The sequence below is a fragment of the Desmodus rotundus genome, chromosome 6, assembly GCF_022682495.2.
Source record: "Desmodus rotundus isolate HL8 chromosome 6, HLdesRot8A.1, whole genome shotgun sequence".
In the NCBI taxonomy this organism is placed as follows: Eukaryota; Metazoa; Chordata; class Mammalia; order Chiroptera; family Phyllostomidae; genus Desmodus; species Desmodus rotundus.
The window spans coordinates 74983090-75123256 of NC_071392.1; the positions used below are offsets into that span (position 1 = coordinate 74983090).

At 46.7% G+C, this 140167-nt stretch overlaps 6 protein-coding genes, 1 long non-coding RNA gene, 2 other non-coding genes and 1 pseudogene across 19 annotated transcripts; 7 read left to right on the forward strand and 3 right to left on the reverse strand.

The window, feature by feature from the left end:
• Window positions 1–6855: 6855 nt before the first annotated feature.
• HILPDA (hypoxia inducible lipid droplet associated) lies at window positions 6856–8860 on the forward strand. Its single transcript, XM_024555153.4, is given in 3 exon segments — window positions 6856–7078; window positions 7968–8186; window positions 8189–8860. Coding segments are annotated over 2 exon segments (189 nt in total). The 5' UTR covers window positions 6856–7078; window positions 7968–8035; the 3' UTR covers window positions 8227–8860.
• Window positions 8861–12416: 3556 nt separating this feature from the next.
• On the forward strand, window positions 12417–25403 carry GARIN1A (golgi associated RAB2 interactor 1A). 5 transcript variants are annotated; one of them, XM_053926602.2, is made up of 7 exons: window positions 12417–12661; window positions 13254–13438; window positions 14476–14725; window positions 19528–19646; window positions 21412–21477; window positions 22572–22677; window positions 25018–25144. In XM_053926602.2, exons 1-7 carry the CDS (start codon window positions 12509–12511, stop codon window positions 25018–25020), a joined length of 882 nt encoding a protein of 293 aa, XP_053782577.1. In that variant the 5' UTR covers window positions 12417–12508; the 3' UTR covers window positions 25021–25144. The 5 variants fall into 5 exon arrangements, with proteins under 5 accessions (XP_053782577.1, XP_053782578.1, XP_053782581.1 ...); XM_053926603.2 differs by lacking the exon at window positions 21412–21477; XM_053926606.1 differs by lacking the exons at window positions 21412–21477; window positions 22572–22677 and having other exon boundaries at window positions 25046–25403.
• LOC123479192 (uncharacterized) lies at window positions 23973–32148 on the reverse strand. The gene is made up of 3 exons (XR_006654728.2): window positions 32086–32148; window positions 24885–24947; window positions 23973–24393 (listed from the first exon to the last, which is right to left on the reverse strand). It is a non-coding gene; the product is annotated as an uncharacterized lncRNA (long non-coding RNA).
• An 8301-nt stretch (window positions 32149–40449) lies between these two features.
• Window positions 40450–55355, forward strand: GARIN1B (golgi associated RAB2 interactor 1B). Its single transcript, XM_045191166.2, has 7 exons — window positions 40450–40746; window positions 42056–42240; window positions 43378–43630; window positions 48167–48288; window positions 50620–50657; window positions 53782–53949; window positions 54663–55355. Exons 1-7 carry the CDS (start codon window positions 40501–40503, stop codon window positions 54674–54676), a joined length of 1026 nt encoding a protein of 341 aa, XP_045047101.1. The 5' UTR covers window positions 40450–40500; the 3' UTR covers window positions 54677–55355.
• A 7637-nt stretch (window positions 55356–62992) lies between these two features.
• On the reverse strand, window positions 62993–64072 carry LOC112299828 (Y-box-binding protein 1 pseudogene; annotated as a pseudogene).
• Window positions 64073–64444: 372 nt separating this feature from the next.
• LOC112299964 (small nucleolar RNA SNORA18) lies at window positions 64445–64561 on the forward strand. The gene has a single exon (XR_002974339.1). It is a non-coding gene; the product is annotated as a small nucleolar RNA SNORA18 (small nucleolar RNA).
• Window positions 64562–67611: 3050 nt separating this feature from the next.
• On the forward strand, window positions 67612–92002 carry CALU (calumenin). Of its 2 annotated transcripts, none has more exons than XM_024554951.3 (7): window positions 67612–67718; window positions 78274–78505; window positions 83332–83525; window positions 86667–86833; window positions 87514–87574; window positions 89207–89406; window positions 90635–92002. In XM_024554951.3, exons 2-7 carry the CDS (start codon window positions 78285–78287, stop codon window positions 90737–90739), a joined length of 948 nt encoding a protein of 315 aa, XP_024410719.1. In that variant the 5' UTR covers window positions 67612–67718; window positions 78274–78284; the 3' UTR covers window positions 90740–92002. The 2 variants fall into 2 exon arrangements, with proteins under 2 accessions (XP_024410719.1, XP_024410720.1); XM_024554952.3 differs by lacking the exon at window positions 83332–83525 and adding an exon at window positions 83598–83791.
• A 2059-nt stretch (window positions 92003–94061) lies between these two features.
• On the reverse strand, window positions 94062–97174 carry OPN1SW (opsin 1, short wave sensitive). Its single transcript, XM_024555070.3, is given in 8 exon segments — window positions 94062–94181; window positions 95065–95209; window positions 95211–95259; window positions 95262–95298; window positions 95707–95872; window positions 96399–96567; window positions 96839–97027; window positions 97030–97174. Coding segments are annotated over 8 exon segments (1017 nt in total). The 5' UTR covers window positions 97172–97174.
• Window positions 97175–104056: 6882 nt separating this feature from the next.
• Window positions 104057–104128, forward strand: TRNAP-AGG (transfer RNA proline (anticodon AGG)). The gene has a single exon. It is a non-coding gene; the product is annotated as a tRNA-Pro (tRNA).
• A 5339-nt stretch (window positions 104129–109467) lies between these two features.
• Window positions 109468–136608, forward strand: CCDC136 (coiled-coil domain containing 136). 6 transcript variants are annotated; one of them, XM_053926910.2, is made up of 19 exons: window positions 109472–109580; window positions 110312–110419; window positions 111937–112182; window positions 112275–112349; window positions 117737–118060; window positions 120664–120775; window positions 121362–121530; window positions 121744–121884; window positions 122221–122379; window positions 122662–122832; window positions 123248–123433; window positions 125072–125266; window positions 125735–125962; window positions 127248–127715; window positions 127849–128070; window positions 129305–129574; window positions 130255–130686; window positions 132524–132630; window positions 136273–136603. In XM_053926910.2, exons 1-18 carry the CDS (start codon window positions 109523–109525, stop codon window positions 132623–132625), a joined length of 3666 nt encoding a protein of 1221 aa, XP_053782885.1. In that variant the 5' UTR covers window positions 109472–109522; the 3' UTR covers window positions 132626–132630; window positions 136273–136603. The 6 variants fall into 6 exon arrangements, with proteins under 6 accessions (XP_053782887.1, XP_053782888.1, XP_053782885.1 ...); XM_053926909.2 differs by lacking the exon at window positions 132524–132630; XM_053926908.1 differs by lacking the exon at window positions 136273–136603 and having other exon boundaries at window positions 131505–132607.
• The last annotated feature ends 3559 nt before the right edge of the window (window positions 136609–140167 follow it).

Consider the following 140167-nt stretch of genomic DNA (forward strand, 5'->3'; position numbering starts at 1 on the left):
TAAAGATTTTGAAGACAGTACATTTTGTTTTCCAGATGAAATATTTTTGAGAGTCATGGACAGTTCTGTAGGTCCCAGGCGCTGGTGCCCGTGGTGACTAGTGAATAAATGGTCCTGCCTAGTGGAAAGTAATGTTTACGTTAATGTTACTATTCAGGGGCATATCCTGTCACCCTGACCCATGTGGCTCTGTTGCTGGGGCATCGTTCTGCAAAGTGAAAGGGCCCAGGTTTGATTCTGGACAGGACATATCCTCTGGTCAGGGTCCCTGGTCGGGGTACGTACTAGAGGCAACCAGTCAATGCTCCTCTCCTACTCTTCCCCCCTCCCTTCCCCTCTTTCTAAAATTAGATAAATGAAATGTCTCTCTCTGTTAACTTATATGACCCATATAGTTTTGAATACTGTCTTTTTCTCCTCTGCATCGTCCATCCAGCATTTCCCAAATAGAGCGTATGGACAGAGGTCCGGGGTACCAGCAGGACACACACACACCCGCACATCACACTAGCACAGCTTCTTAGTGCAGGGCCTGGAAAAACACTTCTCCCAGGAGGAAAGGCGTAGAGATAGCTCACTTCCCTCCACCCTGCATTTCACGGAGGAAGGAAACTTAGGCCTGGAGAAGTGCCTCGCCAGGGTTTAGTTAGTACCAGAACCAGACTCAGAATTAGGGCTCCCAGCCCACGTAGGAGATGAAGACACTATTTGCCTTGGCTGCCCTCGGCCCACATTTCGGGGCTGGCTCTACCTTCTGTGGGCACCCTCCCCAGGTGCTCATAGCCCTCCGGTTCCATTCCCCCTCCCACAGCTGCCCTTGACCCAATTTCCCCATCCAAAAATGGACCTGGCTGTTTTCCCTTTAACGCTTATCAGCTGTTCTTACGATGTTGCACAAGCAGTTAATTTATAAAACTTGAATAAATTTTTATTTTTTCTGTGATTATAAAAGTAACAGATGCACACAGAAGAAAATTTGGGGTGGGGGGAGAAGCTCATAATCATGTCACTATTGTTAAAATGTCATACTCGATCACCATTGTTAAATGTTGTTGCAAAACAAAGTAAAAAGGAATCAATCCCAGAGCAGCTGTTCTTTTTATAAAATATGAAATAGCTCAGATATACAAAAATTAGTATTCATTCAGTCAATAAACATTTGTTGAGCACCTATGACATGCCGAGCACCGCTCTGGGTTCAAATATACAGTAATTGGACAAAATAGTCCAAGTGCTTGTCCACGAGAAGCTACGTTTAGTGGCGGAAGATGGATGGTTAACAAGCAAACATAAAGTAGGTTTGCTGGTGTTGAATACTATGAACGATAATGAAGCAAAGCAAGGAAGATGGAGAGGATAGGGAGTGTCGCTTTATATGGAATAATTAGGAAGGCCTCCCTGGAAAATGGCATTTGAACAGGGTCCAGAAGGGAGTAAGAGAGTGAGCCATTCATTCATTCATTCATTCATCCATTCATTCAACAAACGTTTTTCGTGAACGTGTTCCAGACCCTAAGGACACAGCAGACAATAAAAGAGACATTCCTTTCTAGGCCACCAGTCCTCTCCTTCACTAGAGACACCTGCTCTGTTCTACCCAATGGCTTGAAGACTGAATAGCTCAGGAAGGGAAGGAAGAGGAAGAGCTGCCCTAAACATTTTAGTGAAGACTTAAAATATCTAAAATTAACCAATCTCTACCTTCCTCCCAAATAAGAAGACTTTTTCAACTTTTTCTACTTACCACTTCCATCTTAACTTAAATGTTTACCAACTTTTTTAGTGTATGCTGTTATTTTTACTTTCCCAAAGTAATCATTATTATTAAAAATAGTTTTGAGTAGTCATAATTTGTTTAAATTAATCCATATGTTTTCTAAATGTTTACTCACTACTTCTTCTTGCATTTCACTATTTCCTTCTAGGTTCAGTTTTCTTCTTAGGAACATACTTCGAAGTTTCCTTAGCAAGGGTCTATAGTGGTTAATTCCCTGTTTTTGTTCGTCATCTGAAGATGTCTTTAATTTGCTCTCCTTTTTAAAGAATAAGAGCTTTATTCAGATATAATTGACATAATTGTACCTTTTCAAGTGTACAATTCGGTGGTTTAGAGTATACTTACAGAGCTTTGCAACACTCACCATTGTCTAATTTTAGAACATTTTCATCATCTTGAAAGGAAACCCTATACCCATTAGCGGCCACTTCCTATTCATTCCTCTCTCCCTCCAGCCCCTGGCAACTACTAACCTACTTTCTGTCTCTAGGGATGTGCCTCTTCAGGACTGTGCATATAAATGGAATCACACAATATGTGCACTTTTCTCCCTGACTTCTTTCACCTGACATATTGTTTTCAAGGTTCATCCATATTGTAGCACGTATTATTAGCATTTCACTTTTTATGGCTAAATAATATTTTGTTGTACCACATTTGTTTATCCATCAGTTGATGTACAGTTGAGCTGTTTCCCCCTTTTTTGGCATTTTTGAATAAAGCTTCTATGAACACATGCGTACAAGTTTTTGTGTAAACCTATGTCTTCAATTCTCTTGGGTATATCCTTAGGAGTGGAATTGCTGGGTCATAAGGTAACTCTATGTTTAACGTTTTGAGAAACTGTAAAACTGTTTTTCACAGCAGCTGTACCATTTTACACTCCTAACAGCCACGTATAAGGGTTCGGTGTTCTCCACTTCCTCACCAATGCTTTTTTAAAAGCAAAATAAATAGCAATCCTCGTACATGGAAGGCGATATCTCATTTTGTATGTCCTATCTTGTGTGTTTGTCTTAGTACAAACATAGCATACTATACACACACCACACACTTGCTTCTCCCACTCAACAATATGTTGTAGAGAGCATGTCAGCACATACAAAACTGCTTATTCTTTTGCTGTTCTGTGGTCACCCACTGTATGAACGTGCAGCCCTGGGACTGGTAATTTTCTTCACCAGTCCCCTACTGATGAGCTCCTCTGTTTTTTCCCAGTCTTTTGTCTTTTGCTGCAGTGATTGCCTCTGCCTACTCTTCTCTCTGCACGTAGGAGTCTGTCTGCAATGACCGATCAGTCCCTGTAGCGGAATCTGAGTCAGCCACTTGCATTTTTACAGATAGCATCAAATCGATTCCCATAGTTCTTTAAATGGACCCTAGATCCTAATACCGAATTGTGAAGATACTGTAATCTTAGTAATTCCTGTGTGGGCGGACTATGGAGTCACTTCTTTTGAGGGGCCTGGGGACAAGGGCATGGCTCATAAAGAGCTTTCCTTGGCGGGCAGTTCCCATGAAGGAGGTAGAACCCCAAGAGGGCTTGTCTTGGAGTCTTATCTACCCTTTCTTGGTGGAATAATGGGTACTCCCTGAAGATGTTGGATAAGATCATCATTTTTGCATTTATTTCTTAAGTCAACAAATATTTATGGAAAGCCTACTATGTGGTGCTAGATGAAATTAAAATAAAGCCAGACCACACATGCCTCCCATTGCCATCCTCAGGCTTTGGAGGAGAAGCAGACACGAGTACGATCCAACTGAAGGTGAGGTGACAAATATGGAGGGAAACGAACGTGCTGCTGGAGCCTGAAACAAGGGCCCGAGAGTCAGGGAAGGTTCCCAGAGGGGGCTTGTTCGAACCGAGATATGAAAGAGGAGTACAGGACGAGATGAAGTGAAGGCTCTTCTTCCTTTGGTGGAAAAGAGTGTTTAACACTTCCTCACAGGGTTGTTATGAGAGCTAAATAACATACGTGAAGCATTTAGTATTTAGTTAGTGAGTGCTTATTTCCTTTCCACTCTTCCATTCACTTCTGGTGAGTGTTAAAATCCCAGATACCACACCCCACCCCCACCCCACCTGGCTGGTGTGGCTCAGTGGATTGAGCACCGGCCTGCAAGCCAAAGGGTCACCAGTTCGATTCCCAGTCAGGGCACATGCCTGGATTGCGGGCCAGGTCCCCATGGGGGGCACGTGAGAGGCAACCACACATTGACGTTTCTCTCCCTCTCTTTCTCCCTTCTCCTTTCCTCTCTCTCTAAAAATAAATAAAATCTTTTAAAAACAATTCTAGACCCCCAAGAAAAGCACTGCCACCCTAGTCATGTTCTTATTTTTATTTTTCTACCACGCAGTCCTCTCTTCCTCCATTTCTGAGCTCCCAACCACTATAGTACACAGTCTGCCTTAGGAACTAATTAGACTAATAGCCACCATTTTTTCCCCTTAAGCTATATAGTAAGTACTTTACAGCTGTTATTTAATTTAATCTTCGTAACCTTCTTAGTAGGTAAGAACTATTATTAGTCCAATTTTATAAATAAAAAAATCAAGGCAAGCAGAGCTCAAGGACAACTGATAGCAAATTGCAGAGCAGGATTCAAACTCAAGGCCGACTAATTTCTAACCACTATCCTACAGTGCCTGGGGTTGCTAGTTATCTTGTTAGGTCTTATTTACCCAACCCAGTGGTAAGGTTCTTTAGGGCAAGAACCTGCCTTTATACTTTTCAGTAAAACAATAGCTACTATTTGTCGAGCATCAACTGTGTAACCTGTACTTTGTATGCATTATTTCTAATCCTCAAAACAACTCTTTTATATATTATTTTCACCATTTTACAGATTAGGAAACTTAGATTCCAAGGGATTAATTAATTCAGCCAAGGTGGAGACAGGACAAGAATCTGATATAGGTAAGCCTAATAACCTACCCAGAGATGATAGTCAATAATATTTGTAGTTAATAGACGGGAAGGCACAGGGCTATAATCTCCCCAACCCCGGTTGTCTCCATCTGGCACGACCCTCAGACAATGACAGTGAACGTGGGGGACAGGGAACTGTTGCAGAGAGATGTCCGTCTCTTCCTTTGAGCTATGCGAAGATAAAAACTTAGAGTTCAGTCCCCGCCTGTGTAGCTCTGTTGATTGGGCTGCGCCCTGCAAACCCAAAGATTGTGGGTTGGATTCCCGTCAGGAAACAGGCCTGACTTGGGGTTGGGCCCTGGGTCAGGTCGCTTGCGGAGGGCAATCTATCAGTGTTTCTCTCCCTCTCTTTCTCCCGTCCCTCACTCTCTAAAAAGAAAACAAAAAAGTTAGAGTTCACAATAAGCAGAGCCCAAAGGGTTATTGTGGAATTCCTGTGTTCACTCACTGATCATAGGCTATTTTGAGCAAAGTCCCTCATTGGGAGTTTTGTAGTCAATGATGCAGATAGTAAGGACAGTTATTATCCCATATAACAGTCGAGGAAACCAAAGCACGGAAAGGTTAAAGGATTTCCCCTGGCTGGTGTGGCTCAGTTGGTTGGCGTACAGTCCCATAAGCCAAAAGGTTGTGGGTTCAGTTCCCTGTCAGGGCACATGCCTGGCTTGTGGGCCTGGCCACAGGTTGGGGGGATACAGGAGGCAACAGACCAATGTTTCTCTCCCTCTTTTCTTCCTTCCCTTCCCCAACTCTGAAAACAATAAATAAAATCTTAATTGAAAAGAAAAGAAAAAGAAGGATAAAGGGTTCTAGCAAGTGGTGGCATTTGGGACATCTGGAATGATTTCCGAGCTTGAGCCTCTCCTAATAACAGTGTGAAAGAGTAACTGAGTCGAGCACAAAAACAGGCGAAATTCTAGGGTAATGAAGGACCAAAAATTCCTGCGGGCTGGGTAGAAAAATTAATTTCAAAGTGTCTGCCTGCCTGCCTGCCAACCAACACGTTCCCCACCCTAACTTTCTCCTTTCCCGGCCTCCCCGCCCTCTCTGACAGATGACAGAGAGCCTGGAATGCGGGGGAAAGGTCGCAGTGGGGACTTGGCTCCTCCCTTCCCGCGCGTTCAGTCCCGTATCTGCGGAGCCCGCAGAGCCCAGGGGTATCCCCGGTTCTCGCGCATCCAGCCCGGAACGCAGCACAGCCAGTCCTAGGGCTCAGTGGACCAGCCAGGTGTCGCCTTGTGCCCGAGCTTTGGCCCTCCCCCCTCCTCTTCTCCGGGAGGGAGGCAGTGCAACCACCGTCAGCCTTGCCTTCGCGGCGGCTTGGATGTTCCTTCCCAGGGGCTCCCCACTCCCAGCGTCTCCCCAGGACTTTACTTTCTGATACCCGCCATTAGGTGCTCTCGCGACAGAACGTCTATAATCTGGGGGTTGGGGGGAGTACTTAGTAAGGCTTCCCAGCCCCCAAATCTGGGCATAGGCTGGACTAGGACATCCCAGCTCTTTGGTTCAATCTGAAGGTATTAAAACTCTCCAATGGCTACATTTTAGGTTAAGAAGCAGGCCCAATGAGTGCAATGTAACATTCCTGTGCAGTAAGGCGCGGACACCAGGGTCAGGCACTATTTCACATTCCTTAAACAACGTGACAAACTCTCACAGAAATCAGAATGTATTAAATTAATCCTCAGGATTTGGAGCGAAGGGTGGGCGGGGGTGACATCTGGAATCTTGTTATCTCTAAGGAAGGGAAACTCCTCGGAAGTCGCCTCTTCAATCCCTTTAATGGAAAAAACCGGGGGTGGGGGTGGGGTGGGGGTCTGTTGCCCCCTGCCAATCTGTGCTTAGCTGAAATCTCTGGGAGCCGTACTTCCTCACAGCCCGGCTGAGAGCCCTTGGGTTGGGGCACTTCGGGTGCGTTTCCTCCGATTTAGCACGCGGGGGTGGGAGCGGGGATGAACTTTCTGATTGCTTCCAAAGCTTCACGCAGCAGAAAAAGCTATCGAAGTTGACACACACGCGTAGCCACTGCCGACCTCACTGACTCGGCCACGCACGGCGTGTTCCCTCAAACAGTTGTGACCGCGAGCCAGGGGGACGGCCCTAGACCACCCACAGCCCCCGCCGGGGGGCGGGGCCGTGGGCGTGAGGACGTGCGGCAGAGCGCGTGCGTGCGGGCCCCGGGGCTGGAGCGCGGCTATAAGTAGGCGGTGCGGGCGCTTCCGCTGTACTTCCTGCGTCGGAGTGCGCCTTTGTCTTGCGGCAACGGTCTGAGTTGTGACCTCGTGCTCTCGGTGGCGGACTTTCCTCCCGGCTCCTGCACGACCTGCGGTTCCAGCGAGTGAGCTACTCCCGGCCCTTCCGCCCGGAGGTGAGTGGCCCTCTGGGCTTCCCCGGCTCCCCACACCCATCCTCCAGCCTTCGTGCCGGGTCCGTCGCCTCTCCTTCCCCTGACTGTGGCTGAGCCTCCTGGAGCTTCCCTGTTCTTTCTGCCCCCACCCAGGTCCCCACTCAGCCGCCCCAGCCCTGCTTTCTCCAGGAGTGGCCCTAACTGGGATCCGCGTGGCCCACTCCCTGTTCGCCAGTGCTGTTAGGCGTCTGTGCCACGCATGCCCTCCCAAAGCTCTCCTAGCATCTCCTTCCTGGTAGGCACGGGCAGGTCGTCTGTGTAGTAACTGCCTGTGTTCTTACTTGTCGTCCCTAGACTGTAAGCCCAAAAGGACACGGTTCATGTCTCCAGGGCCCCATTTTGCCCTAGTACGTTGCAGGATGCTTAACACATTGTGGGTAATGAGAGTTTGACTCTCTTAGAATTATTTTGACCTTCAGAAAGCTTATGATTAACTTGAACCTGCATGAGATATGAGGGAGACTTCCCATGCAGGTTGCTTTCTCAAGGGCATGCTCTTACAGCTCTGTTCCCTGGTACAAAAGGACTTGGTCTTTACTTAAGGAAGGTTCTGATCCCTGGACTGTGGCACAGGAATTGTGCATTGCACCTGGCAGAAGTAAAGGTTTTTACTTTAAAAAGAAGTAAAAGTTTTAAGGTATGCTCATGAAAAGAAGCAAAACTGGCTCCTCCGCCATGGAGTCTACAGTGTAAATATACTTGAGCTTCTGCTGTGGAAAGACATCCATGGGCCCCTGCACCCCTGGCTGGCTGGGTGACTCCCTTGGCACCATGGGGAGATAGAAGGGTCAGGGCCAGATGCATGCACTTCCCCAAAGGCTCTAGACTAACCTTGCCTCTCTTTCCTCAGCATCCAGAGGCCTTCCAGAAGCAGAAGATAGCTCTGCTGCTCTACACAGGAGTGGGATCCTTTCAGCTATGAAACATATGTTGAACCTGTATCTCCTCGGGGTGGTGCTGAGTCTACTTTCCATCTTTGTGAGACTGATGGAGTCACTGGAGGGCTTACTGGAGAATCCATCTCCCGGGAGCTCCTGGACCACCAGAGGTCAACTAGCCAGCACAGAACCCCCAAGGGCCTTCCAGAACATCCACCCAGAAAGGTGTGATAAGACCTCCCTCCATCAGTTGTAACCTTGGAACATTGACCTAAATCTGTACAGCCAGCTGTCCAGTTCCCAGCAGGCGAGCTCAGCGTCAGTGTTAACAGAGGATGCTTGCACTGGAAAAAGAGCCTGTTTAATAGTGTGGGTGGCCTGCCTGTGGCTGTGAGATGGAGTGATTTTGCTCTTCTTCCCGGAGTCTGCCACATGCCTTGTTGTCCTTGGCAGCTAGGCTCTGACCTCTCTCGGATGAGGGCTTGTGCTGCAGCTTCAGCTTTCGGGAGATGATGGTGTGTCCAGCCCTGCTTCCTAAACATCTGCCAAGAGTTCCTTTGGACTTGGGTGGCTTATGGTCAAGTTCCTTGGTGTTCAGCTTCTCTTTCACGTGAGCTCCTCTGTGTGTGTGTGACCGTGGAAGGGGGATGTGTGCTGGCTGTAGGGAGGGGGAAGACAGAGTGTTCAGTGTCCAGTTCCCATTGTTTTACATTTTTAAGTCCTTCCTCCAACGTAGTATGTCTGCGTTTACTGGTCTGAAGGGGACAGTAGGGATGACAAAGCCTGCTCGGGATGTGAGCATTACAGCCACCACGTGGCTTAAGTGAATTTTTCTAATGAAATAAAGTTGCATGTATATTTCCAATATGTGTCATGTTGACCTCTGTCCTTGCAGTTGGTGCTTGGGGACGAGTCCTTAATTCTTGCATCTGAGGTTTAATAACATCTCAAAACTCCGGGGCACGCAAGTGCTGCAAACCCCTTCACTTAAAACAAGGTAAAGGGCCCTGGCTGGCGTGGTTCAGTGGATCGAGTGCCAGTGTTTCTCTCACACATATTTCTCTCCCTCTTTCTCCCTCCTTTCCCCTCTCTCTAAAAAGAAATAAATGAAACCTTTTAAAAAGTGAAACAAGGTAAAGGAACCTCTGCATTTGGAGGCAGGGGCAGACTGCTCTGTCTGAATCCACAGCTGTCTGAGTTTGGCCAAGGTCATTCCAGCCCTTTGCTGTGCATCTCTAAAGAACAGAAAAACAATAGTGTCTTCCAGCTCCTTCATCTTCAGTCTCTGGGGAAGAGCCTTGATTTTTTTTTTTTTAAGTTTCTTAAAAATTGATTATAGAGAGGTTGAGAGGGAAAAAGAAACACTGATTTGTCCAGTTATGCCTTCGTCGGTGGGTCCTTGTATGTTCCCAGACCAGGGATCAAACCCTCAACCCTGGTCAACGGGGACGATGCTGTAACCGACTGGGCAGCCAGAGCCTGACCTTGGCTTTTTTATTCTGTACACTTATCCGTCAGAATAACTACTCGATTCTGATTGTTCTCTGGATGAGCTGGTAAAAAGCCCATACCTCACAGATTATGGTTTCTGCTCGTTCCCAGGTCTGAGCAGCTTGGCATTTTTCTTGGTAGCTGTCACTGTGTCCCCACCCCACGTTGAAGCGTGTCCACTCCTCTGCCTGTGGTGATAGAGGTTATGTCTCAAACGCACTGCAAGTTGGGCTCCTGATCACCTCAGTAAAGCAAGTCACGTGAATTTATTGGTTTCCTACTGGATATGAAAGTCCACGTTTACATGATACCGCAGTCTATTAAGTGTGATAGCATTATGTCTAAAAAACAGTGTGCACCTTCATTAAAAAATACTTGATTGCTAAAAAATGCTAACCATTATCTGAGCCTTTAGTGCAGGGGTGTCCAACTCATTTTCACTGGGGGCCACATCAGCCTCGCGGTTGCCTTCGAAGGGCCGAATGTAATTTTAGGACTGTATAAATGTAACTACTCCTTAACTAGGGGCAAGGAGCTCGGCACTGCTGCCAGGTAGAAACAAGGTGCTGGGCCCGACTTGGCCCACAGGCCTTGTGTTTGCCATCTGTGCAATAAGTCAGTGTCTCTGTTTGCCTAGCCAAGGGGGTTTCTGGGACGCAGGACCTGTGCTAAAACTGGGACACTTCTGAGCAAACCAGGACAGTCACCCTGCCTACAAAGCTGTGCTTGCAATGGTGTTTTGTCATTCCAATAATTTCTCAATGTTATCTCTTATCAGTTAGGAGAAGCAGCTGCTCCTCTGAGCCCTGCCTGCTCGCCAGATTTCTGCAGTCTGCCTGCAAGCTAGCTGGTTTTTCCCTTAGCTCATTTTGTGGTGCGTTGCTGATCGCTACCAACAGTGTTCAAGCTGCTAAAACTGTTCTCTGACTCTCCTAGCTTTTTGGATAAGTTAGATTCAGGTATGTCTGAAAAGTTACTGCAGGCAACAGTTCTGCCAAATATTCTCCTGCTGCATAGCATGCGCTGCCATCCTTCCAGCCTCCCATAACATCTCTTTGCTACCTTCCAAATAAGTTAATGTCACACATACGAGGATTTTTTTGGTGTTTGTTTTTAAATATGCAACACTGCCCCCTAGATTCCAATCTCTGTTATCAGTCAAAAGGCATTAGGTTAGGTTGTACTGTAGCAACAACCTAACATCTCAGTAGCTGGAAACAACAGTTGCCTAAGAATGCACTCCCGGGAAGCACAATGGGGGCCTAATCAAGGGCATCCCTTTCGCTTACATCACATCTGCTCAGTGGAACATCATAATCACCAGGCTGCTGTGTCTCCCACTCTTCCCCCTTTCCCCTTACTTCGTTTATCCTGTCCGTATTCCACCATTATATGTTAGATGTGTGGGGGCACATGGCTTGTCTTTTTTTGGTCTGTAAATCTACATCTCAAGCCACATCCGAGACTGGCCTAGAAATGATTGTATATCACTCAGATTCTTGAATTGAACGATGCGGCTGAATGGAATTCTTGGGTTGTCTCCTTGGATCATGCATGGTGAATGTATTCTGCCCACAGGATAGTGAGCTGAATGATTATTGACTAGTAGGTCATTCGTGGTCGTCATTAGTATTCTCCAAATATTTCTGCCCTTGCCCTCCATGCACATGACGGAATTGCACTTCCTGTTCCCTTTGTGGTTAGAGGGGGCCAGGAATTATTTCTGGCCAATGAGTGAATAGACGTGACTTGGGTCAGTTCTAGGTTGGAGCATTTAAGCACTGGTTCAAAAACCTTTTTCCTTCCACCGCAGTGACCAGCAGTGCTCCAGATGGAACTGTTCCATTAGTGTAGGTACTGGAGCAGGCATGCACGGAGCAGGGCCCGCAACTGCTCCCTGGTGAACGTGTGGTATAAATGAGAAATCAGCCTTTGTTGTTAAGCTACTTAGGTTTGGGGGGTTTTTGTTGCTGCAGCATAACCTGGCCTATCCTGATTGATACACTGCCTACAGCACCTACTGGTACCGGGCCCTGACTAAGACCTCATCACAACCTGCCTCAGGTGACACACGAAAGATAGTAGGGGGAGAAGCATGTAAACAAGTAAACAACATTTTGTGGGTCTATGATAGAATATGTGTATAGGATGGTGCTGGCAGAAGGCGGAAGTTAAATAAAAACATCTCTGAGGATCTGAATTTTTAATAGATGGTCGAATTAGGGAAGAGCTTGCCATTGGAGCGTTAAGTGAGCAAGGGCACGGAGGTGAGCCTGCGCATAGCACATTTAGAAAATGAAAGTACGAATTTTAAATTTCTGTGGACTCTTAACTGGGGGCCTTATCTCTGGTGCCACCTTGTCACTTTACTGCAGAGGAAACGGAAGGAAACTCAGTGACATGGACGACATCACTGAACCAACGGGTCGGTTCCCAGGACGTGGCCCTTTTTTTCAACATCATTTTTTTTTTTCCTTTTCCATGGACTCTTCAAAATGCAAGGTAACAAAATACAATAAATATTGAGAGTTTTCACCCCTGAGGGAATTTTTGTGTAGGCACAAATCCCAGTTACAGAGCAAGTCCTTTAGAGCCTTCCCTGTGAGGGGAGGGGTGAAGGCTGGGCTTCCCGAGAGCCTTCTGTGCAGTCCTGGCGTCACCTGGGGAGGGACATTTTCCTCCTGCTTGTGGGGAGATTGAATGAAAAGTGGAATAGGCTTCATTGCTGCTAGTTTGTAGCAAATAAGAAAAGGGAGCGAAAAGCCTTGCTCCTCCCTAATTTCTCCTTCCCTCTTTTTTTCCTTTCCTGTTGCTGCCTGTCACATTCCTGATGTCATTCCTGCCATTGTGAGCCCGCAGGGGCAGGCAGGCCCTCCTGGCTGGGAGGGCAGCCTGTAAAGCTGCAGGGGAGGGGGAGCCGTGGAGGAAAGGGGAGGGGCAGTGGTCCATCAGCACCTTGGAGTTGGGCTGGGTCTGCACGGAGCCCCAGGGATGTTCCCCAGCCCATTCTTCCCAAGATCCAATGAGTAAAATTCGGGGCCTCCCTCCCGAGGTCAGGGTCCCAGGCCCTGGAGTGGAACTTGGGGTGGAAGATGGCCTTCTTTGTCAACTGATTCATTCTCCAGAATTCAACTTGTTTCCCGACTCCACAGTGTTTGAAAGCAACTTTATCCAGGTACCCTTTCTTTCCCTGTCTAAAACCTGTTCCCAGGGGTTGGTCCAAAAATGCTCTGGCCTTATAAAGCCCTGGGGAGGAGAAAGAAGCCATTCCCACTAGAGAAACCAGAGGATCTTGGTCTCAAGTTCACCCGTTTATGCCCAGAGCATTATGGGGTTTTCCTCACTCTCCTCCCTTTCTGGAACTTTCTTCGCATAATCTCCCTTCCAGACCATTAGAAACCTGTGCTGGCTGCTTCTACCCAAGGATGGAAGAATAAAGTTTCAGGGCCACTCAGCTTGTTCTTACCAGTGCATCCCTTTAAAATTAGATGATGCAAAGACAAACAAAAAATAATAATAAAGTTAGAAGATGCAGAGGACACAAAGGAGGGCAACATGGTGTTCCTGTTGCCCATGAGCTTGTCTGTCTGGGGGGAGAGCCACACAAAGGGCGACGCAGGCCATGGCCAGCCCAGTGTGCTGCACGCATGTGAGAATCACAGGTGCTCCGAGCTCGTCCCCGGGCTGAAGTGCTACTTTCTAGCACCCGTATCCTTCCACTCTTGTCGTCTGCTGCTCTGACCCAAGCACCTGGGGCTGATTTCTAGGTCACTAAACCTGGGAACTGGATGAATGTCTATGAAGGGTCGACCACCGTGATCCTTGGGGTAACCTCCACCGTGCCCTCCTTGCCACTCCCCAACATCCTCCTGATGGCCAATGTCACCTGGCCCCAGGGTCAGTTTTCCACCTGGAGCACACCTGACCGCGCTCCAGTCATCACCCTCAGCAGGTAAAGAAAGGCCTCAGGGAGGGGCCAGAGGGGTGGGATGACAGACTGCGTTGTTCTGCTGCTGGGCTTCGGGAGGAGAGAAAGGACAGTGTTCCTTATGTACAAGCTACGTAGAACCTCATTCATTCATTTAACAAGTGTTTGGTATCTGTGTGTGCCAAGCACTGCGCTTAGTGCTGTGGGTGGAGCATCGGGTTGTCTCAGCCTAGTTGTTGAGGACCTTGGGTCTTTTTTATTTTGCCAATACAGACTTGGGAAGGGGTTGTAAAAAAAAAAAAAAAAGGTGAGGTGTATGAAAGTCGAATGGGATTATTAGGTGTTGAGACTGAAAAAAAATGCTGGATGTACAGGAGACATCCACCTTCTTACTCTTTCAACAGAGTTAATCAGGTTACAGGGCGAAGGGGATCTGGAAATGGAGTCAGGAAACCTCAGTCCTGGAGTTCCCGCTTAGGTCTAAACTTGGGTAAATCCCTCAGCTTCTCTGAGTGTCAGTTTCAAAATCTGTAAAATACCCTGGCAGGTGTGGCTCAGTGGATTGAGTGCCAGCCTACAAACCAAAGGGTCGCCGGTTCAATTCTCAGGCACGGCACATGCCTGGGTTGCAGGCCAAGTCCCCAGTAGGGGGCACATGAGAGGCAACCACACATTGATGTTTCTCTCCCTCTCTTTCTCCTTCCCTTCCCCTCTCTCTAAAAATAAATAAAATCTTTTTTAAAAAACCCAAAATCTATAAATATGAAATAATTCTTATCTTTCCTTCATCAAATGGCTGCTGTGAGGATTATAAGAGATTCTACACCAATTACCAGTGTTTGCCATTGACGTGGGCAGATTCTTTCATTCCTAAGGCCCTGCAAAGGAGAGAAGCGTCCGTCTGTGGAATCCTCCCACTCTCAGACCACAGGCCCTCTCCTTGTACACCCCCAGGCAGAGGTGGAAGCCCAGGGAGGCTGAGCCACGCTCTAGGTAGGCACCAGCATGGTGGACTCAAATCCCGGGCTCCTTGGCTATGGGAATTTCCTGATCGTGTCCAGGATTCTCCCCCTGAAGTTTGTGGAGCTACAAATCTGTGACCGGCTCCAGCGCATCCTGCGGATTAGGACGGTGACTGAAAAGATCTACTACCTGAAGCTCCACGAGAAACACCCAGAGGCTGTGTTTCAGTTTTGGATCCGCTTGGTGAAAATTCTGCACCAAGGTCTGTCCATCACCACCAAAGACCCGAGGATCCAGTTCACGCACTGCCTGGTGCCCAAGATGTCCAGCAGCCCCACTGAAACAACGGTAAGTGGGACCCTCCCGCGGAGACCTCCAGGGAGAGGGGATGGGGTTGGAGGCACAGCACCACACTCCCCAGTTGGGAGCCCTGATGTCTATTAAAGTCCAGTGTCCTGGGGAGATGAGAAGACGTCATTTTCAAAGTTCAGTGATACGCACACACCAGTGAAAGCAAATTAGTTTTTCTAAAAGAAGAGCCGTGACGTACTTAACTCACTTAAAAGTGTTCTTTTTTTTTTTCTTCCAGTATCACGAAGGAATAATGCTCCCTGAGGAAAATCAGAAAATTACAGAAAAATCACCCCATTTTTCTTTAGCCCCAAGCCATCACTTGGAACATTTGGCATATTTCCTTCTAGTCTTCCATTGCAAATTAATGTTTACCTTATGTATTTGAGGACATTAAATGCATATACATCTTTGAATACTGCTTTTTTCAATTTAGACCACATCATCAATATTTTTTCCATTAAAAAAGTTTGTATTTTTCAATGGCAGTTGACATTCAATGTGACATTAGTTTCAGGGGTACAGCACAGTGGTTGGATGTCTACGTAACTTACGAAGTGCTTCCCCCAGTAAGTGGAGCCCCCGCCTGGCACCAGGCATAGGTACGGTCACGTCAGTGACTGCATTCCCTATGCCGTGATCACCGCCGCGTGGCTATCCCGTAACTGTCGGTTTGTACTTCTTGATCCCTTCAGCTTCTCACTCAGCCACCTAAATCCCTTCCCATCTGGCAACCATCAGTTTGTTCTCTGTACCTACAAGTTTGTTTCTTTTTTAAAAAAATTTTTCAATGTATTTATTTTTTATTTTTATTATATTTTTTCCATTACCATTTACCCACCTTTTACCCCAGTTCCCCCCACAATCACCACACTGTTGTCCATGTCCGTGAGTCTTTATTCCTCGATCCCTGCCCCCCATGAGTTTGTTTCTGTTTATTTGTTTTTTAGATTCCACATGTAAATGAAACCATACAGTATTTTGTCTGACTTATCTCACTGACCATAATGCCCTCTAGGTCCATCCATGTTGTAGCAAATGGTAAGATCTCATTCTTTTTTTATGGCCAAGTAGTATTCCAGAAAGTATCCAGCCATGTACTATGAAAAATAGAGACATTTATTGAAGAAGATACAAGAGACATTGTACATAGGACAAGGACACCTCCATCCCCTTCAAAGTTATGACCTTCCTGAGGAAATCTGGTTCACTGGTAGCATTTTGAATCAAGTCATTAGCAACTGTAGCACGATGTTTCTTCTGCTCTGGTAGCAGAAGCCTTGGAACAAATTTTGCTGAGACCTGTTTCATGCCAAGATCCTGAGTCAAAATCTCGGACACAGCAGTTTTTGGGATCCCCGGATCAGCTCTAGTTCTCACACTCAGTCGCTGATCTTTGCTGATTGCAGCCTGTACACGTTCAACATTCTCAGGTGTTCTGCTTGTTGCAGGCCTTCCAGAATGTGGATCACTTTTAAAAGATTCTTGACCATCTTTGAAGCATCTGTGCCAGACTTTTATTTGTGCTACACTCATTGCATCGTCCCCGAAAGCCACCTGAATCACCTGAACAGTTTCCGCAGAGCACTGTTCAAGCTTAATGCAAAATTTGATGAATATTCATTGCTCTACTCGGTTAGTCATTTTGAATGCGATGGCTACACAGTACACATGCTCACTCAACAGCGCCTACCGCCCCCACTGACTAGTACAGTGAAGTCGTCATTGTTCACGCATGTGCATTCCAGTCCACTCTCCTTGGCTGCCAGGTTACACTGTTCTCTTACAAACCGTTCGCATTAACAATGGCTGGACTTCTTCCGAACAGACTGTTACATGTACTACATCTTCTTTATCCAGTCATCTCTCAATGGACACTTTGGTGGTTTCTAGATCTTGGCTATTGCATATGAAATATCCTTCTTTGTCATTTGTTACAATTTTTGTTTTAAAGTCTATTTGACCTGGTGTGCATATTGCTATCACAGCTTGTTTGTTTGGTCAGTTGGTTTTCATTTTCATGAAATACCTGTTTCCATCTCTTTACTTCCAGTCTGTGTGTCTTTCAGTCTGAAGAGGGTCTCCTGTAGGCTGCTTGTGCGCTGGTCTTATTTTCTTCTCCATTCGGCCACCTCATGTCTTCTGATTGGAGGGTTTACTTGAAACTAATTGTTGATAGGTATGTAGTTATTGCCAGTATTGCCATTTTATTATTCATGTTTTTACGTTTATTTCTTCTTCTTAAAGAAGTCCCTTTAGCATTTCTGTAATACCAGTTTGGTGGTGATAAACACCTTTAGCTTTTTCTTGTCTGGGATCCATTTCTTTTAAAAGCTCTTCACACACATCATTTTGATAATTTCGTGCTCTTCAGTTGTATGAGTGAATTAAAATTTATTTTATGTCCCTGAAGTCAGAGATCTGAAGTTGTTTCTAACTTCTCATCATTGTATACGATGCTAAAACAAGCATCTATAGGTAATGTCCACAGTTTTGACTGTTTCTCAGAATAGATTTTTAGAAGAATTCAAAGGGTATGAACATTTTAAGGTTTCTAATACATATCGCCAGATTACTTCTAGAAAGCTCATGCCAAATTATACTCTTGCCAATAATAAGAGTGTCTGTATCACTGTATTCTTATCACAATTGAGAATTATAAGTGTAAAATGTTTTTCTACTAATTATAGGTAGAAAGAAGTGGCATGTCTGATTTTCAGGGAGTTTAAACATTGTTACCTTTTTTTCTTTACGCCATTTTCCTTTTGGTAGCCTTGTGTTTTCCTAAATCATTTTGAAAAATAAAGCTTTTTATACATCCAGAATTTTCAAGTGAATTATGTTATATTCATATATTCAAATATAAAGTTATGTTTGTACAGAATTTGCTATGATATGGAAATATGTTCATTAAATGAAGAAGGTTGATTTGAAAACACTATCTACATAAAATGTGATGTACTGGGGTTTGGGGGTTTGTTTTTATTGTTTATTCTATTACAGTTGTCTCGATTATTTTTCCCTTTTGCCCCCCTCCTCCCAGCCCACCCATCTCTCCCACAGTCAGTTCCCGCTTCGTTGTCCATGTCCACGAGTCATTCGTACATGCCCTTTGACTAGTCCCTTCCCCTTCCTTCCATCATCCCCCCTCCCACCTCCCCACCTACAGCTGTCAGTCTGCTCCATGTTTCCGTGTCTCTGGTTCTGTTTTTCTCTTTAGTTTATTTTGTTCATTAGGTTCCAGTTATAAGTGAGGTCATACGGTATTTGTCTTTCATCGACTGGCTTATTTCACTTAGCATAATAGTCTCCAGTCCATCCATGGTGTCCCAAAAGGTAGGAATTGCTTCTTTCTGCTGCAATGTATTCCATTGTGTAATGTCCCACAGTTTTTTCATCTGCTCGTCCACTCATCTACTGATGGGCACTTGGGCTGTTTCCAACACTTGGTTATTGTAATAGCACTGCTATGAACATAGGGGTGCATACGTTTTTTTGCACCCCTATGTTCAGGATTGGTGTTTCAGGATTGTTAGGGTATATTTCTAGCAGTGGCATCACTGGATAATAAGGCAGTTCCACTTTTACTTTTTTGAGGAAATTCCATACTGCACCAGTCTGCATTCCCACCAACTGTGCACTAGGGTTCCCTTTTCTCCACATCCTCACCAGCACTTGTTTGTTGATTTATTAGTGATAGCCATTCTGACAGGTGTGAGGTGATATCTCATTGTGGTTTTAATTTGCATCTCTCTGGTGGCTAGTGATGCTGAGCATCCTTTCATATGTCCTCTGTATGTCCTGAGGTCATCTGTATGTCCTCCTTGGAGAAGTGTCTATTCAGGTCTTTTGTCCATTTTTTAATTGGGTGGTTTGTCTTCTTGGTGTTGAGTCGTGTGAGTACTTTGGAGATCAAAGCCATGGCCATGTATCATCGGCAAATATGTTTTCCCATATAGTCGATTCCCTTTTCATTTTGATGATGGTTTCTTTAGCTGTACAGAAACTTTTTAAAAGATTTTAAAATAAGCAAATGTAGTCCCATTTGTTTATTTTTTTCTTTATTTCCCTTGCCCCAGGAGATGTATCAGCAAAAATATTGCTATGTGGGATGTCTGAAATTTTCCTGCCTATGTTTTCCTCTGGGACTTTTATGGTATCATGATTATATGTAAATCCTTTATCCATTTTGAGTTTATTCTGGTGTATGATGTAAGTTGGTGGTCTGGTATACATCAAGAATTTTAATCACAAGTTTTTGCAATTTTCATCACAAAGTTTTGCAATATTTCCTCCAAGGGTTTGCTTTTCACTTTTAGTTTATTTAAGGCTTTATTCCCCCGCCCTTCCCCCCCCCCCCCCCCACACACACAGAAGCCTCTCCCAGGATCTGCTTAGGGTAGAAGCACAGGAAGGAAAAGCTTGACAGATTGGATTGCCTAAAACCTTCAGGTTTCAGAGTCTCCAACACCATCCATCCTCCTTTTGTACAAGGTGTGGGCTTTAGGTACACCATCGTGGATTCCAAAGGCAGCTTTTATAGTTCCTGCTGCTCCTGTTCTTAACGTTCAGACCTGGTGCTCTGGGCAGAGTAGCCACAGCAGCCCATCAGAGAGAGTAGGTGATCCTCCCTGAGTCCTTGATTTTTGTCTGATGATTCTGGGGTTTGATGTTGAAGGAACAGGTTCCCAGGACTAGGCTGGAAGACTCAAGTAAGTTCCTTCATGGTTCTGGCCAGAGGAGGCCAAGAACTATCAGGGAGCAGACTTGGTCATCTGACTATAAATTTCTCCATCCAGCCTGTAAGCAGCCTCCCGCCATCCTCCCAGCCCAGCGAAAACTCCATGCTGTTGGAAGCCGAGCGGACCAGCGGCAGTTTCTCACACTTCCCAGGAAGGTCTCAGCTCACAGCAGACAGGTGAGTCCTCGGCGCAGCCAGCCCCAGCACCCCTCCCCATAGTGTAGAGAGCGGGTGGGGTCAGTGACACCTTCTGCCAACTGGTCCCAGTTCTTTTTTTTAAAATTCTAGACGGTTGTGTGTATGACTTTCCTCTCATTGTTATCCTAAGTCTGTCCTTGAAAACAGTCTGCGGCTGACTGAACTGAATATTCTAGACAAACCCCAGTGTTTTTAATTTATTTTAAATTTTTAATAGTTTATTTTTTTATCGTATTTTTCTATTACCATTTATCTCCCTTACACCCTTTTCCACCTTCACCCACCATCCTCCCTGCTTGCCCTCCCCCTTAATCCCCACACTGAGCCCAGCGCTTTTACATGAAAGGGGCTCAGCAGAAGGGATGAGGGGAAGCTAATAAAGCGGGTTTGCGGCGTTAGGTGCTGACTGCCTCCACTCCCAGCTCACAAGGGTCCCCTTGTGTAAGGCAATCCTGAGTTGTCTTTGCCTATCTCTGCCTATCATCCATGTTTCCTGTAAAATAGGAGAGACAGTATCCCAGAGGGGAGACCGCTGCCGGCTGCAAAGTCTTCCTAATTTACTCAGTAATTGGAGTCGAGTCCTTCTGTAACGAGTGATAAAAGTCCAGAGCAAGACCATGCAGCCAGGATGTTGAACAAGTTCAACTTTGGGATATCATCTAAATGCAAATTTATTTTGTCTTCCTTTATGATTTTTTCAGGGAGAGAAATTTCCTTCTTGCCTCTGAATAAAAGCTTGTTCTCTGGACAGGGCCCATAGCCTAGGGACTCCCTCTTAGAATATAAAAGGTCCTCGGGCCCATTTAAATAACAAACACAGCATTGGTTCTGAAATGCAAATGCCCGGTGCCTAAAGATTGTCAAACAGATCACATTTCCCTTCCCTCAGCCTGGTCCCCTGACTACGGCTCTGGTGATTCTGTGAGAACTTCCTTTCATTTGGCCACCAGCCCTCTCAGGCCCTGGCTCTGTGGGGGTTCGTGGTACTCAGGCACTAGCTGTCAGAGTCCCCTCATTCCTTAAAGGACCCCTCTTGGGTGGGGTTTACAATGGCTCCAGGCTGGTTTTCTGTCTCTCTCTCTCTCTCTGGAGCTGTGTCTGGTCCTCAGGTAATATCCTCCCAGAATTTGGCCATTGGAGAGGAGCACCGTGCCCCTAGGATGCAGAAGCAACTTCATTTCACCACCAAAGAAACTGATTCTCCCATCTCTCCTGTCCTCCCATGTTTCCTGGGCAGGAGTTTTACCCCCACCTACTGGGTCTCCCAGCCCCCAGGGACCACAGCTGAAGCTCTCTGGGTGGTCCCAGGAAGCCCCCCTCTTTCAGCTTGAGGGGAAAGAGGCAGCAACTCGTACAAAGGACTCTCCACACATCCTCTCTCTCAGTGCTTTCGGTCTCACCCAGGGTCCAGTGGTGGTCCTGCTGACCCAGTTCTCCCAGGGCATGGGCTGCCTTTATATGTACTTATCAGATCTTTTTCTTTTTTCTAACTTCAAGATAGTTTCTTAAATCATAATGTAAAATTTTCTTCTTTAGGTACTCGTATTATTTGTATGTTGGATCATCTTTCTTTTTTAAGATTTTATTTATTCATTTATTTTAAGAGAGGGGAAGGGAGAAAGGAGGAAAGGGAGAGAAGCATCAATGTGTAGTTGCCTCCTGCACGCCCACTACTGGGGATTTGGCCCACAACCCAGGCATGTGCCCTGACTGGGAATTGAACCGGCAACCCCCTGGTTCGCAGGGTTGGCACCCAATCCACTGAGCCACACCAGCCATGGCTCTATGTTGGATCATCTTTGTCTAACAGGTATGCCACTTTCACTTTTAAAAGATTTTTAGAGAGAGAAAGGAGGAGAGATAGACATCGATTTGTTGTTCCACTTAGTTATGCATTCATTGGGTGATTCTTGTAGATGCCCTGATCAGAATCGAACCCACAACTTGGGTGTATTGGGACGACATTCTAACCAACTGAGCTACCTGGCCAGAGTCTTTTTTATTCTTTAAACTTTCCTTCTTTTATCCTTCTATTTCTCGTAAGGCATTATGTGCTTTGCTTGTTTGCTCTCGTGCTCTTTCTGGGTAGGCTCTGTTTTGGAAATAATGATTGTTTCTTTTAAAAATGTCTAACTCTTTTCTCAGTTTTATCACTGCATGTATAAATATTTAAAATTTTTACTTATTTTGTTTTTTCATGTATTCTACCATTTTCTTAATTCTTTTAGCTTATTTTGAAATGCTTTTTGCATTTTGCATTTGCTTTACAGCACTTTTTATGTGTAATAAAATGCTTCATATCTTATGTAATTTTGTGCAGGGTTTGATTATGAACCTTTTCTGATGCAGTTTATTTTTATGTGAAATGTTTTTTCTCAACCCTTGGGAATGACAGATGGGTCAGCGTAGCTTTCTGGTTTTGGCTCTGGTGCTCTCTCCCGTTGTTTTTATGAAGTGTTAATGACCTTCCAGGACTGGATTCCTCTCTCTTATCTTTAGCTGACCTTGCTCTTTCCTTTGCCTCTACTGTTCCGGTCCTACTCAATGTGGATTCCATTTTCAGTGGCCTTTCCCTACTGTGAGGCTATGTCCTGCAAGGAAGGATATTCTGGTGGTTTCGAGAGTTCACAGGGCACATCCTGCTCCAGCCTCTTCAGATTTGGCCACAGGACCCTTTGCACGCACTTGCAGTTTCCTTCCTTTCAGCTGGTCTGCTGCCCTTTGCGCCGAGAATCTGGGGGGGATTCAGGAATACCGGATGCCCCCCTGCCTCTCTGCTTCCTCTCACACAGATACCGATGACATATGGGTCTTGCAGATGTCTGTAGCTGTCATTTTTTTAAACATGTTTTCCTTTTTAAATTTATTTTAAATCCCCACCAAGGATATTTTTATTGATTTTAGAGAGAGAAGAAGTGGGAGAGAGAGAGAGAAACATCAACGTGAAAGAGGAACATCAATCAGCCGCCTCTGGAACACACCCCGATGGGGGATCGAACCCGCAGCTTTGGTATGTGCCCTGACCAGGGATCAAACTCACAACACTTTGGTGCACAGGATGATGCTGCAGCCAACTGAGGCACCCGGCCAGGGCTGTAGCTGTCATTTTTTACCGAGAGTGCATTATCTCAAATAGGCCTTTATCTGTGGGACTCGTGTGGGCCTAAACTGGGGGTGGGGGGAGACCCCAAGAAACCATTGTGATTTTGCTTCTATCAAGCATCTCAAAGATACTGCCGACTCAGGAGAAATTTTTTATATTAGCTTCTCAGTTCGGGAGTTCTCGGGCCATGTGTCAGACCGCAGACCACATGAGGACAGGCCCATAGACCAGAATTTTCAGAAGAGGCTTCCCTTCTGACGCAGAATGCTAGCTGATACAGATACGTGTGGGGCACTGGATGGGTTTCTTTCTGGTGTACCCTTTTGCCACGAATGTGCTTTGAAAGTCCTGGATTTATGCAAATACCTCGGTAAACTCCCCACCTGGCGAGAGCCCAGGATTTTACGTTCTGTAAGCCCCCATCAGCAAGGCTGGCAAGCCCCCCAGGCAGTCCCAGCTTCAGTTCTCATTTCACTGGCTTTATTTTTTGGCTTCTAATTTTTCTTTACTTTTTGTGAGTTCAACAATGCATTTAAAATTATGTTAACTATATTTTATCTAAATTTCTAAATGTTTTGTGGCAAAGAGTGGTTTTTTTAGATTATTCAACCACATTGCCAGTCTCTAGCTAAGTAACTCAAAAACTTACACTTAAAAAGAAACTCATTGCACTAATTTTCAAATACTTACAGTGAAAGGGATTTTTATTTTCTTTTTGGTGCTTTTTAAAATAGTTTTTTTTATTTAAAATAAGTATGTATTTTCTTGGAATCAAAATTTTAAAAAAAAATTAGCCACACTGTGTGTTTTCTAGACACACTAAGTGTTGTGTTTTTAAGTTGTTATTGTTTTGGAGAACCCTGAAGGTTTTCTCTGCACCCACGCTGACTCCAGGCAGGTTATAGGGGGCATCAGGCAGATCCCAGTGAGTTCAGATTTTGCCTTTGAGTCATAATACATTAGATTCTGAACACACAGAGGTTAAGGTTTGGAGGGGAGTCTGTTCCACTTCAGCAGAGCAGGCCTTAGCTCCAGCCTCCCTCCTGCTTGGCTTTCTCCGCTCAGTTTATACAGGTCCCCTAGATTCTATTGCCCTGGGTTCTAATGCCCGCTGCCGATAATAACCGTGACTCCTAATGCCAGAGTCTTATGAGAAGAAAAGGAACTATTTATTCAGAAGTTATACAGGTTTAGAACAATGGCGGAATTCTGCCGTTAAATCCTACGCCCTTTAGAAACAAAAAAACACCCACAAACACACAGTCCTGCCTCCCCTTGCCAAACCAGGCCAGTCAGAGGTACCATCTCTTAGGAAAAGAAATAGAAGTCTGTAGCTTAGCTGGGCAGATTCCCATCTATGTCCTGGCTTCTTCCAATCGTCTGTGCTCAGCTCGCTAGACTCCTGCTTTCAATCCAAAACTGCATCTTCATGGTGGGCTGGGAATCCTTCTGCATCCTTTCAAATCGCATGGCCAAGACCTCACATTGCTGCTGCATGGTCAAAGAGGCTTCCTCCTTCCCAGCCGTAAGGTCAAGAGAGCAAGAGAGAGAGAGCCTCTCATGGCTCTCCTACTCTCCTTCCCACATGGTCCAGAGCTCTAGCATGGCTAAGAGAGAGGTTGGCTAAAAGACAGAGAGAGAAAGACAGAGAGAGAGAGACCTCCCTCTCTGCACCCAAACTGCATGGTTAAGCCCCAGCATGGCTGCCGGCTCCTGGGTTTAAATCCCAGCGTGGATCTTCCTCCATAACCCCATTTCCAACTCCTCCCACACTGGGTTACATCTGCCAGCACTCTGGCTTCTTTTGCCTTTCTTGGCTGCCATTGTTAGTCTGGGCAAGTGTGGCCCCTAGATGTAGGAGCCACCTCCAAGCTGCTCCTGCAGGTGCAGGATCACATCACGGGTTAGAGTCGTGCCCATCCCCCTGGGTCCAGGCAGGCTCAGCTTTTAACACTACTAAAACACTGGCCAAGTTCTTCAGATATGCAAAGTAACCCTCCGTGGCCCTGCTCCACTTCCCTCATCCCCCAAGTGATAGCTATGGGGGCTTTCTCCATTTGGGGGGACCTCTAGCTCAGCACCCCATTACAAATTCATTCTTAGATATGTTATACCATATAGATGTGTTGTCACTGCCAGTCATTTCTACACTCACATCTGTGTTCAAGGCACTCATGCTGTAAAAGACATAATGAAAAAGCAGTTTTAAATTAAATTTTTAACAATGCTTTCTTCTATTGTTTTCAGTGACCCCCAAATTCCTGGGTTCCAACAGAAACACAGACACTGCGACTGATATCAGTGATTCCAACAGCTACCACACGACACCCTTGCCAGTGGCATCTCTGGTCAGTTTGAATATGCCCATGGGAGCCACCTTGAGGCACAGCCTCGGGAAGCAGGAGAAGCCAGATGACCACTTCCCACAGGTTCCTGTAGCCAGTCCCCTCGGAGAGAACTTACCGGGACACTGACACCTCGCCACACGGGGCATTCTTCCTGGCTTTCATTAGTGCACTGGCTACACCTCCCATAATGCCGTTTTCCCACTGTGGGCCAAATGACCGCGGGAGAAGTAAGATGGTGTTTAAAACAAGGTGCTTCTGTCCCTCCAGCAATAAACCTCCAAGTGAGTCCCTAATTGTTGTAGGGTGTGCTATGGGGGTGGGGGGCACACAGCTCCAGGGTGGGGAAGGACTGATAAGGAGGAGCAGGCCTCACTCCTTGGGGAAATAAGTGGCAAAAAACTCCTTCTGCTCAGTTAAAATCCCAAAGTATCCAAACAAAGCCAAGAAAGTCCATCCAGAGGGGAAAGAGCCTGGTGAGAAATCCAGCTTCCTCTTTCACAGGGGTGGGGGGGGGCGGGTAAGCAGGCAGGGCTGCTCAAAGTCCAATGTGAAAACAATCCTAACAATGATGGCACCAACTGGGAAATACCTTTGTGTTGCCTCTCCTCAAGCAAGAAACTGAGTTTTTACTTCCCCGCTGTAAAGTTGTGAAGGCTTGCCCCAGGCCATGCAAAGTTTGGTTGCTAATGAAGACATGGCTTCTGGTAAAGAAGATGGTGACCGCCCACCACTGGGAGTCTTCATTCACACAACTCTTCTCACCCAGGACCTAATGAAAGCAATCTGGAAGACGCCCTGTCTGGGCACATTAGGGATAGGGCAGAGGCCTTGGCCAACCTCTGGGCAAGTGGCGAATATTTACCTGGAAATGCTACCTTAACATTGAGTAAGCATCTATCAAGTTCCTGATAGGTGCCAGACACTGCTCCATGCTGGAGAACAAGACAGAGGGCCAAGTTTCCTGCCTTCAGGGAGGGTATGGGAGAGATAACAAGCTCTATTTTGGAGACACAGAAGGCCATTAAGGTTGACATGATGTTTGAGGCACTCCATCTGCAAATCAAGGCAGGTGGACTTGCTTTCCTATGGTTCATAGGATAGGAAAGAGCCACAGAGGGAGAAGGAACACAACTGCCCTCCCCTTGTGCATCCCCGGTTGGGCTGCGTGGTAACTCCTGGCTAGATTGGGCCAGAAAAAACAGCTGAGCTGCGAGGATGCCTGGTATTTGTGGGTTTCTTCCTGCCGCTAATAAAAATAAAAACAAAACAAATTTCCTTCTGGCATGTTACAATCAAGTAAGCTGAGCATAGTTGGTGCTGGTAAGAGACATTCAGAAACTGAACTTAGAAGAGGCGAATGGTTTCCAGGCGGGTTTGGCAAGTGAGAGGTACAGATAGGAGGTCAGAGGGAGAGAGGAAAATGAGACCCAGACGATTATTCCCTCCCTGGTAGTCACAAAAGGCTGGCCGTGTCCCTTAACAGAAGGAGACCACTCCTCTCAAGGTGGCATCTTCTAGTCAACTCTCTTTCCCCTGGTTCCGCTAACCATCCCCTCCTGTTACCTTTCATGTCCATTCATTGTATGGACTTAGCTAACTGGATGCTCCTTCCTGATTTTTTTTTTAAGATTTAATTTATTTATTTTTAGAGAGAGGGGAAGGGAGGGAGAAAGAGAGGGAGAGAAACATAAATGTGTGGTTGCCTCTCACACACCCCCAACTGGGGACCCAGCCTGCAACCCAGGCATGTGTCCCTGCTGGGAATCGAACTGGAGACTCTTCATTTCTCAGGCCAGCACAGCAGCCAGGGCTCCTTCCTGAATTTTGAGCAGAGACGTCACTCATCCCCAGGAAGATGTGACAGTAGGGACAGCATCCTGACCAGGTGGCTCTGGCTGTACGACAGTTGCTGGGTTTCCATCCAGGTTATTTCTACTCTTTTGGCTCCTGTCTGTTCCCCAGGCCTGGTTTCCTTAACTTTCAGTTGTTGTCAAGACCTCCCACTAGTCTTCCAGTACATTCCCTTTGGCTTAGTCTGGCCTGTCACTTCCTGTGTTTACAACCATGAAGTCTAATTGATGTCCTGCTGTTCCCAGAAAAGTGGTTGCTGTGTCAGCAAATGGCAACAATAGGTGTCTTAGTTGTGTGTGTATCTCCAGTGCCTGGATCCTACTAGACACCCAGTCCAAGGCCATGTCTGCCATAGCCAGCTCTGAGCCAGCTCTGGTTGCCCCCACATGGTTCCTCCCCGCAAACAAGGGCAGGAACCACAACATTTGCTGAATGGACTTACCACTGAAATTAATTTCCCAAAGACTATTTCTTAGATGAAAATTCCACCACATAAGGGATTGGTAAACCTTTTAATGACCGATAGATACATCATTGAAAAGAGAAAAGGAACAAAACATTGTTATCCAGAGTCGGGTAGAGCCCACCAGGACATGACGTTTGCAACAACAGTCCCGTGCACAATGTAGGCATGCACCTTAAAGTTTCTGAAATGGAATTCAGAGAAAATTTCCTCAAGGAGCAATACCAAGATGGACCCACTTAAAAATGTGCGATGGGGCTAGATAAGCTTCACGAATGTCCTTAAGTCTTAAAAAATAGTAATAAACAGCCGGTCAATTAAGATTAGGGGTGGTGATGAGACAGCAGGAGGGGGAGGCAGAGAAGGGAAACTGGGGACACTGAATGTGCAGAAGTGAGGATCCTGACCTGCATCTTGGGGGTGACGAGGGATCCACTAATGACATCTCAGAACCACAGGTCGTTGATTTAGAAAACAAAACATAAGGGGTCTGATCTTCAGCAAGGACTCCCCTTACTCCTGATATTTCCTCTTGTCACTTTCCATCTGCTGGCCCCCACCCTGCTCCCTCGCTCTACAGTCCCACCTGCCTGGGCTGTGGAGGGAGTTGAGCCCAACCTCTCTCCCTCACCACAAAGGCCCATCACACCTGTGCCTTCATGACAATAGTCTTCCTTACCAGGCTTCAGAAAGAAATTCCACAACGGGTAGATCTTGAGAAAGCCATGAATGTGGTTTCAAAAGAGGGAAACAACCCCAGAGAGTGATAAAGCTGCACAAAATGAGCATTTACAATGCAAACTAGAAGCATTAAGGCTAAGGCCACTTACAGGAGCTATAACTTAAAACAACCAGGTGTATAACAACCTAGGGATACGCTGAGAAGGGGCAGTTTGGGGTCTTGCTCTGATTCCTGCCTGACATAGGATAAATCAATTAATTTCCCCATTGGAGATACGGATTTTTTACTAAAAATCACTAAAAATTTTTAAAAGATTTTATTTACTTTTAGAGAGAGGGGAAAGGAGGGAGAAAGAGAGGGAGAGAAACATCAATGTGTAGTTGCCTCCCATGCGCCCCCAACTGGGGACCTGGCCCACAACCCAGGCATGTGCCCTGAGTGGGAATCGATCCAGTGGCCCTTTGGTTCACAGGTTGGCACTCAGTCCACTGAGCCATACCAGCCAGGACAAATTCACTAAAATTTTAATTATCCCCAAACAAAACAATGTTTTTGAATGTTGATAGTTGCAGTAGTAACCGGAAGTACACCACAGGTCCATGACATACAAAGAAATGTTCATATTTTGTTCTGAATTGGTTTTAAAGCCCCCTAAAGTCTCCAGTTAAGGACATCGGTTTGTACAAAGATGGAAAAGAATTTCTGTCACATCCATCCCTCCCCTCACAGCCATTGAAGGGTCATATCTAGATGCAAGAAGAATGTGACCACTAGTGGCATGGGATTGTCACACAGTCACACTCAGGACATGCCATTTGTAAATGCTTTGCTTTTTAAAAAGTGTCTTTACACTCTAATGTGATTCTCATTATTGTGTGAGAGGGCTGTTACTATGCACTATACTTCCGTGGACCCTGAGGAAGAAGATACGTACTAAAAAAGGGCTCCCAGTGTCTCACTGGGCTCAAATAAAAACAAACCAACACACCAGAGCCTGGCATCCATTTCTGCACAATGGCCTCTTATGCAAACTGCCCTTCAAGGAGAAGCCTGCACTGAGCTGCCTGCCTGCACCGTGTTTCTGTCACCCATGCCTGACCTCATTATAAAGGAGTTCCTGCCATTGTTACAGGGAGGGTCTGGCCAGATCGCTGGGCCTACAGGAGGGAATCCCAAGGCGGTTCTGAAGTGCCAGAGGTGGTGGGACTGAAACTGCAGCTGGCCCTTGACAGATTTCCATACCCCTGGCTGAGGGTACATGAACCAGTGCTGCTTGGGAAGCAGCAGGAGAAAGCCTACACAGATATGCACGGGCTGAAAAGGCCACAACACACGTGTACTGTGGGGGTTTACGGGACAGCAGGAGGCGGGGCAGAGATGCTGTACAGGCTGAGAAGCCTGATGGGTGCCGGCCTGGATTAGCTGGGAATGTGGACGCTTCTACTGCATGTGGGATTTTGGGCCTGGACCTTTAAACAGAGTTTGTGCGGAGACTCACCCTTCTTTTTTCCTTCCTCGGTCAGAGGGCCAGAGTGCTTGCGGGACCTGGTGGATGCTGGGCTCCACTCACCCTTTTTTACCTTTTGCCCCTCACTCACCTGGTCAGGAGCCAGCTTACACCAAGGGCAAGTCCACACCGGGCCGCACCCTGCCAGCAGCTACCTGCGGGACGCTGCAGCACCATGCCACAGGGGTCCCAGACTGCACCCCTTCTCTCACTCTGAGATCAGCACGTGGACATGGAGGCCAGAACAATTGCCGATCTTTGGGTACAAGCAGCAATGGGCACCGGGCTCCACAGATGGAGCCCCTCCTTGTATGGCCAGCAGTGTGGTCAGCAGTGGCCAGGCCCTGGGAGAGGGAGGAAGCTGCAGCGAGGCTTGGTGAAGCTGGCCCCACAAGCATGCACTTCAGGGAGAGAAAGCCTGAAGCCGGAGATTCGTTTGTGTAACAGCCTTGGGCCCCAGAGGACAGGTAAGAATGGAGCAGGGTGTCTGGACACTAACTCTAGCTCTGGGAGTGGCTGGGTTCTTTCTGTGTTTTGAGGAAGAGGTTGGCCTGGAGCTAGGGGATTCCCACTCCCCCAAATTGGGCAACCTTTCAGTAAAGACCTTTTCCCTTCCCCATCAATCTTTGTGTTATGCCTGTGTTCAGCGGCAGGTGGCCGAATCCAATTTTGCTCATTAGCACGCTGACTGGTGGGGCTCAGTGGGTTGGGCACCGTCCTGCAAACTGAAAGGTTGCCAGTTCTCAGTCAGGGCACATACCTAGGTTGCAGGTTTGGTGCCTGGTTGGAGGCATGTGAGAAGCAACCCATTGATGTTTCTCTCACATGCTGACATTTCTCTCCCTTTCTTTCTCCCTCCCTTCCCCTCTCTCTAAAAAATAAATTTAAAAATAAATAAATAAAGGAATTCCTTGAATCCTATTTCAACCAATAGGACTGAGGCTTTCCCCATCCAATTGGAACTGTGCAGCTATATCCTCCATCAACATTTTCACCAATCAATCAGAGTGGCTCTGTTCTTACCAATCAGGACAGAGGATTTGGGACCAACCAAACTGTGACAATTTGGAGTCCTCATTTGCATGGGGACAGACCAATCAAGGACCAGAAGTGGAGACTTCCATGTAAATCAGCTCCCCTATGGCTCTGAGAGAACACTTTCCCTTTCCATTTAAGACTGTGGTTTCTTGACCAAAGCTGCAGCACCAAAGATGTCTCAGCAGAGCAGAGCAGAGCAGACCAGTGCAGCCAGAGGGGCCTGGCCCCAGCGTTGCTGCACAGCCATGCTTTGTCACAATTGAGCTGTTCCACAGACATGCTGTTTTCACAGCCGTGATGAATCACAGTTGAATTGTTTTGCACTAAATAAAGTTTCCTCTTGACTGCACCCCACATTGGGGATTTCTGTTGGTGTTGAGTAGGTGCCAACAACAGTAAAAGCCCAGAACAGCTTCGTGTGAGCTTTGGGCAGCTAGTAGGTAATTCTCAACGTCCAGAGGGCAGTAGGGCAATGCCATCTGAGCCTCTTCCCACGGGGGTCATACCCATCATGCCCACACCTTGTCAGTTGGCAACGCTGACACTTTGGTTGCAGGCTCAGCCCAGCCTAATTGGTAAGCCAAGGGGCCCAGGCAGCCTCGTGGCCAGATTCTTTCACTTGCCTGTGTAAGTAGAGCAGACAACTGCCACCAGGTGGCACCATATTGCAACGGGGACACCAGTGGATTGAATTTGCAGGTCCCAGCCCCACGCAAGGCCGAGCAGCCTAACCCCGGGGATTTTAATTAACTCCAAAGTAACACCACCCCACCTCAGTTGACTATTTGACACCCCAATTATCAATCTATAGTGGGACTTTACTGTTTTTGACTAGCCGATTCAATAAACTTTCCGAGACTTTTTTTCTAACTACTGCATCCCAGGTACAAGCTTCTGATTAGATTTCATTATGACTTGTAACAGTCATGCAAAAGCACTTACATGTTGGAATATATGTTTCTAGTATAGTCCTCCCTCTTTATAACACAGTTGGGCAGCATATGGACTTTTAATATGTACAGGTGGATTATAATCACTGAATTTTATTTCAGAATTGTAGAACAGCTATTCCAAAATATTTGTCCTACAAAGGTGGCTGGGTCTGACAGGGCTGAGGACCCCTGCGTTGGAATATTGACCTCCCGGCTACGGAACTGCCCCATGGACTTTATGATACTTTTAGCCTCCCTTACCATCTCCACTGTGTCCTACTCCCGCCTCACACCGGGGCTGCTGCTGGAGGCTCCTTTGCTCTGCTGGTCCCATACCTCCCTAGCTCTCAGGGCAGCAAGTCCCTGACAGCATCACTTGTACCCCGGGACAGTCCCAGTGGTGTCATCGCCTGCTCCTCAGACTTTCTGCCCACTCTCCCCAGTCCCACTGTGACATCCTGTTCGTTCCACCCTCCCTCCCACTCCCTTCTCACCTCCAAGCTCCTAAGGACTGTCCAGTGAGAGCCTGGGCTAAATGCTCGCTCCCGATAGTTTTTGAATGTTCTCTTCTCTAGTTGGGGGTGTACCCTGTTCTCATGGAGTAATCTTTGTCAATTCAGCCTAAAGATCGGAACAATGGCTAGCCCAGCTGGGCTTTTCTGCCTCCACTGAGACAATGCTGTGATCAATAGGGACGCCTACATTGGAAATTTTTCTTTCTTTTGTTATTCATGAGCTGATTATTCATTTCCTAGCCAGCCTCTCTCAATTTGGTGGTGGCGTGGGGGTGAGGGGAGGTTGTTACTCTATGAGGAGACCGCAGTTATATTAACTAGCTTCTTTCTCCATTATTAGGCTATACCCAGATTTTCTGTTCTCTTTATTCTTTGGCCACCACTTAACTTCTTTCCTTGTTAGTTTTTCAGTAGTTAAATTTTTGCTGTTAAAAAGATTATTCTCACCCTGGCCAGTGTGGCTCAGTTGGTTGGAGTGTCGTTCCATAAACCAAAGGGTCACAGGTTTGATTCCTGGTCAGGAAGGAGCACATGGCTCGGTTGTGGGTTCAGTCCCCAGTCAGGCACGTGTGAGAGACAATCAAATGATGTTTGTCTCACACATCCATGTTTCTCTCCCTCCCTCTCTCCCTCCCTTCCCCTCTCTCTAAAATCAATGAGCATGTTCTCAGGCGAGGGTTTAAAAAAAAAAGATTATTCTCTCTCTTCCACAGGAAGCCTACATGCAGGTAACTAGGATTGCTTCCGTGGTAAGGCTTGAATCCATCAGGGATCTGGCAACTTCGTAAACGGGGCAGGGAAGGTCTGCTTTCAGCGACCCGAAAACATAGTTTTATGGGCCTGCAACTTTCTGTGTGGGATCTTGGATTGCATTAAAAACATCCGTTTCTGGGGAGTAGGGCCAGAGGAACAGCCACTCCCCGGATGCTCAAAAGCAGCAAAGGCATGGGCGTGTAGGGGGACCTCCAGCCCCTGCCACTCAGATGTCGTGTTTTTTTTAAACAGGCAGATTTGTCCTCTCCCAGAGGTTGCATTTCTCCCCCAGCCGGAACACTTCCTGTTCTGCTGACTGCAGGACTCTGGAGCTTGCTGTGGGGTGAGAACCTGAAGGGGGATTATCGCTCCCTGCGTGGCAAGTGTAACGCTCCTGTCCCAGAAGCTGTAATTTGATAGTAATTCACAGTGACCGCTTTCTCCCCTGATCTCTACCAGTCTCCAGTGATTCCCGAGAAGTTTCCGCACATTTTGCCAGTACTCAAGACCAGGATGATGCGTGGCGGCAAATAGCCTTTGCCAGCACTGCAAGTAAAGGAAAGTAGGGTAAGGAGTGGAGAATATTAATGAAACTTAGGTTGTTAAGCCCTAAACTGTAAGTGAGGCAAGGTGGGGGAAACATTAAGTCCCAACTACATTCACCCCAAAAGGTGGGGAAAGTCAAAGAATAGTTTTGGGTCAAGCCAAAATATTTCACCCAGGGGATGGAGAATGGGTTTGGTTGTCTTCATGAATTCTCTAGAATTTTCCTGGACCATCAGCCATTATCTTGTGATCATTCTGTTTTGGTCTCTGCCCGTCGCTCCGCGCATCACAACAGCAACCTTTCCTGGACGTTTATGTGCCCTGTAAACTGGGTAATTGTGCATCTGAGTGGTGAGTAGACATGCCAGGGATTCCAAGGGCGAAGAAACCTACAGTAGGGAGGCAGGAGGGGTGCCACTACATCACGAGCAGGGCATTTACTCAGATGCCAGAGATGAAAGTCATTGCCCTGTTCCAGGGGAAGCGGGAACCAGTGCTCGGCTCACGGAATGAAATAAGGCGGTGATGGGGGGAGGGGGACAGAAGGGGCTCAATGGTAATGGAAAAAATATAATAAAGATTATATATTAAAAATTTTTTTATTTAAAAATATAAAGAAAGAAGTTGGCGAATGCAAGCTTGGGTAGCTCCCTTCAGCAACCTAGTGAACTTTGGCCTTTTGCAGGGGCACATTCTACCCATTTTTATTTTTTGAAATACATGTAATTAGTTGCGGAGAAGGCTGAATGACTGCCTTTCCTACCAGCGTACACACCCTCTGAGGGGTCGGGGGTAGTCCTGTCTTGCTCACGGTGCCCAGCTTCTGGTGCCTGCCAGGCGCTCAGGCAGCGTTCGGGAATGGGTGTTTTCAGAGATACTGTTGCCTGGTTTCAAAGAACTTTGAAGGAAACTATGATGCTTTATAGATGAGTTGTTAATTCAAAACTAAATCCTAGCATAAAATTCCCTTGATTTTTAACTTTGTACTGCAAGGAGCACAACTTTTATTTGTTCTTAATTTGTATGTAAGGAGGTCTCTTCCTTCTGTTCTGGGAAATTAATAAGGCAGTATAAAATACTGTAGTACCTTTTCCAAGGGTTGTTAAGAGGCGTAAAGCTGGTAAACGTAACAAGTGACTATGGTTAATGGGATTAACCATTAAAGGCGGTTCTGTTAAACTGCCTCTTTGGAATTAGTTGGTTTGTATTTGTTACGTTAGTTAAATATGTGTTATAACTTTTGTAGTCCACTTAAAACAATTTAACCAAAGCAGTTTCAGGTACTGAATGAACATTTCAATAAGAAGTCTCTTAAGGATCCTGATGCCCTGTTTATCCTTCGGGAAGACAATTCCTGTAGATGAGTGCTGAGGTTTTTGCTGATTTTGTGAGGAGCTAGCAAAGGCAGCTAGCTCTTCCTCTGGGAAGAGAACTAAAGCCTGGAGGTGGTCTTTTGTTAAGGATTCAGAAAGGCAGGCTGAGCGTGGGGAGGGGTGCCTCAAAAGATGCGGCTAAAGAAGTGGTAAGTGTTGAGGGCTAGGCGAGAGAGCTAGGCAATTATAGGCATTGCTAAGCAGAAAACCTCTTGAAGGTCACCAGAATAGATAGGGGAGAGAAACAACATTGTCGGCCAAAGTAAAGGTAAGCAATACGTGATTTGCAGAGGGCTTATTCTGAGTTACAGCCAATTAGTTAGAGGGCCATAAAACTTCAGGCGCCAGACTCATCTCAGGTTTGGACCCTTTAAACTGAGGGTACAAATTAAGTGGGACAGGTGGTTCTTATCGACAGGAGACAGGGTTTCAAAAGAAAATTTTAACATCTGGTTAATGTTCCTCCAGAGCCAAGAGCTATGCAGAGATAACAGCAACTCCCGCTTTTGTAACTTGCTTGCTTCTCGCGTGTATAAAAGGGCTAGCCTGTAAGCGTTCGGGGCGGCTCTCATCTGCAGCTCTTCTGAGCACCGTGTCTCCGGGACCCTGGAGAGTCCGCCCCTGCGCAGGTTAAAAGAGTTGGCCATTAAAGTAACATCTCTGTAAACGTCCTGAAAGTCTCCGAACGTCTGTTTCTTGCGTCAGTGGGTGCAACAGTAAGCAAGGTGAATCGGCTAGGGAAGGGTGAAGAATGGATTGGAAGTTGACACAAGCGAAGAGGGTAGTGAGAGGTAATAAAGATCCTTTAAGATTATTCTAAAAAAATAAAAAGATTATTCTGTATTTACTGTGGATGTCAGAGGGAATAATTCTGTGGCATGGCCTCTTCATCCTTAGATAATAAACAACAGAATCTTATCCAGTACAAGATGGGCTCAAGGCCACCCAGCTAAAAGCTACCTTTCACAGCTTCCAGTGTAGCTGGGTGTGGTCATGTGACTGAATTCCAACCAATAGGATGTGAGCAAAAGTGATTATGCCATTTCTAGGCCATGCCCTTAAAAGGAAGGAGTGTGCAGTCTCCCTCCCTTTCCCCTTCCTCACTGGCCAGGAGGCAGACATGGCAGGAGCTGGACCAGCCACCTTGGGACGCAGAGATGGAAGCCACGTGTTGAGACTGGCTGAGACTACCAGCTCTGGATGCTTACCTTTGGACCACTATGTAAGAGAGAGCAAAACTTCTGTTTTGTTTAAGTCACAGTATTTTGGGGTCCTCTGACCACCTGGACTAGACTCCAAGTAACATAGCTTCATGCCACCACCTATAACCAGAAGCCCATACTTCATTATTTGTACTTGTGTTTTCTTATTTCAACTTTTATGTTTTATGTTTTCCTTTTTAAAGTTTAAATTGTTAGCTAGTGGTTTGTCTAATTTGTCTTTTTCAAAGAACCAGCTTTCAGATTTATTTATTCTAGTGTAATTAGAGTTTTAAGATTCTTTTTGCTATCTTCATCTTGAAATGAATTTCTAGCCATTTATGGAATTATTGGGTCACATTCTTTTCCCTGCAACATTCTTTCTACATTGTTCCATTGTCTTAGGCCATCGGAAACTGCCAAAAAGAAGCCTGAGGCCAGTCTCATTTTATTCCCCTTGGCAGGTCTTCCTCCGTCTGTAGTAGGGCGCTTTAGTTATCCCTGAGATTCGGGAACTTCCCAAGACTGATTCTGCTCTCAATGGTTTCTTTGCTCAGTTTACCTGGAATACAGTAAATCCTGTTCATTTGCCAAATTGGCGGGGGGAGGGGGGTGGTAGTGTCAGAAATGACTTTTTCTCTTATGTTTTTGACTACTTTTTAAATTCTATTTGTTCCCTCTTCATCGGGAACCCTACCTGCCTGTTGGATCAACATAAACATTTTGCGTATTTATCATTTTCCTTCCAGTTACTTCATCTCTTTGCCCTTCTTTACTCTGTTCTGTGTGATATTCTCAAGCCCGTCGTTCATCACTGACTCAGTTTTCTGTCGTGCTAACTCTACTTCTTGTGGATTATAATGTAACTTTTAGATTTTTAATGGTTTTTTTTCTATTTTTTCCTTACCTTTCCAGTCTCTTTTCATCTAATTTTGGTATCTCTGATTTTTAAATAAGATCCCGTATTGTATTTAATTTCCTTGAGAGTACAGAAAAGACTCTTTTTCAAAAACTTTGTTCTATTTCCTGACATCGTTTTTCTTCTGATAAGTATTCTTTATATGTATTTTCCTACTGACATTATTTGGGATCCCATGGTAGCTCCATACTAAGAAATTGTGGTAATTTTATTTAAAGAAAAACAATACCTGAATCCACCAGCCCTTTATATATGACTTCTACTTCACAGGGAATATCGTTGCTAAGGAAGCAACCTGCATACCCCAAGGAAGTAGCCGGACAAATCCAGAAGGAGGGACATTCCGTGGGACAACTGACCCAATTGCTTTGCTGGTAAGTGTCCTGAAAAGGGACTACACTAGAGCAGAACAGACGTAGGGGAACATGTACGTGGTCTTGGGTTGGATACTGATTTGGATAAAGCGCGTGCAAGAATAATTGGAGTTAATCAGAGACATGTTGATATGGCCCAGAAATCAAACGAGATGCGATGCGATCAGAATATACCAAAACGCAAAGGTGGAGTGTGACTGAACGAAGCGGGTCACAAATAGGTCATAACGTGTTTTAGAGCATGATCTCATTTGGGTGCACACACACGCAGGTAGCTGTCAGTAATGTTTCCGGGGAGGTAGGAATATGCCGGGTTTTTTAACTTGTCTGTGTTTTCTAATGTTCTACAGAGCACATGCACTGCTGACGCAGCAAAGCTCTTTTTCACAGAGACACCGATTTGCATGGGGCGGCTTTACCATGAAGAGAATAAAGCTTACGTTTCAGGGCCCCTTATTCACACGGCCCTTCCAAGGGCCAATTTAGTGTCATAGTTTGTGGGATTTTTAAAATTTTTACCCTTTATGTTCCAGCACTTTTGATTGTGGTAAAAATGTACTGGGTAAAATGTGCCGTTTTACCCATTTTTAGGCGTACAGGTGGGTGGCATTACGTTGTTGTGCAGCCGTCACCCCCACCCGTTCCCAGGACTCGTCATCTTTCCAAGCCGAAACTCCGTGCCTGTGAAACAACTCTCAATTCTCCCCTCCCTCCAGTCTTTTTCACGTTTAAGAGTCTCCAAAATTGTATAAGTTGTAAACCCAACACCTGAGTCCAGTCCCAACTGGCAACCAGAAACCCTGGTCATTGCTGAGCAATCTTTGAAACGATACCTGAGACAGCCAACGCGACGTTAGCCTCAAACCAAAGGATAGCCGCCGTAGTTCGGGAGACTGTCACCAAAATGCTCATCATGGAATGTGCAAAAGGCAAGAACTGGGGCAGCATCAACATCACTGAGTACACAGGAAGGCAAAAGCAATGCGTTTTTCATGTTATTTAAAAGATGTAGTTATACAACTTTCACCAGAAGGTCCTAATTTCTCATAAATTAACCATAATTTCTTAATTGCTTAGAATTATTGATAAACAGTACCATCATTTCCTGTAAAATTGGTCCAGAAGAGTAGTTTGATGTAGTTGTATCAGCTAGTTTTAAGTCTGGCTCAATATAACAGAAAACCCTAATTTATTTCTCTCATGCGTAAAAGAAATCTGGAAGTACACATTCAGACTGGTATGCTAGTGTCATGATTATCAAAGATAATCTTTATCTTTTTAGATAAAAGATAACCTTTTATGTTTTTTGGGGGGAGGGGGAGCCCTTTTATCTTGCTACGCTGCCATCCTTATATGCCGCTTTGCGACCCAAAGGGCTGCTCAAGCTCCAGCCATCAAGTCTGTATTCCAGCCAAAAGGAAGAAGCAAGGAGTGAATAAGAGCACACCCCTTCCTACAATGATTCCTCACAGAAATTGCACCTAACACTTGAGCTGACATCTCTTTTGCCAGAGTGTATTCATATGGCCTTACTTAGTAGTTAGGGCAGCCAAGAATTGTAGTATTTATTCTAGAAACTTGTGCCTAGTCAGAAATTCTATTAGTAAAGGAATGGAGAGAATGGATAATAGGACATACAACTAAGCATGTGTCAAATGGTTTTTAAAGGATACAGTGTGCTAGTTTTTGAGGCTTGGTGGGGGCAGGTAGGAAGGGGTAGATGTCTTTAAGCACCATTTATATCACTGCTTAGTATTTCCTATACAGCAAAAATCTCACCTCCTCACAATGAGATTTCTGAACATGTTGCTAAAGCCTTCCTCCACGCACCACAGAAATGGGCTCAAGAGACTTATATGAAAAAAGGAGAGTCATTTTCCCAATTGAAGGGGACTTTTGAATGTTTCAGTAGCCAAATATATCTAAATCATATGTGTAAGCCAGTAAGTTTTACTGTTGTGGGTGAGCTTTAACTGTGAAATCATCGTATCAGTGTCCTAATTGCCATCATTTTCGTGCTGTGTGTTTCCAGGGAAATGTACACCACTGGACGTAGTCTCTGACCCCTTCCTCAGAGAACGTAACCAAGGAGGACATTTTCCCCACGTGGTAAACGAAAGAAAATGAGGAAGGTGAGTGCAGAAGTTGCTTTGCCAACCAGGGAGCTGTCACAGGTGCCTGAGCAGGAGCACAGTAGAAATGGCACCAGGCGAGGGGCTGATGGAGTCACATGATCACATGACCTCATGGCCTTTCAGCGTTCTACCTGACTTAATAATGAAATCATCATATCAGAATAAATCTTCAGGCCTTTACATGGCATATACTGGTTGTCAAATTGCTTTTCTAAATTGATCACCTTTCACCTTGATGGTCAATGCATTATTTAATAAATTCTGAAATTTTGTCCAAATTGGAGTACGATTTCTCCTTGAAATGGACTTGAGTAGCGGTCAGTCAGCTTGGCCCTTTGGCTGTGACCTGGCCGCCCCAGGACTTGGGCTCTTTCTCCCTCTTGCTCAGGAATAAGGGACACTGTTGCTTGGAGAGTGACCACAGCCTGTTGATCAGAGCTGCTCATCGGGGTTCTCCTCCTCCGAGCTGGCACCCTCACAAAGCCAGCCTCTGGGTAAGAATCTAATTACTTCTACTGCTCCTTCAGTTTGACCTCCTAAGGGACACAGGCCTGCGGAAGTGACCAGCCAGCCACAGCGGGGCACAGGGAGGCACCTACAACTCCTCGCATGACCAGAAAAGCCTACTGCAGATACACCAGGGTGTGTGGGGCTCACGTTGTGGGAAGCGTGGGAAGGCTGGGTTTTAACTAACCAGCCCTTTTGCAGGTGGGTTGCTTGAAGAGTAAAGGGGTGCTGAAAGGCAGGGAGGGTATTTTCCTATTAGCAGCATAAGGAGCTTCCCAACCACCTTCCTTCCTCGCTTTCTGCCTGGCTCACTACCTTCTCAGCAAGTTCTAGGGGAGCCATGTCCTCGGGTTCCAAAAAGGGCTGGAGAATATCAGGGCACCGACAAGGCAGCCAAGCACTCTGGAGGAAAAGGGAGGCTCCTCCACATTTCCCTTTCCTGCAGGCTTGCCCTGGTTTTTCATGATGTCATCCATTCATTATTGTGAGCTGATTGGTGGCCCCAGGCCTTGGCCAGCCGCCCAAGGCCAGGAGGGCAGAGAGAGATCCCAGGACAAATGTGCAGCAAGCCCCTGAACATGTGTGGAAATGTTGTCATCAGTTCCACCTAGAAAGACTTTGTGGAAATCGAAGACAGTAAAAGTCAAAAGATCTTATTCATCTTTTCCTTTCCTAAATGCCTGGGAAGAATTCAGGGGCCTCTTGCCTGTGGATAGAGAACCAAACCCTGGAGTGGGCCTGGGTGTGGAGGAGGGACTGCTCTGCCAGATGGTCCATTCTCCAGAATTCAACCTGTTTCCTGACTCCGTGGTGTTTGAAAGCAACTTTGTCCAGGTACTCTGGGGTCCCACGAATGGCACCCCTCAATTCTTCTAAACCTGTTCCCATGGTGTGATCAGGAGAGTGTGTCCCTGAAATTGGAGTGGAATGAGACAGAGAAGTCAGTGTTCCTGGAATGCAAGGCCACCCGCATTTGACCCTGAGTTTGCAGTGCCCCAGATGTGGCTTCTCCTACCGACACTTGTCACCCCTGGGGAGAGGCCAGGTGTCCTCTACTCTGAGTGGAGGGTTTGGTGTCTGCAACCCTCAACGTGCTTCCTCCTCCAGGCCACCAGCCCAAAGCAGTAATCAAAGAGGCAGTGAAGCCAGGTGCCCTCCGAGGGCTTGGGACAGAAATGCTGCTCGATCAGAGAGCAGAAAAGGGGCCCCAGAGAGACCTGGGCTCAGAGGGCAGTCCACTGCTTTCTTGTCAGGAGGCATCACTGCAAGTGACCTGGGCACCCTGAGTCCCAGTGTCCTTTAATAAAAAGGGGTCGGGCTGACATGAGGGGACAAAGGCCTTAGTACAAGGGGCACTCGGTGCATTTTTGTTTCCCTGCCAGGGCTCTCTGCACAGAACTTGGGAGTTGCAAGGGACCTTACAGGGCAGGGAAGTGCAGGAGATTCTAGGGCCCCTCAAAGAAGGGCCAAAGGATGTTCTTCAAAGGAAAGCCAGGAAACAGTCTAGGGAGGTTTCATGGAAATGTGCCACATGCAGGAAACTCCCGGGTTGTAGTTCTTGTGGGCAGTTGCTAGCCGTGGGCAGTGTAAATACTGCTACAGTTCTTTAACCCATACGAGCTAACACAGTGGTTCTCACCTAGCAACGATTTGCCTTCCAAAACCAGAGAACCTTTGCCCTGCCCAGTGTGGCTCAGTTGGTTGGGCGTCACTAGATTCTGGGTCAGGGCACATGCCTAGGTGATGGGTTCAACCCCTGGTCAGGGCGTGTACGAGAGGCAAGTGATCAATGTTCTTCCTCCCATCAATGTTTCTCTCCCTCTCTTTCTCCCTCCCTTCCCCTCTAAATAAGTGAATGAATGAATGAATATAATTCAAAAACCAGGGAACATTTGGCAGTGTCTTGGAGACATTTTTGGTTGTCACAACTTGGGCAGGGTGGGGGGGGTTCCTACCAGCATATCTCATTGGTAGAGGCTGAGGACTCCGCTAAACACCCTATGGTACACAGGACAGCCCCCTCCCCAAACAAAGAACCACCCCGCCCACGATGTGAAGATTGCCGAAGTTGAGAAACTCTCAGCAGAGATGCACTGCTGCTTCTGCCAAATGCTCAGGCTGTGCCCACGGGGCTGCTTTACAGGTGAGAAAGGGCAGGAACTGGATTGACATCTACAAAGCCTCCTACACCATGGCCCTCGGGGTGACCTCCTCTGTGCCCTGCCTGCCCCTTCCCAACATCCTCCTCATGGCCAGGGTCAAATGGCGCCGGGGGCAGAGCCAGACATGGAACAGACCATCCATGGCCCCAAAAATCATCTTGAAGAGGTAAGCAACACCAATGAGAATGAAGGACAAGTTGGGGGGGGGCGACCCAAAGCAAAGGCTTCTTTGTGACTAAACTCAAGATAGGAGAAAGCAGAGGAGCCGTCAGCAGTGACATTGATTGTTTTAGACACCAGTAACCTAAGACAGTGGACATGCAAGAGCATCTTGGTCAGGTAGAGGCATTGTGTGGACTGGAATGAGGGTTCAGTCTACATGCTCACCTTTCTTCTCACTGCACTCATCCCACAGAATTCTTGGGAAATCTCTCTGCCAAGGGGCAAGGAAGCCATGAGATCTGGCAGGTGGAGCATAGGTTGGGAGCTGCAGGTTCTAGTCCTTGGACTAGAAGAGACTCATAATGTTTGAGTCATAAGTTCCTTGCTGCATCTCAGTTTTCTTACCAGTAAAATGAGTGGAACTAAGTGTCATTAGAACCGTGACATCTAGTGACATCATGCTTCTCTAGGATGAAACAACCCTTTTCATGTTTGAGCCTCTTCAAGTAATCTGTAGGATATTCAAGAATCCCTAGATATTCCCAGGAATCCAAGTAAACCTTCCATTTCTGCAAGCTGCCTCGGCGATGAACACCTCCATTATATTCTGGTGTACCCACAGTAAGGACAGCCCAGCCCCAGCTGACCACTGGTCCACCCAAAGCTAGTTCCCCAAACCGGAGCTCCTTTGGGAAGAGTATGAGACAATCAGGTCAAAGCCTGCACAAGCTGGACAGTGGGACCAGCTTTGTGGCAGAGGACGGTAGATCCCTTTGTGACATCGAGAAGGAAATTGAAAACCCCCCTAACCCCAGCCATCTTACTCCTGGGCCATCTCTCTCAAGCAGGACCCTGGGACAGCAGTGTGAAAATCATAGCAGGAGGGATGGAGGTTGAAATGCAGATTCCAGGGACTCACCCCGGACCTACTGCATCTGAGGGGTATCTTCTGCTGTATATATTTTAAACAAGCTCTCCAGGTGACTATGATATCCCTAAAGTTTAGTCCTACTTTACTAAGCACTTTCTTTCCTGCCTCCAGAAGCCTCAGTCCTGAAGAAGACACTCCTCATTTTAATGCAGACTGGGTTGGATCAAAAGCAATGGGGTTGTTACTGTGTATCTTCCCTCGTGCCTTCAGGATTCTCCCACTGAAATTCGTGGAGCTCCAAGTCTGTGACCAGCTTCAACGCATCCTGCGGTTGAGGACAGTCACAGAGAAGATCTACTACCTAAGACTCCACTCCGACCATCCTGAGATTGTCTTCTACTTCTGGGTCCGACTGGTTCAAATTCTGCAGCAGGGCCTGTCCATCACCACCAAAGACCCTAGGATTCTCATCACTCACTGTCTGGTACCCAAGAACGGCTGCAGCCCCTCAGGAGACTCTAAGGTAAGTGGGCATCACTGCCACCCCAGCCAGGCCAGAGCTGAGTGCTAGGGCTTAGGCGAGCTGGGATGTGAGCACCGTGTGAAGGCGATCCCTGCCTTTCATTGAGACATACTGTACAACCGACTGCAGGATTCACTCATTGTAGTGCACAGTTCAATGTGTACTACCGGAAATGTGTAGAGCTGCGCTGCCACCATCACAATCCGGTTTTAGAACATTTCCATCCCTGAAAAAATCCCCGCATGCCCATTTGCAGTCGTTCCCTGTTCCTGTTGATCTGTTTTCAGTCTCTATAAATTCCTATTTCTTCAACATTTCATGTAAACAAAATCCTACACCATATATAGTCTTTTGTGTCTGGCTTCTTTCACTCAGTGTAATTTTTTCAGGTTCGTCTATGTCATAGCATCCACAGAGTCATAGGCCATCAGTAATTCATTCCTTTTCGTTGCTGAATAGTATTCCATTGTATAGGTATGCCACATTCTGTTTGTCCATTCACCAGCTGATGGACATTTGGATTATTTCCAGTTTGGGACTATTATGAATAATGCTACTATGAACATTTGTGTAAAAGTTTTTATATAGACATAGTTTTCATTTGTCATGGGTAGATGACAAGGAACGAAATTGCTGGGTCATATGTTAAGTTTATCTTTAAATTGTAAAGAAACTGGCCAACTGTTTTCCAGAGGTGGCTACCCCATTTCACATTCCTACCAGCATGGAAGTTTCAGCTTCTCCTCATTCTCACCAATATCAGTATTGTTTATCTTTTTGATGAAAGCCATTCTAGTGGATATGTAATGATTTTATTTTGGATTTCCTCCATGGCTAATGATGTTGAGCAGCTTTTCACGGGCTTATTAGTCATTTAGATATCTTCTTTGGTGACATGGTGTTCAAGCCTTTTGAGTTTTGTCTTCTTATTGAGTTGCTGTAATTCTTTGTATAGTCTGGATACAAGTCCTTTATCAGTTTATGATTTGCAAATATTTTCTCCCAGTGTGTGAATTGTCTTTTTCTTTTCTTTTCTTTTTTAAAGATTTTATTTATGTATTTTTAGAGAAGGGAAGGGAGGGAAAAAGAAAGGGAGAGAAACATTGATGTGCGAGAGACACATTGATCAAGAGGTTGCCTCTCACACGCCCCCTACTGGGGACCTGGCGTGCAACTCAGGCATGTGCCATGACTAGGAATCAAACCCATGAGCCTTTGGTTCACAGGCCATCACTCAACCACTGAGCCACACCAGCCAGGTCTGTGTTTTTACTTTCTTAATGGTGTCTTTTGTGGAGCAAAAGTTTTAATTTTGATGAAGTACAATTTATTGATTTTTTTTTTTCTTCTATGGATCTGGCTTTTGATGTTGTAGCTAAGACTTCTTTGTTCAACCCAAAGTCCCAAATATTTTATCTTATGTTTTCTCGTAGAGCTAAATCTACGAGAAAAGTCTATGATCCATTTTGCATTGCCATTTGTGCGAGGTGTGAGGGAAGGGTCTAAGTTCTTTTCATTTTTACACGTCGATATGCAATTTTTCCAGCACCACTTGTTGAAAAGACTATCCTTTCCCCTATTGAATTGTCCTGGAACTTTTGTCCAAACGAATTGACAGTAAATGTAAGGATTTATTTCTGTATTTTCAATTCTGTATCACTGACCTTTTTGCCTATTCTTGTGCTAATACCACAATGTCTCAGTTAATGTAGCTTTCAGTGTAAGTTTTAAAATTGGTTGTTATAAGTCTTCCAATTTTTAAAAAATTATTTTTTACTATTCTAGATCCTTTGCATTCCCATATAAATTTTAGGATCAGCTTTTCCATTTCCAGAAAATAGACTGCTGGAATTTTGACAAGGACATGTTGAATTTATACATCAATTAGAAGAGAATTGCCATCTTGATCACTGAGTCTTCCAATCCAGGAATATGGAATGTCTTTCCATTTATTTCAGCCTTCTTTAATTTCTCCTAGCAATGTTTTTGTGGTTTCAGTATACAAGTTCTGTACTTCTTTTGTTACATTTATTCCTAAGTATTTTATTTTGTTGATACTATTTTGAATGGAATTGTGTTTTCTTTTTTTTTTAATATTTTATTTATTTATTTTTAAAGAGAAGGGAAGGGAGGGAGAAAAGGAGAGAAACATTGATGTGAAAGAAACATTAACTGCCTCTTGCATGCCCCCAGTCGGGGATCTGGCCTGCAATCCAGGTGTGCGCCCTGACTGGGAATCAAACTGGCAACACTTTAGTTCGCAGGCTGGTGCCCAATCCACTGAGTCACACCAGCCAGGGCTGAATGGAATTGTGGTTTCTCAATTTCATGTTTGCATCATTCATTGGTAGTATATAGAAATACAATTGATTTTTGTGTGTTAACCTTGTTAATTAGATATAGTACTTTGTGTGGGTCCCTTGGAATTTTGTGTGTGTGTGTGTGTGTATGTATGTCATCTGCAAATAAAAGACAATTTTACTTCACTTCCAATTCAGATTCATTTGTTTGTTTATCACCTACTGCCTTTACTAGAACCTTTAGTACAATGTTCAATAGAAGTGGCAAAAGCAATAGGGGGAGAACATTCCATCGTTCATTAAGTATGATACAAACTGTGGGGTTTTTGTAGATGCCCTTTAACAGGTTGAAGGAATTCCTTTTTATTCCTTGTTTATTGAGAATTTTTATCATAAATAAGTGTTGGATTTTGTAGAATTTTTTTTCTGCATCTATTGAGGTGGTCGTATAGTTTACCCTTTATTGTATCAGTATATGTATTACATTAATTGATTTTTAGATGTTAAATCAACCTTGTGTTCCTGCAATAAATTCCACTTGGTCCCTTCCCCATATAATTCCCCATATAATCCCTTTTATTTGTTACATGATTTGGTTTGCAAGCTTTTTGTTAGGGATTTCTCATCTACATTTATTAGAAATATCGGTCTATAGTTTTCTTACAATATCCTAGCTTTGGTATTAGGGTGATGATGTGGACTCCGGCCTGTGGGGTCTGTGTGTTGTGGCTATGGCGTGATATTCCTAGTCACACTGACTACAGAAGTCCTGTGGAGAAAAAGGAACAGCATGGCCGCTCTCTAAGTGAGAGAGAGGACCCCGACCCCTGCCTGGACAGGCTTTTATTGCTTTTCTGGGTACATTACATCGAGGATGGTCCTCATTTACTATGAACAGGTTCTCTGTAGGTGATTACCTTTTACAGATAACAAAGGAAAGAATGTTGCTAATTACTTCAAAGAGAAGGGTGTTGCGGATCAAGGACAAAAGTGGTTGAACTGTTTACACTCCATGCTTGGGAGGTTTAGCACAGATTTTAGGAAGTTACTTTAGAGATATGCAGTAAACATTTGCTGCCTCAATTCAGGGTGAGGAAGTTTTAGCAAAAGCAAGCCTCAAAGCGGCCTAGGTATAATGCAGGCCTGGTTTCCCATGGGAAAGCCATGATTCATGGGTTTGGCTTCCTGTGTGCCGACTCATGCCTGTTGGTTTTCCAATAGGTCTGTGCTACATTTGCCATGCCACACAGAACGGTTCCCTATAGGATAATACTTGCCTCATTGAATAATTTGGTGCTTCCTCCTCTATGTTCTGAGTTTATGAAGAACTGGTATTACTACTTCTTTAAGTATTTAATAGAATTCACCAGTGAAGCTACCTGGGCCTTTTTGCCCCAGGCCTTAGAGAATGAGTAAGACTGACGTGAACTCAACATAAACTCCGTGAATGCAGGGATTTTTATCTGTCTTCTTCACTGCTGTATCCCCAGTGCCTGCCACATAGTTGACATTCAATAAAGAATTAATGAATGAATATGATCAGCTTGCACTTCTGGAACACCTTTGGGGCATCACAGGCAACAGGAAAGAAAGCAATTTTAGCCAGGTATTAAAAGCAGCTCAGACCTGGCCAGTGTGGCTCAGGGGACTGAGCATCAGCCTGCAAACTGAAAGGTTGCTGGTTCAATTCCTGGTCAGGGCACATGCCTGGGTTGTGGGCCAGGTCCCCAGTTGGGGACATGTATGAGCTCTCAATGTTTCTCTCTCACATCGATATTTCTCTCCCTCTCTTTCTCCTTCCCCTCCCCTCTCTCTAAAAATAAATAATAAAATCTTTTTTTAAAGCAGCTCAATATAGGAATTTTCTTAGGTTAATTTTTAAACATTCATTAAATTTCTACAATAAATATTTGATTCCCCCACATTTAAATATGAAACCAAGTAGCATACACTTTATTAAAGTATATAAGAATAGGCTATTTGATAACACTAATAAGAATAGGTTGTCTGCTAAATTATTCAATAATAATATTATCATTAGGGCACCAAAGAATATTTATAACAATACAGGGGGTATAAGCAGATATGGCCTCAGAATTGCCACTTTGAACCTCTGACGTGTCCACCCAATGGAACAGTTTGACTTCTAACACTTGAGGGTCTGGACCATGATGTTAGGAAAATACAGGAACCCTCAGGTCTTTACCACCTGGCTTTGCTTTTTTTCTCCATCTAGTTAGTACAGGAGAAACTCCAAGCCTCCCAGTCCAGCGAGAGCCTCATGCAGCTGGTGACCAATGGGGAGAGTGAGGCCCTCTCTCAGATTTTTGCCGACTTGCACCAGCACAACCGGTTCAGGTACATGACTTGTATCAGGCCAGTCTGACATTCCTTCCGCAGCCCAGATGGTCTAGCCTATGAGATCCCCAAACCAAGTAGCTCGGTTAACGTGCACAGGGAGGGCCAGGAGCCCTCCCGGGGGGTATCCGGTGCCATCGCTGACTCAGGCAACCTTTTCCCAGTTCTCTTCGCCCTGTTCTCTTTCTCCACATAGCAAACCTAGGAGGCTTGACTCCAGAGGAGGAATGTTATGAAAAACGCAAAGTAGCTCTTCAATAATAAGAATACGTTAGTAACAGAGGTGAAATAGTAAAAACTAATTTCTAATCCAGGTCCTAGTCCTACAGAGAAATAAACAAAACATTGCTTAAAACCCTGTCTGCTCCTTGGGTTCCGTGACCTACTCACCTGGCCCCTGGTTGGACTTCACATGCCTGAGGGGGCCCTGCATGTATAGATGACTTAGGGTTTGAGTCTTCAGACTGGCTGGTATGAGAGAGACAGGATTTGAGAGACCTGAGACCACTGGGCACCATGACCAGAGAGCAAAGATTAAGTGGGATCCAGAGTCCTAGTGAACTTGATTTGTGGTTTTAAAGAAAAGGGAGAAGAGAAAGAATTTGTAAATATCATCAGAAGAGAAAAATGAAGTGCCAAAGAAGAGATTTTTGTCAAAACATGGACCAGCAGTTCAGAGACGGAACAACAAAAAGAAAAGCTTCTTTTGGAGTGCTGTTCGTAAGCTGAAAACCAATAGTCTGCGGAGACAATCTCTCCTGGTGGGTAGGAACTCATACAGGACTGGGCCCAAGTCGCTGCTCTGTGAGCCCATGGGCATATTCCTTGACTCTTGTGGGCCTCGGTGTTCAGATCTGTGCAATGGAAATTGTGATAGCTCCAGCCTTGTCCAGATAGTGTCAGGGTTAAGTGAGCTCAAAAGCATGAAGTGCTTGTCACGCTCCTGAGCAGATACAGTGGCAGATTTAAGCCAACTCTTAATAAATATTAACTTGTATTATTAAGTCTGCCTTGGGCTGGAGATAGAAAAGTATTAACACAAGAAAAAGACTTGTTAGTTGTCCACAGTTAAAGAACTTATACTGAGGTCATCCCTCTGCATATCATATAGAAATCTAAAATTAAAAAATTTCCGGATAAGATGTCACACTGCTTGACCTGGGGAGTGCTGGACTCTAATAGGACAAGGTATGTTGGAGTAGCTTTTTGTCTTAAAATGTTAAAAAAATTGAATTTTTAAAATTACTATTTGATGGATGGCTTCTGTCTAAATTCATTGGCCACAATTCAGTCACATGACCACACCCAGCTGCAAGGGAGGCTGGGAAATGCAAGATTTAGACGCTTGCCCCCAAGGGACAGGGAAAGAAGAAATCCTGGGCAGCTATTGGCCATCTCTGACACAGACAGCTTTGAATATTTCCTGAAGGTTAGGGGAGACTAAAGCCTAAAGGAGAAACGGTCACTAGCCCATTTGGTTTGGTGATCATGGTGGAGAACGTTGAGCAGGTTAAGGGGAAAAAATGAGTGTAAGACTGAGGCTTCACCCTGAGGAAGATGCTAGGTGAGTTTAGGGAAAGAGGAGGGCTAGTGTGGGAAGCAGGGTGGTCATGGAAGGACATTAGCAGAAGTGGTCAGGGACCGAGGCAGGCAGGACCTGGGAACCCATGCAAATATGAATTTAGACTTTAAGTGCAATGAAAGCCTTAGCACCATTTTGAACTGGGAAGTAACATGATCCAATTTACATGTTGAAAAGGTCATGCTGGCTGTTGCAGTGACAGTTGATAGGAAGCTTGGGCTGTCACAGGCAAAGCAGATCAGAGGGATGTGAGAAGCAGGGAGAAGTTCATTTGGGCTCAACAATTGCTTTGTATAGACACTTTCTTCTCTTCAAGTCCCCGGAATGACGGTCTGAGTGACGACTTTTCTCCTCATTCAGGCAGGCTGGCATCTGGCCGCAATTACACCAGTTTTTGCACCTTAACAACAATGTGCAACTTAAAGCAAATAAAATATACGCCTGGGACACAGGACTGCACAGATGGAGCCACAGCCACTCCTCCTCAGCAAAACCAGCATCAGGGGTTCTGCTCCCCATCACCCCGGCCCCTCCCATCTCCCCCTTCCCAATTTTTCCTTCCGGCATGTAACATGTGCCACGCCTACCCAATAGAGCCACAGCTGGCCTTTTTCAGATTTATATCTGCCTCTAAAACTTGCGTCAGGAAAAAGTATAACTAGAAACAATATTTACAATGAGAAGTTCATGCTCTGCTTTTTTTCCTTTTGACCTTCATTTCCTTGATCCTGAAACGGCTGGAGTTCCAGGAGCAGCAAAAAGGCAGAGACCAAAAAGGACAGCTCAGGTAAATGGCGCAGGGCACCCATGTCTCGGACGGCCTTCTGCTCTGGAGGGGTAGGAATGAGATTCCCCTCCAGCTCCCGATCCCAACTTTTCTAGCTGTCGTGATGTCCTTCTACAGCTTTTATAGTTCGAGTCTTTGACCACCAGAGTCAATTTGGCACCAAATCTTACCAATTTCTCTCTTGAAATGTTTCCTGTACCTTTACTTCTTTTCTAGCCCACAGATGCCACCCTAGTCCACCTTATCACCTCTTGCCTGGACTACTGCAGCAGTCTTCTGGTACATTCATTCATTTGCTTATTCAGAAACACACACTGAGCACTTGGTCAGTGCCAGACAGTGTGGAGGGCTCTGGAGTCCCGCCTTCAAGGGATTTGCAGTTTGGTGGAGTCGGATGGGTAAATCCCCAAATTACAAAACCTCTTCTTCCAGGCAGCATTCAAAGCTCATGCCTTGAGATACCACAGAGACACAAAGACAAAGTGCTGCTTTCCTCCCAGGAAGCTGTCCGGGAGGCCTAGGGTCTGAGCCAACTCAGAGGACGAGGACAAGTGGGCAGCCGAAGCGGATGAGTCAGGGCATTCTGGGAGGATCAGTCTGTGAGAGAGCATGACACATTCTGGAAAACAGCAGCTGATTCTCTGCTAATTTCCAGGTTTTCGTTTACCCCAAACCCACCCATTTTGGCATCCATGGCTCTAAATTAACTTCCCCTCTCTTCCCCACCTTACCTGGTCACTTTCTCCTCCTCAGTCAGGTACCCTCTGCCTCATCTCCTCCAGCCCAAATCTCCTGCCCTAGTCACACCCTGGCTATTCTTCCCCAGGCCTTATTCATCCCTCCCCGCCCCCGCCCCCCGCCCCCAAAGCTCCACTCTAAACCCTGCCTACCCTTCCAGGCACACCTCGCATCACCTTTCTGCCCAGACAAATCTTTCCTTGGTCATAACCTCTCTTAGATTATTCCCTAATTGCTTCACAGGTTTCAATGTTGTTTCTTCAACCAATACTAAAGAGTTTGGGCGGGGGGCGGGGGTGGGTGGTTGTGTTTCTGAATTCTCCACAGTGGCAAGCACTAGGCTGGGAACACAGTAGGAGCTCAGTAAATAACTGTGCACCACACCAATGATAAATTATTCCTCCAAATTGGCTCAGGAGGCAGCCAGAATTTCATGGTATATTTAAAAATTTAGAGGAGTATGTAGATCCTAGGGGGCTCTGCTAACTTCCATCCAAACCAGGGATGATAAACTCAACTGTAGGTGGTATAAATGGGTAAATGGTCTACATGTTATGGATCTAAGAAGTGGTTGACTTTTCTCTTAACTCTATTATTAAGTAAAGCAACAGCTTGGTTTCCGCATTGAGGAGACATAGGGAGTGGTGGGGGCAGTGGCAACGAGAAAGTGAAGGTTTCAATTAAGGCTTCAGTTAATTGTTTCCATGCCAGAACACAGGCCTGGTGTTGCCAGATACTCTGATTTTTCAAGGGAAGCCAAAAATCTGGATTTTTATGTGACATATCCCCCGCCCATAAAAAAGTTAAAGCACAGTAGTGGGCAAACAAAACACATCTGCAGGCCAAATCCGGCCTGCCGGTTCCCAGCCCCCGTTCCCAATGGTACGTGCAGCTGAAGCTGGCCCACCTCTTCTCCAAGTCCACGAATGCGTTCTCATGCTATGCGACTGCTAATAAAATGGCGATTTATTTCTGTTTTTACACATACATTCAATCCCTCTCTCACACACACACATACCCCATACCCTTTGAGGTTAGGGGTAAGGAAAACAAAACAAAAAAGAAGAACATGTCAAATATATTTTGGGACTTCAGAGAATTTCAGCTAGCATTTCAGTCACTGGATAGTTGGTGTCACAGGAACTACTCCCAACATGTCCCTAGGCTGATTTCTTTTTTAAAGATTTTATTTACTTTTAGAGAAAAAGAGGGAGAGAAACATCAATGTGAGAGAAACATTGATTGGTTGCCTCTCATACATGCATGGACTGGGGACGGAACCCGCAACCCAGGCAGGTACCCTGGCTGGGAATTGAACTGGTAACCTTTCACTTTGTGGAATGACGCCCAACCAACTGAGCCACACTGTTCGGAGCCCTAGGCTGCTTGCAACTAATCATCCTGGGATGTTCTCAGGACTTTTCTCTTTCTCTGGAGCTGAAGACACCCTTGTTTTCTATATGGGCCAAGTATTGTACGCTTTCAGTCAGAAGGATAGTCACACCTCAGCCTCTTGGAACTTTTGCATGAAGAATGAGGGAGGGAGGGAGGGAGGGAGAGAGGGAGAGAGTGCTATATTTGGAAAAACCAGCACCCCAAGGCTTACCTGTATGGCTAGACCTTTTAACTCCCCAGCAGAAGGTGGTGGGACCTATTGAAGTGTTTCTCCAAAGTTAAATGTGCCGCCTGGGGGTCTTGTTAAAATGCAAAATCTGATTCATTGGCTGTGGACAAACTTGAAACTGTGCAATTCTCTTAAGTTTTTAATTATATTTTGCATTCAACACTATTTTGTATTCACTTCAGGTGTATAGCACAGTGGATAGACATTCACATAGGTTACAAAGCGTTCCCTTGAAACTGCATGTCTAACGTGCTCCCTGGTGACGGCAAAGCTGCTGGGCTGTGAGCCATCCTCTCGGTAGCTAAAGCCAAGTGGACCAAGAACAGGCTCTGGCTTAGGGCCATCTGGATTCAAGGCCATTGCCAGTTCAGCTAGCAGAGGGCAAATTCACTCAGTTGACCTCTCCAAGCCCCAGTAGTTGCCTCCTTTTACTGGCATTGCCTTGCTCACACAATGTAGTGGTAAACACATGGGCTCCGGAGCCAGGCTCCCTGGCTTTGAATCCTGGCTCTGCCACCTCGTTATGTGACCATGGGTCAGTAACTCAGCCTCATTGGGCCTCAGGTTCCTCACCTGTAAAGCGGGACTACGGCAGCACTGGCCCTTCAGGGATTGTTGTGAGGACTAAATGAGCATCAATGCATATAACTGTTTGGAACAGTGCCTGACCCATAATAATCACCCCCACAAATGTTGACCGTAATCTGTGAGCCTGCTCTGTGAATTAAGAGTATACACAAATGCATTCTCTTTTTGATCCAGAGAGAGATATTTCCTCTGAAGACAGCATTCCTTGCACCCGTGACCTCAGTTGGAGGGAGTCCTTCACCTGTGGAGAGTGGGAAAGAGAGAACCCCTCTGGGCCACAGCCGCTCTCACTCCTCAGCACTTTGGCAGCCTCCACGAGGCCACAGCTGGCCTTATTCATAGGTACGGTCCTGGGATTAGTCTAGCTGCCTTCATGGGATAGGCTTGGAGTTTAACCTTGGGCATGGGTTTAGATCCTAGGGTCCTGAGGTTGCTTCCTGGAGGCTAAGGAGTGGGAGTTGGGGGTGCCAGCCACAACCACCCAGCCCTTCCCCCCCACCCCTGCTCTGTTCCCTGCCAAGTGGTTCTGAGAGGACAGAGACCAGGACAACACTGCTGTCACTAGAGCTGCTTTCCCTCTGCTGGGTGGAGATGTGAGGGCTGCCTCTGCTGAGTTTCCATGGGCTCTTCCTTTGAGGGGGTGGGCAGCTGGCTCTCCCTTCTCCTGTCCGAGCTCTCGGGGAGCCTCAACCATCTGCTGCAAAAAGGGAGGAGGAGCTAGGCCAGAAGGAGTGAGGTGGGGTGGGGTGGGGTGGGGATCAAAATTCCCTGGGCCCAGCCCTTATCGCTCCATGCTTCAAGGCTCATCCAGCCATCCACGTATTCATTTAACCAGCACTCATTAACTACTTCCTACGTGCCTCTGTCTGACCAGAGATAGGCAGTGGTTTGTATTTTCTGAAGTAAAATATTGTGAATAAACTACTGACTCTCACAGGATACCTGTTATTAATAGTTGACAATTTAAAAAATTAACACAAGTATCTATGTGCTCACACAAGAGCTTTTTAGGCAGGTGAGATCTTATCAAATATTTTTCTCTACTAAACTAATAGGAAATTCTATCTGAGCCACCCTTTCAGACGGGGGAAAATCTAAGCAGCCCTCACCAACACCGCTCTGCAGCATTCAACTTCCTGGATGGAGAGAAGGAGAAAGCCGCAGTGATGGAAAAACTAGAATCACCTCACCCTGGTAGCATGGCCTTTCCTTGGAGACCCATTTGGGAACATGGCTTCCAGATGAGAAGCATTGTTCCAGCACGTAACTGCGTGATCTCACCACCGCACATCCCCACACCTCACCTCATCTCCGCTCCACCACCAGGCGGGCACGAGAAGACATGCTCTCTGAAGGGTCAGGACTGAGGGATAGAGAAGGAAGGAAAGGGAAGCAGGACCAGAGGAGAGGTGGAAGAGAACAAAATGGAGGTAACGAGAGAGGTGGAAGGAGGAAGCCAGAGAAGAAAGGAAATACAGAGAGGTGGTAAGAGAAGAAACTTGGGAGAGAAGCTGAAGGAAACGAGAAGAAACGCACCTCTGAGAGATGCCTCACCAAGCTTCCATTTATCTAATTTAAAACTTGAAAGGCCATATACCAAAAAAGAAATGTGTTTTCTTCTCTGCTCAGACTACTCTGGACAAGTAAGAGGGGCCAGATATCAATTCTAGCCAAGGGCCTCTTCACTTCCCTTTTTGCCGGTTTTTCTTATTAGTCCCTCTTTTTCTGATTCAAGGTCGGACCTCCTTTCTAGCCCATTCCCTGACTTGGACTTGCTGACCTGGCCCTGGTGTTCCAAATGGAGGCCTGGGCCTGAGGCCGCACGGGAGGTAGTCAGACAAGGTGTGTGAGACGGGAGTTTCTCTTTTGTGGCCAAACTTGCTAAAGTTGTGAATGTCTCAGCCCTACAAACACTGGCTCTGTTTCTTTTGCATACAACACCCCCTTGCAACATCAACACACCTTGTAAAAGTGCTTATTAAATGATCAGTTCCAAAGACAGAAAGAACATAGAGGCTCCAAGCTGGAGTAAAATCAGAGGTTTGCAAATTATAGATCAAGAGTCGCTAAGGAGGGTCTGTTAGCTGGCCCATGAACCAACCTCTTTCTCAAATGTGCAATATTTCACATTCAGTAAAAACCAGACTATGAGTATTTCAGAAAGGCTGCCCAGTCTTCCAGCTGGAAAATGTTTTGGGACATCTTGCTTTGATTTAAGATTTCCCAGGAGGGTCTTTTTCTTCACTGAGGTGGTTTTCAGACTGAAGCTGTTGGAGGGCTAAAAAGTAAGCTCCTAGGTCATTATCACTCGTTTCAAGGATGAGTTAGGTTCTAATTCTTGGTGGTTTCGATATCCACAGAGATGATTCTTCCCACGGTCACTGTTCCTTGAACTGCTGTCCATTGGTTCCACCCTCTTCAGCCACTGACTCCCCTGATTTTACCCTAGAGTTTGTCCATGACTATACCCAGCCCATCACTCCCGTTCTCTAGCTACACCACCTCCTAACTTTCCCCGAGTCCAACAGTCCTTCAGCCCCACCAGTCCCACAACCTGTTGCTCCTTCCAGATTTTCACTGTCCCTCACTTTCCTCATGTCCTCATTCCCCTCCCCTGCAGCCTGGATTCCATAACGAATCATTATTATCACTTCTTGCATGCACCCTCAACACCTTTGTGTGTCTTCCACTTTATTCTAGTCCCTTGGCTGAGTCCAGCCATCCACCAACTCTGTGCCTTCGCCATACCGCTAAACCTGCCCGGAGAAAAACCACATGACATACTAACCAGCCTCACCTCAAAGCCATAAGCACAAGCATCAGGAGGGTCCTTAATGTTGCCTGGAGATTATATGGTGTTTCCCTTTTCTGTTTACTCTGCTGAATGGCCATTTCACACCTTCTCTCTCCTCAACCCCCTAGTGCCCCTGATCACCCAGTTTCCCAATTCATTGAGACCACCAGAACAATGAAAAGACAACTCCAAGCTCTCACTGCCCTGTCTACCATTTCCCTAGAACCAGACCCACAGATTCTATTTCTCTCCTTGCTGCTCTGGAAGAACTGTCTCTGCTCTAAGCAAAGTCCCACTCTCCCCCTTTGGTACTAGGTCTCTTCCCATCTGCCCTACTCAAGGACATTGCCCTGGAAACTCTCCCTCCTTTTTCTTACACCATCAATTTGATCCTCACTCCTAGATCCTTCCCAACAGCAATAAACAAGCTGGTATTTCTTCTAAACATGCCATCATTTCTTCATTTTAAAAGCAAATAAAATGCTCTGGCCAGTGTGGCTCAGTTGGTTGGAGCCTCATCCCATAAGCAAAAGGTCGTAGGTTCAATACCCAGTCAGGGCACATACCTAAGTTGTGGATTCGATCCCCAGTCCATGCACCTATGGGAGGCAACCAATAGATGCTTCTCTCTTGCATTGATGTTTCTCTCTCTCCCTTTCTCTAAAAGCAATAAAAAAAATGTCCTCAGGTGAGGATAAAAAAATAAATTTTTTCTTGGCTTCTATGCTCCATTTTTCTCCACCCCTTTATAGGAAGCTCTTTGAAAGGGTTTCCAATTTCTTGCTTCCCATTCTCTCTTGAACACCTCATAGGTTTTTGCACCCACTATCCCACCAAATCTGATCCCCAGATTGCTAGAGTCAATGGTTAACACCTCACTCCTAGGAGCACGTGACCTGTGATTACTCCTTTCTCCTTGAAACACTCTCTTCACTTGGCTTCTCGAATACTTCACTCCCCTGGCTTTCCTCCTCCTCCACTTATTCTGTTTATTCTCAGGCTTTTATTCTCAGTTTCCTTTGCTGATTTATTCTCATCAATGCCCCTCCACCACCTCTGAATATTAGAAATTTCCAAGACTCAGTCTTTGGTTCTCCTCTCATTGAAACTCATGGATTTCATACCACATATATACTAATTACTCCCAACATCTCTAGCCCAGACCACTGTGAACCCCAGAGATACATATCCAGGTGCCTACTTAAAATCTCCATTTGAAAGTCTGATAGGTATCTTGACATATAACTAACCTCTCAATATTATATCTCGAAACTTGCTCCCCCCAAAGTCTTCTCCATCTTGGTTTTCTAGTCAAAACCTTGGAGTCATTATTTTTTTTCAAGATTTTATTTATTTTTTAGAAAGAAGGGAAGGGAAGGAGAAAGAGGGAGAGAAACATCAATGTGTGGTTGCCTCTCATGCGCCCCCTACTGGGGACCTGGCCCAAAACCCAGGCATGTGCCCTGACTGGGAATCGAAACTGCCACCCTTTGATTCACAGTCTGGCACTCAGTCCACTGAGCCACACCAACCAGGGCTAGAGTCATTCCTATTGTTCCTATTGTTTTCCTAGAGTAATTCCTATTGTTTTCTCCACCTCATTTCCAATGTATCAGGAAATCCTTTTAAAGTACTTTCAAAATGTATTCAGAATCTGACTCTTCTCACTATTTCCACTGCTACCACCCTAGACCAAGCCATGTTCATCATTACCTGATTGTTGCAAAGCATCCTAAGTGGGCTCCTTGTTTCTACATTCAACCCCTTCTTAGATCATGCCGCTTCTCTGCTCAAAAGCTTTTGATGGCTTCCTATCTGTATTAGGGTAATGCTAGCTCTGTTAGAGATAAACCCCACTGTATCAATGGCGTAAAATAACCAATAGAAGTTCATTTCCCCCTCATGAAGTCTAAAGTTGCCCCTGTCCAGTGAGTGGCTGTGTAACAGGAAGGGTTCCTTCTATCTTGTGACTCTGCCACTAGCACTACCTGGTTTCCCGGGGGGCCACAGAAAGAGAGAGACTTTGAAGACTCGCACATGGCAGGTTTGTACAGTCAGTACTGTTAGCAGTGGGCTTCACTTCTGTCTCTCTTCCTTTGGCCAGTGCTCAGTCACATGGCCACAGTGAAAGGGAGGCTGGGAAATGTAGTCTGGCTGTATTCACAGGAGATGAAGAGGAAACAGTTTGGTGAATAGTTAGCCAATTTCTTCCAAACCATTTTATTCATAGTAAGAGCCAAAGTTTTACAATGGCCTAAAGGTGCTGTATGGTCTCCCCCTTCCCTTGATTCCATACCTGCTACTTCTCTCTGACCTCAGGTCACATTCCGAGCATGCTTCGGCTCAGGGCCCTTGCCCTTGCTGTTCCCATTCCCTGGAATGTTCTTCATCATCTGATGTTCACTCACACGTCACCTTCATAAGCCTTCCACCTTTTCTGAAATTGCAACACCACTCCTGATAGTCCCTTTTCTTCGCCCTGCCTTATTTTATTCCTCAGCACCTATTAACCTTTTATTGTATATATTTTGCTTTTTTATTTTATTGGCTGCATACCAGAATGCAAGCACCCTGAGAGAGTTTAGTCCATTTGTTCACTGATGCATCCCCAGTGCCTAGGACAGTGTCTGGAACACAGGAAACGATACACTCATTTGTGGAGTGAATGTTCAGAAGCACCGCATAAGCCGAGTTGGGTGCCTAAAGAAGAACATCAGCCTTTTGAAGCTGACATCATTCTAGCTGCCACACACAGAGTCCTTCAGCGTGCTCAGAGGCAGAATCCAGGGCTAGAAGGCCTTGGGTGCAACTGAAGTGATACTTCTTATGGGTATCAGCCACCAGAGTACTTTTCCTCCTCCACCTTCCTTTTAATTCTGGTTCCCCCAAGAGGCTTAATCTGCTTTTCTCTCATCAGAAAGCTCATTTGTTCTCACGGCTTTGTCAGATGCCCCCGGCCAGTGACCCTTCTAAGTATCTCCTCTGGCCTACTGATTCGTTCTTTTCCTTATTTCTCTCTTCCTTCCTTTCCCTTTCCCTTCTCCTCCCTTCCCTTCCTTTCCTCCTTCCCTTTCCTCCCTCCCTCCCTCCCTTCCTTCCTTCCTTTCTTCCTTCCCTCCTTCCTTCCTTCCTTTCTTCTTCTATTTCTTTTCTTTCTTTCTCCCTCTCTTTTCTTTCCTTCTTTCTTTCTAGACTTTTATTAACAGGTGCTTATACTTTGTTGACTTTTTTTTTAAATCAAGCTGTAAACTATTACTACAAATTAAAACTGAGGTTCTTAAAAATCACACCTTGACCAGATATGAAACAATTTTTTAAAAAACTTTAAAGGTGTATTGAGAAATCCCTGGCTTTAACAAAACAAAACACATTTGTCATTACCAAAAAGAGATGTCTTTAGGTAAAAATAATAAAAAACTCATGCTGCGTAGATAATGGAGATAGTTCTAGTCATCTGGCCAACAGGCACAAAGCAAGCTCTTAAGGTCTTCAGTTCCAATCTTTTGTGCATTTTTTTTAAAAATTTATTGTTGTTCAAACTAGAACAGGAACAGAACCACAGAAATGGAGATCACATGGAGGGTTATCAACAGGGGAGTGGGAGGGGGAGAGAGGGGAGAGAGGTACAGGGAATAAGAAGCATAAATGGTAGGTAGAAAACAGACAGGGGGTGGTAGGAATAGTATAGGAAATGTGGAAGCCAAAGAACTTATATGTACGACCCATGGGCAAGAACTATAGGGGGGGAATGTGGGAGGGAGGGGATGGGCAGGATGGAGTGGAGTGAAGGGGGGGAAATGGGACAACTGTAATAGCATAATCAATAAATATATTTTAAAAAATTTATTGTTGTTCAGGTACAGTTGTCCCACTGTTTTTCCCATCTCTCTTCCCTACCTCATCCCCCTCAACTCCCACAGTCAATCCCCCCCATTGTCTGTGCTCATGAGCCCTCTATTCATATTCCTTGGCTTGTCCCTTCCCCTTTTTTTAAATATGTTTTATTGATTATGCTATTACAGTTGTCCCATTTTTTCTCATCTTTATTCCATTCCCCTCTGCTCTGCAGCCCCTCCCACCATCATTTCCCCATCTTAGTTCATCTCCATGGGTCATACATATGTTATTTGGCTTCTACATTTCCCATACTATTCTTAACCGCTCCCTGTCTATTGTATACTTACCATTTATGCATCTTATTCCCTGTACCTTTTCTCCCATTCTCCCTATTCCCCTTTCCCACTGATAACCCTCCATGTGATCTCTATTTCTGTAAATCTGTTCCTGTTCTAGTTGTTTGCTTAGTTCATTTTTGTTTATTTTATTTTATTTTTAAAATTATTTTATTGTTTTTCAATTACAGTTGTCTGTTTTGTCTTTTTTTAGGTTCAGTTGTTGATAGTTATGAGTTTGTTGTCATTTTACTATTGGTATTTTTTATCTTCTTTTTCTTACATAAGTTCCTTTAACATTTCATATAATAAGGGCTGGGTGATGATGAACTCCTTTAACTTGACCTTATCTGGGAAGCACTCTATCTGCCCTTCCATTCTAAATCCTAGCTTTGCTGGATAGAGTAATCTTGGATGTAGGTCCTTGCCTTTCATGACTTGGAATACTTCTTTCCAGCCCCTTCTTGCCTGCAAGGTTTCTTTTGAGAAATCAGCTGATAGTCTAATGGGAACTCCTTTGTAGGTAACTGTCTCCTTTTCTCTTGCTGCTTTTAAGATTCTCTCCTTATCTTTAATCTTGGGTAATGTAATTACAATGTGCCTTTGTGTGTGCTTCCTTGGGTCTAACTTCTTTGGGACTCTCTCAACTTCCTGGACTTCCTGGAAGTTTATTTCCTTTGCAAGATTAGAAAAGTCTCCCTCATTATGTTTTCAAATAAGTTTTCAATTTCTTGCTCTTCCTCTTCTCCTGACACCCCTATGATTTGGATGTTGGAACATTTAAAGTAGTCCCGGAAGTTCCTAAGATTCCCCATTTTCTTGAATTCTTGTTTCTTCATTCTGTTCTGGTTGAATGTTTTTCTTCCTTCTGCTCCAAACCATTGATTTGAGTCCCAGTTTCCTTCCCTTCACTGTTGGTTCCCTTTATTTCACTTTTCAGAGCCCTTTTTCCTCAATTTTGTGACCATACTCAACCATTTCTGTGAGCATCCTGATTACCAGCATTTTGAACTCTGCATCTGATAGGTTGGCTATCTCTTCGTCACTTAGTTGTATTTTTTCTGGAGTTTTGATCTGTTCTTTCATTTGGGCCATATATTTTTGTCTTGGTGCACCTGTTATGTAGTAAGGGGCAGGGCCTTAGGTATTCGCCAGGGTGGGGTGGCACTGTATGTGAGAGAGGGGTCCAAGAGGGAACAGGGCATCTTGCTCAGTTCTTGGCTGGCTTTCAGTCACTTCCTCCACTACCCAAAAGCAAATTGGACTGTTCTGGTGCCAATTCCCGGGTGGGTGGGTTTGTGTATGTTCTAGGACCCTGTGGGTCTCTCCAACGAACTCTCCTGTGAGGCTAGGAGTTTCTCCCACTGCTGCAACACCCATAGATTTTTCCAATCAGAGGTTTTGAGGCTTTATTTCCCCATGCTCGAACCCTGGGTTGCTCGGTCTGTCTCGCTCCCCAGTTGTTCCTCCCAGTTTATCTGTACACAAATGTGGGACTGCCTGCTCTGCCAGCAGCCACCTGGCCTTGTCCTCCAGACACTGCCTTGCTGTGAGTCCTCTCTGCCCCAGCTGCCTGTCTCCACTGCTCCTACTGGTCTGTATGAATGTTTCTTCTTTAACTCCTTGGTTGTCGGACTTCCACACAGTTCAATTTCCTGGCAGTTCTGGTTGTTTTTTGTTTTTAAATTTGTTGTCCTTATTTTGGTTGTTCAAGGAGGCAAAGTGTATCTACCTATGCCTCCATCTTGGCTAAAAGTCTCCTTTTGTTCATTTCTTATTGCTGAAATTTCATATTCATTTCTTCTTGTTGGATGACTAAACCCAATGATAGTAGAGATGGTAAACCAGCATTAACTCCACCCCTCCCTGCCCAGTTCTCAGCTAGTGGATCAGCTGCTTGTCTCTAAAAGCCTAGACAGGCTTTGTCTAGGCTTTTATTGCTTTTCTGGGTACATTACATCGAGGATGATCCTCATTTACTATGCACAGTTTCACTTTAGGTGGTTACCTTTTACAGAAAACAAAGGAGAGGATGTTGCTAATTACATCAAAGAAGAAGGATATTTGCAATGTAAAGGGAAAAGTGGTTGAACTGGTTACACTCCATACTTGGGAGGTTAGCTCAGATTTCAGGAAGTTACTTTAAAGATATGCAGTAAGCATTTGCTGCCTCAATTCAGGGTGAGGGAGTTTTAGCAAAAGCAAGCCTCAAAGCTGCCTACATATAATGCAGGCCTGATTCCCCACGGGAAAATCGGCCTGTGAGCTTGGGTCCTGTGTGCTGACTCACTCCCCACTTGATTTTCCAAGTTAGGGGCTGGGCTACATTCCCCACTGCCACTCGGAACAGTCCTCTGTACCTTATCTTCTTCACTGCTGCCCTTCTAGGCTGTCTATGGAGAGGAGGGCCCCTGTGAAATCATGGCCTGTAACTCCTGTTCATATTCTGTCTCACTGGTCTACCTTGTTCTCCTGCACCCTGGTTTCAGCACCCATCATCACTTCTTTCTGCTCAAGACGGTTGGAAAACCGTGGTCGGGGCCCCTAGAGTTTCTGCATGTAGTAAGGTGGGAACTGTTATCCATAGTCGGACTGGCGCTGTTGTTGGGCCTGGCCTTCAGGAGCACTCTCTGATCCTTCATTCTTTTCCCCACTCTCACCATTCTAGTAATCCTGCTGGTAATTGCATGGAGGAAAACCCTGGGACATGGATAGCATCTGTAATGGTTAGATGTGCTGCACATGTATTTCCTGCCTTGCACTGAAACTCTACCAGGGCCTGTAACATTTGCTGCCTCTGCACCCTTTTCTCCTTGAACATCAGATTCCACAGTCTCTTCCACCTCTTACATTGCAAAGGTACTTCTTGGTTATTCTTTGGGACAGCCTGGTGTACAAATACATCTTCCTTGGTGTCATTCCTGTTGATGAAACCGTATCTGTTTCTTACATTGAGCCATTTTACTGTACCCAAAACCTTCGTTTTTGACGACCTTCTTGTCTGCAGTGGTGGGGGCTGCCAATGTGAAGTCCTGGGGGTCCGAGGTGCAGGGTTTGGGGTCCACAGTGGTTGTGGTGCTAGTGACTGGGGCAGCTGCAGCAGCTGTGGCTCGGCCCTGGGTGTGATGGTAACTAGGCCGGTGGGTGGTGGTGGGGCTGCTCAGGGCTCTCTGGGGTCTGTTCTTGCTCTCAGCTCCCACTACCAATTGAACTCCTTCCTGGTTCTTTCTTTTGAGGTGCTCAGCTAACACTTTATACTTACCATATCTTGAATCAACTCATTATTTCCCTCATTTTACACTCACTTTGCTTATTCTCCCAGTTTCTTATTATTAAAACTGTACATTTTTTAATGTTTTTTTTTTTTATCCAAGTGGTCACTAAGTCCAGAATTTGCTATTCCCACTTTAACATTGTTCCTTGTATATTACTCTCCCTTTTCATTGCTGGCTAGGCCAGGCCCTTATCCACAGGGAATACCAGGGTTGGAGAGCCCCATCGTCGGCAGAGGGCCACTACCTTATCCTCTACGACACATCCAAGATGGTGATTTTTCCACTAGGCTGTAGTTTCTTTAGGGCTGTTAGGTGTGGGTTCACTGGTACCTAGCACAGTTCCTGACTTCAAAGAGGCATTTTTAAAATAATTTTTCATCCCTGGCTGGGGTGGCTCTGTGGGTTTAGTGTTGGACTGCAAACCAAAAGGTTGCTGGTTTGATTCCTGGTCAGGGCACATGCCTGCGTTGCGGGCCAGGTCCCCAATTGGGGGCTTGAGAAAAGCAACCGATCCATGTTGCTCTCCCTCTCCTTCTCCATCCATTCCCCTCTCTCTAAAAATTAATGAATAAAATCTTTTAAAAAATAGTTTTTTTGTTGAGGTCTATTCTGATGGGGTTTTTCTGTAGACCTACGTTGTTGGAAATGCCTCATAGAGTAAATATGTTGATTCCTTTATTCACAGAACTGTGTGTTAAAACAAACAAACAAAAAAAGAATTGTGTACCCTGGCTGGTGTGGCTCAGTGGATTGAGCACAGGCTGTGAACCAAAGGGTCGCTGGTGCGATTCACAGTCAGGGCACATGCCTGGATTGTGGGCCAGGTCCCCAGTAGGGGGCGCATGAGAGGCAACTGCACATGGATGTTTCCCTTTCTCCCTCCCTTCCCTTCTCTCTAAAAATAAATATAATCTTTAAAAAAAAAAAAGAATTGTGTGTTAGAACTATGGGAAGGAACTACAAGACAGAACTGCTAAAACTATGAACGACCTCATGCTTTAATTATTTTTATCTTAGGTTTCTGTATATCCCAAAGACCTGTACTGTTCTAGGGAGTAATAGCTTAGGAGTGAATATGATTTGAACTTACTCATATTTAGTGGGCCCCAAAGTACATTGCTTAAGGAAACTGGGTCCCAATGATCATAGTTGGGAAATTTTGAAGTATGTCCATATTGAAATGGAGATTAAAGAAGTTCAACTAAAAGAATTGTGGAATGACTGACGTGGCAACTAGATTGAGCAAAAAAGGGATTAAGGTTCAAACTTGGGAGGAATTAAGGCAGTGGAAGAACTCAAAACATGTGAAATTCCTTAAATAAAAATGTATTTCCTTAAAAAAATAAAACAAAATAGTTAAAAAAAAAAAAAAAACCTACTGATGCAGCCTGTTCTCTAGCTAATCCCCCAAAGAATTACTTTAAATCTCGCTCCACCTCCCCCATAGACAGAAGCTTAGAAACCTTCAGAAGAAGACCCACAATTCTTATTGCCTTCAGCCTCAGGCTCCTCAGCTTGTTGGGACCTTTCATTACCTATAGAAATTTACCAACTAGAAAGAAGGTATAAGGATTAGCCAAAGAACATACACACATAACTCCTAGACACAGACAACAGAGTGATGATGGCCAGAGGAAGGGGGTTGGGGGCTGGGTGGAGGTAGGTAAAGAGGAGAAAATGGGTACATCTCTACTAGTGCCAACAATAAAAATTAAGAAAAAAAATATTTACCACTTACACTTTCCCTCCATGACCCTCCCCCACCCTTTATTTTTTTAAACATCTGTAGCCTCCTATCTGGCCTGAAAATTGACCTTCCACTCTGTCCCCCACTTGCCTTTCTTCCTGTTATTACTCTTGCTGAATAGTTCATTCAGGACTTGATTAGTCTAGCCTGAGTCAGACCTTCTTAGGAGCCCTCCCTGGCTACCGCCAAGGATCACTGTCGCTCCTTTGAATTCTAGAAGCATTAGTTGTCAACCTCTCATCTCAGGGCTTAGAAGTAAATTAACTTACTTTGTATTAAACTCCTTCATGAGTGTACTACTTGTCTCAACTGGATTTCAAAGTACAGAGGCTTTATGTGCTAAGAATACAGTAGGTTTATACTCCACTTGTGCCGTAAACATAGTAGCCCTCACATTCGTTTTAATTCCATGACATGAAAATAAGTGAATAATTTTATGTGTTTCTCTTAATCAGGGACGCACATTCTGTTCTCTTAACATTATTTAAGCAGTGAGCTCAGAGCCTTAGATACAAAAATGAATAAGGCAGATCTCTACCCTCGGGCTTAGTCTGGAGAGGGCATTTGAATAAGCAGCGTTTTATACTTAAATTTGGCAAACTGTACTGAAGATACATAGTGTTATAAAGACAAATAAGGGAGGACTTACTATGCCTAATGAGGTTAGGAAAAGCTTATACAGCTAACATCCTAACCGCGATGTCTATGAACCAGCAACTTCTATTGGCATTCGCAAGTCAAAGAATGTGGAAAATGCACTTATTCCAGGTCCAGGAGGGAACTTGATGGTGAAAGACCACAGAGAGGTGAAAGGGCGGGCCGTTGGAAACCTGATGGTGGTCAGGAAGCAAGGCATGTGAGAGGGAGTGGTGGGAAATAAAGTGGAAAGGTATTCTGGATACTCTTTACTCTGGAGCCAGAGTAGAGAGCCTACTACCCCATCATAGAGGTAATGCTAAAGGGAAAGAAGTTGGAGTTGTTCAATACAGTTAGCAATTGATACTGTTGATATAAGAAATGTTCAAACCTGTAGAGAATTTTTGTCAGTGTGTTTGAGCCAATCTGATGACAATTGCTGGGAAGCAAAATATAAATGAATTGGGAAAATGCCTTGGAGAATGGCAGTTTTGCAGCTTATTTTGTCCAATAGAATCAAAGGAGATGTTAGGAGGGTTACATGAAATCCCTTGGTGGTAGATTAGGGAGATGGGAGAAAGCAAAGTTGGGAAATCTCTGGCATTGGATAAACGGCAAGATGGAGAAATTCATACTTCTTTTACACTGGTGGGTACAGGATAGTTAATAAACATTTAAAACACATAGTGATGGTATGCAGGGAACAAGATAACAATGAGGGGCTCCTCTGGTCTCCTGCTCTGGTGCCCACAGTTGTGCATTGATGGGGTCCGGGAAAGGTTACTCTGACATTTCAACGGTATATTATCTTCGATGCACGTAAACACTGACCTTTGTAAAGGAAGCTACAGGCTTAGGGCATGACCACCCCCCATGACCAGCTTTCAGTTAGCAATTTTTAAGTTCAGATCATCCTATGCGGTTACTTTCGGGCTCTAAGATTCTAAGGCCTGTCACTGCAAGCCTCCCCTGAGCTTCTCAGGTTTAGTATGGGCCCCTTTTCCATTCACCATACAGTGGGATTAATTCAGCACTAGGCGCTCCTGGGCATGAAGATAACTAGCAGGGTAATCCAAGAAGCCCCGCGGAGACCTAGTCACACGCTGTGAACCAGGACGTGGCAGCCAGGCGGCCCCGCCCACCAGCTGCCCAGAGTGTAGGGCTGGGGCTGGGGCTGGGGCTGGGGCCGGCCATCCCGTAGGACCCAGGACCAGCTAGGCTGGAACTCGGTCCACGCAGCTAGGCGCGCTGGCGGGGACGTGGCGCTTTCCAGCCAATCCCGGCTACGCGATTGTGGGACCAATGGCTACCCAGGGAAACTGTACGTCAGATGCGAGTTTGTTGTTGATTGGTCAATCCGCAGCTGGAGAGGCGGGTAAGGGCGGGGCGAAGAGCCACTTCCGGTTAGGTGGTGCTGGCGCGCGTGAGCTGAGCCGGCGGGTGAGCTGCGGCAGCGGCAACTTGGGCTGTAGGTGCTACCGGGAAAGGTAGGTACGACGCAGTTCAACCCTTTCTCCGCGGCTCGTCCTTTTTCGCTTTCATTTTTACTTCGCCCCTGATGCGGCAGTTTTCTCCCTTGTTCGTAGCCTGTGTTTCTGCTAGTTCGAGGACCTGGGGCCTGAGCCGGCTCGCGACCCTGTGGCCTCCGGCGCGCAGCCTGGGTTGGAGGCCGCCGCTTGCCTTCTGGCGCGCTTCGGGAAGGAGCCTCGGTCCTGACGAACTCCGGTTCCCGGCTTTACGTTCCCTGGGCTACTGTTCGTGTCTGGCTTGCCACGTCCTCCATCCCTAGGCCCAGCCACTCCCCGAGCCCCTCACCAAGCCCGCGGACTAGGGGGTCACTCGTGTTTACCTCCTGATGGTCAGAGGGCAGTCGGGTAGTGTCATTGGAACAGCTCCCTGCCACCTTTCTCTCTTCGAGCTGGCTTGCGTCTGCCAACCCCTCCCCAAGGCCACATCCCCAGAGTACGGTGCATCTGCCAGGAAAGTCGTGTTCGCTGGCCCTGAGGGTGTAGAAAAGCAAGGGGGGAAAGAAAGCATGAAAATACTTTGATTAAAAAAGAACTTTCTATAATACTAAGAAAAGGCAAATGTTTCGAGCTTCCATGTTTAGCTGCATACTTCAGTCAGCGACAGAAAAAAGTTTTAAAAGCTTTATTAGGGAATTGCATTTTTACCTTGTCTTGTTGCTTCTGCCCCAGCGTCTAATTATGATTTTTAGCATGCCCCAAGTAAAAACTTAATTCCCTACAGCTGCCCTGATTAAGAGACTAGTAGTGTGGTTTGCAGTTTCGAAAGCTGCTTTTGCCTCAAGGCAAAAGTCCCTTGGGTCTCCTGATAAAATTTGGAGGCCTTCAATCTCAATTCCTAAGTGTATAAACTCACAGAATAGTGTCTTTGAGAACTGAATTTCATTTACTTCCTGGCATGGACCATAAAGTCAATATTAATGAATCATAAATAAGGTTGCTGGGAGGTAGAAAACTGTCATCTCTGATAAATTAATCTGTCACAGAATGGAACTTAACATAAGACAAATGCATGCTTGACCTTATTCAGTAGGTTTTGATGCCTTTTAGTGCTTCTGAGGTTATTTTGTTTCTCCTCTTCCATGTCGGCAAAATGTTTCCCTTTGAGGATTTTTTTCTTTGGGAAACAAAAAAAACTGGTCCAGGCAATATGGGTGTATAGGGAGGGTGGGGCGAGGAGGGTCTTGCTGGTTTTGGTCAAAAACTGCTGAACACTCAGTTGGTTGTGGGCTGGAAATCACCCCTTCTTGAAATGGAATGGGAGAGTCTTCCCATTCCATTGGGAAGGTGGCATTGGAAGAGTCTTCCAAAAAAATTTACTGAAGCCGAACACAGCCTCTCACAACAATGCCAGTTGGTACACTGATACAGATGGGCTCCTATTGTAAAACACTCACCTATCAGAGGAAGCCTGTACTAGAAGGGGCCCGCCCTCCAGAAGATAATTCCTGTTGTTTGGGGTCCCCCCTCATTTGTGTGTAGAGAGGTTGAGTTTGCTTGGGCATAATCTGGGTTTTACAGTGATTCAGGGGTCTTCAATAGGATCCTCTTAAGAATCACAACTGGGAGAACCATGAGCTGACAAAGATGGACTGAGAATGTTTGAGTGGATGGTACTCAGATACAACTTTGAAATCAACTCATCATCACTCTCAGTATAATCAGTTTGCTTCCATTCACCCAGTGATGTGTCTAAAGATACTTATTAATGGTATTTTATATACATTGCACTAGTAGAGATTAGTAGTACGTTGATATTAACAGGTTTTTCTGTATCAGGGACAGGGGAAGGACGCGTGTAGCCATGGGATAGTCTTTAGAGATGCTTGCTAGGCCATAACATCCTAGATCCTCTGTGAACTCTTAAATATGCATTTTGTTGATGTTGTAATTTATGTGTTAGAGTTAAGACTGCAGAAATAACACTTTTCCTGTTGCTGGCTGATCACTACATCCGGTGAGGAGAAGAGGGGGTTGGGGAGCATCGACAAGCAGGAATTACATTGCTGCCAAGTAATATCCAGCTAATCCAGTAAAATGTATTGGTATATAAAAAGTGCAGACACTGTATTAGAGCTGTAGAGGGGTATTAATTTATATTAGCTGAGATCCCTGCCTTCCCAAAAGGTGACATTTATAGGGGAGTTAAAGAGACTATTTAAAGTAGCCTCTGGTCATTATTGTGGAGTGGTACCAGCAAGTGTTATAGAAGTTTAGAGCAGCGATTTTCAACCAGTGTGCTGCAAGAGGCATACTGATGTGCCGCGACAATTTTTAAAACATGGTATCTGACTATTTCGTCAGGGACACTGACCTTTTCCCCCTTAGATTGTCAAATAGAAAAAGACAACAGCTAACACAACAATAGCCACCCAGTCTGAATCAAACTATACCTATTTTTGGCAGATTAACAAAAAATATATATTTTTTGGTGCCACAGAACTTTAGTAATTAGTTTATGAGTGCCATGAATGAAAAAGGTTGAAAATTGCTGGTTTAGAGGAATGGGTACAGATCACTTCCAGCTGGAGTGATAATATGAGATAGGTCTTTTCATCTCTGATAAAAAATTATTTATAGACATTTGGCACTGAAGGGAGGTTGAGCTAAAATAACTACCAAATTCTCAAGGACTTTATGTATGTTATACGTGCACGGCGGAACTGCAACTAGAAACCAAGACTCTTGTTCCTACATTTTGTAGCATTCCTGTGGCAATTAATCATGTATTAAAGTTTTAAAGAAAACTTTTCATTCTGTAGCCAGAAAAGTTTAAAGTTTGTACTGGTTTGCTTTAGTTACAGAACCAGTGAAGCCTGAGTAATAATAGTTTGTCATTCTCAAAGCTTTTCTTCTACAATGAAATTTTGCACTTTTATGTACTCAATTGTCTTATAAATGTATGCCCTCACTCACACAAATAATTATACTGTGTTAATGAACGAATGTAAATTTGCTTCATCACAAGAGAGACATTGAAAATGGCTTATCATTATCATAACTCTTTTTTTTGCACGTGCCCTGACTAGGAATCAAACCCGTGACCTTTTGATCTATGGGGCAGCACCCCAACCAAGTGAGCCACACCAGTCAGGGCTCATTATCATAACTCTCATCAAATCATGAAGGATGACATTATTTCTTTAATGTGATGATCTATTGGTGGTACTTGTCCCACCATCTGTAAGTAAAGAATGTCTGATAGATAACCAAATAGCTCTAATTTCTAGATTTCATAACCTAGGCCTTAGTATAGTTACTGTATTTTGCCGAGTCTCATGTGCTCCCATGTATAGTGTGCACCCACGTTTTTGTGCACGTTATACACGGATTATTATGCCCGTTGTTATACCCATGGTGTGTAGTCATCATACCCATGGATAATGCACATCCTTATTTTTCCCTCAAAAATTTGGGCAGAAAGTGCACATTATACATGGCAAAATATGGGTAAATTGCCATTAAGCTGTGCTGGCCCCCGCCCACTCCCCCATTCAAGTCAGAGTAGACACTAGACAGAGTAGACAGTGAGATCCTGCTTTTGCTGCATTATAGAGGAAAACTTTTTTCCTGGTTATCCAGCTCAGAGAACTGGAATTTTATCGCCACACCCATGTCTCCCACATTGAGCAATGCGCCTTTGGTCAACCAGAATAACTGTGGGCTCACTCAGTGCTAATGTTCTTGAGAAGTTGAATTTATTCCAGGCATCTAAATTTCCCTGAAACAATTTAAGTGTTCTGTGACCAACAGATTTTTACAAAAAATGACTGGAAGGAAGAGGAGGAAGTGGCAAGATTTTAGAGCTTTCAAGGAAATTTTTGAATGGATAAAATAAACTGATTCTTAAGTCTTGTTATGGAAAAATTCAAGCTTATGCCATTAATATTTTCTTATAAGCTTATTGAAACAATTCACGGAAGTAACTTTCATGAGAAAATTATTGGTGACATACTACAAGAGGATGACATCTTTTCTAGCCCTTTTGTTTGTGTGTCTAATACAGCACTATCCAATAGAAATACGGGTATGATACAGTCTGCACATGTAACATTTAAGTTTCCACGTGAAAATTTTAAACAAGTGAAATTATTTTTAATCCAACATGTACAGAATACCATTTGTTCGATAATAAATTGTAACATTAACACCACATCTTAATTCACACTAGCCACATTTTAAATGCTTAGTAGCCACATGTGGCTAGTAGCTACTGTCCTGGGCATGCAAGTCTAGACTCCGCCCCCACCCGAGAGTGTTACCAGACTGTTAGATGTTACCAGCCCTGGCCAGTGTGGCTCAGTTGGTTGGAGAGTCATCCTGTAGCTGAAATACTGCAGGTTCAATTCCCGGTCAGGGCATGTGTCTAGATTGCAGGTTTGATCCCCAGTCTGGGCGTGGGTGCAGGAGACCCCTGGTCGGGTTGCCTACGATTCCCGTCTGATCCCAGGTCCAGGGTCCCGTCCTGGCACATTCAGGAGGCAACCAACCACTGGATGCTTCTCTCTGATCAATATTTCTCTCCCTTCCTCTCTCTAAAAGCAGTGAAAAGATGACCTCAGGTGAGGATTTAAAAACAACAAAAAATTATGTTACCCTTGGTGACGGTGGGACAGAATTTTAGAGCAGTTTATAGGTCGCTTGAGAAATGGGAGATTGGAAGATGGATTTTTCACAACTGTTGATTTACCTACTAGATCATGTGGTAAAAGCTTATACAACCAAGTCCTTCACTTCTGTTTATCGTATTTTTTCCTAAAATCCTGTTACTCACTGATGTGCAGCCATAATGGTGGGAGAAGGAGAAACAGGGTCATTTAGCTTTCTCTAACTTGGTTGCAGTTTGGTTGAAAAGAGAACAATGCTTCAGAAATCACAGCCCTACTGCAGTTCTTTAAACACCTTGGTGAAGAGTGGGTTTCTACTTGTCTCGCGTCCCCCCACATAAAATATCCTGTCCACTGGAACATTTGTATGGATGTGGATTTAGATAATCTCGTACAGTCTTTTTTTTTTTTTTTTTAAGATTTTGTTTATTTTCCTTTCTTAGAGAGAGGGGAAGGGAGGGGGGGAGAGAGGGAGAGAAATACCAGTGTGTGGTTGCCTCTCACGTGGCCCCCACCGGGGACCTGGGGACCTGGCCTACAACCCAGGCATATGCCCTGACTGGGAATTGAACTGGCGACCCTTCAGTTTGCAGCCTGTATTCAATCCACTGAGCTACACCAGCCAGGGCTAGTACAGTCCTTTATTTTTAGTGTTGACAAACATAAAACAAGGGGCCTTTTGTTAGCTTCTAATAGCTAGGAGTTCGTATATTTTGCAGGTACATGTGTGCACAAAGAGTGATTATGTGTATATGTATATAAATTATACATAATTATATGTCTATGTAAAGTATATGTTAAATGAAGGTTTTCGTTGTCTGCTGTGAAGATAAAGGTAGGATCATTGGTTCTGTCAATCCGGTGGTCCTTGGTGACCCTTGTAGGCAGTTTTATCAGCGGTAGATGACAGATTTCAGGGTAACAGTAGGCGGTGAGGAAGCAAAGAGCAACATAGACAACTCCTAGAGAGTGTGGGTGAGGGGAAAAAAGAGCAAGTGGGTCTGGGAAGGAATGATTCTGGATTTGCGGAGACTTGAGGAGTACTGATTGATGGAATGGAGAAAAGGTGGTATTGAAAGTTTAATTGAGAGCCCTGACCCCCGTGGCTCGGTTGGTTGGGCATCCTTCTGCAGGGCAGAGGGTCGAGGCACATGCCCGGATTGGGGGCTCGCTCCCTGGTCCAGGCGCGGTCTCTAAAAATAAATAAATAATATCTTAAGTTTATATTGTTTTAAGTTTAATTGAGAGGGGGTTAGAAAAGAGAGATGGATAAATGGTAAAACTAGGTCACTTGACTTTTACCATGGAATTCTTCTTTTATCCTGTATCAAGATGTTAAGCCTCAAACTTAAATGCAGTTTTCCCTCTATGTCACAGGGCATCAGTCTGTTAGCATTTCTATATGCCACATGTATCAAAACTGTGTGCAGTATCTTTTCCAGACCTTGATAATGTTAGTGGGCTTAAGCATTTATTCATAATATAACATTTGGGGTTTGCAAGAATTGTGAGGGTATTTTATTCTGGGGATGTAATTAATCATTTGTAAAGTTTTTCTAAATGTGAAGTCCCCTTATTGATAGGTGTAAGGGAAATCCTCTGTTGCAATGACTCTTGGCTTTTTTAAAAAGATTTTATTTATTTATTGAGAAACATCAGTTGGTTGCCCACCCCCACTGGGGACCTGGCCCCACCCAGGCATGTGCCCTGACAAGGAATAGAACTGGCGACCTTTAGGTTCGAGGCAGGCGCTCTGTCCCCTGAGCCACACCACCCAGGGCTGACTCTTGATTTTACTTAATTCTGTAAGCCTAGTCTAACATGGATATTGTTTAGATATATTACAAAATATTAGCAACATACGTATAATTTGTTACTTGTCTCTAAAGAGTTTTGTCTAAAAAACTATTAGTAGTTTGAGATAGAAGTTTCATTTTGCCCTAAAGTAAAGGCATATTCACTTTGATGTTTGAGAGAGCCACTAAATCTAATTTTCACTGTCCCGCTGATTTGATTGACTGGTTAAATTTTTTAACGTAGGCTGGAGTGTTATTGTAGAAGAATATATTTTACTTAACAAATAGGGTTTCTGCCCTGGCTGGTGTGGCTCAGTTGGTTGGGTTTCATCCTGCAAACCAAAAGGTCTCAGGATTCTGGGTGAGGGCACATGCCTGGGTTACCGGTTCAGTCCCCAGTCCAGGTGCATGCAGGAGGCAACTGATCAGTGTTTCTCTCCTCTCTTTCTGCCTCCTTTCCCCTCTCTCTAGAATCAATAAAAGAAAAAAAAATTTAATAGGCTTTCCATCCTAACAATAGATAAGTTTTTCCTGTAGTCTGCTTTTTCAATCTGGAAAAATGGCTTGAAAATGTTTGCTGTGCTACCTAATACTGAAAAGAGTTTTTATAATAGTGTTTAAAATGTAATGGACGTAAAAAGGTAGTATACATGAGTGTGTGCTCATTTACGAAAAATAAATAACACAGCAGAGGACAGTATTAAAGTTCACGTCACACCAGCCTCCCCACCCCGTTTCTTCTCCCTTGAGTGTAGGGGTTGCCGCTGTTTACTGACAGGTTTACCCTTCCATACCATTTTTGTATGTACATGTTCTACTCATGTTTTATACAAAACCAAACAACCTGTTGAGGTTGTTTGGTTTTGCTTTTCACATAAATGAGATCTTACATTGTTTGCAACTTGATTTTTGTTTGTTGGGTGGGTGGGTTTTTGTTCATTTGACAGATCTTGGTGAGTTCTCAGATTCAGTGCATATAGGTCCACCTCATTCTTTTTAACCACTGTGTAATGTCCCGTGCTACAGATTCACTAGTTCTCTGCTTCAGTTTCAGTTAACATTCGATATTACATTAGTTTCAGGTGTACGGCACAGTTGTTAGACATTTATGTAACTTACAAAGTAACCCCCCCAGTAAGTCTAGTACTCACCTGACACCATACATAGTTTTTACAGTGTTATTGATTATATTCCCTCTGCTCTACTTTACATCCCATGATAATCACTTGCTTTCCTTTTTTTTTATCTTTATAAACTATCATCATAGAACACCTGTGTACAAATATCTTCATATACAGATTTGGGTGTTTTGATCAGATAGCATGAAACAGAATATTAATAAACTTTTAGAAGCTTAGCTGAATTCTAACATTGGTGGGAACAGCTCAGGAAAAGTGCCACCTTCTTCCCCTTTCTCAGTGGTCTCCAGGTCTTGCTTTTACATTGCTTCCCTTCCTAGGTTCCATCATACTTAACCATCCAGCAGCCACTCATTTGGAGAATGGGCACTTGGGAAGTGACTGCTCCCCATTATCCCCTTCGCTACATTTCTCTTTGTCTTACTGGCACTGTCTTGTTTGCTTTCCTTTTACTTTTAAGGAATCTGTATATAACATACTCATCATTAACTGCTCCTGGCATTATTGAATCCAAAAGGCTATAAATCCAAGGTAATACAGTATAACTTCTGTTAGCTACCATTTGGGGTTAGGAGAAAAATAGATGCATTGAAATATGTTTAACCTGTTGGCATATTTAATTTGCTTATCCCCTGGCACAACTCATGCTTCATTCTGGTTCCCAAACTTTAAGGCAGGATCAGATATAGGTAGTTCCTTCATATTAAGTATACTTTCAGGGTACATTTCTTAAGAAACTACTATTATGGCTGTTTGAGAATTTGGTTAGAATAGTGGTTCTTAATCCTACTTTTAAAAATATTAATAGAGCCCTGGCTGGTGTGGCTGCGTGGATTGAATGCTGGCCTGCAACCCTAAAGGTTGCCAGTTCGATTCCCAGTCAGGGCAAATGCCTGGGTTGTGGACTGGGTCTCCAGTTGGGCATATGAGAGGCAACCAGTTAATGTATCTCTCGCACATCAATGTTTCTCTGCCTCTTTCTCCCACCCTTCCCCTCTCTCTAAAAATAAGTAAAATCTTTAAAATATATATTAATAGAGGTGGGATGTAATGGTTGTATGTTCTGAAAACTCTCCAGTTGATCCTAGGGTACCATTTGGATTGAGAACCACTGGATTGAGAAGCTATGCTGAAAGAATTGTCATATTTAAAAAAAATACATATATCACGTGATCCCTTAGACTAGATTGTGCCACTAGTGATATCTGGAGACAGTGAAGTCTGTGGCTGGTTTACTCTACAGACTTTAGGATAAGGTCCTGCACTTAACTGCATATAATGCAGTGTTCCCTTGTCCTCTAACATTGTATAGTTTCCTGGGGCTGCTGTAACAAACTAACACAACCTGAGTGGCTTAAAAGGACAGGAATTTATTCTCTCCTAGTTCTAGAGGCTAGAAGTTAGAGATCAAGCTGTTGGTAGGGCTCTCTGAAGGCTCTTGGGGAGGATCCTTCCTTTCCTCTGCCTGGCTTCTGGTTTCTTGACTTGTAGACTAGTCACTCCAATCTGTGCCTCTTTTCATAACATGACATTCTCTTTGTATCTTTGTTCAAATCAGTCATTGGATTAGAGCCCATTTCATCTTGATTACATCTGCAAAGATCCTATTTCCAAATAAGGTCACATTCACAGGTACCAGGGGATTAGGACTTCAGCTTATTTTGGGGGGATGCAATTCGCCCACGACAAGCCTCTTGCCTAATTACCTGTCCATCTAGGAAATGAGCCATTGGTCATGAAGGGAAATGACTTAAGAGGTAATGTGAAATTGCAGGCACTCATTCTCACCACTAGGGGAAGTCTTTCTGATTAGTTAAAATATGAAAGCCTGGGGAAAATCTTTGCCCTTGATTTTTAATCTTACAGTTTTCTCTGTAAGACCTTAACTTCTCTGGAAAGTACTGTGGTGTATCTGTAGAGCATTCCAAACAGGTTGCTATCCTGAAGTTTCTCAGTAACTTTTTGGTCACATTTTTCTTTTTCTTAAGGATTTAATTTATTCATTTTCAGAGATGGGGGAAGGGAGGGAGAAAGAGGGAGAGAAGCATCGATAGATACATTGATCTGTTGCCTGTCACACACCCCCACTCAGGCATGTGCCCTGCTGGGAAGCGACCTGGCAGCCTTTCAGTTCACAGGCAGGCACTCAGTCCACTGAGCCACACCAGCCAGGGCTGGTCACTTTTCTTTTTCCTTCAATAAAATGTTCTAGCCTTAGGCTTGTTCATTAGAATTGCCTGTGACTGCAGAGATTCTGAAGGTAGGGAGTAGGGCCTTGGAATCTGTACTTGGAACAGTACCCCAGGTGATCCCTACTACTGGGAAGGATTGGGAAACCCAATGCATGGAGTGATAAAGCAGTTGCTATTCATCACCATACTGCCTGAATGGTTTGATCTTTGAAGGGGATTTGACATTGAGCCTGGACAGGGGAGGTGGCTTGGTGCTGTAAGCCAGGGACACTGCTCAGGTATTTCATTGGCTTCTAATCTGAATGGTCATCAGAATCATCTGAGAAGCATTGAAAACTACAGATGCCCGGATTTAACTTCAACGCTTCCTAGGTGATTGTAGCAACTACCAGCCAGGTAGGTTTGAAGACCAGATCGTTTATGTAGTACAATATAAAAAGTAAAGTATGGAGTCAGGAGGTCTGGATTTAAATCTTGGTTCTTTCACTTTTAAGTCTTACGAACTTGGGCAACAGGATTAAAGTTCTCCTTTGGTGTTTTTCAAAAGAGACTACTTACAAGGTGGAAGTTTTAACTATAATTCCTTGTCAGTCTACAATCAGATGAAGGAAATTGGTGAAAATTTCTCACCATAAAACAAGGAAGTCTGATAGTCTACTGTAGTTATTTTATGGATAAGTAATATTTGGGATAATAGCAAATCAGTAATTTAACTGGGTGTGAGCTTTTTAAATTACTAAGCATGCTGTCTCTTGAATTAACCACCTTTCTTTGTCTTTAAGATCTGATTATCATGGACCTGCGGCAGTTTCTCATGTGCCTATCCCTGTGCACAGCCTTTGCCTTGAGCAAGCCCACGGAAAAGAAGGACCGTGTGCACCATGAGCCTCAGCTCAGCGACAAGGTCCACGATGATGCCCAGAGCTTTGATTATGACCATGATGCCTTCTTGGGTGCTGAAGAAGCAAAGACCTTTGATCAGCTGACACCAGAAGAGAGCAAGGAAAGACTTGGGTAAGGTGTCAGCTCTCAGGGGGCTGGTTCACATAATGACATTTCTTTACAAATCAGCGCATTCTTTTTTTCTCTCTGGCTCAGTCACCCAGTATAGCTTTGCTGAACTACCTTTTACGAAAACTAATCACAGAATTGCTACCACTAAAATTTAATTAACACTTGCTTTCATACATTTCTCCATTGAATAAGTTTTTACCTCATTCTACGAAGCAGTCATTTTTTACATAAATGTAACAAATATTGAAGGACCCAGCTTGATCCCAAAGGGACATTAGATGGTAGGGGAAAGGAGGGCTTCTCCTCCCTACCCCTTTTAATTTTTAAGAACTATTCTTGACCTATTCACTGTTGCCCAACCCATGTCTTTGAGTGGATAATAAACTGTAAATTGAATCTTTGAATAATTTCTGTAAATCTTATGATTTCCAAGAATGTTCCTCACCCTCTTTGTTTTCATTCTCAGATATTTGCTTAATTAAAAAGAAAAACCAAAACAAACCAACCTTGCCCTTTAGAAGACTTGAAAGGTAATATACTTAATGTCTGAGTATGAGTTGCTGTGTCAGTAACAGCTAGGCCGTAGTCAGGGTCCATGCCTCACTCAGCGAGTGTCTTTTTACCTAAAACATTGATTTGCTAGAGTTCCAGTTGATTATTTCTTTTTTTAGAGAGAGAAACATCAATTTGTTCCACTTATTTATACATTCATTGGTTGGTTCTTATATGTGCCCTGACCAGGGATCAAACCCACAACCTTGGTGTATTGGGCCAACACTCTAACCAGCTGAGCTACCTGGCCAGGGCTTGAGGATCTGAAAATGTCTTTTGGCTCTTCCAAAGCCTTGCTTTTAAGGAAATGCAGGTTAATTTAAAGAATATTTTTTCCTCAGTGATCACAGTTGGTATTACTTTCTGAACTATATTCAAGAGATGTGTTGGAAAGTTGTACTAGGAACTTCCAAAAATATTTTGCTCTCAACGGGTAGTGCTGTGATTAGGAGACATTATAGGGTTTGCTTTGAGTGGTACTGAAGGATAAATTTATTTTTTCTACAATATTTTATTCTTAAACACTAACAGAAATAATCAAAAGATTTTGCCGTGTAGAATGAGAAACTATCTTAAAACATTTGAAAGTAAGTAGAGAAAATACATGTATTAAAGAGTCGGCCTTCTATTAGGTTGCTTTTCTAAACTCTGAGAGACCATGCTCACTTTCATTTTAATCTTATAAACATACTAACATTCCCGGCTGAAAATTGAGCCGCATGAGGGTGTTCTCAGTCTTCATTCATGTCTTGCCTCTTAATAACATGCATGTCCCACCCACATCTTGTCTCCACACATCTCTTCACAGAATTACTCTTAAGTAACGAAGAGCCCTCAGTCTGGGTGTCCCCCAGGAGGTTCTGGCTCTGCAGGCAGTGGAATAGTTCTGCTGGGAGTTGTCCGTAGAGAGAAAATATTTTTTGTCACTAGTAAATATCAAAAGTTCAGCACATGAGCAGATTCCACATTTGATTAGAAAGATCATATTTTTCAAAGAATTTATGAATGAACCAACTACTCTTTGCTTCTCCCAAATTTTGGAGATAATGACAAATGTCCCCAGTTTTTAAGGTGACATACTGTTAGAAGGAAACAACAGATTCCCCCTCTTTTTCATCTTATTATAAGCAAGTAATTATTAGGAGACAAGGTATTTTACATACCTGTAGTTGTAAAAATGTACTACTATTGTTAAATCTTAGTAATAACTAAAAGACTACAGAAATCATTTTAAAACAATTTTAATACAAAGTTTTAAGTTCATTTTCTTGTTAAGAATGTTGACACATCAAACATTTTTTTCAAGATTTTATTTATTTTTACAGAGGGTAAGGGAGGGAGAAAAAAAACATCACTGTGTGGTTGCCTCTTGAGCTCCCCCTACTGGGGACCTGGATGGGAATCAAATCAGCAACCTTTGGTTCACAGGCCAGCCCTCCATCCACTGAGCCACACCAGCCAGGGCAGAACATTTTTTCTTACGTGTTTATTCTCAGCTTTCCCACCTCTCCCCATGTCCCCCACCTAAGAAGTCTAAATATCCTTTATTTTCATATATGTATCCTTCAAATGAGGATTTGTTTTGAGATGGTGGTTCTTATTATTAAAAAAGTTCCCACCCTTGATATATTTGCTATAGAAGTTAACTGGAGCAGTTCACCATCTTTTTTTGGGCCACAGACCCAGGCCCTTTAGGAGTCTAATGAAAGCTAAAGACTTTCTCAGAAAAGCGCCCATGTGCATATATATACAATTTTTTTTTTAATTTTTGTTTACTGATTTTAGAGAGGGGGAAGGGAAAGAAGAGAGAAACGTCAATTTTTGTTGCTCCACTTACTTTATGCATCATCCATTGGTTGGTTCTTGTATGTGCTGTGACTGCGATTGAACCCACAACCTTGACATAGCAAACGGCACTCTAGGCAAGATAAAAGTCTGCATGCTGAAAATTTCAGATAACTATGATGAACCCTGCTGGAGCCCACCTGTTGACCCAAGTTGTTTAAAAAAAAAAAAAAAAAAAAAACCACCAAAGGTTTTGTTTTATGCTTTTTGAAATGTAGAGGCATGTATTGCCTCTTAGGAGAAATAACATAAGGTCTACTACGTGTATTTTGTCTGCCCTGGAATAAATGCTTATTTAGTGGTGTCATAATTATACCTGTGGTGTTTGCCAGTGCCACAGGAAAACACCACCATTGGCTTCATAAATTTACACGGGGTTTTAAAGATCAGACTTTAGAGCTTCGTGTCTGAAATAGAACGCTCCCACTTCCATTGTACTTTTACAACTGCCTTCGGGCTGGAAGACAAGCAAGATAAGAATGGCTTTATATATATATATTTTTTTCCTGCTTTTCTTGCTTTATTATTTATACTTCCATGGCCTTTTGGTAAAGTAGACTGAGGCCAATAAAATGAGCTGGCCTGGGTGGGCAGAGGTTGGAGGCTGGGAAAGCCTGGCTTTTATATTTTTAAATGGTTGTGTAAAAAGCAAAAAATATGCCACAAACCATATGTGGCCATGAAAGTCAAAAATACAGGATGGGGCACACCTACAGGGCAGGTTTACAGTTGTTTGCATGGAAAAATAATACAATGATTACTAAATAATAATACAAGAATAAACTGTCTTTCGTGGACTCACAGCTATAACCCTACTTTTGCCCCACCCTGTAATTACTGTCTGTCCCTTTTCAGTAAAATGTCCCCAACCTCTGGATTAAACCATTTGGGATATTTCTATTGAAATAAGTAGAATGGCGTACAGCGAACATCATTGAAAAAAGCCCTTCTTAAACAGTCACTTTTTTTTTTTTTTTTTAAATCTGAATGATCCTTCTTTTTAGGCTGTTTGTAGTAGTTAAAATTTTTCTTCAGGGAATGGGAGGGGTTCTGATACCTTGCCCTTTTTTTCCTGAATGGTACAATAGCACTGTTAGTAGTCAGTACCATTACTACTGTTAAAACTCTACAGGGTTAAAGTTGCAAATAATTTTTTTTTCCTATGTCCATGTAGATAGAGGAGGATATTTAAGAGATGGCTTGTTACTGCTTTACCTTTTCTGTTAATGTTTTAGATCAAAAGCTATAAGTTACACCTTCTCTGGAGGAAAAATATTTGTTAATTATAGGATTTAAGTTATGCCTAACACCATATTAATATCAAGATGACTCTTTTCCCATAGTGTCCCTTACACTCTGTGATCCAGTCGCTTTCCAATGAGTTGATAAAATGAGCACTGGGAAAAGACATTACCTGCTACCAGGTGACTGTCTTTTTTCAGTCCTGCATGTAATAGAGCGTAGGGGAATGCCACAATTTCAATTCTGTTAGAAGTTTTGATTTAAAGTTCCTATTCCAAACTGGGCCACTTTCTTATGTGACTTTACATTTGTTGTCTTAGACTCCGTGAGTAGGTGATTGCATTTTTAAACAGGAATGTTCTTATCATGCACATGTTTTGAAATCCTTCAATTAAGATTACAGATCTAGAAAAGAGAAGCTCGTAAGGGCGAAGTATATTGATTCTTAAGCTTTGTAGTGTTGCTCTATCATCTGCACGCTAACCCTCTCTGCTTATTAACCTCATATTCAGAGATATGCGTTCTTCCCACATTACTTCCTCAGAGTTCTCTGTTTTTGCGGATATATGTAGAAACCTAATTCAACATAGTGTATAATAAGCTGCTGGCCATTTATGAGAGTAAACTTGCCTCTGTGTGTACCTGTTTTGTTTTTTAAGTAATCTTCTTCATTTGAGAGCTATGTGATCCCAGAACTTTTTTTGATAGCTTTGTATTTTTAACAACAACAAAAAAATGTTATCTTTTTAAAAGAGGAGCTGAATGTTATAAAGTCTGGTTTAAATTTTTGAATTTTTAGAAAACCACGCCAGTGGTTGTGACTGTTTACCAAGAAATAAAAAGATGCGCATGTTGTCTGATACCAGGAGTGGAGAAGATTCACTCCCGAACCCGGACCACCGTCTGCAACCCACCTCCAGTGGGACAGGCTGGGTTGGTTTTTGGATCCAAGTGAACCGGCCATGGCCTGTGCTTGCCTTATCCAGATGGCTCATCACAGACCCATAACAGGGCACTTAAGGAAAAAAGTTTCAGTTGCCTATTTGGCGGTTTTGTTTTGGGGATAATTTTTATTTCCATGCTTTAACCTTGGGCAACACTTGTGGTCACAGCACAAACCTGGCTGAATAAATCCAGAGCTTTGTGTCCTTTTAACCTCTTGCTGGATTTCTCTGCATTTTCTACAGAAAGATTGTAAGTAAAATAGATGGCGACAAGGACGGGTTTGTCACTGTGGATGAGCTCAAAGACTGGATTAAATTTGCACAAAAGCGCTGGATTTACGAGGATGTAGAGCGACAGTGGAAGGGGCATGACCTCAATGAGGACGGCCTCGTTTCCTGGGAGGAGTATAAAAATGCCACCTACGGCTACGTTTTAGGTAGGTCCCTACTATCTAGGGGAAAAAGCCTGTGGAGCTGACACTTTGAAACGTAACTGTTTTGTCTTGTAGAATGATTGTAGATAAAATAGACGCGGATAAAGATGGGTTTGTGACGGAGGGGGAGCTGAAATCCTGGATTAAGCACACCCAGAAGAAATACATATATGACAATGTTGAAAACCAATGGCAGGAGTTTGATATGAATCAAGACGGCTTAATCTCCTGGGATGAGTACAGGAACGTGACTTATGGCACTTACCTGGGTAAGGGGCAAGACGTCAGCCTGGCAGCGACCATGGTCTTGAGTCAAAGAAACAAATGGGTCCCACAGTGAAGGAAAGGAAGAAACTGCTTACCTTAGTTCAATGCTGAGCTGATTTCCCTTTATTCTGTTCATTTTGAATTCGTATGTTACATATTTTTTAAAATTTGTTTAACTTTCGTTTTCAAGGTTCTGGCATCTGCATCTTCAGCATTTTAATAATATTTTACCATTTTTTATTTCCATCATCCTCAGAGAGATCATTTTAGAGTAGATTTTGTTTAAAAGGCTGCATTGTTCCGACAGTGCAAAGCAAGAGGCTTTGAGATTTTTGTTGACATGGTCACATTAAGGTGTTAGAACTGAAACTCAGACCAAATTAGCTTCCTGTATAACTTGTGAGAATAGGAAAATTAGTCTTTCGTTAATAAAATAAAGATTCAAGATAGCTTTCCTTGATAAAATTTATTTCAGTATGTCTGAATTTCAGAAGTGAAAATTTCCCATTTGTTTTCTCTGGCACATGAGTTTATCAGACTGCTTTGCAAATGCTTCAGGGCAAATGAACGTGACTTTTTATTGCTTTCTGTTGATTTAGTGTGTGCTTGGGCCACGTGTTAGTGACTTTTTTCACTTCTTACTCTTGCCTGCTGGGGATGCTAGATGACGATCTAACTGAGTGGGTGATGATTTGGTGTTCCTGTTAGTAAGATTCTGCTATTATACATGGTTAACAATTTGGGACAAGAGTGTATAAATGTTCCCTCTTGCATTTTTATCCCAGAAATTGGGCAAGTTTCTGGGTTAAAGCAGGCATTTTCCACCCCTGACTAATAGGCAGTGAGTGTATAATGGCCTCTTTCCCCCACGAGATAGCCAGCTGTCCATGTTAATTACAGGACCGCATGCATTTCTAGTGAAGAGACTTTTATTTGTGTCGGCCTGCTCTCATTCCTAAGACTTAAGTGGCAGTCTGTCTTCAAGCTTGACACTTAGCCAAGAACCAAACATAGACTTCCCCCAATTTAAGAGCACGTGTATTAAAAAGTCAGGGCAGATAGAAGCATTTGTGCTTCTCGCTCTCTGGCTGGTACCCTCTTGATTTATTTGATCTAAATAGAATGGTATGCTAATAAATCTCAGCTCAGACCTAGGCACTCAGTAGCTGCCCAGAAAAAATCTTAAGCTGTTTGTGTGATTATGTGCATAAAAATCTGTTGAGAGCTCTGTTCACTCACTGGGTAAATGATTCAATGTAATGAGTATTTCTACTGACAGACTTTGCATAAGCTGAAGCACTGGCTGGAGAACAATGTCTTTATAAGGCGTCCTTTACTGAAGGCATGTGGGTGGGCAGTGCCCTCGGGGTACTGAGTCGTCTTACAGAAGGGCTGAGGAGTGTTTCGTGTGTTCTTGATTTAGTAGTTCAGGTATAAATCATCTTAGCTTTTACTTCACGTCTTTCATAATGAATCTGCTTTCCACAAAAGGACCGGTAGCACTGTCTCCACCACAAGTAAAATATAAAAAACAAAGATCCACGGTGCCTATACCAAAACTAGATCAACAGCCTACCCAAAGCTGTGTGCAGGCCGGTGCCTAGGACAGATAAAGCACTCGGAGCTGTGAGGATAGGCACCTAAGTTGAGTCATTGAAAATAAAGTTTATGTTTTCCTTTTTCGTGCGTGTGTGTGTGTGTGTGTGTGTGTGTGTGTGTGTGTGTGTTATCAGACTCCTGGATTCCAGTCACCGTATTTTACTCTAAGGAGAAGATAAGGGCTCTTAGCTAAGAATCTAGTCTTGATGTATAAGTTGTCTTCTGTTACCTTTCTTACGTTACGTAGTAAGTACTAAAACATTACTTGTTTAGAGGAGATAACTTAGTATCTGAGAAGTGATTTTTTTCCTTAAATTCTCCATCTTCAGTGTATTACAGCTTTAAATATACACATATAGAATCAATCCCCAGAGCCTCGTGACTCAATAAGCTGCCTTACTGAACTTTGACATTCGACAAAGAATGAAGCTTCAAGCTGCTCACCTGTCAAAACAGAGCAATTGTTTGTTTGTTTGTTTTTTAATCATGCTTGAAGTGTGGAAAGATTGAACTACAATGTCAAGTGTGTCTTTTTATAAAACTAGTAACTTATCTTTTTTTATTTGGTCAGTATGTTGCAGGAACAAGCATTCCTTACCCTAATGTGGCTAGCGTCTTACTTTCAGAGTGGTGTTCTATTGCTTGAATCCAAGTGGCCTAGAATGGCATAGAAGGTTTTTGATATCTAGCTTCTTACTGGGAGCCTAATATCTAATAAAAGTAGCAATAGCTAACATTTATTGAAAGCCAAATATATGCCAGGCACTGTTCTAAGTCCTTAACTTATTTGCTCCTTTTAAACCTCATAACAGCCTTGTGGGGTAGGAACCATTGTCATCTCCATTTTACAGATGAGTGATCTGAAGCCCAGTGAGGTTGCTTGCCCAAAGTCACACAGCTAGAAAGTGGTAGAGTCTGGATTCAAACCCAGGCTCTGTGGCTTTAGAACCACCACTGCCCCTCGTATGTAACCAGAAAACTCAAGCCCTCAAACAGTCTCAACACCCGATAACTGGGTGAAGAGTTACAGAAAGGCGCGTCTTCCAGGAGCCCGGGTTCCATATTGAACGGCAAACATTCACATTGAATTTGGACCTCTCTCTGAGGTCTTTGTTACCAAGCACTCCGAAAGCCTGTGCTGCTGCGATTGTGCTTGTGCAATCCAGAGTTACGTCTTCACCGCTTGATTTGTCTTTCTGGGGAATTGATTCCCCAGTCCACACATTCTTATGTTTTCTGGAAGTCTTTTAAGATTTAACCTAAATTCTTCTTTTCTAGATGATCCAGACCCTGATGATGGATTTAACTATAAACAGATGATGGTCAGAGATGAGCGGAGGTTTAAAATGGCAGACAAGGACGGTGACCTTATAGCCACGAAGGAGGAGTTCACAGCCTTCCTGCACCCGGAGGAGTATGACTACATGAAAGATATAGTAGTGCAGGTGGGTGAGAGCAGGGCTCGGCAGGAATGCGCGCTCTCTTTCTGTTGCTTACACCTTTCCCCGTTTCGCCTCTCCTCTGAATTTGGAAGAATGACTTGCTGTGTAAGTGCTGGCCAGGATGAGCCCAAGCTCTGTCCCTCTGTTTCTCTGGGATCAAATCATTTATCTTAGGTGCCGAGGACTTTCTGTTTAGTACAGCAGTACTTACCATCAGATAATGTGTTTCGCCATTTCTTGGTGGCTTCATACTGTAAGCATGAGAGAAAATCCTATTCTTTAAAGTACCCCACGACCAGTCATCAGTACTGCGTAAGAACGGGGATGCCGGCTTGTTCTCACAGAAGGCAGTTACCAGTAAAGTGTAGACTGTATCTGTAGGCCTGCACCGGCCACTTCTCGTGTCGTGTGACTGGAGCATGACTGTGACTAGCGGCTCGTTATCAAAGAGTGCCGGTATTGCTTCAAGAAGACTCATAGTCAGTTTAGGTCGAAGCCTAAAACATTGATAATATTTTATCATTTTTCAGCTAGAAAAACAGTAATTTCCTATGGTTTAACCATACCCACATGTCTGCATATAAACTTATATACCTTTATGTGTTTTAGTGAATGATAAGTAATTGCCAAAACTAATTTATCCAGATACTAACTTCAGTCTCTTCTTACTCTCTTCTGTGTAGGAAACGATGGAGGATATAGATAAGAATGCCGATGGTTTCATTGATCTGGAAGAGTATATCGGTAAGTTTGCTTCTAGCGTTTCTCTTGCAAGAGGCTGGGAAGCTTAGGAAGACGTGCTCACCAGTAGCGACCGTTCACCCCGTCAGTCAAGTCTTAGCGCATTAGCAAGCCAGACCGGTGTGAGGGATGGTGGCTGCGGTCAGGTGTCTGTAACAGCGCTGTCCAGGCAGAGTGTGAATGTGAGTCACACGGGTAATTTTAACTTTTTAAGGCCACATCAGAAAAGTAAAGTATGAAGAAACAGATGAAATTAATTTCAATAATATTTTACGTAACCAAATATTCTATGCAATGCTGTAATTTCAACATTATCATAAATTATTGAGGGCTCTTGTTTTTTATACTAAGTCTGTAAGAGTGTATTTTATACTTACAGCACCCCTCAGTTAGGACCAGCTACATGTCAAGTCCTCGAGAGCCACGTGTGGCCAGTGGCTGGCGTACAGGCCAGCACTGATACAGCACATCCCAGGTGCCCTGTGGAAGTGACAGTAAAGAGTTACGGGGAGCCTCGTCTGGCATTAGGAACCCCAGGGGAAGATAGGGAATAGAATAAAAGAGACCCGTGGATGGATAAGGGATCAGGATTGCTGATTCCTCTTAGAGCCTTTTGTTTTCACTGCGTTCTACTTGTGTTTTCCATTTAGGGTCTCATTTGTTTGTTTGTTTTTTAAAGATTTTATTTACTTATTTTTAGAGAGGGGAGGGGAGGGAGAAAGAGAGGGAGAGAAACATCAGTGTGTGCTTGCCTCTCACGTGCCCCCTTCTGGGGCCCTAGCCCACAACCCAGGCATGTGCCCTGACTGGGAATCAAATTGGCAACCCTTTGATTCACAGTCTGGCTTTTAAGACTTTTTTTTTTCCTTAAGAGAAGGAGGAGGGGAGAGAAACATCAAATGGTTGCCTCTCCCCCCCACCCCATCCCATCCCCTCAGCTGGGGACCTGGCCTATAATCCAGGCATGTGCCCTGACCGGGAATCAAACCAGCAACCTCTCAGTTTGCAGGCTGGCACTCAGTCCACTGAGCCACATCAGCCAGGGCTAAACAACCCAACTTTAAAAAATAATTAGGAAATTCAAATTTAGACTGGGTGTTAGATAATAAGTTGATTTTGTAAAATGTGATAATGGCATATGGGTCTATAAGGAAATGTCCATCATTTTAGAGATATATTCTAAAATATACTTAGTAATTGGGTGGTAGACAGTTTTGGCTTATATCATACACTTCTCAAATTTTCTTGAGAATTTAAAATAGCACCTTTTAAAAATCAATGGTTGGTTTTAATTAGCTACCTTGAAGTAAAATGGAATGTAGGAAACAACTGTCTTGTAAAAGTTAGTCTTTATCTTTCTTGATGCTAGTCATCTCTCTTTATTTCTGCACTTTTTTTAAGAGATAAGGACTCTCTTTACTCTCATATCACTCAAAATCAACAGCTGGAAGTATTCTTGTTGCAAGATTAGTTAAGTTTCAGGAAAATACTTTGTTTTCTAAGTTCTCTCTGACCTAAAATACCCTTGTGACTGCTATGGGTTCCAAACAGTTGGATGAGAAAGGAGGTCCGATTAGCACGAGCAGTCTTTGGGAAAAGCAAACCCACCTTCTCTCTGCATTTCTGTGCACACAGGTGACATGTACAGCCATGATGGAAATGCCGATGAACCAGAATGGGTAAAGACGGAGAGAGAACAATTTGTTGAGTTTCGAGATAAGAACCGTGATGGGAAGATGGACAAGGAAGAGACCAAAGATTGGATCCTCCCCTCAGACTACGATCATGCAGAGGCAGAAGCCAGGCACCTAGTCTACGAGTCAGACCAAAACAAGGTAGGTCTGGCCAGGCCCAAACAGTTGAGCAGTGGAGAAGTCTGTTTCCAGGGGATTGCCTAAAAACTTCCTAGTAAGATACATAAAGCATTAACAGTCATAATTAACCTAAGCTGCTACCAAGCTCAAGTTGGAAATGGGAGATTTACAGGGCAGCACTAGCCACGTGATCTCATTTTAGAAACCCTTTTGCCCAGTGTATGTAGCATGGAGGAACTTAGGCTTCAGAAAAGAACCTCTGTATGCAGCCTGTGTCCGGCACGCAGCCTGTGATCCGTTCTCTTCGGGTCCCCGGGAAATTTGCTTTGCCCTTTTTTGCTTTGTTCTTTTCTTTGTTCTTTTACCTATTACAGGCTCATTTTGTCTACTCGAAGCTGGTTATTTCCTTCTTAAATCAAGTATGCTTTTTAAAATTAAGTCCTTTGTAGTAGATTATAAATAAGCTTTTTCTGGAGCCTGTTAAAATTGTCCCTGATCAATTATCTGACGCATTTGGTTCATTGAAAGAGTGGTGTTCGCCATCTAAATTTGGAGGGTTTTAGTGTTCTGAACATCCTTTTAAGGCTAATCTTCAGTTTCAAAAGCAGTTTCTTATCATCAAGCCTTTTTAAGGGTCAGTCTGTTTTGAGTTCTTGCTCAGTGGCTTCAGTAGCCAGTTGGTGTCCCCTGAGGTTTGTAAGAAAAGGAAAGTCACGTAATCATCCCTGGGGAATCTGGCCTAGATCCCTTTTAGGATGAGTGTCTGGGTCTTCATTTGGGGTTGTGTCTGGAGTCTGATTGGTAGCCGGGGCGTGACGGAAGTGAGGACTGTGCTCGATATTAGCAGGTTTTGTTGTTCTGTTAGGTAATGACCTGATTCCCTCTGAAGCATTTTACCCAGTTCTTCTGACTGACTTCCCTTGTATAGCAGGTGTCCCACAGTTTGCTCAGAATCAGGTCTTTTCTCCCCAAGAAACAAACCTGTATCTCTGGCATTGAGTTATTGAGTTGTATTATTTCTTTCCTTCCAGTTTTAACTTTCTTGGTAAGAAAAAGGTACTAATTGCTATTTTCCCTCCTTGTGTGTTTGTGTACAGGGCTGGGGGTTGGTGAGGGTAGAGTTCACATTTAATTTACTGAGAATTAGACTCTTAAATCTTGCCAAACCATTACTGATTGTTCTATAGCCGTGTTTCTAAGTTTGGAATGGGAAATATATTTGCCTCAATTCACTCTTCTCTAATTTCAGGATGGCAAGCTTACCAAGGAGGAGATTGTTGACAAGTATGATTTATTTGTGGGCAGCCAGGCCACAGATTTTGGTGAGGCCTTAGTACGACATGACGAGTTCTGAGCTGCAGACAGAGGAACCCACGTTTCTCCAAAAATAATTTATTTTTACAGCGTCTGGTTTCACGTGAGATTGTTTGCGCTACTGAGACTGGTATTAGAAACTTTTTAAGACGTGAAGAAACAACGAAAACCATCCCGTCCCCACTCCTTCTCTGAGGGACTGGAGGAAAACTGTGCTTCTGAGGAACAACTAATCAGTACACTTGTGTTTGTAGATTTACACTTTGTATTATGTATAACATGGTGTGTTTATTTTTGTATTTGTCCTCTGGGTGGGGGTATGATGTGAAGGATCGAGATCCTCAACTCATACTCGCAGGCAAAACTTAGCCCTTCCCTCTTTCTCAACTCTTACCATGTAATTTTTATAATTCTGACTTAACTCATTTTTTAAGCCTGAGATCAGTAAGAAATGTTTGTAGAAGAGAAAAAAGAAAAATACATACCCCACAATTTATATCTAGAGATAATCTTGCCTATTGAAAAGTATATTATCAGTAGTAGGGGCCACAGGTCCAGCCACTGGTCCCGGCGTTACGTGGGCAAGGACAGCTCCCTGTGCTGTGAGAAAGCTTGGCTCAGCCTGGTTCCATTCACCCTTTTTTTTTTTTTTTTCCCTTCCCTGTAGGACTAGCTGTTTGCTAATTTTGTCAAGCACAGCTGTGGTAGGAAGAGTTAGGGCTAGTGTCCTGAAAATCAAGTAGTGAGTGTGATCTTTTTACAGAGCTATACATAGAAACAGCTGGAAAACTAAAGGAAAAATACCAGTGTTTTCAGGGCACACACTTCTCTCTGGGGGTGCATCTGTTGAGGTGCTCGAGACTGTCTTGTCTGTTGAGTCACTGTTAAGTGCCCCATTTGGCGCCTATCTCCCCAGGTGTTCCAAGTAATAATTTTGCTTCCACTGAGGCTGAAATGCTCCCTTCCAATCATGTCATTGAAAGTGCCTTTAACGACAGAAATGATCGCTGAGTGAGGATTCTCTTAAGAAATTCTAAGATACAATAAAGAGAAGACTATTTGCACCACCTTATATGAAAGCTTAGAACCTCCCAATGTAGTGGGGATTTTTTTTCCTTCTCTTTCAGACAGCGGTTAAATAGCAGTATTAGTTAGGAGCTCGGTTGTAGTGTTTTTATGTTGTGGGCTGGTTTCCAGACACCACATGCTGCTGAATTTACCAGGGATCCTCATACCTCAGAATGCTAACCACTTACTACCAGGCCTGTTTCTGTGTCGGCTGGGGAGCTTGAGCTCAGACTCACAGATGAGAGGGCCTCCCGCGAGGGCTCTTTGGTTTGAGGACCACTGCTTACCCTTCCTGCCTTTGACCTGCCACTCCCTGTTCCCCCATCACTCCCTCTCCCCTCTGCCACAATAAAAGTTTATCTTGGGTCAACAGATTGCCAGTCCTTATCAAAGAAAGGGGCATTGAAGAAAGAGCTGAAGAAACTGTCCTCTGTTCCCAACTCCCTTTACCCCTGTTTCACATAACACAAACTGTCTTTTTGGTCCCTTTCTGACAGATGGACCTCTTTTGAGAGAATTTATTGTATTCCAAGTTTTTAGCCCTCAGGTTACTAAGATAAATATATGTATATCTAACCATTATTATTTCATATATTCTTCTGGGTAATATTCGGGTGGTGCTGGGTGATGATTATAACCAGAACCGAGGTGTATCCTTTGGTCTTCCGTGAACATGTTGAGGTGGGCTGCTTGACCTGATAAAAAGCCAGGTGTATTGTAACTGCACCCCAGCCTTTGCATTGAGCTCTTGAGAGTGGATACACTCTTTTAAGTTTAACCCCAGTATAGGGGGCATGGAAATTCCCTGCCCTCCAGGTCCCCATTTGTATTGTCAAGACCAGAGATTAATAATGCCACCAACCCCGGCTCGCAACTCACTGGGAACAGAGAACCCAGGCCTTAGGGTAAAGTCACACACTTAGAAAACGAGCCTTCGTCTGCTAAGACAGCAGCTTCTGGATGCTGGATGCAGCCAACATTGTACTCTGATCTCTAACGGTCCCCCTAGATTACTACTACTATTACTTTGGTTTAGATCAAGCCTGGGGCTAGGGGACAGTGGCCGCACACCCACGCTGTGTGCCCTGTGAACGCTAGCGCTCTTGAGTTTGGATGTTGGTTATTTTTTATAGAGTGTAAACCAAGTTTTATATTCTATAATGCAAACAGGTACCTATCTGTTTCTAAATAAAACTGTTTACATTCGTTCTGGGGTGTGTGTGGCCTTTATTCTAAGAAATGGAGTGCTTGCTTAGAATTATGAGTGGTGTAAAATGTCATAGAAAAGGCGCTCTCCTAGAAGGGTTACTGTGCCCACCTCCTGAATGCAAAGAAGTTACTGCCATCTCCCAAAGTTGTTACTCTCTTCTTCCTGTTCCTGAAATCTAGCGTGCTTGCTACAGCTGTTACCCTTGTCTCTGCCCTTAGGCCATGTAGCTGCTCCTTACGTAATCATCTGATTACCAAACACAAGCCATGCCTGGGTGCACGCACAGCATTGGTCTTGATTTTTCTTTCAGAAAGGCCTTTTTCAGAGGGAAGGGGTGGGTATAAAGTATAAGATAAAAGTTATTTGAACATTTTGATGCAGTTTATAAATGGTATCAAGATGTTTAATTCTGTATTTTGAGAATGTGAAGTGAATTAAACTGTTAACTTTAGTAAATACACATCTGAAAACATATACAGGGTTAGCCAAGTAAGAGGGGAGAGGGAGAGGAAGCACCGCTCCCTCCCGTGGCTGGGAGAGTTCCTGCTGGCCCAGGGGCTCAGGGACAGGATGTTTCTGCCAGAGCTGTCACAACTGGCATAGGCAGCGGGAAGAAATTCTTTAAACTCATATTTGGGGCCTACTAAAGGCTTTATTTATGTTTCTTCATGCCTCTGCCATTCCTAAGGTATTTTCTCAATAAATCATCTCAGAACAGATGCCCAGTAGGGGAAAAAAAGTTACTAAAAAGGAAGATAATTGTCCATACACTGAAAACTCAGCCATACGCCTTTGTAGTTGCCTTGTATGTAGAGACCAACTTTCCAAGTGCTGGGGGTCTTGCCACTTAGGCCTAGAAACTGATGGTGGTTGCAGTGGCTTCTGATGCGTTCTGAGTCGGGCCCAGCTGGACCAGTAGCTCTGTAGGTAGGAAGGTAATAGGAAAACGGAAAATTGATTCCCCAAGTTCTCATTACTCCCCTTCCTGTTTCCTGCATTGTTAATAGTTTGATTTTTGGCAGAGGAAGTAGAAATTTCCTTAAATGTAAAATCCCAGTTACTGCAAGTAGGCAAATATGGCGCCTTAGCTGGGGCCAACTTGGCTGGAAGAGAGAGTAGAAACTTCAGTTCTCTGGGAACTGGACACGTCAGACTCACCTGTCGTGGACTTCCCACACACCATCTCCGTGATGCAAGCCCAGAACTGGAGGGAAAGGGCAGGACTGGAGGTAGCCCCCTCAGCAGAACAGCCCAGAGGGGATAATATCGGGAAGTATGGGGGGAAAGATCTCATACTTTGTCTCCCCAAAGCCTCGAACGCTGCCTTCCACGTGCCCAGGATCTCCTCAGGTGGGTTTGAGTGCGTGTCCCCAATCCTGAGGCTAGTTAACTTCCAGTCCAGGATTTCTCGCCTGCTGGTCTACAATACTCCCTACATGTCCTGGTAAACCTGCCTGACTCCTAGGAGCTCGGTCAGGTCCCGCAACCCTCTCCCCCATCCCTGAAAGGCCCTTCCATTGGGGAAAGGACTGCCTGCTCTCTCCATCCAGGTTTCACATTCGTTTTGGATCCACTCTGGGACTGAAGAAACATAATTCTCAAAGCAGAATGTTTGCCCCACAAGAGACGACTGGATTTGAGTTTGGTTGTTGGGGGGAGGGGTTGGTGGTTTTGCTCAGATTTAGGATTTGGAGGCTGGACCACCTGATACCCTGCTTTAGGTTTTTATGCATGTATTGTGATTTCCGCTTCGCACATGTTCCAGAAGGCTAGAAGTTGAATGGGAAAGGATTAAAAACTTGTGAATTGGAAGGGCTGGAATGTAGGGGAACTACTGATCTGTCAGTTCTTCAACGAAACAGAAAACTTTTCACTTATTCTTTTCCTTTGGAGCAACTCGATTTTTGTGGCGTAAGTCTTCCCTGGGCTCTGTCTTGCCTTGATGATCACACCTTCCTCCCTGTGGTTCCCTTCTTCACCGCTAACCCTTTGAGTAGAGTCCAAGGTACTCTGAGTTGAAAGTCATTGGTGAGAAGAACTAGGTCTTAGGGGCTAGTGAGTCTCAGAAATGTAAATGGGAACTTTACCTGCTCATTCATGAAGCAGTAGATGATGGGGTTGTAGACACAAGCACTCTTGGAGAAGGCAGGAATGGTGACCAGCTGGAAGTCCAGCCCGTGGCTACGGTGGTTGACCATATACATGGCCAGGGCAGCATAGGGCACGTAACAGACAAAAGGATCCCACCATCACCAGCACCATGCGGCTCACCTCCCGCTCCCCTTCTGGGTCGAAGCCGACTCGTGCTGCTGGGCTGCAAGCTGGGGCAAGCACAGAGAAAACAACACATCCTCTTCTCGTCCCTCAACTCACAGATCTCTGGGTGATTTTTTATTTTTTAACCCAGGGGACATCTGCTTCAATTGCTTCTCTGCTGTCCCTGTGTCTCCCTTAGTCCCGTGGCTCTCCCTCATTGAGAAAGGCAGGATGGAGGCGGCTTTCTGGTCTGTGACATTGGAAGGGATCACAAGCATGTCCTGACAACTATATTTGAGCGGGGATGACTCTACCTTATTCTTCATTCCATGTCATCATTCTGCCTATCCCCGCTTCCTTCGTTGCCTTTACATATCCCCTCTACCTGGTTATGGTATCTCCAGGTGTTGTAGAACACTCGCCCACTCTTCCCTCTCCGCTGGAGGCCCCTGACCCTCACAAAAGCCACTCACAGCTCTGAGCGCCCCCAGCAGCTGAGAGTAGGAGAAGCAGATGAGGGAAAGATGCACGATGAAGCAGAAGATGAACAAGAACCAGGTGTGGTACTCGCTGTGATGTTTGGTGCCCACAGTGTACCAGTCGGGGCCACAGGAACATTGCAGGCCCTCGGGGATGAACCTGTGAAGGGACCAGAAGCTCACCCACCAGACAAGCATTTGCACGCTGTGGGGGCTCACCACAAGAACGGAGGGGGAGCTGAGATTCCTGGGTCACGTTCACATATCTAATAGGCCCCAGGGGGTGCCCAGCCACTGTCCCTACCAGCAGACACTATAGCAATTCGAACTGTAAACTTTAGCATTTGTCTCCCACAGCCCTTTCTCTCACCTATTCCATCAGTTCTTTAAAAAGTAGAGGTCAGCCCTGGCTGGTGTAGCTCAGTGGACTGAGTGCCAGCCTGCAAACCAAAGAGTCACCGGTTTGATTCCCAGTCAGGGCACATGTGTGGGTTGCGGGCCAGGTCCCCAGTAGGGGGGCGTGTGTGAGAGGCAACTACACATTAATGTTTCTCTCCCTCTCTTCCTTCCTCCTTTCCCCTCTAAAAATAAATAAAATCTTTTAAAAATAATAATAAATAGTAGAGGTCAAAGACAGTAAAGGTAATACCCAACTCTACCCACACCAACCTGCCCTGCGTTCTCACCGGCTCCAGCCAAAGAAGGGTGGGATGGAGACGCCGATGCCAATGGTCCAGGTGGCCAGGACTACCAACAGTGTGTGCCTGGAGCTGAAGCAGAAGCTGCCAAAGGGTTTGCAGATGACAGTGTAGCGCTCAAAGGCCAGGAAGGCCAGTGACCAGCCTGTGACCAGACCTGTGGTGAAACCCAGTAATGGGGTAGACAGTGCCCCCGCCTGGCAGGAGGAGTGGATTACAGGGTGGGGCCAGCGCAGCACCATGAGGCAGGTTGGACTGACGGAGTAGAGTTTGGGATGCAGTGAGTCAAATTTCTAGTCTGATCTTTGTACCCCAATATTCAAGATAGCATCAGACTCCTCCAGACTCCTCTTTTGGGTTGCACTCTAGGCCAGCAGCCTGGCCCCGGTTCCACCCCTGGCTCCGTGTAGCCCCTTCCCCTGTGGTACCTGCTGTAGAGCCCAGGAAGTCCTCCAAAGCACACATGCGGCGCCCGAAGGTGAAGTAGCCCCGACAACTGGTAATGAAGACAGTGGCGACAGAGAAGATGCAGAAGAGGAAGCCCCCCAGGGACACACTGATCAAAATGTAGTTGAGTGGCTGCCTCAGCTTTTTGGCCACCAGCACCATGGCATTGAGGGCATCCCTGCAAAGAAGACAAAGCCCATGAAGGCTGCCTGGAGGTGGAAGGCCCAGACAGGGGCAATGTGGTACAGAGGCCCATCCCATGGTCCCACCGAGGAGATGTTCTCAAACAGATAAAACTCCTCCTCCCCTGACATTTCGCTCACAGATGTCCCCACACCCCCGATCCCTCTTATAGATGACTCTCCCTCCACCACTTCTCCCCACCCCGCCCAAGAACCCCATCTTCCAAAGCCACTTTTGGGTTCCCTGAATGATCAGTGCTGATCCTAAGCCCCCTAAGGACAAGGTCTGGGATTAGAGGCCCCCAAGCCCCCACCTAAACCTGCTTTAGCAGCTGCAAAGCCGATTGTGTGTTCCGCAGAGGATAGAAGATTGGGCTCAGGGAGTCTGGACCTGCAGTCCTGGATGCCGGGATGAGTGAGAGTCAGCTCACCGGGTCCTGGAAGATGCTGACCTGTGTGCAGTAAAGATACTTCCACCACTTTTTAATTTCCCCTTTGAAAGGAGCTCTCAGGGGCACCCATCTCCATCCCTCTAGATGTCTGCACCCCATCTGCCCCTTTGTGGAAGTTGCCCCCTAAGTCTCCCACTTCAGAGATCTCGGACTCTCTGCCAGCCTGGGAACCAGCCCCAGTCTGTAGGAAGGGGCAGGGGATGGGGAGTGTCCTGGGAGCACCTTAGCAAACAGCCTTCGGGGCGGGGCACAGGGCAACTTGAGAATGCCTGGAGGTCTCAGGCAGCCCAGGCTGCCTCCGTTTCTTCTTGTTGAGTCTGTCTATGCGTTTCCTGCGCTGACCTCCCCCAGCCAGGCTGAGGCTGGTTGGCTCACTGTCCCTCTCACACCACATTCGTGCCCTCAGCTCAGCAGTGCCCCAGCCAACACAGCCTTCCTCCTGTCTGCTCACCCATGCCCTGCCCAGCCCCCACAGCCTAACTCACCAAGACCCCTTCTGCCAAGCCTGCAGCTCTGCAGGAAGCTCCGCCCACACTTACACTCAGCACCACACTTCAGCCCGTAGGACTGAGTCTTCTTCCCCACCTTGGTAGGGTGCAAATACATAGATAAAATTGATACACGTTAAATACAGGTAAAAGTGAAGGGGTGGCCCAGTAATGGCAGAGTAGTACGTATTAGCTGAATCCTCCCTGCCATAGGTAAAAATTATAAACTCTGGACAAAATATGAAAAGCACCTAATTGAAAGCACCATAAAGTACCCTAAAGCAGGCAAAAACTGAAAGATCTCAACACTTGGATGAAAGGAGCCATCCACATTTAAATGAGTTTGTCCTCAGGGCGTTCATCAGTCTAAATGACAAAGGACAGCTGGGATCTGACCTTGATTGGGTCGAAGAGTCAAAGCTTACACCAAAAAGTTGGGGGTTCAATTCCTGGTCAGGACACCAACTTACCAATTAACTTAGCAATAAAGAGGATTTAAATCCCACCCCCCCCCCAAAAAAAAAATCCTCGGCTGACTGCTGAGCTCTTCATGGAGCACCTCCAAGGACCCCAGCAAAAGGTGAGAGCTGGTCTGAAAGCTGAGCAGAAATTTGGGCTGCTTCCCACTGCAGCAGAGAAAGTTTGAGTTCCTTTCCCACCGAGCTGACGGAGCTGGACAAGCACTTCATTCAGCCTTGTCATTTGGAACTCCCAGGAGGCCACAGCTCACAACTAAAATCGATGTCCCTTGGATCCTGAGCTAGAAAGGCCAGATGGAGATTTGTCAGCCACTTCAGGAAGACTGCCATTTCACACACTCCACACAGAGACACTCGCCCACAGGTAGGATTCTTGGCAGAGAGCCAGCTAAGGGTCCAGGAATTGCTAAACCACTTGGCCTCCACTGGACTGCCTGAGTCAGCACAACCCTTGGCCTGGGACCAGGACCAGAGGCCACCCCTGAAGGGAGCGTTTGAAGGGCCTATCCTCGGACAGGGCACACGGCCCCGGGGCTGAGTGGAGTGAGTCAGCCTCAGCTGTCTGCAGGGCTCTGCTGAGCTGCCCACCTCTGCAAATGGTTCTGACAGGGACCTGCAAAGGCAGTGCCCCGGCTTGGGTTCCCATCCAAACTGATGTGGTTGAAAGACACCCCAGGCTTTCTCCCTCCACTGTCCAGGACGGGTGGCTGCACCTTCGCCTCTCCCTGTTCCGACTCCATCCCAACAGCCCCTTCTCACCCTGTCCCACCTCATGTTTAGAAGGGTAATGGGTCCAAGTTAGGGTCAACCCAGCCCCAGCTAAGAGGCGGCAGATGCTCCCCTGTGGGGGGGAGGGCTGGGCGGGGCCACAAAAAGCCTTACCCAAGCATAGAGGCTCAGTAGCACCTAAGCAAGGGACAGAAACAATCTCCAGAGTCACTGAGCCATGGAGTAGGGGGAGGGAAGAATGGGGTAAACAAGGAGGGTAATGATAGAAAAACAGGAGAGATTTTAAGTATATTTAATAGATATAGTGCCCTTTTCAGAGTTAAAGTCGTCAGGTTAATTTAGGAACGCAGTAACACATGAAGGCTTCACAGAAGACAGTCTGGGTGTATCTAGACCAGGGTCCCAACCTCAGCGCCGCTGACTCATCAGATGGGACGGTTCTCTGTCTCAGGGCCGTCCTGACCGCTGCAGGGTGTTTAACAGCCTCCCCAGCCCCGCCCACGAGATGCTCAGAGCGGCACCTCCACCGCGGTCGTGGTAACTAAAACTGTTTCCAGACACAAAGTCCTCTGAGAGGCAAAATCACCCCCTGTGCCCCTCCCCTCTGGTTGAGAACCATTGGTTTGGATTTAGACATATATGCCCAGAACTGAACAGAAAACAGTGAAGAGAAAAACTGTTTTTCCACTCATTCTAACTGTCCAGAAAAATGTCCTAGAAAAGGAGCATATGTTTTGAAGAGTTTCTGGGTTCCCCCCTCAACACTGTTTCCTAGGAGTTTATTCCAGGAGGAGTTTATGTCCAGGAATACTTTAAGGAAGGAATACAGGGAACAGGAAGTTGTGCGTCAGTCATTCATAGGAGCTGAAGAATTAAAGAGAAACAACGGTACAGAATTCAAGAGATGGAGTGAGATTGAAAGTGACCACCCTATGAGGTCCCTACGGATGGACCACACACTTGCGCCTCCTAGCAGCTACTCACTTACACAATTCGATGTCCAGAAAGGAATGCAAACCAACTGTTCTAGGGAGTGTGGCGGACAATAATACCTCCCCGGCGACTTCACAAAGGAGACACTGGTGTGATATAATGGACAGCGGCCTCAGCAACCTTTCCGAGTGGACACAACTTTCCAGTTTCACAGGTTTGGCTCAGCTACTGACTGCTACCCCTCAGTGTGGATTGACACCAAGCACATTTTGAAACTGGACGTAAGCCAGAACCATCAGAATGGGGGCCACTACCAGCTCTGCTGGGCTGCTCTGATCCAGGGGGCACTTCAACTCTCCACAGGCTTGAAATGTGTTTCTCCCTGTTCTCGCTCATTATGGATTCTCACTAATTACTGATTCTCCCCATTTAGTTTTTTAACAGTTTAATTTCTGTTTTGGTGGATTATATGTGTACATGCCCAGGGCTCAAAATTCAACAAGTACAAATGAGTGTGTAGGGAAAAGGGAGCTTCTTTCCCGGCCACCAAGTCCCCCCTCCAGTGGCAACCAGTGTTCGCTTTCTGCTGTGCGGTTTTTAATTCATTGATTTTAGAGATAGAGAGGAAGGGAAAGAGGGAGAGAAACATCGATGTGTTGTTCTACTTATTTATGCAGTCACTGGTTGCTTCTGGGAGGCGCCCTGACCGGGGATTAAACCCGCAACCTTGGGTTTCAGGACGATGCTCCAACCAACTGAGCTACCCCTCGAGGACAGTTTTTTCTATGTTTTGGGGGGGTGTATGTGTGTGTGTGTGTGTGTGTGTTACACACCACTGAGTAGCTCTGACTTTTAGTGACCCTATGAATGAGCGATGTTCGCAACACCCTGTCCTCACCAGCCCTGCTCAGCGCCTGTTGACTCCTACCTTTGGCTTCCTTTGTGAAGTCAGTCCATTTCATATTTGGTCTTCCTCTTCCCTGCTGCCTTCTATTTTCCCCCGGCGTTGTTGTCTTTTTCAAAGAACCCTGCCTTCTCATGATGTGCCCAAAGTAGGACAGCTTCAGTTTTGTCATTTTTTACTTCAAGTGATGTTTCAGGCTTAATTTGCTCTAGAACACCACTTTCTAGTGGTCCAGGTACCCATAGAGCTCTCCTCCAATCCCACATTTCAAATGAATCAATTATTTTCCTACCAGCCTTCATCACTGTCCACCTTTGGCATGTGCCCATAACAACTGGCAATATGAGGGTGTGGATGCTTTTAGCCCTGGTCTCCAGTAACACGTCTTGGCTCTTGATGATCTTTGCTAATTTTTCCATGGCTGCCCTTCTGAGTCTCAGCCTTCTCTTGCTTTCTTGGCTGCAGTCTTCATCTGAGTTGATGACTGAGTGAAGGCAAGCAAAACCTTCAACAATGTCAGTGTCTTCCTGTCTACGTTGAAGTGCTCCCAGTGAGCTTGCGACAATCCCTGGTGACAATGTCTGTTCCATACCGACCCGGAAGGCTCTCCTTTCGCAGTGATGAGGGAAGGAAAATGTTGACGTGCTCTTGTGAAAATGAAGAATCGTGCAAGGATTTGCCAGACTGAAAGCCACCGCATGCCTGGAAGGAAAGGGGGGAAATTCTCAGAAACGGAGCCTCCGATCTCCTCAGAGAATTCCATCTGTGGCTTTTTAAACAGACAGAGACTACCGAGTCATTTCTGGCCCCAAGTTCTACTGCCCAGAGCAAGGCCATAGTAAGTTGAGCCTGGAAAAAAAAATATGTGGTAGGTGCTAGTGGGTTTCTGCCAGGGCACTACTCCTCCCCCAGGAAGCCCACATCCATTTGGAAGTGTGTGTGCATGGGCTTGGGGGACAGGGGGGGACGGATTGTGGCTGACACAACACCAGAGGAGAGATTGCTGGTATTCGGTGGGCAGGACCCTGCTCCAGACAGGCCACACAAAGAGGAATGATCCCGCCTCACATTCTAACAGCACCCCTAGAGTGAAGCGCTGGCTGGGGCCCAACCTCCATCTCAGCCCTGAAACATCCTCAGTAAAATCCCCCTAGTAGCCCTGCTAGGAGCAACCTCACTCCCGGGCACACCCATCAAGAGGAACAATTTAGGGAATGTCCGCTGAGGTAATGGAACAATGTCTTGAGTGTGCTTTTATTTATAAGCCACTTTAAAGCTGGGGAGCAGCTACCCAAAAAAAGACTCTGGTTTTAGACCAGATGTGCTGTTGTCCTTCTCTCTGGCCATGATTAGTCAGCAGAGCCAATTGTCTGGTCCAGAAACTCCTGGATGGATATAATGAAATGTCATCCCCTGGGTACAAAGGAATGCTAGCCAATCCATTCTCTAAAGTGGGGCCATGCTTCTTGCCTATCCCAGAGACAGATTGGTTTATCAGGAAGCCTGCTTAAAGGGACGGCAGGTGGGAGGGTTTCTTCAGGCTTATGGTTGCCACTTCAAGCCAAGTGATGAGGATGCACCTGAGTATCTGTTGTACCAGCGATTTTTCGGGTGCAAACTCCTGACTTATTCATTCATCTCACAGACATTTGCTCAGCCGCGTCTACAAGAACAGTTATGCTGTGAGGATGAAATGAGCTTCACCTGGCAAAGTGCTTACACAAGGCCCAGCGCACAGCACTGCTTCGGAGTTGTTTGTGTCGTCAGCAGGATTGATTGCCAAGCGCTGGGCACAAGGCAGGACCCCAAGGCCACTAAGACAGGTCCCTGCCCCCTGGAGTTCCCAGCTGCATGGAGGACATTTCCCCTGGAAGCAAGCAAGTGCCCTGGGGTGTGACAGATGTGGTTCAGGGAAAGCACAGAGAGCCTGGACAGCCCACGGGGTCTTCTCCAAGGCCCCAGCTTCTGAGGCTGACACCCCCCCCACCCCAGTCTCTCTCATTTGGGAAACCCCCAGCGGGAAGGACCCCCCCCCCCCAGGCCACCCTTAGCCAGTTAGCAGGGTTTTCCCTGCAGCCTCCTTGGACAGGACCAGCAGCGGAGGGAGGGAGGGTATTCCAGGACGTATTCCCATCTTTGGTTTTCTAGAAAGTCTGAGTAGCAGTGTGACCTGAATTTAAAATGGGCGTCCTATTCAAATAAGCGTGCCGCGTCTAAGCTGAATTTAGGCAAGTTTCTTTTTCTTGCCCTGGCGATGACACCGATCTCACAAGCTTGTTCGAAGGTTAAATGAGGTCTGCAAAGCACAGAACGCCCTGCCCAGCCCACAGTAAACAGCAAGAGGCCGCTTCCCTACCGTGGATTTCCCCCAGCCCTGGCGTCGCCATCACAATTACCCGCTTCCTCCGCACTGCACTTGCAGTTTGCGGTGTTTTCACAGGCAGGGTCTCACTGGATCCTCACATCACCCTGGAAGGCAGACAGGGCAGGTGTTACTACACCGACTGACAGATGAAGAAGCTGAGTTACTTAGCAAATTTCACCTAGTGAAGGGGACCTGGGACAGCCTTCCACGCCCACGCCCAGGAGGCTATGGGGTTTGGAGGATTCTTCTGGTGGCCTGATCATGAGGTAAGAAAGAAGCGTGGTTCTTCCCTGGGTGCGGGAGATGTCAGGCGGCATCCCTCAGCCCTGGGGTTCCTCCAGAAAGTGGAGGCTGCTGGAGCCTGGCTTCTTCTCTGCCCTTCCCCAGCAGCACCCCCAGGAACTCCGCGTGGTAGCCTTGGGGTGGGGGTGGGGGGCGGCTGGCTGATCCCAGTTAAGAAGGGGCCCTGCCTGGAGCAGCAGGTATCTGCGTGGCTCCGCAGTAGGACGGGGAGGCGCGGGAGGGAACGAGGGGCGAGGCCTGCGGAGTGCCGCCGGCCTGGGCTAGGAGCCAGCCTGGGAGAAGAGAAGCCGCCTCCAGAAACCACAAACTGCGGCTGAAGCTGATGTGGCATGGAAGGCACATGTGGCAGGGGGCAATTATGACAGGCTCGTTGGTCTAGGGGTATGATTCTCGCTTAGGGTGCGAGAGGTCCCGGGTTCAAATCCCGGACGAGCCCTGCTTTTCCTGGATTTTTTTTTCTTCTGTCCCCTGCCAAACACATACCCACTGCCTGCCCTCTCTAGAGTAGAAGCAAACAGATGGCCTACCTCTCCGTGTAAAGCACAAGCTATGAAATGCACAGGATTCAGTGTCCAAAGGGTAAGATTCAGTAATACTTGTGGGAACAGTCATACTTATTTCTCAGAGTTGTAGGGAGGATTAGGTCAGAAACTATGAGAAATCCTTTTGCAAATCACGATGCAACTTACTGACACAGAGAGTGTTAGGGATAGAAATGACAAAGAGAATCTAGAGGGGAACTTCTGGGAATGTGGCAGACTGAACTAATGTAGCTATCTCCTCACCCAGTGTCCCCTAGAACACACACACAGAAATGCTGCAAAATAGAATTTAAAAATTGCAACATGGGCAGTTGCAAAGATTTATTTTGAAAAAGGAAACACAGTTCTTAGAATTAAGGAAGGAACACAACGCCGAATAAAAGAGAAGAGGAGGCTGTCACAGGGGCCCGTGGAAGGTTTCAGGTAGAATATGCCCTGGGTCAGGAGCTGCATTTTAATGCTTCCAGTTATAGGACAGGTGGCTTTAGCCCACCACAGGAAGGGAGCTCGGGCTGGACCTCCTGCATAAGCTCAGGACATCGAAGATGTACCTTGCCCGTGGAAAGAAGATTAAAAACTACACACACCTGTCCAAGGAAGCAGAGAACAGGGGGAAAAAATACAAGTCAACCCTGAGAGATTGTTTGTTGTCCCAAGTCTGAGCAATTGCTTCCCTTGCATCTGGATCTCTGTTATCTGCATGACGTTGGTCCTCAAGCAGAGAAAGTAAATAGAAATCTGGTTTAGGACCCTTGCAATCCCTAGCAATACCGCACAACCTCAGGAAGCAAGAAAGAACCCTGTAAGAATGTTTGCATAGTCTAGGACATATGGGACTCTCACTAACACCTACACACACAAACTGCTGAAGAAAAGCCCACAATAAAATATTATGAACTAGACAAGGAAGTAATCCACTGTAAGAAAGAGTCAGCCGACACAACAAACAGGAGAATTAACACCCTTAGAGCTGTGAGTAATACAACATGAAAAATACTATACAATATGTAATAAGTATACTTAAAAGCATTATAGATTAAAGACAAGAAAATAAACCATAATAAAAATATTGCATTATGAGCCTTGGCTGGTGTGGCTCAGTGGATTGAACGCTGGACTGTGAAGCAAAGGGTTGCTACTTCGATTCCCAGTCAAGGCACATGCCTGGGTTCCCAGTAGGGGGCACTTGAGAGGCAACCACACACTGATGTTTCCCTCCCTCTTTCTCCTTCCCTTCCCCCTTCTTTAAAAATAAATAAAATCTTTTTTAAAAAGTGGGAAAGTTAAAACATTAAAAAATGAGGGACATATGATTGAAATTAAAGACTCAATGGTGTATTAAACAGTAGACTAGACCCAGTTGGAAAGAGAATTAGTGAACTGGAAGATAGAGCTGATGAAATCATTCAAATTTCGGGGGGAAGATGATGAGATAGAAAATTTAAAAACATGAGGGAAAGAATGAGTTAGATAGATAGATAGATAGATAGATATGGCATATCACACCCATATACAAAATTGGGGCTCCTGAAAGAGACAGAAAGAATGGGGGGAATGTAATATTCCAATCAGTAATGATTAAGAATTTCCCAAAATGGACAAAAACCACAATCCTCAAGTTGAAGAGTCCAGAGCTTATAAACACATTATAGTGAAATTGCAGAATACTGAGGAGAAAGAGAAAAATCTTGAAATCAAACAGAAAACAGTCTGTTTGCCTAAAAACATAACAATTATATTGGCAGCTGACTTCTTATTAGCAACAAAATATTATAGAAAAAAGAATATCTTCAAAAGACCAAGAGAAAACTCTCAACCTAAAATTCTATGCCCACTCAATTGCCATTCACATGGTGTGAAATAAGGACATTTTAAGGCAATGACTGAGATTATTTACCACTCAAAGACTTTCGCTGAAATGCCACCAAAGGATATTCTTCATAAGAAGGAAGGAGTGGAGTGCAAGAGGGAGTGGTGAGCAGACAAATTTATAGATGAGTCAGTGAGTCTAAACAAGCACTGAAAGCCACTGTTAAGAGTGTAAATTTGTCCAGCTGCTCTGTAGAGCAACTTGGCAATAACTAGTGAAGTTTAAGTAGTGAAGTTAAGCACATATTCTATGACTCAGAAATTCTACACCTAGGTATCTACCTTTCAGCAGCGCTTATATAGATGCCAAGGAGGCAGGCACATCACTGTCCAGGGCAGCATGTTTATAATTTGGAAGCTGGAAACATCCTAAATACCCATTAGCAGAAGAATGAATAAATTAATTGTGGTATATTCATGCCCTGACTGGTGTGGCTCAGTGGATTGAGCGCCAGCCTGCGAACCAAGGGGTTGCTGGTTCGATTCCCAGTTAGGGTACATGCCTGGGTTGCAGGCCAGATCCCCAATTGGGGGCAACTGGTCAACTGGTCAATGTATCTCTCACACATGGATGCTTCTCTCCCTCTCTTTTCTCCCTCTCTTCCCTTCTCTCTGTAAATAAATTAAAAAAATATTTTTAAAATTGTGCTATGTTCAAACAATGAAATAGTACTCAGCAGTTACAATTCATGAACTGGAGTCACATGAAACAACATGAATAAATGTAAAATAAAAGTTGAGAAAAATTAAAGTTTGCAGAAGAATGTATACAATATAATACCATTTAGATCGATTTTAAAATACGCAAACCAACATTCGGTATTGTTTGAGCATGCACACTTACAGAGTAAACGTGTAAAACCACCGATGGGCTATCACTGAATCAAACATGGCAAGAAACGAACAGTTGTTGGATTTCAGTGGTGTGTACATGCATATTTATTGTTATTCTCTGTACTTTTATGCATGTTTAAAAGATTCACAGTTTTTTCTTTTTAACGAAGGGATCTAGGCCTTTAGAAATAAGGGCAAAGGGGGATAAATGGCCGCATCAGTCCTCAGAGAGGATGAGCTGCGTGGATGGGATTACCGGGGAGGCTGAGTCCTGAGGCCAGGGCTTACAAGAATTAATTTTGATCATCCCCCTAAGCAGATTACCTGGCTGGCTTCCCCACCACCGATGGCCCTTCAGATGTGCAGCTCTTGGCCTCAGTCCACTCCTCCCACACCCGCTGAGCCCTTTGCTCCTGCCTCCTAAAGCCACCCCACCCTCAACCCAGTGCTGGCCAGGGATTGCCCAAATTTGGGTCCTGAGAATAGATTGGCTCAGATCTCCCCTGAATGCTCTCCCAATCAAGGGCAAATGGTGACCTGTACCACAAGAGCCAGGGAGAAATTAGTCCTAATACCCAGGACCAGAGCTCCCTGAGGAGACTGGGACCCCTGGATATCACAGTTGACAGCGTCCTCCCTAGTCCTTCCCTCCATCAGCCAAGAAGTCGGTGAAATCAACTGCTCACTGATCCTACCGGCCGAGCCAGACCCCGAAGGAGCTGCGCTGTGGCAGAACAGTCACTGGGCTTCCAGCATTAGGCTGTCAGTCACCAGAGCTCTGTGTCCCCACCCTCCCAATGCCAGCCCCTTTCCACCATCCCTGACAACTGCCCTGCTCCCCAAGTCTGGACAGGCCTGATATCTGCAGCAGACCCTCTGGAAGGGGTGTGGGTGGGCTTGTTCAACCGCCTTCCCCACGGGGGGATCACCTTGACCACAGGATTTGGGGTGGAATCCTGACCTCTGGGGAGCAAATGAAACTTCCATCATCTCTCCAGACTTGAGGTGAGCAGACTTGAGGCTATGGGGATGAGTGGGAGGAGAAGAGAAGAAAAGAGAACTCTTATAGGGCAACATTATTTTTATTGGACAACATATAACTTCATAAGTATGAAATCATATGTTAAATAAGACAGAGCATTAACGGCATAGTTAAAAGATTCACTTTTATTCTTTTATTTATGTGTCAGGTACTTTGGTAGATGCTGCAGATTTAAAAAAATGACTAAGATACCTCCCAACCTTCCATAAATTGGGCAAACAGAAGAGTAAACACCTGGCCTTGACAGGCCAGAGTGACTGGTGCTACCCTGGAGGGAAGGAGCACAGGGTGGGGCACAGTGGGGGCCTCCGATAGGGATGGGGTAAGGCAGGGAAGGCTGCCTGCAGGGGACTCCCCTCCTAGGGTTGAGTAAGAGATGTCCAGGCAGAGGACTTCCTTCCTGAGGATTATGGAGGGCTTGTGAACTTGGCAGCCTGTTGGAGTGAACAAAAACAATATATACCCTTGACCTTGTGAGTGGGTATGAGAGAGATGGCGTACGAAGTCCCTGACTTAGCAATCTCCTAGTACTTTTCTGGATGGGCTGGGATGTCCCAGTTGCAAAGTGTGTACCCACTCTTTCCCTGCTGAGAGGCCAGCAGAGATGTGAGAACAACCGCCTTGGGCACCTAGTAAACAGACTTGAATGAATGATTGATTAAGTGATATAAGATAAGCCCTCTGGGCTTCCACAGGTCCCTTCTACAAGAGGAAAATCAGTAGTTCGTACTCTGAGACAGCTACACGGGCGCGGTGCGTGGGGGTTCGAGGCTGGCAGAGCATGGGATTTGGGGCCAAGTGGAAAGGTCGGACGGTGGAAAGAGAAAAGTCTTTGGGCAGTGAAGTCTGCGCGGGGCCTCGGAGAGGGCCCTCCTGAGTGTCCCTGGTTTGATTTGGTGGAGTCTCCGGGAAAGCAGAGAGACAAGGCCCGGCATTTCGCGCATGCTGGCCTTGGCTTTCTTCCTCCGGCCCTCATGCAACACTGGGGCACGAAAGGCCACCGCGCGGGGCTGGGCCGGGCAGCCCAGGGTCAGAGCTCAGAGCGGTAGTGACGGCGCCAGCCCCGCGTGGTGGCAGTTTGAGTACGCGTTTGGAGGGAACAGGCAGGGAGGATTTGCCCATCCTTGTCCTTTTCCTGCCCCGTCACTGAGTGCATTGAGAGGGAGCAGGCCCTTACACGGGGCGCAGAGGGGTCCCCGCGCGCAGCGGGCTCCGGGCAGGACACACCGCCAGACCAGGGCATCTTGTCGCTGCCTCTTGGGGCAGACTCAAACCCCGCTCGCTGCAGTCCGCTCGCCCCTCTCCCATGGGCGTGCCCGGGCACACGCTCCCCGGCCCTTCCCGCTCCCGCGAGCCGGTGCAGGCAGGGCTCCCAGGCGGCAGCGGACCGCGGACCGCGGACAGCGGGCGGGGCGGTGTCAGGTGGCCGGGCCAGGCCCCGCCCCCTCGGCCCGCCCCCGCCGTCCCCGGCGCGCCGGCTCCGGTCCCGGCTCCGCCGCTGCGGCGTCTGCTTCGGGCCACGGCGGCGGCGGAGCGAGCGGCCATGGAGGCGGGTGCCGGGGCCGGCGCGGGCGCGGCGAGCTGGAGCTGCCCCGGCCCAGGTCAGAGCCGCCCCTTCCTCACTCCTCCCGCGCCGCTCCCTCCTTTTCCCCATCTCTCCTCCCTGCGGACCCCCAAGTCCTCCCTCCCTCCGTCCCCCCGCCCCCTGGGCCCGGTTTCCATCTTTCCGAGGTGGGTCTTCCTCCAGCGGCCGCATCCTCTCCTGAGCCCTCTCCATCTCGTCTGTCCAGCTCGGTGGTGCTTCCTGCCCTGGGGGCTCCAGCCCCTGCACCCCTCCGGCCCCCGAAGGCTTTGAGCGTGCGGCGAGGGTGGGGCGGACGTGGTCCAGGGGAAGCCTGGAGGGGAGGGGAGCAGCCCTGGCCTGGACCCTTTCCCACCGCCCCGCCCCCATCACCTGCCTCCCTCCTCGCACCACCTCACCCCTTCTTCCTTCCTGATTCCTGCCCCCTCTCCCATCCTGGTCTCTCTCCCCCTGTCCCCCTTGGACCAACGAGACACACTCTTTCCGCCTGTGCAAGGGAGAGGAGCCTGGAACAGGGGGTGCTGAGGAGGGTGCAGGGCGGGGTCCCTGCAGGCCCTGCAGGCCCAGCTCGAGGGGCAGCTGAGCAGGGGGAGAGTCGCAGTTTTGGGCAGAGTAAGCGGAGCGCTTCCACCAGGATTAAAAACCCCCGAGGCTCCAAAGGGCTAGAAGGCACGTCCCCTGCTCTCCCCTGAGCCCCACCCCCCAGCCACCCCTAGCGTCAGACGGCCCCTCCTCTCTCCCCGCTGGCAGGTCCTACAGTGACCACTTTAGGCCCCTACGAGGTGTCTGAGGGTTGTGAGAGGAAGAAAGGCCAACGCTGGGCGTCCCTGGAGCGCCGGGGGATGCAAGCTATGGAAGGTGAGTTTTCCCAGAAAGCTTCCTCTCTCTGCCCCTTGCCCAATTTCCCTGCCCTCCTCCTCCTCCCTCTGACCCCCAGAACTCTGAGCCAGGACACAGCTCTTTCCCCAGTTCACCTGAGCCCCCTCCACCCCTCCTGAGGGTCAGGCTTTGAGAAAGGTTCTGGGAGGTTCCCTTTGGGGCCCTAATCACCACCTAACCACGCTGTGTGTCCTGCGGGAGCTGCCAGACTGAGGAAGAGGCCTCAGTGGGACAGGGCTTTGAAGCAGCTTTTCAGCAGGGGATTTGTTCTCACTGCCTCCCGACCCAGATCCCAAGCTGTCTCGTGTTTTGAAAAGCAGGGAAGTGAGCATGTGATTATCTTTCTGGTGTCACCACCACCAACTTCATACACAAGCTGTGTGGCTTTGGTTCTCCAGGAGAGCTTCCTGCCTGACAGAGATAGCCTGGGAGGGGGCAGGTGAGAAGGCCAACCTCCCAACACTCGTGTGTCCCCACCACACCCGTGGGACTCTGTGGCTTCTGTCAACAACAGGCCCCAGGATGCTGGTCCGTTTCCCAGGACTACTTGTGAAGTGTCCCCAGACCCCTGTACACACTCAGTGCGGGTAACCCAGCTTTCTCTGGAGGAACTGATGATTCAAGAGACCCCAGATGTAACTTAGGCTGCTGTTATTGGATAAAGTGAGACCAGGGGTTTAGAATTTTAAAACGAAGCAGACGATCACCATCCAGACAAGATTTTTGCTATTTAGAGGAACTGCATTGCAGCAAAGGAGGGGTGCTCACCGGCCAGAGGCTGGGGACCAGCACACCCTAGTTTCTCAATGCATTAAAGGCTTTCTTTCACACACAAGCACATCCTCAGATGTCCCCTGAATAACTGACTGTCTTGTCACCAGGAAAGGAGGGGCCTCGTAACACTCGGGAAGGGGAAAGGAGCCCCCCCCCATGAAAGGGCCCCCATGTTTGATCAGTGAAACATTCAGAATCACTTCACTTAGGTGGTTCCTTGCTATGCCTGCTGACAGGTAATGTCTTTTTATTATGGAAGGGCTAATTTCCCACACACCACCGAGGTAATTTTTTAACTTTACAAAACCTCAAATTGTAACTCGTGCCCTGTTTGGCCTGAGCCATGCCCAGTGTTGAATCCTTTTTCGACTCCTTGACCCACTGCCCAGAGGCCGGGGACTGGGAGGAGCAGGTGCCCTTGTGCAAGCTGCACATGGCCGAGTCAGCACCCGGTGGCTCAGTTGGCCCAAAGGCAGTAACGGGAGGCCCCCAGGGGCAATCCTGGTCCAGAAAGGGCATGGGAGGGCGGTGGGCTACCTCTAAACTTGACCCTCACACCTGAGGACTCATGAGTGCAGGTCCTGCCCAGGGGGTCCTTGGGGGACACCAGGTGGCACTATTATACCATCTCTGCCCTGGGACAGTGAGTTTGAGGGCCTGCCCTCAAAGGGTCCCGGGAAAGGAAGTTGTCTCTGACCCCCTAGGATGGGTGTCTCTCCTAGGAGAAGTATTACTCCCAGCTCTCTATGAGGAGGAAGAAGAGGAGGAAGAAGAGGTGGAAGAAGAGGAGGAGCAAGTGCAGAAAGGTGGCAGTGTGGGCTCCCTGTCACTGGGCAAGCATCGGGGCCTGAGCCTCACGGAGACAGAGCTGGAGGAGCTGAGGGCTCAGGTGTTGCAGCTGGTGGCGGAGCTGGAAGAGACCCGAGAACTGGCAGGGCAGCATGAGGATGACTCCCTGGAGCTGCAGGGTGAGTGTCCGTGGTGGGACAAGGGGGCCTGGGCCTGAAGGCTCTGTGCTCACTGGATCCCAGGCCTGATGCTGGTTCCCTGCTCCCTGCAGGGCTCCTGGAGGATGAGCGGCTGGCCAGCGCCCAGCAGGCAGAGGTGTTCACCAAGCAGATCCAGCAGCTCCAAGGTATTTCCGAGAACTCAGGCTGGAGAGGTGGTGGCTATCTGGGTACTTCTGCCCTGAGGGTGTGGCTGAAGCATAGCGGACAGACATAACCTAATTCAGTACTATCTCCTCTTTTTTCTCTACTGGCATCACCCTTTCTTGTCATTTCTCCATTCTCCTCTTTACCTAAGTTCCTTCCTTTCTGCATCTCTGCTTGGCTCTTCCGTCCTCCCCTTCCCTTTCTTGCCCTCCCAATTCACCCCTTCTCCTTGTGGTTAACTCTCCTTTCTCTCTCCTTCAGCTGCCTCCCTTTATACCTGCACCTCTTTTCCTTGGTTCTCCTGGTCAGTGCCAGGGGTAGGTGATCAGCATTGAATTCCAAAGTAGATTGTTTTTTCCTGGCCCTCCAAGGGCACCAGGGGAAGAGCAGTGAGCCAATGAGATGTGACTGGAGGGGACTGTATGCATCTTTTAAGTGAAGCAGATGAGAACGCTTCTTTTTTTCCCTAGGACAGAGCTGTGGCCCCCAAATCCCTTTCTTCTAACGCCCACATTCCCTTTGTCTCTGGGAAGCAGCAAGGCAGGTGTCCCACATCGCATTGCGCCACCAACGAAAGAGGCAGCTTTTTGTTACTTCTGGGCTTCCGGAAGGGTTAGGGGAGCTGTCCTAGAAAACAGCAGGGGCTCTCTCAGGAGAAGGGAGATCAAGCAAAAGGAAAGTATAAATGGAGAAAAAAGGAAGGCCAGGAAACAGCCCTGGAGAGGAAAAAGCAAAGGTGGAGGAGGGGGAGGGAAAGAGAAAGGAAAGAGGATGGAAGCAAAGGGAGATGCAGGAGAAGTAGACAGTTCAGGAGGGGAGGGCAGGGGACAGAAATGGGGGAAAGGGGTTGCACAGGGCAGAGTTTGAGCATTGGTCTCCGATCATCTAGATTCCTGGGCCCAGCTCTGCCACCTAACACGCTTTGTGCTCTTGGGCAAGTCACTTTTATCTTTCTGAAACTTGGTTCCTTATCTATAAAATGGGGCTAATTTATCTGTGTATGAACCACGTATGGAGTGCCTGTATACTTGGAGGGACGGCTGTGAACAGGACAGACCAGATCCCCGCCCTGGCGAAGAGTGCGTTCGAATAGGGAGAGGCAGAACGCAAACGGCACAAGGTCAGGCGGCAGTACCTGCTATGAAGACAATATAACAATATGACAGAGAGAGATGGGGTGAGATGGGAGTTTATTTTTCATAGGGTAGTTAGAAAAGTCCTCTTGAGAAGATGACATTTGAACTAAGACCTGAATAATGAGAAAGATCTAAGGGAAGAGCACAGAAGGCAGAAGGAATAACACCCGCAAAAGGCCAGGGGCAAGAATGAACTTCACTGTGTTTGAAGGACAGAACAAAGGCTGTGGTGGCTGAAGCGAAGTGCTTGTGAAGGACCCTGGTAAGAGAGAGTTCTGAGGCAGGGGCCAGATTACAAAGGGCCTTGTAGGCCAGTTGAGAGATTTGGCTTTTATCCTAAAAAAGTGGGAAGGGCTAAACCAGAGCAGGGGTGATATGATCTATTTTACATTTTTATATTTTTTAAAGATTTTATTTATTTATTTTTAGAGAGAAGGGAAGGGAGGGAGAAAGAGAGGGAGAGAAACATCAGTTTGTGGTTGCCTCTTATGTGGCCCCCAACTGGGGACCTGGCCCACAACCCAGGCATGTGTCCTAAGTGGAAATCGAACCTGCAACCCTTTGCTTCATAGGCCCGCACTGAGTCCACTGAGCTACACCAGCCAGGGCTACTCTACATTTTTAAAAGGAGCACTTTGGCCACTGTGTGGAAATTGGTTGGAGGGAACAGAGTCTAAACAGTGAGTCTGGTCAGCAAGTTATTGCAGTAGTCCAGTCGAGAGGCGGTGGTTGCTTGGATTAGAATGGTGATTCACTGGAGCTGATTCACAGTAGATTCTGAAGGTCAAGCCTTCAGGACTCTGATGAAGTGGATGGGGGATAAGAGAGCCATGAAAGACGGCTGACTTCAACTGGCTGGATGGTGGTATCATTTATTGGGATGGGAAGACTTGGGAGCTAGGGAAAGCATTTAAGACATGTTTTCTACATGTTGAGTTTGAAATGGCTAATGAGATCCAAGTAAATATGTTAAGTTGGATATATGGATTTAGAACCAGGGGAGAAATGGGAGATAAAATCTGGGAGTCATTAACATAGACATGACATTTGAATCTATGGGAGAGCACCACGAAATCCCATGGAGATGGGGAAGAATAGTAGAAGGGGTCCAGACCCAGAGTTACTCCAGTATTTAAAGGTCCAGTATGGAAGGAGAAATGAACAAAAAGTGAGGTAGAAGGAACTACTGAAGCCTTTCATGCCCTGGAAGCCAAAGGCAGAAAGTACTTCAAGGAGGTAACAGTCAACTGTGTCAAAAGCTGCTTAGTCAAGTGAGATGGCCATTTGCTTTTGCAAGATGGAGGGCTCTGAGATATTTCAGAGAAGACAGAAGTCTGGCTGGATCGGGATGAAGAGGAAAAGGGCGGGCAGTGGAGAAGGTGAGTGCGGGGAAGGCCAGCGGTCATGTTTGAAGAGGCAGAGAAATAAGGGAATGGGAAATAAAGTCAAGGGAGAGTTTTGGTTTTGGTTTTGGGTTTTGGGTTTGATGTTTTTGTAGTTGTTTGTTTGTTTGTTTGTTTTTGACGTAGGACACACTAGGTCATGTTTTTATGATGACGGAAACGATCCAGTACGGTATAAAAAGGTGTTTGCTTGGATAAGAGACATTCTTCCTTTCAAATAAGAAGGAAGTCAGAATCTAAGTAGAGAGGCAGGCAGGCAACTACGTGGGAAAACAAAGTTCTAGAGCAATTTCTACCCGGTGGGGTTGTTTCTAGCATTAGGTCTCATCCAAGCGGGTAAGGGGGTAGGGGAGAGTGGCTGTAAGTCTGTCTGGCGAAGGAGCCCAAATCCCCAACCCCCCTCCCCCAAGAATAAACAGATCGACCTTGCGCACGCGCGCTGCCCGTTTCCGCCGATAGGGGGCGCGCGCGGCCTCAGAGGTAGCTGGTGTTGAGAGGCCGTTCCGGCCACCACAGCCCCTCCGGGGCCGGGACCGGCCGGTGGAGGAAGGCCCCCCCAGGGAGACCACTTAAGGGGGGCCGACAAGATGGAGGTCATAACTAGTAAGTGACAACTGACTTTTCTGAACTGCAGCCCTATTCCCGGATCCTTGGCCTCTCCCAGTAGGGCCCAGCGCCACTGTCAACCGGCGCCAGCTCTTTGGAACCCAGCTCCGACCCTTCCAACTCCCAGCCAGGGACCAACCCACCCAGCTTCTGGATAAGCCCCTCCCTCCGGCCTGCAAGCCCCGCCCCTCAGGCCACTGCTGGTCCTGCCCTTTGTGTTCCTAATGAAGAGCTTACTTAGGTGAAGGGAGACAGTCCTCCGTTCCTGAAGGACTTGAGCACATCACTTCTTAGGGTTACACCCCAGAGCAGAGCGTAAGGGAGATTTGAAACCAAACAACACGGGCACAGTAGGGAAGTGGAGGTTGGCCAGCCCCCACAGAAGCCCACCCTTTATCTTCATGGCCAGTTGACATGTGTGTCTCCCCCACTGGACTCCGAGCTCCAAGAGCCAGACCACCTCTGTGCTGTTCAGTAGCGGGTACAGCAAGGACTTTGTTCCTGTCAAATTGGAAGGAAGTCGGAGAAGTTCAGTGGAGAGATGCTTGCGTTTGGCACAGAGATGATGATCCATTAACACTCGAATAGACCAAGAAGAGGAGGCAGCTGGGACCATTCTAGAGAAGGAAAGGCTGGCAAAAGATGTGCCTGGAGCTGCACAAGGGAGCTTGGGAGAAGAGGGTGGGACACCTTCCCCCCTGCCTCTGAGATACCGTGACCACTCAGCATGTGTATCAGCAGTATGTGCCAAATTTTTCTTCTCATAGTACTCAGTAAAAGCTTGTTCAGTTAGATGGCCCCCTGCCTCATTTATGCGTGCGTACAGCAAGTATTTATCAAGCCGCATTGTGTCAGTTACTGTGACAAATCCCGGAGCTATAATCAGCAAAACAGACATGTTCCCTGCCTTCATGAAGCTTGTAGCCAAGTAAGTGAGACCAAGGTTTTACACACACATGCTGCAAAACTACAAGGTGGTTTTCACACAGATCTTTCCACACCTTTATTTATCTCTTTGTATAATTGTGTTACATAGTGTACACATAAATTTTTTTGCAAAAATAAGATAATACAATATATTTTATAGCTAATTTTTCTCTCTGGTTAGTATATTATGGAAACCTTTTCATGTCTTCTCTATAAACCTGCCATTTTCTTTTTCTTTTTTAAAGATTTTATTTATTTATTTTTTAGAGAGGGGAAGGGAGGGAGAGACACATCAATGTGTGGTTGCCTCCCTCACACCCTGCACTGGGGACCCAGCTGCAATCCAGGCATGTGCCCTAGATGGGGAACCAAACCTGCGACCTCCCAATTCACAGGCCGGCACCCACCCACTGAACCACACCAGCCAGGGCAACCTGCCATTTTCTTTTAAATCGCTGCTGATATGCTATTTAACCATCATCAATTTAAACAATCCCGTGTCAATGAGCATGTAGGTTATTTTCCCATGTTCGGATATCATGTGATGAACCTATGTGTGAATTGCAGCTGTGAAATCCAAATATGCGTAGCGTTAGGGCCAGTACTTACGCAGGCAGCTCATGGGAGCGCCGAGGCTGTCATTTCTAAGCTCCCAGACTGAATAGATGAGAATAATCTGTATAAACTTTTTAGCCAGGGAATTTTGTTTTTAATTTTTTTTTAATTTATTTAATTTTAGAGGGGAAGGGAGGGAGGAGAGGGAAGAGAAGGAGGGAGGGAGGGAAATCAATGTGTGGTTGCCTCTCCTACTGGGGACCTGCCCCACAACCCAGGCATGTGCCCTGACTGGGAATTAACTCAGAGACCCTTTGGTTTGCAGGCCGGCACTCAACCCACTGAGCCACACCAGCCAGGGCTAGTCAGGGAATTTTTGAAAAGATTCAGAGCATCAGTAAAATACTGCACATTAATTTTGGCGTTTACCTGTTAGGTGATTCCTTAGAAGCACTAATAGTACTTTTTGTTTTCAGTAACCTAGATTGTTGCTTTTGGTACTAAGCTTCAAAATCTACTTTTCTACTACTTTACTACATAGATTCACTCTCTATTCCCTTCTTAGATACTGTGTTTTCTTTATTCCATGCCAGATGAAGCTCTGCTTCTCTGATGCGCTACAGACTATGTTGCCAGGAGTTTCCAGATAAGAAATGAAGTGTGCCTTTACCTTTGTGCCTCTAGAACACGTAAGATTAATTAACTTGTCCTCTTGACTGTCCCACCCTTTGTGTTTTGCAGGCGAGCTGAGGTCTCTACGGGAGGAGATTTCCCTGTTAGAGCGTGAGAAAGAAAGTGAACTTAAGGAAATGGAACGGGAGTTGCATTTGGCCCAGGCGGAGATCCTGAATCTGCGACAAGCCGCGGAGGATTCTGTGACTGAGCACGAGAGTGACATAGCATCCCTGCAGGAGGACCTCTGCCGGATGCAGAATGAACTTGATGACATGGACCGCATTCGGGGAGAGTATGAGATGGAGATCACCTCCCTCCGTGCAGAAATGGAAATGAAGAGCTCTGACCCATCCAATAGTTATAGTCTCTCAGATTTCTCTGAGTTGCAAGGTATGAGAGTGCAAGCCCTCCTCCTGGTCTGTCAGTAGAGTCAAGCAGAGGGAGATAGTGTACAAGAAGATGGCAGAAGGTGGTCCTAGATCATGAGCTGGGAACCTCTAGAAAAAAACCTCCAGGTTGAAATCAACACTGTAAGGGAGAAAAACTTACCCAAGGTCACATAACCAGTCCTTCGTGGTGTAAGAAGTAGCACCATGGAGATGTGCCCTGAGAATTCGTTCTCAGAGAGCTGCCAGGCGTTTGTTGGCTTGACTCTGCTGAAGTCCTTCCTGGGAAAGACAGTTCTGGGATGCGAGTCCAGGGGCCTGTCACCTTGGGGGACTCGTCCTGCTGCCCTGGCGTCATGGCGCTTTGCCTGGGTTGCTTTCTGGGGGGGTCTTCCAGTCCTGCTCCCAGGCCCCAAGATGCTAATTTTTAGGCTCCTTTAGCTCTCCCCAAAGTTGAGGCTTTAGGGGGCAACAAATCACAGGACAGCTGGAGAGGAAGGAAGGTTATTTCTGTAATACATGAGGCAGTCCAATGCTCAGAGCTCAGAGGCTCTCCGTGAGTCTCCCCGCGAGTTGCTAGGATCCATGACATCAGAGAGTCTGCCTTTATTCTGAGGCTAGATTGATGATCTGGGTATAATGGGAGGCCTTGTATTAGGCCAGGTCAAGTAGAGGCAAATCAACAAGGAATCAAAGAAGCGCAAGGTTTCCCAGCTGTAACAAGCCGCTCAGAAAGCCTTTGGACTGTCGATGTGAGGAGAGCGTGGCCCGCCCAGTGGGAAGGCTTGGGCTGGACTTACATAGACCTCAGCTCGACATCTCAGCTCCACTGATCAGCAGAATGAACTCAGGCTCATTATTATCTCTCTGAACCTCAGTTTCCATATGTGTAAAAATTGCTTAATAAAGCTTTACAGCTAGATGAGATCCTGATACAGGAAAAGGACCGTAGGGACAATGTGGAGGAATAGGGATAAAGCGTAGAGTTGAGTTAATAGTCATGCACCAGCCGGGTTCCTCAGTCAGGACGCATGTGAGGGCTCTCACAGTACGGAAACTAGGTGAGGGCTCTTGCAGGGAATTCTGCACTCTTTGCAACTTTTCTGTAAATCTAAGACTATTCTAAAATTAAAAGGTTATTTAAAAAGAAAAGGAAACCTTACGGGGCTATTTGGGGAATTCAATGACATGCCTAGCTTGTCGAAAGCACTCACACTGACTGACTCCAGGGCTGAAACCATCAAGTCTGATGTTTAGCATGTGGTTGGTTTTCTGAAAGATTAGTTTCCTCCCTTCCTTCTATGGTAATCTGCACTATTCCAAGGGCTTCTGATTGGGATAAAAATTAAAAGTGAACTTCAGGATGTCAAAGCTGACAAGTAGGCCTTGTGTTCTAATTAGAGCAAGTAAGTGATCTTTCAGTACCACTAGAATTCTAAGAGAAATAATGTTTTTCCTTCTAATTTTTTAAAGACTTTTATTTATTCATTTTTAGACAGAGGGGAAGGGAGGGAGGAAGGGAGGGAGAAAGAGAGGGAGAGAAACATCAATGTGTGGTTGCCTCTTGAGCACATTCAACTTGGGACCTGGCCTGCAACCCAGGCGTGTGCCCTGACTAGGAATCGAACCAGTGACCCTTTGATTCACGGGCTGGTGCTCAGTCCACTGAGCCACACCAACCAGGGCTAAGATAAATAATTCTTAATCATGAAGAAACAGTACAGATAAGGGTGTTTTTATTATCACAGCATTAAAAAGTGTTGGGCCCTGGTTGGGTGGCTTAGTTAGTTGGAGCATTGTCCATGCACCAAAGGTTATGGGTTTGATCCCCAGTCAGGGCGGGTATGGGAGGCAACCAGCTGATGTTCTCTCTCTCTCTCTCTCTCTCTCTCTCTCTCTCTCTCCCTCTCTCCTTCCTCCCCTTCCTTCTCCCTCTCTCCCTCCTTCTCTCTAACATCAAAAAACATATCCTTGGGTGAGGGTTAAAAAATACACACACACCTGGTACTTAGGCTGGGCATTTCAGCTAGATCTCTGCAGATGCTGGAGGGTGATGCGTGGGTCTGGTTGAGATGGGCCCTTCTGTCAACGGATGAAAAATCGTCAGAATTCTCGACCACATGCAGGCCAATGTATTTGGCGTGGTGATAAGGGAAATTAAAGGACCTTCACGATGCCTGGGTTGTCTCCAAAAGACCAGGACTGACCGTGTGACACCTGGCAGTTCATATTTCTCAGCATTTTGTACTAAACATATAATAGGAAGGTAATCAAACAGTTCAACGGAAACTTTAAATACAGTAAACCAAACAAACCATGACAAGCTCCTAAAATGCCAAGATTCTGTGGGGGTTTGAAGATGGCCGCACAGGGCGAATCTTCTGGGAGGATGCAAAGGGCAGCCTCTTGAAAGACAGCAAAGACTCGTTGTGGTGTGGAACTTTCTGGGCCCTGTCTTCTAAGCCTCTGTGTGTAGACTCTCTTCTGCCTCTAGAAAAAGAGGAGTTATGCAGCCTTTAGCTCTCCGATTTCTAGGCAGGGAAATTGGGCTCTGGTCATCAGCGCTTCCTTCCTCGGACCTCCTCTCTCTCATCCTGTCCTCTGCAGAAGAACTGCAGCAACTGCGGGAACGCTACCGCTTCCTGAATGAGGAGTACCGGGCCCTGCAGGAGAGCAACAGCAGCCTCACGGGGCAGCTTGCAGATCTGGAGAGTGAGAGGTACGGCCAGGAGGCCCTGTAGTGGGGCTCTGTAGCACCGGGCTGTTCCCCAACTAGAACTGGTAAAGGCAGATGCCAGGCTAATGAGCAGCCCCCTTCTCCCGGGGACCCGGTCCTTCCCATGGTGTCTGAAGGCCATGCATACTGCCTGGAAGCAGGCGTGGGGATTCAACCCAGTTGTCCAGGTCTAGAGTTGAGTGAGTTCAAAAGCTTAGTTTTCTTCCATTCTAAGCCTTCAAGTCTGGTTTGCTCTGCCCTAGAGTAACTCAGAAGTGATTCCTTTATTGTCCACATGGACTTTTTCCAGTCCAGTGGCCTCCAGATTGGAGCCAGCTTGACACCCAGCCCAGCCTCAAGCCCGACTGGACTAGCACTCTTAAAATCTCCAAGGGCCAAACAGAGCTTTGCCTGTTTGGGGACTTTGTACCATTCTAAGTGTGTTTATTTGTGAGAGAAGTCACAATAAAGGGCTCCTTACCGTTTTTTTCTTTTTGCCTGAAATGAAGGCATCAGGACCAAGCACACTTGGCAGGTGATGCTAGGCCGAGCTCTCTCCCAAACATGGCTCTGGGGTTCTGGATTACAGGACACGAAGAGCAACAGAAAAGTGGCTGGAGTCCCAAGCTATACGGAGTATGGTATCAACAGAGTCTCAGACTGTAGATACGGATTTCCTAGAGTCTGATTCGGAAACCCAGTTGTTGCGACAGCAGCTGCTGGGAGCGGAAGAGCAGATGTTTGACATGCAGAACAAGGTAGGCGAAGGCAGGCCCTTTCCATTGTCTTTTTTTACCCTCTCCTGGACTGTGCGGGAAACATCTCCTTAGACACAGGACCAGGGCACTATGGCAGGAGATAGTACTCTGGGGTCTTGCTTGTTTCCCTCATGTAAATGTTCGTCCAAGCCTGTTCTTGGAGTGCATGTGGTACTTGTAGTAAGTCATCTTCCTGTTTCGTTTCCCACACAGTGTAAGGAAATGTGTTGTGAGTTGCAAGAACTAAGGCATCATCGCCAGGCCAGCGAGGAGGAGCAGAGGCGGCTGCAGAGGGAGCTCAAGTGCGCACAGAATGAGGTGCTTCGGTTTCAGACTTCCCACCATGCCACCCAGGTAAACACTGATGGGAAGGGAGTTTGGGGAGGGCAGAAGGGCCTCCGTGGAGTCACCACTTCCTGGGAGGATGAACGCAGAGTAAGGCTGTGCTCTGCTGACCCTTGCCCTGTAAGCAGGGGGACAGGCTACCGAAGACCAATTGGAGAAGTCACATAGCGTTGCATTCTAGAAATGGTAGTCATTATTGAGTGTCTGCTTCAGAGAAGAAACCAGGCCAGAGACTTGTGGGAGCTCGTCAAGATGTCTGCATCTGGAAAAGAACCCAGCTGGGTCTAGAGAGGGGTCTGCCATTTCTTGAGAGTAACGGTTCTACCCACACCCTCCCCACCACAGAACGAGGAGCTGAAGAACAGACTCTGTACCCTGCAGCAAAAGTATGATGCTAGCCAGGATGAGCAGACTGAGCTCTTGAAGGTGCAGCTCCAACTTCAGGCTGAGCTCCGGCAGCTCAAAGTCATGAAGTCCACGGTCATAGAAAGCCAAAGTGAGAAGGTAACAGCACCCAGAGGTGAGGGGCAACTTAGGTGCTACGAGGTTTGGGGAAGGTGGTTAAGAGTAGAAAGTTAAAATAACCCAGCCGCCCGCCACCTGTGCAGCACCACGGGTGAAGAACACCAGCCGCCCTCCAGTACCGTGTTCAATGAGGGGACAACCAGTGTGTGTAGGGCAGGGAGAAGTCAACTCTTAGGCCATCTGTGTCTGAGAGTGACTCAGGCAGAAGAGTGAGGGGGTTGAGGATCCCAGGAGGACTGCCCGAAGCCCCCTCCACCGTAGGAGTTACTGTGCCGGCTCCATAAGCTGCAGCTCCAGTATCAGAACGTCACGTGTGATAAGGATAAGCTGCTGGACGAGCAGCAGCAACTGCAGGAGGACCTGCGGTACCACAAGGCAGAGGTGCAGCGCCTCAAGGACATCGCGGACTGCTTCCAAGAGAGCAGTGAGAAGGTAAAAGAGGCTTCAGGTGAGGGAGCAGGGGGCAAGGCCGAGCTGCTGTGTGAGGACCGGTACGCAGGAGTGGGGATGGTAGGAGGCCTGCAGAGGAGCTGCTGGTGCGGGCAATGGAGAGTTGCCTAGTAGAAAGGTGATCTCAGGGAGTCATGATGCTCTCAGCATCTGATTTTAAATCAGAAAATCAGCCTGTAAAAAGGAAGTCCTTTCCTTTCTCCACTCCCCAACATGGAAGCCCCAGTAGGTCTCTGTGTAGAGCCTGGTAGGGACTCGTCCATCTCAGGGAGCCCTCAGTGGGATGAAACTGGGACTGGAAAGGTCAGGGCAGGACCCCCTTAGTCACGGCCTGAGAGGAGAGAGTGCAGCCCCTAGGGTTCCTGGGATGATGGCGGGCCTGCCTCCCCTGCCCCAGAACGCAGAGATGCAGGCTGAGCTTCAGGACATGAAGCAGCTGTACCAGATGAGCAAGGATGAGCTGGAGCGGCAGAAGCACATGTATGATCAGCTGGAGGAGGACTTCCTGCTCTGCCAGCAGGAGCTGCAGCAGCTCAAGACGACCCAGCCCATCCCAGAGGACGAGGGAAAGTGTGGTAATAAGGTAACTGTAATTAAGAGAGCTGAGACCTCCTGGGCACTTCCTCTGGAGAAAGGAGGTAAGGGCAAAAGAGGAAGTCATTCATCTATTCAAGGGGCTTGATGGGGTCTGGTCCAATCACAGCAAGGCAGGAAATAGAGTCAGAGTCCCATGCTGTTAACTTTAAAGCAGTTTGCCTTGACCTTGACCTGAGCCACAGCTTAGTAGGATCAGTACATCTGGATCCAGTCTGAACACCCCATGGAAGGCTTGCACGTAATTCCATGTGTAATGATACCTTGCCATTTTCATGGAGAACGTGCACAGGCCCCTGTGTATAACTTCGATTGTTAGAACTAGAGAGAGAAGGTCTGATTTTCTAGGGCAGGTTGCAGGTGCTTGTCGGATGGCATGGTCTTGTGCCCAGAACATGGACGTGGATTGGGTACTAGAAGGACCTAGGCTCTTGTAGGATTCACTTGGTGACTCTAGAGTAGTTAAGTCCTCTACGCTTCATTTTTACCTGCTTTAAATGGAGGAGAATACTGCTCTTACCCCCACTGTCTTTCAGTTAGAAATCCGGGTAGCAATGAATGAAGCCTTCCTTACTCCTGCTCTCTTCGTTTCTCGTGGTGTGTAAAGTGCAGGTCGTTGTCAGGTAGCCAGTCTGCGCACTTCCGGGGTTGCTGGTAGGAGATGGAAAGGTGCTGAAGCATGATAGAGAGCAGGCCCAAGGTGCTCCAAAAATCGAGGAACAAGTCACATTCTGCCAGAACACTCAGTAGCTCCTGCCACAGCCGGCAGCAGGCTGTGTCCCCAGGGAAAGGCCTCCGGGAGAGACAGAACTGGGGAGGTCACTTGGGCCACCCCAGCAGTCCACCTGCCTTTCTGCACACAGGCTCACATTTCCCTCTTCCCCCATCCCCACTAAACTTAGGGGTCAGGGGCTCTGGGCCTTGCTCTCCCCCCTCTCCTAGTGGACGAGGTACAGTATGCAGCACACAGAGCGAGTGTTCTCACGGGTCATAACACAGCACCGAGATTAGTCTGGTGGTAGAAGATTTAGATTTTTGGAATCATGGCATGATTTAGTCTTCTTAACCCAAATTTAGCAATAGCACCTGTTTTTCTGAAGAGTTTAAAAGATGATTACGAAAAAAAAAAAGGAAAAAAATTCGGGTGAAATTAAATCCTTATTGGTAAGGAGCATACTTAGAAATAAAAAGAAATTGAGGATAATGAGAGTAACAGGAAGTAGAAATCCCAGGGTGAGAAAATGGTGGGGGCAAAATGGGGACAACTATAATTGAACAACAACAGAAAATAAAATAAAATAAAAAAGAAAGAAAATGATATATACCAAAGGAAAAGGCCAGAGGAAAGGGAGGCAGGGAAATGAAAAGGGAGGGGCGTTGAGGACACTCCCACTCAAGATGCTCTCAGAGGAGACTAATAGAAGAAATTCAGAGCGCAGTCACACAGCCATCCCAGGCATACATACCCAGCATCTCAGCCTGTGCGAGCACAGCGTGACGCAGGTACAGGGAGGGTGGCCTTGGTAAGTCGCAAGAGACAGGAGGGCACAGAAGTCCTCTGCCAGCCACACGGGCAGAGGACTGCCTTAGGGAGTAACCGTCTCTCCGTGCCCCGCCCCACCCACAGTGTGATGCGCTGCTCTCCAGACTGACAGAGTTGCAGGAAAAGTACCGGGCCAGCCAGAAGGAGATGGGGCAGCTGCAGATGGAGCAGTACGAGCTTTTGGAGGATCAGAGAAGGTTGCAGGAGGAGCAGGGCCTGCTGCAAGAAGAGATGCACAGGCTCACGGTCCCGCTGCCCAAATCTGGTCTCCTCCAGAAGGTAACCGTGGCCAGCGAATGGCTGCGAACCGCAGAGAAATGGCTGTGAGAAGCTTCCCAGGTGTGACTGTACTTGGGAAAAAGAAAAGGAAGGGTGGAGATAGAGATTTTTCTTTTCTTAACCAACCACTCCTTCCTTTCTCACCAGTCTCAAACCACAAAATTTAATATAGCTGATTAGGGTTTTACTTCTTAAAATACATTTGATGCTCTGGAATCTGCCCAGCATTTTATATTTAGGTATTTAGTGCATCTGGAGAAAATATACTTGAAAGCACTTTGTAAACTACAAAATGCATCCTAATGTACGGGCTCAGTACTGCTCTATGAGCAGACCTCCACGGCCCCAGACGGGCTGTGCAGAGCTAACCCAGAGATTCCTAAGGGGAGGGTCCCCAGCAGGAAGGAGGCCGAGGGCTTTCGTGTGACCACCACAGTTCCTGCCCCTTCCTTCCACCCTGCCTCACAGAGTCAGGAGCTCCTTATAAAGCTGCAAGACCTGTGTGAACTCCAGCTGCTCTACCAAGGCATGCAGGAGGAGCAGAAACAGCTGATACAGCATCAAGAACGTGTAGTGGTGGAACAACTAGAGCTGCATAAAGAGCTGCATCTCTTCAAAGAGTCTCATTTCCAGGAAGTGCTGGACAATCCAGAAGGTTCCAAGTCGCTTAAGTCCTCAAACTGTGGTCAAGACAAGGTAACCATAGTGAGAGGCAGGGAGACGGTTCCGGGCACAGCAGGGAAAGGGGCTGCACAGAAGGGTCGGGGACCGGAAGGCCTGTTCAGCCGGGAGTAAGGATGAGCTTGTGTCCCTGACCCACCCCAGCCACGAGCGCTTAGAGCCCGGATGACCCGGAAGTCTGCACCCCTGAGAATTTGTCTCAATCCTTTCAACATCTCACGTTCCAGACGTGTATCATTTTAGTGTTTGTTTGGATTGCTTGGGACCGACTCTGAAAGTATCATCCTTTTCCCGGGAGCTGGGTGATCATTGAGAAGTACACTTTTCAATGATAAAATCTATAACCTTTCAGTGTCCTGCATGAGCCCAATATGAGGCCGTTCGTTTCCAAGGGAAGAGTTCCTAGCAGGTGGGTCTTTTGGAATGGACCCCACTGTCTTCATTGCAACGTTGAGAAGAATAACAGCCAGGGCAGGGGGGTTCGACACCAGCAAGGGGTCATGTCTCGGAGGCCTCACTAGTGCAGATTTCCATGTAAGTCTTTCAGGTTTGGGCGTGAATTTGGCCCAAGGTCTCAGTGGAGCAAGGAAGTGCAGGCAGACTGTTTCGATTTAGGCAAAATCAATTCATTCAGATATGGGCCTGGACAGGGGAGTTCAGGGAATAGCAGCAGTCTGAACTGCGAGAGTTGGTCGGATTCCAGGGGCAGCGGATTTCAGCCTGGATGACCAGAGACCCAGAACCAGGTATAAAATATTTCCTTAACTCATCAGATCTCATCCTGGGCATCAACAGCCAAGAAGCCAGGCCCAGATTCAGAATTGGCACAGGAGGTACAGGGACTCATAGTGAGACTTTGCTTCCAATTCCCCATCTTCTGAGGGAGGAATTCTTTGTATGCTCACATTCGAGGCCAAGGCTGATTTTAGAACTGGGGGAAGGGGAAGGGACTTAATCAAAGGTCAGGATAATGGGTACACCTGACAGAAGAGGGTAGGGTAGGGAGCCAGAGTGCTCTCAAGACCCACTCAGTACCGCTCCAAGGAGAGAGGGATGTACCCAAGTGCAGAGATGGGAGCTCGGAAACATGGAGTACCTGCTTTGGGGAGATTTTCCTCAATGAGCAAGAAACTGACCCATGCCAGTTACCTGTAGGCTAAGTTGCTGACCTAGGCTAGCTCGAGACCAGAATGAAGGTGAGCGGTTCTCTCGAGTGTGCTCTCAGACGTCTGCACAGGAGGGGTGCAGCTAGGACTGCAGCGTTCGAGTAACGATACTGTCTCCCACCCACCCCCGGCAGTCCAAGAGGATCGTCGCCCAGATACAGGCTCTGCAGGACCTGTACGAGGCCAGCTGGACGGAGCAGGAGCTACTGCAGCAGGAGCAGGGGAGGCTCCTAGAGGAGCGGAAGAAGCTGCAGGCTGACTTGCAGCTCTGCCTGGAAGAAATGCAGTTGCTCCAAGCCCAGTCCCCGTCTATAAAAATGAGCCTCGAGTCCTACAAGAGGAGTTATCGTAGCAGCAGTGATGGCAATGAGAGCTATCACAAGAGTTACGGGAGCACCCAGGCCAGTGAAGAGAGCTTTCTCAAGAGCTATGAGAGTAATAGCAGCAGTTCCACTGAAACCTATATGAAGAGTTACCGCAGCAGCAGCAGCAGCAGCATCGTTGTTGATACGGGCTTTGACAGCGGCAGTAGCTCGGACACCTATTATAAGAGTTACGTCAGCAGCACTGAGGACGAACCTGCTGAGCCTGAAGATCTAGAGGTAAAAGTAGCCAGGTGACATGTCAGACAGGGAAAGAAGGCTCTTGTCTTATTAAGGAAGGGCCTAGCAAAGAGAGTGGGGCGGAGGGCAGGTGCTTCCCTGGGTGCCATCACTCCTCCCCCACCCTCCACAGCGCTTTGAGGACGTGGTGGCCAAGGTTCTGGTCAAGCTGCAGGGAGTGCAGGCCTTGTACCAAATCAGCCAGGAGGAGCACGACCTGCTGCAGGAGCGGATGAGGACGCTCCTGGACCAGCAGAAGGAGCTGAAGGAAGAGCTGGATGCCTGCGAAAGGGAATTCAAGGAGTGCATGGAGGGCCTTGAGAAGCCTGTTACCTCCCAAAATGACAAGAATGAGGTAACTGCCATCAGGGAGGCAGGGTCTCTTGTAGGAGTCCCTAGAGCTGTTGCAGAGAGGCTGAGTGAGGAGAGAGGGACAGGAGCTCACTGCCTGCCCTGCACAACCGCCCCTTTCCTGGCCAGACGGGCAGTGCGGACGGAGTCTCAGGAGGCGGGGCAGTCCGCTGCCTCACTGATGGGCATTTCTCAGGTGCCCGCTGTGCTGGGATTTCCTGGTCTTCAAGACTCTGAATAATTTCATTTTTCCCCTTTGCCACTTGTGTTCTCTTTCGCTCTGTGCCCTAGAGCACTTCTGTAGGGTTATATTTTTTCACCTGCCAATTTTCTTTAGTTATTTTATGTGTATTTGTCTTGTCGCTTCGACCAGATTGTAAGCTCCTCAAGGACAGGCCCCAGCTCCTCTTGGATCTGCCATAATGCCAAGAACAGTGTTCTGCACCCACCAGCGGTGGGACAGAAGGCATTGGCTCTGACCAAGAGCAGTCCCCAGTCCAGTGGGGGACCCTGTGTATGTGTGGGAGAGGTTCAGAGAGCGTTAGACACGTGGGCCTAGGTTGCTTAATGTTGGTACCTGCCAAGGAGACCCTGATGTGCTGCCAGAGGTCAGGAAAGACAGACCCGGGGTTAAGGAGCAGGGTCGGGACTTGCCTCCGTTCCCAGGGTGAGGTGAGGTGCCCAGGTCCACTCTCAGGAGTGTTTGGCACAGTTCCTGAGGTGATTGCACCTAGCAGAGAAACAGTTTGGGAGAACTAGGAGTTCGCATCAAAAACCGTGATAGAATAAAGCCCAGCATTCGGAAGGGGTGGCTCTACAGTTATTCTCCACACAGGTCACAGTAAAAATATAACCCGAATCATCCTTTTTTGGTCATGTTAGATCTAAATCATCCAGTGCCTCGGGTGAGGAAGGAGCTCTTCGTAAAACTGCCTTAGAGGCTCATTCCCCATGGTTTCATGGGGATTTGTTTGTTTGTTTGTTTGGGTTTTTTTTTTTTTAAGTAACTTGCCTGTTGTCATTCATTTAATAAGTGGTGAGGCTGAGATTTGAACCCAGGCAGCCTGGTTCGAGAGTCCACACTCTCAATCACTATGTTCTGCTGCCAACTCCAGGTCCCTCATGTTTTCTTTATTGTCTGCTTGCCCCTGGGGTCTAGCTGGGAATTTTCTGAGGCAGGGACCCCAGGCAGACCGCATAGGCCAGGCTGTGGGTAACTGGCCCTCCACTGCCCACAGGTCAGAGAGCTGCAGACCAAGCTGCGGGAGCTGCAGCTGCAGTACCAGGCCAGCATGGATGAGCAGGGGCGACTTTTGGCAGAGCAGGAGCAGTTGGAGGGGCAGCTGCAGTGCTGCCAGGAGGAGCTTCGCCAGCTCAAAGAGAAGCAGTCCTCCATTACCAAGGGAAATAATGCCCATAAGAACACCAACAAGAATGCCAATGGGGTAAAAAAAAAGGTGTCCAAGCCAAGACTGGAGGGTTCTGAGACCAACTGTGAGACCAGGCAGGTGAGTAGTAACCTCTGTAGCCAGGAAGGTAGATGAGGTCCTGGGAAGCAAAATCATCTCTACCACCATCTGACCAGGTGAGGTATTTATAGAGAAGCTTCTGGGGTCTCTAGGGTGTCCAGAGTGGTCCCGTCTTGGTAGCAATTTGGTGTACTCCGTTTTCCTGGGAAGGCAAGGGGAAGGTAGAGTACAGACCACGTGTCTGTGGAGTTACAGCCCCAAAGGCCCACAGCTGCTAGGCCAGACGACCACTTTGGCGAACCCAGCCCAGTTTTCTGGGGCCCCCATTCTTCCTGGGTCATGTGCTCAAGAGAAGGACCGAATGAATGAAAAGAGAGAAACTTATCCAAAGTAGTTGTGTACACACAAAAGAGGACCCAGTGAAACAGGAGTCACTGTGCAGGGGTAGGAAGAGCAGGAGAGGTGCAGAGCTCAAGAATCTAGCTCTGACAGCTGTCTGGAATGGTTAATGGCCAGATAAAGGGATCGCTCCAGAGAGTCTGGGTGTGACCACCCTCCACGCTGTGTGCAGGGAGAGCGACAGTCCCAGACCACAGTGCTGCCCAGGCGCCATGATGAGACGGGAAGCGGAGTGTTCTTGAGGTAGTTCAGCATTGTGTTGAGGGGAGACAGCTTCGAAGGTAACAGCATCCCCCATCCTGCCCCACCTCCGCCCACAGAGTCTGGAGGTGGTGCTGTACTACAGGGCCGGCGACACAGAGGCAGATGATCCACCAAAGGAGGAGAAAGAGGAAACAGAGGAGGAAAAGAGGGAGGAAATTGAACAGAAACCAAAGGAGGAGAAAGAGGAAATGGAGGAGGAAAAGAGGGAGGAAATTGAACAGGAACCAACGGAGGAGGAAATTGAACAGGAACCAACGGAGGAGGAAAAGAGGGAGGAAATTGAACAGGAACCAAAGGAGGAGTCCGGGAATGAAGTCGTTTCTGAGCCCCCAGATCTCCCAGAAATGAAGCCCACAGAAGATGAGGACGAGGGATTCGAAGAGTCCCAAGACCAGGGGGGAAAGGAAGAAGACAACCAAGACAAAGAGGACGACTCTTGCCCTGAAGTTTCAGAGGAAAACCCCCTCAAAATTTCTGAGAGCAAAAAGGTAATTGCAGCCAAAGGCTGGATCAAGCGGGAGGTGGGCCCTTGGGCTCACGAGGTGCCCCAGCATTCAGGGTGACTGGCCCTAGGATGGACGTCCGCAGGAGTGGAGGCCAGGGATCTCTGAGGCGGCCCGCTCGGGGAAAGCAGAGCTGGGGACAGAATTGGGGAGAGCGGTCTCTCTGTGGGAGATGGCAGGCTCACCCCAATCTGCCGTGGAACTGCAGCACAAAGACCCCCTTTGCTGGGTGGTCATTGGAGTCCTGCCCCCTTTCATTTACATGGTGGCACTTGTCACTTAATGTCAGGAGGGTGTCCTCCTGCTTGAGTGCGAGAGTGCGCACAAAGGACGCCAATGGCATGAGGCCTTCAGCCTCGGCAGTCACTCTGTCCTCTGCCCACGGCGCCCTGTAAAGTGTGACTTTGTTGCTGTTAGGGGTGGGCGGAGGGCCGGTGTCACCCATGGGGCTCCGTATGTTACAAGACATGAGAGTGAGGGCCTGGAGTAATCAGAAGCGATAGGATGTTTCAGTCTGTACAGCGGGCCATTGGCCAGTCCAGGGAGACCAGCCAGAACCCCAACTAACCCTTTACTTGCTGGATCTTGAGAGGTTGAGGTGGAAGTATCCTGGGTCATTTACCAACAAAAATACAAAAGTGTTTCTGTATTTTAACAACCAGAACATGGACACAGGTACGTACCAGCCAAATTCCTGCCGCGGTTGAGGTTAACTGGTGGCTCCGCTTCCCTGAGGAGTTTGAGTACTTCCTGACTGAGTCCTTAGTTTACAGTCCAGGTTCTTTCTGTCCCTCTAAACACAGGGGAAGAAAATAAGTCTCTTGTGGGGGGATGTCGCAGTCAACTTGAAGGCTGTCGTACTTCCTGGCAGTTCGGTCGGCAGCCGCGACCAAGGATGCAGCGTGCAGTCCTCGTGCGCCCGGGGCAGACCATCACCTAGGATGTGAAGTGGGAGAGCCACAGCCTCTTCCCCAGTGTTGTGTTTCTTTGAATTCCTGGTATTCCGCTATGTGCTAGCTCAGAGCCTCAGAGATTACCTGGACTTGGGTGCCATCTTTCTAAATGCCGGACCTGATTTGTCCAAAGTCAAGCATGTCGCTTGTGCCTGCAGAGGGAGGTGACCCTTGGCCCGGTGGGTCCTGTATCTTCTGCAGGCAGCTCTACTGGCAGGTGTTACCTCCGGCAAACTCTCTCTCTGGGAGACTGCTGCAGGCAAAGGGCTGGCCCTTCTCCATTGTCGGCTTGTTTGACGTGCATTTTGTCTTAAACCCCGGCGTTACACTCCTGGGGGATCGTAAAGACCAGAGCCCAGAACATTTAGAGACTTAGTGGGAAGCAGCCAGAACAGGCACGACAAAGGGACAGGTGGCCTGGCAAGAGATGGGCTGTCCCCAGGGTGACAGCATACACATACATCCTCCTCATCCGGAGAGCCCAGCTTCACTCGTCGAAGCTTCACTTTAACAGAGTTTCCTACAGGAAGGGCCTGGGTGCAGATCGCCCCTGCTTGCCAAGACACGGGAGGGGTGTGACACCCCGAAAAGCTGGCCCCACCGCCTGATTTAGACCTAAGCTGCTGCTAAGCCCATTCCGGTTCGCATCCTCTGGAGGCTCCCAGTGGGAAGAACCAGGCCCAGGTAGCAGGGACAAAGCCCTGCCGCTCTCGCTGCCCAGTTTAACCTCTCAATGTCTCTCTCTCTCTCTCTCTTCCCTTTGTTTTCCCATCTTCGTTATCTGTTGGATTCATGTGTTTATGTCTTTTTGTGCCACCTTTCATCCCCTGGTCTCTCCTCGTGCTTCTTTCTCATTTGATGTGTTGCAGCCATCCCCTGCCCCCAGTCCCCCCATCTTCTCCTTGCCTCTCGTAGGCCTGGTGGTCATATCGGCTTTGCTCTGGTGCTGGTGGGCTGAGACATCGTCCTAACGCAGGTACTGGTATTGGGTCTTCTGTGGAGGGATCGAGGGAGGTTGCAGGTGGCCCTTGCCTCCCCTCTTTCTCTTTCCTCTCAGCTGCTTGCTTCTCGCTTTTGCCATTTTGTAACAGGCAATCCTGGGGTCTGAGTGTTCGCTCTGGCTTTTCCTTGGGCTACAGCAAAGCCCGTGACATCTTGGAGCATGTCTCCATAACACGGAGGCAGTTGGAATGCTTACTGTTGGCGTGGTTTGAGTTTCTGTCTTGTGGCTGGGAAAAAATGGGATGATCCCAGCACTGTTGCTGCTGCCCAACCCCTTCTGGTGGGCTGGTGTCTGCCTGCGAGGCTGGCCTGGGGGCTCTTACTCAGTCCCCAAGCCAAGCTCTCAGTGTGGTAACTGACCAGGATGGCAGACTCAGGAACCACCGCCTCCCCTGTTGGGTGAGAGAGGGGCCTGGAGAGCTTTGGCTGCCCCAGGCCTGTGTGTGTGTGTGTGTGTGTGTGGCCGCAACTCATCCTTGAATCTTGGGGACAATGGAAGTGAAACCCCTCCCATATTATGTATTTTCTACTGAGAAGTGCTCTGATTTGGGGCTCTGATCTCCAGAAAAATCAGAATAAGAATGTCAGGAAGTACTTTCTAGTTCTCTGTTTATCCCTTTTGGGGGCCAGGTTCTATTGTAATTGGCTTCCCGAGCTAGGCTTTCTGGAGAGAATGTAATATTGGTGAAAAGTTTCCACCACCCAAAGATACAAATGTCCTCAGGGAGTGAAGGCTGGCATTTTCTGGGTACCTTCCAGTTGGCCGGTCCGTGGAATCTGGTCCGTCAGCAGGGTACCAAGTTCAGGAGGCACAGCGTGGTCTTAGGGCCCGAGGTAGAACCCTAGGGTTCCACCTGCCTTCCAGAACCCATGCACTCTTCTCTCAGCCTCTTATGGCTCCTTTCTCATGCTCTCCCTGCCACTGCCACTCCCCCACCCCCCTCCTCACATGGAGCGTGGAGCGTGGTTGGAGCGTGGTTGGCCTAATGGGCACGTTCCGAGTGGCAGCTGAAGCATTTGCTGGTAGCTGTTATCACTATTTTCTTTTCTCTCCTTCCTCCACTCTCCCTCATTTTGGGGTGTTCTCCTTACGCCCCATGGACAGTCTTCAACTCCTTTAATGACAGGTCTCTCCCTGTACCTTTCCTCCTCTGCACATTTCTGTGTCCCTGTGGGTGAGGCCCAGAGCATTCAGCCATAACCTTTCTCCAGCTCAGGTGCAGCCAGGCCCAAGCAGAGTGAGAGGAAGGAGCTCCCGGGGAAGGGTCCTCCTAGGGGAGCTTGTCATGCCCAGAGCCTGGCTGTACCCCAACATGCAGCTCCCCAGCCAGGAGCGGAGGCAGTGAAGGCGAAACTGGCGGACAGAGTTGTCAGAGAGCTCGGTTGAGTCTGTCTCTGCTTCTTGTAGCTTAGTTCCAAGGGGCAAAGTGCATAATCTGAATGTTCATTTCTCCAAATGTAAGCAAAGGGTTATAAAATCTCCAGCTGCCTTGTTGGGACCAGATGAGTGTGTGTATATAAAAGTACTTTACAAATGATAAAACACCACATAAAGAAGCACGCACTTACAAAACGTGTCCTCTGCGCCACGACTGTTCTAGTCGCCTCACCCATAACAGCAACGTAAATCTCCCAGCCGCCCTGCGGGGTGGCTGTTGTTGCCTTCGTTTGACGTGTGATAGAGCTGAGGCGCAGAGAGGTTAACTAATACAGCCAGGGAATGTGCGTCAGATTCTAAGCACTTAACTTTAGCAAGAGGTAAAATTTCAGTCCTGCTTTCCCGTATCATCTCATCCTGAGCAATTCTCCTTGGCTGCTCCTGGGTGATTAGGAAGACGCCATACTCCTCTTGATAGCTAATAGCACCTCATTAACTTACACCACGTGTGGCTCATAAAACCCCTTGCACGGCCCATGTGCTGAGTGACCCCTCCCCGTTCTCTACCTGCAGTTGAGTTTTTGGATCCAAGACAGAATCTTCATGCATCCCTACTAGAGATAAACCATTGATCTAGCCTGTGAGGTGTGTTTAACCTTGACCCTGGTTTCAAAATGTTCCCATTCCCTCCCAGCTTCAGTCGCCCTCGGGGCTGACACCCTCATCTCCTCATCCGGGTTACCGGTGAGGGCCCAGCCGCCCCAGTGCCGTCTCTGCAGGCTCTTGGCCAGCTCATTGGTCACTTAACAGACGGTCATACGACAAACTGTGCTGTCGTCCCACTCACTTCCTCATACTCTCTCCGAGGATGTCATGGAAAAACCTCGTCAAACACCTTAAGTCCAAAACATGATTTTCTTGATCTGTGAATTTATTTTATTTTTTGTTTTTTAATGTATTGGGGGTGACATTGGTTAATAAAGTTACACAGGTTTCAGGGGTACAGTTCTATGACCCATCACCTGCTGATATGTGAATTTCGTAACCCAGCCTGACATGACTTACCCCTCCCTTGTGGTGCCCAAACCAGCCCTTTAAACTCAGCTGGTCTGGGCTCTTGCCCCTGCCTGGTCTGAAGGGCGCCAGGCCACATTTATGGGCTTCAGCTCCTTCCTCCTTTAAGAACATCAGACTGACATTCTCAGCAATGCACGTTAGGGTATGAGCATCTGAGCATGTAAATATTTTCTTACATAAATTATATACCCGCCTCCAACATTGTTTTGCTTCCCATTTCATATGTTCTTTTTAGCAACTTTACAAGTGTGGGAGATTTTCTTTGCTCTTTATAGTTGGCTTAAAATCCTGTTTTTAGATCCATTTATCTCTAAATAAATGCATTCTTGGCAGTAATGGGCTATAGTCGCCCTTCTCTAAAAATGTCTTTCTGTTACACTGTAGCTTACGACTTATAACCCAAATTCTGTGTTTCAAGTAATGAATACAGTAAAAAAAAAAAAAAAAAAAAAAAAAGTAATAAAAGCAGGAACTGTTTCCCCGAGTAGGTATTTTCTTATCCAAGGTTTCCTGTTCCCTAAATGATGCCTATTGTCCCACAAATCAGCAGGGCTTGCTAAGGTCAGCAGGGTCGGGCAGCCTCCGCACACTCTCAGGAAGTTGTCAGCACTCCCAGGAACTGGGGGAGTCTAGTGACGCTGGCATGTGCCTCCCAGGGCCAGCAACCGGGTTCCTTGAATTTCTTTGAGCCAGCGTTGTCCACAAAGGGTCGGGGCCGCCTGCACGCCATAGGGCACTTTCTTCACTCCCCCCTCCATCTCAGCATCCTCTTGACTCTGGGCTGCTTGCTTCTCCACGAAACTAGTGAGGTGCCGCTGCCTTTCCTAAAGGCCTGCTTTTACCCTCATACTTTTGCCACAGTATCCAATCCTTTCTCATTGCCACCATTCGGTAGTCTGAGGTCTGGCTCCTGAGAGTGCTTCTATGCACAGGAACCGGTGTTCTCACTCACGGGGGCACACGCACAGGTGTGGCCTCAGGTGGTACACGTAGGATGGTTCCAGGACTTCAGAGCGCACTGTCTCCAGCGTTTACCCAGGAGGTAAGAGGGAGTGGACCCTGGTGGTCCTGAGGTGTCTCCAGCACCAGCAGGCAGGGGGTCTGTGGCTAGGGCAGGGTTCGGAGGCCTGAGCACTCACCATTTGTCTTTGGTCCCCACAGAACATATTTGGGATGTGGAAGCCTGTGGTGTTCTTGGCTCTTGCAGCTGTGGCTCTGTATGTATTACCCAACATGCGACAGCAGGAGACAGAGTTCTGCCTCCTGGAGTGATGGCAGACCTGGGCCAGCCGAGGGGGCGGATCCCAGGGGCCACTGCCCTCAGCTTTGGGCATGACACACTGTGCCAGAGCCCCGCCCACCCATGTGTCTCATGTGTCCCTGTCTTCTTAGCCTCGGCCACCCAGGCTGGAGAGGCTCAGAGGGAGCTGCTGGCTCCCTTCTCCTGTGTTGTATAAGAGCCTGGGTTCCTTGTAATTAAATGTCAGCCTGACTACACGAGACTTCGTGTCTTTCGTTTGTTAAATACTTCACAACACAACCAGAACAGAGCGGTTTCCCTTAAACCAGGCCCTTCACATAAGGGTCTGACTCCTGAATATAATTTGTCCCCAACAGGTAACATCAGAAAGGAAGCTGGCTCCTGTGCCGGCAGCCACATCACAGATGGGTTGGTCTGTGCATATGCACGCCGTCACGAGGGCATGTGGGCACCGAGAACGGGAATGACCTGGGTACCTTGCACGAGGGGGCCCAGTAACCTGCCCGCAGTTTCTGTGCCCACACCTGTGTCCTCGAGAAGGAGTCCCTGGGGTCTGCGAGTGAGCCTGCGGGGCTTAGTCCTATAGCTTCTGAGGGGACTCGCTCTTGGTGATAACTTTATCAATCGCTCAGCATCCTGGCAGTAAGCAGGTTGCACACTCAAAAGCTTTAACTGAAGAGTTTGCTGAAGGGCAGAGTTGGAGAACCAACAAGGAATTAGCGAAGTCCCCGGGCACCAGCAATAGTGGAGAGGGGCTGCCATTCCAGGCCTGTACAGGGGCCCCAGACACACATGGAGGCCACAGGGGGATGCGGCCCTTGTCAGAGCCACAAATGAAGTGGGGAAATTAATGTACTCCCCCGCCCCGCCCCCCAGGTTCCTCCTGGTACCTCTCACAGGCCCTTTGAAGATAGCACTGATTTAGGGTGACCCGCAGATGAGTGACATCGGCATCTCGAGCTCTTTGGAAGGCAGAAGCTCAGGCCCCACTTCAGACCTACGACACAGTTGATGAGCATGCACGACAAAATGGGAGAGGCACTGCCGCCGTTCCATCAGACTGCGTCCTCAGGGGTAACCCAGCTGAAGAAATCCCTTCACAGCCCGCCGGTGCCACTGGCCCCTGGCTCCTGAGTTAGGTGTGGTGAAACTGCTTTTCATTGACTTTGCTCCGGCCACCAGTTGGCTGCAGAACTAAGTGGTGGAAAGGACCACCAAGGATCACTGACTTGACTTGGCATTAATTAGAAGTCAAGATGGAGCCCTGGCTGGGGTGGCTCAGTGAATTGAGCATTCATCTGCAAACTGAAAGGTCACAGGTTCGATTCCCAGTCAAGGCACATGCCCAGGGTGGGTGCCAAGTCCCCAGTGGGGGGCATGAGAGAGGCAACCAATCTGTTTCTCTTGCACATTGATGTTTCCCTCTTTCTAAAAGTAAATAAAATCTTTTTAGAAAGAAGTTAAGATGGAGGTCATGGTCAGGTAGGCAGTTGGCACCCCCGTCAGGATTTTAGCTGGCCCTTCCCAGGCCCGAACCTAGAGCCTGGGCAATGATGGGAAAGTGGTCCTGCTTTTCCCCAGCCTTTTTGCTAAGGATACAGGGCTCTCCCATTAGGACACTGACCCCGTTGACTCATTTTAGAATGCTATTCTCTTCACCCTCTGGGCTCTGACTACTGGTCCTGCTGATACACTTCACCAGAGTGGATCAAAGAGGTCTCTCTGTTCAAATGTGACAGTCACTTGAGCTAGCTTTAGCTCTACAGGGGTGTCTCTTAGAAGGTAGGGGGCTTATACCCAGGCTGAGGTACAGATAGAACCAAAGACTCGAAACACCTTCAGGGGCCTCCAACTCCTCCCACTCCATATAACGCCTTCCTTTTTACTCTCTCCCTGCACAACAGGCCCCTCTGCTTTGCCTTCCCAGGGCACGTGGTACAGCACACCAGCTGCTACTCCTGTCAAGGACCAGCTGCTATTGGGAGGCAGGGTGGGTGGTTCTAAAGAACAGGAGTGCTCTGGTTCTGATTCTGGCAGGGGGAGTGTTAGCATACAGGGAAGGGAGGAGGGGAGCAGGGTGAAGATCCTGGCAGTGGACTCTACAGGGGATACAGATGGAGCTGGGAGGAAGACCTAGCTCACTGGAACCCCCATGGTCCCTAAGATACCAGCAGACGAAGCAAACCAACTTGCACCATGCTCATCCTTTTACGTTACCTGCTTTCATCTTCGCACATAAAAGAATCCCCACAAGAGCACTGTGAACTCCATTTTAGAGATGAGAAAACGGAGGCCCAAAAGACATGATCTGCCCAAGGTTACAGAGCCCATGGGTCTTTCCATCCCACCCACTGTCTCCGGCACCTGGGCCAGGACCCCACTCAGTGTCACTGACTGGCCCAAGTGCCCGCTGCGAGCTGGGCCAGCCTGCTGGCCTCACTGGTGACTATGGAAATGTCCCTGGCTCCAGAAAAAAACAGGCTTCTCAGACATGGCCCACTGGACCTGCTCATTCAGACTGTGCTTGGACGAAGTTAAATGCGGCCACTGACAGTGGCAGATGAGCAGTGCTCCTTGAGGGGAGAAGTAGGGCCAGGTGGAAGGCCGGGCAACCTGTTCCCCCGAGACAGGTCAGCAGGTGGTGAGTCAGGGGGCTATATACGGCCTGTGGCCCCAGCCAGCACTGCCCCAAATACTCAGCTGATGAAACCCCCTGTAAGCCCCTCTGTGTGCCCCTGCCTGGTTTGGGAGGGAACACACTGGCCCACAGGGAGGCCACCCCAACTTGGCAGACCCCAGGACCAGCATTGCGCACGGTCTGTTCCAGCCTCCTGGCCGGGCCTGGGGCCTGGGTTCATGGGCTATATTGAGGGCTGAGTCACCAGCCTGCCCCTGGGTCAGGCTGCTGTGACTGGCTGGCTGGGGCCTGAGTCAGGCCCCGATTTATCCTGGAGAGCAACAGGCTCAGGTTTCAGGGGGGCAAGAAGGGTTCTGGGAACCATCCTTGGCACTAGGCACCTTGCTCTGCTGAGACCATTCACTCACTTCGCTGGGGCGTCACAACGACCTCTCCTGGGCAGAGGGGACTCCTTTCTCCATTTGTTGGCTTCCCTCTGAACACACCCCCTCTAACAGGGGCTCTCAACAAACTGAGGGACCTCGGACAACGCCCAGAAAACAGGACTATGAGCCACTAGGATTTATGAAGGGGCCATTGGTTCCAAGCAAACCCACTGTGCCCCTTTCTCTCTTCCACAGCAGCTGAGGGAGAGGAATCCATTGTTTCTCAGATCTGTTCCTCAGGGCTGCGGAGACGACATCACCGGACCCTCAGCTGGCACCTCAGCTTGGTTGTCAGAAGTCTTCCTTTTTACACACACACACACACACACACACACACACACACACACACACACAGAGTCTCTTGTGAGACCCAGCTATGTGTCATGTGTCCCCGGGACCTGGGAGCTGGGCATCTCTCCACAGGAGAGCTCAGCCTCTCAAATAGTCGGATGGTACTGGTGTCTGGTGGGTGGTTTTGGCCGTGGGACAAAGGTGGTATGGGGGAATGAGAGTTCTGGAGATAGGGAGCAGGGTGCCAATAGGAGAGTGGAATTCCTGAGCACCTCGTCACAGGCAGCCGACAGAACATGAGCCGCAGGGCCCAGGCTATTTATACCTCATCTGTCACTATCGGAGCCCCCAGAGCTCCCCCCGCCCAAGCCACACACACCAGGCCCCTTTTCTGTTTCTGGTCTCTTCTGTACCCCTCCCCCTCCCTACCTAATGAAAAGG

Excerpts from the sequence above, each read along its gene's own strand:
- GARIN1A (XM_053926606.1), top strand. The coding sequence starts at position 12,509 with ATGAGTAAAATTCGGGGCCTCCCTCCCGAGGTCAGGGTCCCAGGCCCT. Across the intron at positions 13,439-14,475 it reads CCAGTCATCACCCTCAGCAG|GATTCTCCCCCTGAAGTTTG; the intron begins GTAAAGAAAGGC and ends GATCGTGTCCAG. Across the intron at positions 19,647-25,045 it reads TCTCAGCTCACAGCAGACAG|AAACACAGACACTGCGACTG; the intron begins GTGAGTCCTCGG and ends GGGTTCCAACAG.
- GARIN1B (XM_045191166.2), top strand. The coding sequence starts at position 40,501 with ATGTTGTCATCAGTTCCACCTAGAAAGACTTTGTGGAAATCGAAGACA. Across the intron at positions 42,241-43,377 it reads CCAAAAATCATCTTGAAGAG|GATTCTCCCACTGAAATTCG; the intron begins GTAAGCAACACC and ends TCGTGCCTTCAG. Across the intron at positions 43,631-48,166 it reads GCCCCTCAGGAGACTCTAAG|TTAGTACAGGAGAAACTCCA; the intron begins GTAAGTGGGCAT and ends TTCTCCATCTAG.
- CALU (XM_024554951.3), top strand. The coding sequence starts at position 78,285 with ATGGACCTGCGGCAGTTTCTCATGTGCCTATCCCTGTGCACAGCCTTT. Across the intron at positions 83,526-86,666 it reads CACCTACGGCTACGTTTTAG|ATGATCCAGACCCTGATGAT; the intron begins GTAGGTCCCTAC and ends CTTCTTTTCTAG. Across the intron at positions 86,834-87,513 it reads TGAAAGATATAGTAGTGCAG|GAAACGATGGAGGATATAGA; the intron begins GTGGGTGAGAGC and ends TCTTCTGTGTAG.
- CCDC136 (XM_053926908.1), top strand. The coding sequence starts at position 109,523 with ATGGAGGCGGGTGCCGGGGCCGGCGCGGGCGCGGCGAGCTGGAGCTGC. Across the intron at positions 110,420-111,936 it reads GGGGATGCAAGCTATGGAAG|GAGAAGTATTACTCCCAGCT; the intron begins GTGAGTTTTCCC and ends TGTCTCTCCTAG. Across the intron at positions 118,061-120,663 it reads AGATTTCTCTGAGTTGCAAG|AAGAACTGCAGCAACTGCGG; the intron begins GTATGAGAGTGC and ends TGTCCTCTGCAG.